The sequence below is a fragment of the Archocentrus centrarchus genome, chromosome 13 (genome assembly GCF_007364275.1).
Source record: "Archocentrus centrarchus isolate MPI-CPG fArcCen1 chromosome 13, fArcCen1, whole genome shotgun sequence".
Lineage (NCBI taxonomy): Eukaryota > Metazoa > Chordata > Actinopteri > Cichliformes > Cichlidae > Archocentrus > Archocentrus centrarchus.
In genome coordinates this window covers 20,003,816-20,147,994 of record NC_044358.1, presented here as the reverse complement: position 1 = coordinate 20,147,994, position 144,179 = coordinate 20,003,816, and the positions used below count along the sequence as shown (strand labels likewise).

Genomic DNA, 144,179 nt, shown 5'->3' with positions numbered 1-144,179 from the left:
TAAAGCATGGGGGAAAGAATTGCTTGTAAGTTACAATAATTTCTAGTGTGAACTCAAGAAGATTTGCGATCAGCTGAGCTGTGCTGCTCTTTGTCCACTTATCATGGCTGATATCATGGCTAGACAGCATAAAACTAGTGTAAGGGTGGTGAATCATCAGCTTAAATTTAAACTGATTTCTATTATTCTGTTACGCTGCCCGTGAACACCACAGCTGCTCTGCACCAGTCCAACATAGTGCATGACTGTAAACTTTACTACAGTACTGCAAACTAACCAGCATAGCCTGCACTAAACTGGCTAGTATTTTCATGCAACCTTGGAATAACAAAAAGTAAGTATATGTTTCACAAAAATATAATTCAGCAACACATTGTGTATAGATCCAATATATGTTTTGTTTTTTTAAATAAAATAAAACTCAAAAATAAATGAGGACAGTACATGTAAGCTTTAAGTTTCCTGCCTATCAAATGTCACTGAGCAGTCCTTACCTTTAAAAATATTCTCTCTTCTTCCATCTTCTTCCTGGAAAATACACCAGCTACACATCTAGTTAATAGACAGGTTGTGTGACAAACTGGACAGAAGCGGTTTGTTACACAATCTGTCTATTAACACAGAAGCAGTTTGTGTGTTCGCTGATATTTGTTGAGCTATTAGAGAAACATTGCGTTTGAAATGACCTGCCACTTAAATGTTACTACCTTTATGCTTGTTTCTCTTCTGTTGCATTAGCTAGATGCTGATGTATTGTGACCACAGCTTATTAGCATCTGTACCAAAAATGCCGTTCTGACAGCCCACTTTAACCCCTGACTGTAGTGCTATAAATGATGCATAGATTGTATGAATTTTGCCTTTTTCATACCATCGTGTGTGATAAGCACCACTGATGAATACACCAATAATAACTCACCTCACATGCATTAAAGCTAAGGTAACAAGTCTGTTTTGAAAATGTAAGCAGTAGAAAGTAAAGATATTTGTGTAAAAATGTAGGAAATAAAAAATTGTCAGAAACAAAAATACTCAAAGTACACACAACTGAAAACTCTACTTAAATATGGTAATGAAGCATTTGTAGTTCATTACTTCCTGCCAGTACTCAAAAGTTCATCACTGTACTAACACCACCACAATTTTTTGTCACAACAGTGCTACAGTAAAACCTGGGAGCCTAAGTCACCACTCTGTCACAGGGCTAACACAGAGAGACAAGCACCCATTCACACTCACACCTATAAACAATTTAGAATCACCAGTTAACCTAACCGCACTGATTACATGTCTTTGGACTGTGGGAGGAAGCTAGAGCACCCAGAGAGAACCCACGCAGACAGAGGGAGAACACGCAAACTCCACACAGAAAGGCCCTGGCCTGATGGTCGTGGTCAAACCCAGGACCTTCTTGCTGTGAGGCAACAGTTCTATCCACTGCACCACCTGACCTAAAAATATTAATGACAAATTGAGGTGGTATATTGACAAACCAGCTGGTTCAACTTACACATTGGGTCAGCTGAGTGATTTCTCATATGTGCAAATCTGAATGGCCTGATTGGTTCCCTCCAGATACTCCAGGTATCCAGCTTCCTCCCACAGTCATCTCACAAAATCATGCATGTTAGGTTAAAAGGTCATTCTAAATTTACCATAAGTGTGAATGTGAGTGTGAATGGTGACATTTGGATATGCAAAAGAGGATGGATGGATGGATGGATGGATGGATGGATGTTATTAATAGCATATGCTTTTAAGTAATATAATTATGGAAAATATAGAATTCTACATAACAATTATATGAAAAGCAGGAAAACTGTATTAGTGTACACGGAATTAAAAATAAAAATGGTACAATACAAAGCCCGGCAAATTAGATCACACAATATCACAGTTACCACAAGACGTGGGTTCATTACAACTAGATTTAGACTAATTTCTGTGGCCTTTTTTTCTCAGAATCATTTTACCTTTTAGTCCTTTTAATACATGATTATGAAATTGAAAGGTATTCAACACCTTAATTAGCTTTCCAATTGAGATGGGAGCCAGCTGTATTTATGCAACCGTAAATAACTAAGACTAATGAGATAAAATAACCACTGAATTTTAATGCTTGTTAGTAATTATTGACACTGGCAGTATTACTAATGCTTTGCATTAACAATAATTCAACTCATTAAATATGCATATAGAACACTTATAAACTCCTAGTGTTTAACTTTGTACCTTGTCGTTCTTCAAAATTAACACTCCTTTATTAAATACAGTTTCAGTCCCTGATGTTTGGGGGACCAGTCCAGACCACAAATATTGCAGGGATTTCATAAACATAATCGCACATAACCTGGTGTCAAATCTGTTATCAACAATCGGTATCCTGCGATCCCATGAGCAGTTACCACAAGACTCATACATAATTCTGCACTCTGCTTGTATACACACACACACACACACACACACACACACACACACACACACACACACACACACACACACACACACACACACACACACACACAATCACAAACATACTCAATCACAGACACAGACAGATACACACCTTTTCCATCCTGTCAAACCAGTATACCGCTTAATAAACCCAGCGCAAATAGGCACTGATAGCAGCAACAAGAGCAGTAAAACCCGACAGCTGTGTTGATATCTCCATCAGGGGGGATAGAGATGACTCCACTGCATATCACACTGTTCTCTTTACACAACTTATTAACCAAAGTAATCACTTTACAATGCTGCAGGTAATCAGTGCAGACAGGATCATATGGTCACCCATTTCGGATCCTGTCTGCTGGGACATGACCTGAATTTTGAAACTGTCACCATCAATGCAATGCCTGCACAAAGCGAAGCACTGCAAAGCATCCGTTTGCTTTCGGGATACCGATAATGTAATGCAAACAGGAACTGATTTAAATTTTTTTTGCTGGGAAAAAGCAACATGTTATGCATTTGATGAGTTGATGCCAGAGTAATTTTTGTAGCGTGAAATCAAATCTTTTTCTCATTACAGAGGCGTTATTTAAAAAGATGCTTTATAGCGTTTCCAGTGTTGGAACATTTTGAATTAAAATCATTGTTTGATATTCTTTGCGGTGTTTTGAAAAAAGAAAAGGAAAAAAAAAACTTAACCAAAGATTAACTTCTAGGATGCCAAAACACACTTAAAAAAAAAAAAAAGATAATTTTATTGGGTTAAATTATGTGATCCAGCCAATACAGTATGGATTAAAAAGCATATGTTCACTATGTTGATTTCACTGTCATTAGTCTTGAATATTCAGTCCAGTGGAGTTCAGTCATTATGGGATGAATGCAGGGCTGAAATTGGGTCAGAGAAATATTGGTACCTTGTCTTTTTTTGATCAAAGATGTTATATTCCATCTAGTCAGGAAAGAGTAGTCTCACACTGATCAGTGAGGAAGGAACCAGCGTAAGAAGAGTGCTACATTCCTCCCAAATAGAAGATTTGTGGCGGCTGCAGATAAGGCGTCAGCCAGCCAAAAACAACACACTCAATTTTGTTTTTCCTAGCGGCCCCATATCTTCTGATAGATGCGATTTAGCACCACTTCTGTTAACATCACATTTATTTATCCATTGACCTTTCTTAAGGCAAGGATAACTTCTTGAAAACAACTTTTGTTCTGCTGCTGTAAATGATTCCAGATGCTGTGCTGTATAATCCATTAACTGGATCTAGCAGTAAATGGCTAGTGGAGACATCCAATCAGCCCAAACCTAAAGTGAAACCTATGGCCCTGTCAGTGACTGTCACTGGGTCCAGTCAAACTGAAGATGTAAACATATCTTCTCTATATTTTTTAACAGTTCCAAACGTCAAATGGCTTCTAGGTCATTTCACTCTGAATGTAGAATGAGATGACAGAATTTATGAAGCAATGTGCTTTGATCTTGGTGTGTTGTCCCCATTTTATAGGAAACACCTGCCTCAAACACATTTAGGGAGATTAGGAGTGAGCTTGTTATCTTTCCACACCACGTTTGTGTCTGCAGGACTGGAATTTCAATGCAGGACCAGACACTGTGAAACTGTTTCCACAACCAGCAGAACACAGACGTCGTTCATGTGTTGCTGAAATGTTGTTCAGCCATATCAAGGCCCCGCTTGCATTGATAAACTGCGGTGATGAGATAAAGTGTTGCTGAACGTTTACAGACCAACAGGTCAGCAGTAGTTAAAGCTTAATTTAAAAGGTCTATTATGTTTAATCCGACAGGAACCCAAGACAACTCAACCTTGGCGTGATTAAAAAGCATGTTATATTTAAGACCACAGATTTTTATGCAATTACATGTGGAGGATTTTTTTTTTTTTAAATCAGCTTTTGGCAGCAATGTCTCAGCTAAACAAATTAAAGAACACACCTGCACAATTTTCATCTTTAAGAGATTCCTTGAACTCGCAAGATATCTGTGAAGTAGAGTATTATCCTGTCACAATCATAAGGTTTGCACTGAATAATTACTTAGAGCTTGCAACATATCTTATTGATGTGCAGAATATATAAATCCCAAACCAAATTTCAGAGACGGATAGTGATCTCATCATCAGGGAAAGGCGATGGCAGAGATTGATTGTGCTGCGTCTTTTCCAACAAAAAAGAAACACACACACACACATACACACATTCTCTAGGCAGCCCACATTGTGGGTTTCTCATGGAAAAATCATTGTTTGCTCTGAAAATAATACATCTGTCTGTGGCTGTGTTTGCTGGAGGCTAGTGTGTGTCAGCCAACAATCTTTTAAGTGTGTGGTGATATTTTGTGGCGAAAGTTTGAGAGTGTAGTTAAACTTGCTGCAAAAGTGCTGACCTCTAAAGCACATTACATGTTTGTTAGTGTTATTTATCACTGGTGCTTGTGCAAATATGCAGGATTAGGATTAGGGTTAGGATTGTAAGGATACCAGTATCAATCCATACAGTATCCATACTACTCATAGGTTTTAATACTTAATTCGCTGGAAATTTGGACTAACAGAAAATTGTAAAATGTACAACTTCATGTTAACTGTTGTTCACTAGGAAGCAGTTGTTGATTTAGCTGTAGTCTGAGAGATCTACCAATGCCTGGCAACACACGATTAGTACAGGAAAACTAACATCCCTACAATATATGCACAGGCCTAGTTTAGATGCTTCTAAATAAAGACTATCAGATGTAATAAAGTGTTTGAAATACAGTGCTTTTGTCATACATTTACTGATGAATGTTGACAGCAGAAAAACAATGGTAGCATTAGTGCTTAAACAGTGCTTATGGTAACAAATATATGGCATGTGTAGGATGGGTCAGGTGTGCCAGTTTTTCCACTATTACATACATCATGAGCTGTGTTTGAGTCTTTCAGCATTGTTACAGTTAGCAGTGGTGGCATTTTAACTCGTCCAGTGAATCTGCAGCCCAGAGAATATAAACACAATGATGACATAGTTATGAAACACTATAGAAAGAGAAAATGTATTTATCAGCAATTCTTTAAAAAAAAAAAAACATACATAATATAAAGTACTGGAAGGGATGACACTGATGGCAGTACTGAATGCTGCTGAGCTTACTGGCCCTCCATTTCTGATCACTTCAGTGTTAGTACCAATTTAAAACTGTCCTAACTCCCCATCCACACCATATAAACTTCACATTCTAACCATTCAGAATGTAAGTCAAAACAGACAAACTCAAAACAAAGGCGTAAACAATCAGCTATCAGATTTCTGCATCTGTCTGTCTTATCTGTGTCTTCTCACTACAGTGATGGTAATGATATCTTACTGGATGCTGCCAGTGGTTAGAACACGCAGCCAACTAGGCCCATGCTTTGTAGATCACATTTGATTTTCACTGCTGATAGTGGATGCAGCAATTTATGCCACTGCTCATTCAAGTAGATGGAGATCAAAGAACCGTGTTCCGCCCCTCATCTCATTCTCATCTCTGGTTTCATCAGGTCAGCAACGGGACCTCTTTGGAGGCTTCTAGGCTTACCCACTGAATCACAAGGGTCAGAAACCATTCCTGTAGAGCAAATGTGTACTGAAAGTCTTAAGCTTAAGAGCAGTGCTCCAGAAATTTGCATGCATTTGCATGTTTATCTAGCATGTCAATACGAGCACTTCCAACCTTTCCTGATCGGATTGAATTGAAAATGCAGAATGACATACTAAATTCCTGCCCAGACTTAGAAAAGACAGGTTCAGTGATAGTTATCATTTTCAGACATTACTGAGCCGTATGAATAATTGCATCACGCTACAGAGACAGAAAAAGCAGACATCCACAGCATGACTATGGACAATGTTATTTGGCCTTAAAGATCAGTTTGGCTGACAACTAATGCATTGCAAATCCTCAGGGCAAAAGACATTTTCAATTTAATCTTGCCTTCATGTATCATTTATGAATAACATCAGTCTGTTTGTGAATAAATTGGTATACCATAAAAAAATATCTGGCAGTTTGTTTTGCATTAGTGTAGTAGCCAATTTATTATAAGAGTTTTTCTCAATCCAGACGCACTGTAAAAAAAAAAAAATTACATCAAATAAGTTTAACTAAATAGTCAGAGGATGAATGTTGTTAGAGCACAAAAACAATGATTATTGTGATGTGATTCAAATAACTCTTTACAAGAATAATCTTTAAACACTACAGCTTTGCCCAGATAGCATTCTTTCATGTTTAATCAGGCATTATGAATACATGTGGAATTCACTGTTTCTCAATCACTATTATTCATCCTACAGCTACACACATCGTTTTCACACCAACGCAACAGGGTAAAGTGGTTGGTGTCACAACATGGGACAAGACTGTCAATGTTTGTATCAGAATCATCATCAACAACTTTATAATAATGAACCTTAATGAACTTAAAACTAGAATTGTTTTAATGAAATAGGAATAGTAGTCAGTGTACAAAGAAGAGAAAGGAAACTACATAGCTGTAGTACAGTGTGTGGTATTACTCACTGTACTAGTGCAATTCAAAAAATGTAAATATCGTGAATACATTTTTTTCATAATTTCACTGAAAAAAGTAAACTTGGATATAATATATTCTATATTCATTATATGCAAAGTTAAATACACTATATTGCCATTCTTTCACTCACCCATCCAAATCATTAAATTCAAGAGTTCCAGTCACTTCAGACTGCTTCTACAAACATTTGTGAAAGAATGGGTCGCTCTCAGGAGCTCAGTGAATTTCAGCATGGTACTGTGACAGGATGCCACCTGTGCAACAAGTCCAGCCACGAAATTTCCTCACTACTAATTATTCCATAGTCAACTGTTCGTGGTATTATAACAAAGTGGAAGTGATTGGGAATGACAGCAACTCAGCCATGGCATGGTAGGCCACATAAAAATCACAGAGTGAAGCCAGCAGAGGTCACCAACTTTCTGCAGACTCAACTGCTACAGACCTCCAAACTTCACGTGGCCTTCAGATTAGCTCAAGAACAGTGTAGAGAGAGCTTCATGGAATGGGTCTCCATGGCTGTGCAGCTGCATGCAAGCCTTACATCACCAAGCGCAATGCAAAGCATCAGATGCAGTGGTGTAAATCATGCCATCACTGGACTTCTCCATCTGGCAATCTGATGAACGAGTCTGGGTTTGGTGGTTGCCAGGAGAACAGTACCTGTCTGACTGCATTGTGCCAAGTGTGAAGTTTGGTGGCGGGGGATTATGGCATGGGGTTGTTTTTCAGGAGTTGGGCTCGGCCGCTTGGTTCCAGTGAAAGGAACTCTTAATGCTTCATGATACTGAGATATTTTGGACAATTTCATGCTCCCAACTTTGTGGGAACAGTTTGGGGATGGCCCCTTCCTGTTCCAACACGACTGTGCACCAGTGCACAAAGCAAAGTGCATTTCTGGAAGAATAATCCAAAATTCAAATTAACATTAGGGTTTTCTCTAGTTTTGTATTTTCTGATCATGCTTCTGTATTATTTACACTTTTGGTTTGTGTGTTATTCCTTGTATCCCTGTTTATTCTTGCCTATTTGTGTTTCCGTGTCTGGCATAGCCTTGTCTCTGTGATTATCTTTTGTGTTTTGTCAAGTTAATTTTGTCTCCCTACTAAGTTGTGCACTCTTCCTGTCTTATTTTAATAGTCTCTTGTCTCATGTGCTTTGGGTTTAGTTCTACTTCCCTGGTCTCTTTAGCTGTGATTCGTTTCACCTCTTCCAAATGTTACTTATTGCTTGTTCCTTTGTCATTCTGTATATGTATATATTATCTCAGTCTCCCCAAGTCCTTTGTCGTGTGCTCACTAATGGTTGTGTGTTTCCTTGTTCCAAGTTTTCTGGAGATTCATAGTTTCTGAATAATTAGCTCCTGTTCCGCTACTCCATATAGTTTTGTATTTTTGTGAAAGCGCTCAGCATTAAAGCTGCTTTAAGTTTACATCAGTCTTCCAAGTCCTGCATTTGTGTCCACACCCTGCCTGCACCACCGCTGTCCTTGACAGTTTGACATACCTAAATATAATTCCATATATAAGTCATTTTTTTAAAAAAGGCTTGAAATATTTCGATTTATATGTAATGAATATAGAAAATATGAAATGTTACTTTTTGATGGAGCTGCAAGGGATGAGGAAAAGTGGAAGTCAACAGAAAAGTGATAGTGATAGAGGAAGATGCTTAGGGATAGGGTGGATACAGATGATCTACTGTGGCAACCTATACAGGGAGCAGCCAAAAAATATTAACTTTTTTACAATATTCAAATTTTCTTGAGATGCATTATTAGGTTTGTCTATATTTCCTAAGCATTGTGGCATGTAAAGCCTTAAAATAAAAAATAAATCTACTTTAATAGCTTGTTGGGTAGTGCACTCTAATCAATTAATATCCCTTAGATTTACTTTATAATTGGCTCGGGCTTCCCAGCCACCAATATACTTGTAACTGTGTATGGTTCTTCCACATGGTTGTTAAATGAATAAATTGTTAAATTGACAATATGTTTTGTTTCTTCAGACTTCCATACAAGCCAATAAACAACACCAAACAAGAGCAATAGCAGAATAAGCTGTTTGGCATTGGCAGAGAAGATTTGGCAAGTTTTTCATGGACACAACCGAAATACTCAATTTCCTTACAAATGTGTTACCATTTAAGGGGAAATAAACAGGCTTTCCAATGCCATAAGATTTATTGGCAAGAAGCATTGTTAGAGCAAAGAAACAATCAACCAAACACAAATTTCCTTACTTTCTGTGCAAAATTTATATACAAGTGTAGTCATGTCAGCTTGATTTATGCAACACAAAAATACATTTTTGACCAATTTTCCTCAAGAAGTGAAATTCTGCTCAGTTCAGTGGCCTTGTTGTGTGGCTGAAACAGGAGTGTGTGTAGCTTCACCATCAATAAAATAATTTTATGAAGGAAGCAAGGTATAACAAAAAGCAGCATCAAAACCATCAAAAACCTTTCTCCAAGAGACCAGGGCTGCATGAAGCCCAGACAAAAACCAGCCAAACAGTTCTTTAAGAAAATGCTGGTTCATTGTTACTTCAAGAGCCAGCAACTCATTCATTGTGTGCATTGCCCTTTTAATGTGCAAGGCTTTATATATATATACATTGTTGCTCATAGGGTAGCACATCTGACACACTCCCTAAACAAGAACAAATATATTCTTTTTTCTTTTTTTATTGAAAGCTCATTGCCTGCTGTTGCACAACTTTTCACGGAAACATGTCTCTCAGTTTGGAAACCACAGCAAAATGGGCCATTTTCAGGTTTGAAGATACCACTCACAACACTAACCTGGTTCCGTGTTGCACCGAGGTCCACTCACTGCTTCAGATAAATATAATTTTAAATCTTTAAAAGAGATTTTCCTAAATGAGACCCAATTCTGCCTTTGTACTTGCATCAAAGGAACACTGAAAGATACACAGTAATATTCTTCCACTTACTATGATTATTTCATTACACAACCAATGAACAAAACAAATGGTCATCTATGCCAGAATTCATAGAAGTATCACTAAATCCACATTCACATTAACAACACAAGGCCAAAGAGGCAGAAAACGGATGTTCAGCATTAGCCTAATTGCTGAATGTAATGCTTCTGGTGAATGCTCATATAATTTATTAATAACTGTAAAAAATATGCAGATGAATATTCATTAATGCCTTTGTGATGAAACACTAATAACATCTGTTACATTTTTTACAGTCCACGTCTATTCTTTAGAGCAGATGCTCAAGTAGTTTTGTCAACAAAGCACAGCTCAAAAAAAAAAAACAGATGTGCAAAATGTGTTTTATCTGGTTTTTAATACCTTATAGAAAGCAGAGACACACCAGATAATATGCTGCCAGAGTCTCAAGACAGCAGAAAAGCACCAAACTACCATGCACTAAGGTAATTCACAAAACAGTAATGAAGGCATCATGATTTAGCTCCTCATTAACACATATATGCATTCACTCCAAAAACACAGCCATTCTTCAGCATTACTTTATTGGAGAAACTGCATCTTGAGCAGACAGGACCAAGTGTGCATTTTTGATATTTTTAAACATAGCTGTACATGGCAGGTTATAGGACTATTACTCTAATCTTTTGCCTAAACTAAATGGAGAAGCACATTTGAAATAAAAAAAAAAAAAAAGACTCTTGATTTCTGAAAAAATAATAATAAAATAAACATCCAAGAGAAATTCAGTTTACACCAGCAATAATAACAGTAAATATTACCTCAGTGGTTATAGCTCATATAGTTGCAATATGCAACAAAGCCATTTCTTTCCACTCTCCAGTGGCTCATTTTTTTTTCTTGTATCATTTTTTTTTTAAATCAAGATACAAAATCTTCTTTTTTGTACTTATTTCAAACAACATCCAAATCAAGATTGAAAACAATATACTTAAAGCTTTGCGGCATGACGGAAACAAAACAGAAATGACAGATAGATTTGTCTGTTTTTCAGTCTTAAATTGAGAAGAAACGCCTGAATTTGACTTTCGGGTCTTTCTCTTAACTTTTTCTGAGGTGTCATATACAGCTCAACCTTTTCAAATGTCAGGTGTATCCTGAAGGCCACAGCTAAAGAAGAAATCCATGGCAGTGCTTGCTTCTGATACACATGTCTGCCTCTGATTCTTGGAATGGAGAAAGAAATGCATGCAAGTTTAAGTATTATTTTTTATTATGATAATTTATACAAGCAAATACAATTCTAATGTCTGGTATCTAATGTGTAATTTTACTTTAGATTCCTCCACATCCTGTGGTGTTTAAAAGACACTCATTTGGTACTAAGGGGCCCAAAATGTGCCAAGAAAATAGCCCTCACACCTCCACCACCAGCAACCTGAAGCATCTATACAAAGCAGGATTGATCCATCTTTTCATGTTGTTTACGACATATTCTGACCCGCCATCAAAATGTCACAGCAGAACTCATCCGACCAGACAATGTTTTTCCAGTCTTCTGTTGTCCAATTTTGGCAAGCCTGTGCAAACTGTAGCCTCAGTTTGCTGTTCTTAGCTGTTCTTCTCTGTAAACATTCTCTAGACATTGTTGCGCATCTAGCACAAATACAAATGCTACGTTCAAAGACACTTAAATCACCTTTCTTCCTCATTCTAATGTTTTGGTTTAATTTCAGTGGATCGTCTTGACCACGTTTCCATACCTAAAGCCAGTGAGTTGCTGGCATGTGATTGGCTGATTAGAGATTTGTGTTAACGAGCAGTTGAACAGATGATAATGAAGTGGTCTGTGAGTGTAGGTTGTACTTATTAAGTATCCTGAGGGTCACGGTTACAGGAGAATTGTATAGCAGTTTGATTGACAGTGTCTCTGGGCTAGCTAGTGATTAAAAAATATACAAACTTTAAATTTTATTTATGAGGTAAAATTTACTCTCATAATGCAAATAAGGATGGTGGCTATAACACCTGAACACCTGGATTACTGACTTATCCACAAATCAAGGCTTCTTCTTTTTTTTTTTAATATTTGAGCCAAGGCATGTTGTGCTACACCCCTCATGTACACAACCTTGAATTATGCTGTCAACAAGCTAGTGTTTGAGGTCAGTGAAAATCCTGTATTACACTGTCCTGTCATCACACCTGCTAGAGGGCATGTTGCAGCTGCAGAACCCAGAGACTGCACGCCATGTTTTAAAGCTGGATACAAAGCAGCTGAATGAAGGGGGAGGTCCATGTGGTGAACCGTAGAACATGTATCATAACTGATTTTCTTTCTTCATCCTTTTGGTTCTCCTTGCCTGAAAGCTGTCAATGATGTGCGGGCCGGAGCTTATCTAGACCCATATCTAAGAACCAGCCACTGCAATAGGGCTTATGGAGATAGTCAAGGGTCTTGACTCACTAACACCAGCTAGACTTGGCTTATCAGGCACTGCAGATGCTGCCATGAAAAGCGATCATTCCTTTAGTATACTTACCAGGTTTTAAAGAGTGACGTAGTAATGAGAAACTGGACATGTTTGATTTAAAGTACAGGTTTTGCTGCCAGAAAGAGAAAAATAATCATGACATGGTCAACCTCAATGATTCGGTACAAGGCTGCAGTTTGAATTATGCATCGTGTGCAGTTTGGTAATGAAACAAGCAATTAATATATTTTAACGTCCACAATAAAACTAGATGGAGGACATGTACTTTATCATACTGCGTATAATGAAAGATAATTTTTCAATTAACCACATCTGACTTGGTTGAAATGCACAATTAAAAGCAGAATTCCTAATGCATGTATACATTTATTCAAATCACCCCGTCAGCTGGCTTTCCACATAGGATTTAGTTTGCGTAGATAGTTAATGGATATTCATAATTCCATTTGCCAATGTCTACGCTGCAACCCTGCTAATAATTCAACTGCAATTATGATAAAATGGCTTTGTGTGTTTAAAAAAAATGCCTTGTTGATATGCACATTAATGGGCCTCTGCTTTTATGGAGAAGAATGATAATAGCTGTTTTTGGTCAACTTCAGAGGCAAAAAATACACAGATTTTCAGAGACCGTGGAAACATAATTCAAGACATAAACCTGCAGCTTTTCATTTTTGTTGTTGCTGTTGTCGCTGATGCAAGAGCCAATTACCATACTTAACTATCAAATTACTAACATTAGCGTCCAGTCGAACACTGCTTTGTTATTCTGTTACCATTGTGCAGTCTCCACAGTGCAGCTTGTAATTATTTATTTTAAACTTTGTTGCACCTCGGCACAGAAGGTACAAAAGATTGAATCAGGACGCCGAAGTGAGATTGTGTGGTATTTGGCTACCTCCTGTTTCGAAGAGATTGTCATCAAAGCAAAGGGCTCAGCATGTGGACTCTGAGTGTTAAAAGATACTTGACATTGGTGATTTCTGGCTTTTTAACTATAAAAGGTCGAAAATGTTTGAAGGAAAGTGCTATTTTTTGCTCTTTGGTTCTTTTGATCCTACGCAGTTGTTGGTTTTGCTTGCTGTAATGCCAATCTGTTGAAAAACTTCAATCTATATTCATTCACTTAATAATTAAAAAACTTTAAAAGGAACCCAATTACTAAGTGTTAAAAGGTTTTGAATCATGGCCAGACTTTTTTTTTCCAAGGAGCGTACAGTTGTGATAAATTGAAGAGGGAAACAATTCAGACTGAGGCTAAAACTACTGTGATTATATTCCCTTTAAACTGAATAAAGCGGTGATTACAAAGATTCTATTATAGTGCTTCTAGTGTCTCTCAACTTCCTGACTAACTGCACTGGTCCCTAATGTGAATATAATATTTGATTATAAAGGTAAGGACAAGCGTGTGGGCTAAAGCTGTAGGTTATGAAGTGAAAAAGAAGAGTGATTAAAGACAGAGGTGGTGGATGTGCAGCACAGAGCACTCACTGCAGTATTGTTTTACTGTTCAAATGCCACTGGAGCATGATAAAAAGGTTTATTCTATTTTGGGATGGTGGTGTCGTCGTGAAAGGAAGTATCTCCCAAGTTGAGGATTTATCTTTATCACACCAAAGGTTAACATCACACATTTAATTTCCGGGGGGCAAAAAAGGTAGATTTGCTGCAACAATGACATGGGTTTTTATAAAGGCGTATGTGTGTAATCACTTTAATGAAAATATTAAATGGGAATGACATAAGCTCTAAGACTGCAGGCTCTGATGCTTTTGACTCACCCATGCAGACCAGGGCTCTGATCCCCTGCAGCTATTTTGGTTTCTCAAAGTAGAAAGTTTAGGAATCAAACACGCCTTTCCTCTTCGGGTTATCGTTTGCATCTTGCATGCATTAAAGCTCCAGCTCAGGCTTTATTAGCTCAGTATTTGCAGCCTTTCACTGCAACTTGGAGAATTAAAGCAGGGCTGCAAGTTTAAAATTGAGAAAGTTTCCATTTATTTTTTCCTCTTAAATTATGTATAATATACTTGCTATATTTGGTTCCCTCTCACGTAGCAATTTGCTCTAATTGCCACTCTCTGAACAACTGCAGAACCAAAAAGTAGTTAATAAGTCATAATGATGTCAAAAGAAATTACTTTTCAGTTGAGCAACAAACTGATATACAATAGAATGTGTGACCTCAATATCCATGATAAGCAATAATATTAGCGAATAACAAGGGTGGTGATGTGAGGAAAATTGTTTCACTGCCACAAAAATCAAAGGATCAGAAGTATCGCTGCTACATGGTGACATTGTTTTTTCCAGGTAATATTATAAGTTTCGGAATTAGCTCACCGCTGTGGGATATTTAGTCAGGTGATAATTACTGCTGCAGTCACCAAGCGACACATGTGGGAATTAAAAGCAAGCCGGGACAAAAAAAAAATGTTTTTTTTTAATATCATAAATTTGTAGTCTAGTTTGGTACTGATGTCAGGTGCTTTACTTGAGCACAGTGGAGTTATGAATTTACATTTTATGAATATTAACTTCAAGAGACTTCACTGACAGCAAGCTGATCAAAGTAAAGACATGAATATTAAGTCAAAGGAACACAAAATGGTTCTGGTGGTTCTGCGCTGTGATGGGTAAGCTTCTTGAGCCTTATGGAGAATTATTCATCACTTCTGGAAATCAGCCACATTTTTCTGAGCAATCCAATCTATAACCATTAGAGGTTTGATCTGTGATGAGGACGCCCATTTCTACACATTTCTCACCCAGTAGATAGCAAGACAATAATGTGATATGCAACATACTGTGCATATAACTGTAATACTGACAGTGGCCAAAATGAGAGTTTTTTACCATGCATGAATTCACAGAATCGATATTCTAACAGAGATTAAGATTGACTTTGTACTGCAGTTGATGACAAGGCCACCACTCTGCAAAACCAACATTCTGCTATTCTATATGTATTGTGCTGTATGTCGTAGACGGGCAGCACGGAACCTAATCTTACAGTTTAGGTTTGGTATGAGAGGCCTTGAGATTGCTGTGATTTCATCTTTTCACTGCACAAAACAGCACAATGGAAATGCTGAGACAAGGATGAATGACCTAATCTCATTTTATTTTAAAAGGTTAGCCTTTTCTCCATCTCTTGGGCCCCTGGCCAGCTCTGGACCACCAGGTGTCCCAACTCCCCTTTCAAAGACAGGCAATGTGGCCTATTTTGCAAGACATTTAGAAATGTCACAGTCATTAACAGTGGAAAATCCTAACCTAACCTATCTTCTTTGGGGGGGGAAAGAGAGGCTGGCGCACATGAAATGATATTATAGCTTTTATGGTACATTACTCAACAAATTCTTAAACTAAAATCTTCTAATTCATCTATAACAACCATTATAAGCCATCTTTACACAGCATAAACCATCAAATCTAGCTTGGATAACACTATAATTTGGCACAAGCAAGATTTACTTAGTGTTTTGGCGGAAGGCCAGCTTCAACCTATTTTTTGCTGAAGAATTCAATTTGGAATTATGCCACTTGTGAACACTGCCTGTGATTTACTGTGTCCTTCCCTTGGGTGTATGCATGAACAAGGTGATTTATACCTGCAAACGGCTTGCTCGTGATACATTTCTGACCGTGAATTTGCGCTATCATGCTGATGCCTCAATTTGTTTTTTTTAAGGCAAACAAATATATTGGCCAATATCTACACTGGCTCTGGGCGGTAAAACTGCAATTTACACAACAAAACCGTCAAATGTAAAATGTAACAGTGCCTTTCTTAAAGTAGTTAGCATATAATTTCATGCTTCAGGATGCAAGCATTATGTGTGGTGCAATACATGTATGTATTCAGGTCATTGCTATGACAAACCAGCAGAAGTGACATATCCATTATGTCTGTCTGAGGCAGGGAAGTGACCTTTGAAATCCATTCTGTTTCTGCACACAGATTAGAAGGAGGATCATAAATTTATCCTTTTATCACAAATGTCCCATTTTTGAGGTGTCACAAATATAAGTAATTAGTGGAAATAAAGCTACATTTGCAAATCAAAATGCCCATTATCACACCTCAAATAACTACTTTTTGCTAGTGAGTGTTTTCCATTTCGTAGATATGCCTGGGTCTAAATCACATCCTATCCAGAGGAATGTGAGGGACGATTCAAACGTAATGTGCATGCCGGGAAGAATAAAACCGATCAAAGTGAAACAGTCAAATCCCTGCATGAGGCTGCAGCGTGCATATGCTAAATCAAATAAACGTAAGTGAAATGTTGTGCTGCCCTGAAAATAGTTTACCTTTTTTTTTTTTTTTTTAATTTGCGACCTGAAATTTACCATTAAACAGCCAGAGTTTCATGATAAATTAGATCCCTGGTGAGGTTGAATATGGAGCATATTAAATGGGAATCTCAAGAATAATATTTTGTCTGTGAACTTGGCTTGAGGTTTCACCACCAATTAAGAGAAAAATCAGCCAATGCAGGGATTTGCTGCATTTAATTAGATGATTTGAAGAGCTGGCTGTTTTGAGTCACAGCAGCAAAGCAAAGAGGTAATTTGACTAGACACACATAGGGCATACTAATGACTGTCTGCGCTTCATTACTCCAGCCCGGGACTACAGTGTTGAAAAGGGTATTACTGAACAGATCTTTCCATCATTCTACCTTTTGTGTGACTTAAGCTTCCCCCTGCATCAACTTTCTCTTGAGTTTGGTGTGTAATATTGCTTTCAAACACCTGAAGCAATGCAAATTTGATTCCTCAATACAATTCTGAGAATGCCATTTCAATGTCATTACTACTGCCTTCCCATTTCATTTACCAAGCCCTGAGTCGACAATGATACGTTGGAACTAGAGTCCCTGCTGCTGAAGAGATTGAGATAACAGGATGATTCATAGTCTTCCAAAAGAGGTCACAGCTTCCTGTGCTTTTACGACAGGAATTTGGGATTCCCTCTGTGCACACAGTGAAGGGCAGCAAGCCAAACATCCTAGTTGGCATACACAATTAGTTGTGGTGTGGATGAGAAGGAAACACCTCACAACTCATTAACTTGAACTCTTTTCAAATTTTTTTTCTTACTTTTAAATGCTCACAAATTCATTACCTATAACATTTAAGATGCATTAATTGCAAGAATGCCAAATACTACCAATTGTCTTTGACACAAATGCTTCCCATATCTATATTAAGAAGGACCTGAGGCAGATAAGACGTAAGTGTGGAGGTGTGTTGCCCAAATAGGAGTGGAAATTCACTTCCTATAAAACAAGGAGATGTGAAGGTTAAATGCAAGCTTTTCCCTCCATCCTCCTTTCTAATTACTGAGCAAGAGCGTGAGAGAGCCGGGCTACTGATTGCAGCTGCCTGGCGACTGCAGCAGACACCAAATCTTCTCAGCTGTCTATTATAATGAAAGTGACCAGGCCCTCTGGCACTCTGTCAGTATTTCTGAAGGGAGAATAGGGTTTCATGGTGGCTCCAAGTTGAGACTACCTTTCCTGATGAATTAAATACTGTCTTGGTTTTTAGATCACAGCCAAAGACATCCATTCAGGTGCACTGTCATGTTGACAGTGTGCAAATGTGTAGGGGCTGGATGTGGCTGTGCTTATGCACTTCATGACACTTGTGATAAAAAGACAATCCTGTTAATTAAAGGTCTCCTTTAATGAGACCATCACAGCCTCCAGGCTAACAGCCTACACAGTCATGTACTGGATAAATACCATGATCTCTAAAGTCTTCACAAATGAAACATAAGTTTCATTAAATAAATTATTTTTTTTATCGAATATGTTTCTGGTTTGTAAATACAGAGCAGTGCTACTTGGCGCAACTTTTGAAAATTATATACACTTTTGAAATTTCTTTAATGTATTTCGCATGTGATTAAAATTGCATTTTCAATCACAGTATCAAAGCAAAGCAGCCCAACACAGCCACTTCATATATTTTCCTGTCTTCAGTGATACAAAATTATTATTAAAGGCTAGATTTCAAAGGCGGTTCCTGATAACAGCTTGAAGATACAGATATATATCAGATGTGTTAAAACTTAATCAGATAAACTGATACACAAAGTTTTTCAATAGATGTAATCAGTTTCTAACTCTTCAAATTTTCACTGCATTAAGTCTGGTTGGGCTACAATTAAACCACACACACTTTTCCTTTGCTTGGAAGCAGTGGGAATCTGTACACCATGGGAAATCTTTCTTTGAAGTGTTCCTTGAATTATGAAACACATGTTTCATAAGTCACTATTTTCATGTTCATCCTTTGTTTTAAGCCTTTCACTTTTGTGTTTAACACTTTAATGAAAATATATTAATATTTAATAAATGAAAATATAATAAATTAATATTTTGTGTTGCAAGTATTAATAATACTTTGCAACACAGGTCATTGGCTTTCAAACATTTTGAGCCCAAGGCACACCTGCATTCACATCTGTGCTAAACAGGCTCTTTGATATGTACAATTCTCTACAACTAATCCTGCCTCTGTCACCTTATTAGACACTATCACACAATCCAACACAAGCTCTTTGAGCCTGTAGCTTAGAGCAAGAGTTAGACCAAGTATCCTTCAGAAGGGATCTTTTGTTTCCAAGTCCCTCTTCAGATAGCGTAGCACCATGCTGGCATGTGCACGAGTGGTTAGTTGTGGTTCTTGTCATGCAATAAATGTATCCACCTTCCGTTAACTCACAAATGTTGTCATCTTTTTTGGAATCATTCACGGCATTTGAGGTGTCATGCTACAATAATTCTGGCCATCTTGCAACTACCTGTGACAGTTTTTTTTTAATCAATATTTTATTAATATTGCCAAAGGTATTCACTCACCCATCATTGAATTCAGGTGTTCCAATCACTTCCATGGTCACAGGTGTTTATACCAAGCACCTAGACATGCAGACTGCTTCTACAGACACTTGTGAAAGGATGGGTCGCTCTGAGAAGCTCAGTGAATTCCAGCATGGTACTGTGATAGGATGCCACCTGTGCAACAAATCCACTTGTGAAATGCCCTTGCTTCTAAATATTCCACAGTCAGCTGTTAGAGGTATTATAACAAAGTGGAAGTGATTGTGAATGATGGTAACTCAGCCACAAAGTGGTAGGCCACGTAACATCACAGAGCAGGGTAAGTGGACGCTGAAGCGCATCGTGCACAGAGGTCACCAGCATTCTCAAGGTCAATCACTACAGACCTCCAAACATCATGTGGCCTTCATGTACAGTACCAGAGTGGGTGGGTTTATCCAAACTTTTGACTGGTACTGTAGCTCAAAAGTATGTAGAGAGGTTGGAATGGGTTTCCATGGCCGAGCAGCTCCATCCAAGCCTTACATAACCGAGCACAATGCAAAGTGTGATAAGGAGTGTGAAGCACACCACCACTGGACTCTAGGGCAGCGGAGACTTGTTCTCTGGAGTGACGAATTACATTCCTCTATCTGGTGATCTGATGGACAAGTCTGGGTTTGCTGGTTACCAGGAGAACGATACTTGTCTGCCAAGTGTAAAGTTTGGTGGAGGAGGGATTATGGTGTGGGGGTTGTTTTTCAGGAGGTGGGCTCAGCTGTTTCATTCCAGTGAAAGGAATTCCTTATGCTACAGCATGCCAAGACATTTTGGACAATTTCATGCTCCCAACAATTTGGGAATGGCCCTTCCTGTTCCAACATGACTTCACACCAGTGCACAAAGCAAGGTCCATCTGGTGATGAAGAACTTGACTGGCCTTGCACAGAGTCCTGACCTCAACCCGATTGAACATCTTTGGGATGAATTAGAGCGGGGACTACGAGCCAGCCAACCTCAGTGTCTGACCTCACAAATAGTCAAAAATTCTCATAAACACACTCCTAAACCTTGTGGAAAGCCTTCCCAGAAGAGCTGAAGGTATTATAGCTGCAAAGGTTGGGCCAACATCATATTAAACCCTATGCATTAAGAATGAGATGTCACTCAAGTTCATATGTGTTTGAAGGCAGGCGAGTGAATACTTTGGGGAATATAGTGTATATACTTTGCCTTTGTATTGTTTGCAGTTGTATATTCTAATAATAACACACGGATGACACGAAATCCCAAGGTACTCCAGGACTTGCCTCACAGCACATCATTTGAGAACCACAATGTTGGCTTATTTCTTATTTCCTGTTGGTCAAAACTGTTATGATAATAAAAACTATATATAAAGCTGAATAAAAATTGGATTAAAAACATTGTTAAACTGAAAAAAATGCAAGAAATGATTACAAAGGCCAATCCTTTGCCCTTTAACATTCATTTTTCCTTTAGGTAATAATATATCTTCCCCCAAAAATCCTAGAATACTTGATTTTAGTAAAAGACTGAAAGTTGTAAGAAACAGCTATTCAATTATGTAACTGAAATACAGCTAATAACCATTCATGTATCTCTGTTGAGCACTTTTAATGCAAACCACTGAATGACAGTGTTGTTGGGACACAACAACATGCAAATTCCACATAAAAGGTCAGAGATAAGCACCAAACCTGCCTTGAGGCAGCTAAATATTGAGTCACACTGCCACTATCCCATTAAATGCTACCTTTTATCTGAAAACACCCTGCCCCCATAATTATCTGCAGTGTGGAGCCCAGAAACAACAGTATTAAGTGTTAGCAAACAAAACTCAATGGGACAGAGTCTGTCGGCATATTTGATGACTTAAATGATAAGCTACTGATGTTCTGAAAAATCTTTCTAGCACATTAGCATATAATCTGCAACTTTTGGCCTATTTAAGCATAAAATGTCATTGCTTTTCTTAGTGGAAAGACAAAAGCTGAAGGATTCTGCAGTGTATGAAAGCACAGCCAGTAATTATATTTAATAAAAAATAAAGAAAAATCAAGGCAATTGTTTGTGAAAGTGAACACAGTAACCTAAGCCAAAATGCTGCATTCAGGGAATTACCACATGCAGCCCAGCAAACACTTCAGAGTATTCAGCACACTTAGGCTGGCTTTGTATTGCACAAAAATCTACTACTAACATTGTTTATTAGAAAAGCATAAATGTCCACTATATTTCACCCCCTGGATTACTACTAAAGAGGATGTTGTGCTTTTCAAAACCATTCACTCTCCGTCCAAGTCGGGCTAATCATGAAGGAAAGCTGACTAAACACGGCCACATAATTTGTCATTCTTATCTTACAACGACACAAGATCAAAGAACACATTCAGTTTCCAATATCCCCCATAATTCCACATGGCTTGTTTAATTCACCCAGCAAGTGATTTCCACCTTTGATATACAAAGGTGAAAAAAAAAACAAAAAAACACTCATCTCTCTCCCACACAAAAGGTCAAAAAACTGAAAAGGGTGTCCATCAGCTGAACTGTTTTTCTTGGAGCTGATGGAGAAGGAATGGGTAATGTGCCTGATATCAGTTTCAGAATGTTTTTGTTGTTGCATCACAATATAGTGAATGTATGAAAATATCACAGAAAATAAACAATCTTCAAACAATCCTGTTTTCCACAGTAATGAGTTACAGTGGATAAAAACTCCTCTATTCCTCTCTCTCTCTCTCTCTCTATTTCCTTTTTTTCTTTCAGACATGTCTTCAAATCTCACTCATTTAAATTCAAAGGATTCTAGAGTTTCTGTCTATAACCAGACTCACAGTACACAACTTTGTTTTCTAACTTCACAAAACTCTTTAAGGACTTCAGGCTTAAACCTGAATTATTTCTAATGGCCAGCAAAGAGAGACTGCAAAAGTTTGATTGCTTAGAAGTCAATGCGTAAATGGCCTTATTCCATTTATTACATTAGAAAAAAAATGATGAGTCAGTTTATGGTCTCAGCTGCTAGTTTGAGGCCTTCTTCAATATGGAAGTCTTTACCACCTGGGCACACGTTGTCCATTGGTTCCCAGTCAGATCCACCCAGATGACAGCAATCAAAATTGCAGAAACTGTGGGCATGAGTCTACCAACCAATGTGTGGCAGTGGCTACATCATCTTATGTACTCTAGAGTAAGATTGTGTTGTGAGATTTACACTGCAGGAGAGTACAGCACTATCTTCCTCTGAGTTGTGTAACTTTCTTTTCCATCATCTACAGAGATGCAAATGACTTGCATGGGAAAAAAATCTAAACAGTTCTGTTCCGCACATCAACAACCCCTTCCGACACTTTGGCAGTGCAGTGGTTGGAATCATCCATCTCCTGATTCATTTTCACTGTCGAATGAAGCGTTTCGGTCTGGATGATTCAAAACAAAATCAAAATGGCTAGTTTTATGAAACAGATTTTCTGCATAGACCTGGAAGAACTGAGTATCTGAACAGCAGCTGCAGCTTCAAGGAACGCATCAACCGTAGGAGTAGTTGGGAGCCATAACGGCATTCCTCAGTTGTTGGATTGATGATGGTCAGTTGCAGATTTTTATGATAGCATCCGAGAACCAGTGTCATCTACACTGCTGGCCCTCAGCAGGGATGCAACAACCCAACTTTGGGCAGCTCCAATACAACAGCAATATCTTGGTATTGTTGCTTCAGATATCTGCTGATACCCTAATCTACCCTTACAAGGGCAAGAACAAGAGAAAGTAAACGGGGAAACCATTGTCGTCTGACTTTCTCAATCCTGTCAACTCAGTTTCTGGTTGTCAAAACCTACTGAAAACGGACCTTTTGCTGTCAACTTCCTCCATGCTAGGGTATTTCTGCCGCTCGCAGCCGGTGCCAACATGAGGGGTAACAAACACAGAAAAACTAAATCAAACAGATTTGCTCCAAAGACCCAACCGCTGTTACAGATACCCAACCCACCTTTTTGAGTTAAGATTGGACAGATATGCAATCCAAACATCAGATCAGTGCATCCATAAGCCTCAGTTCATCTAATATCTGTAAAGTAATTTTAGCTCACCCCTGGCTTTAAGCCAACTGCCTTCTAATTGGCTAACACTCACAAACAGAAGATTTGCTCACAGTCAGAGGTGTGTTCCTGAGATCACCATATTAAGGATATTTACATCCTGAGGAAAAACAGAATAAGTTCACTTTAATTTCTCAAATGAAGTCAAATGAATACAATTTTAACAAAAAACAATTTGCTAAATTGCTATATTTACATCTAACACATGTACTTGTTATAGCAAAAAAAAAATGGCCATTATTAGAACATAGAAAACATTTTGAAAAAATATCCATGCATATGTATATGATCATAATCAAGAGTGATGAGGCAAAATCTTGAAAGATACAATAATGGAGGGTATGACTACTCAAGGTCATCTGGGGGTCAGATACAAATTGCCTTGGGGGATGGTGACTATATACTGAAATATTCATGCTTTAGTCATTAAATGCACATTTGGGTCTGCCCACTAATTTGGTGAAATCAAAAGAAGCACAAAGAGTGTGACTAGTAATGTATAATGGAGTACAGGTCTTCTTTTTTTTTCTTCTCTTCATAAATATACACAAATGCAAGTTAAATCAGCTATTCAATTCAACTTAAACAACAAAGGTTATCTGAATAGATGTAACTACCCACATCTATCCACACAAAAATGCAGTCATTTCAGCTTCCTAACTACAGGCTATTCTATAGATTTCCTGGTCGTTATCGGTGACATACACAATGTGCTGACTTTGCTTTAATTCTACTCTTGAGGCCAGGATTCCCAACCTATGTGCAGCAGAGTATGATTCAGTCTTTTATGACTGGGTCTTGCCATGGTTGAGTAGAGCATGCAAATTAATTTCTAGTTTTCTCAGCAGGTAAAGCATTTCTCAGACCAATTTATATTTGAATATTTTTCAATATGGATTTTTCAGACAACAGGCAGATTTTCTCTCAGCATGCCACTGAGCAGGCAACACCTTCACTGTTCTCTCTTGTGGCTCCGTTTCATTTCAAACAGAACTGTGCTTAAACTAACTCATATTTTACTCATATTTATCACTTATTTGGCCTAAATACTGCTACCAATACTGTCCTACTTTTAGATACAACTGACTGCTGTGATGAAATATCCTTGTTAGAAAGGCAATTCAACATGCAAAAATAATGCTATACTGAACAAAGATGAAGTCTTGGACCACATACAGCTGCATACAGCTGTATGTTATAAGTCTTCATGATATTGATTCAACAAGGTGCAGGAAACATTCTTCAGAGATTTTGGTCCATATTGACATGATGCAAATCTCCTGTTCCACCACATCCCAAAGGTGCTCTTTTGGACTGAGATCTGGTGACTGCTGACTCATCAGACGAGGCAACATTTTTCCTATTTTCTGTTGTCCATTTTTGATGAGCTTGTACAAATTGTATCCTCAGTTTCCTGTTCTTAGCTGCCAGGAGTGGCATCCAGTGTGGTCTTCTGCAGCTGTAGCCCATCTGTTTCAAGATTGAACATGTTGTACATTCAGAAATGCTGTTCTGCATATTTTGGTTGTAACAAGTGGTTATTTGAGTTACTGTCACCTGCTCAAAGCAGTATGACCAGTCTCCCCTGACCTTCAGCATCAACAATGTATTTTCACCCAGAGTATTTTCACTGGATAGGTTCTCTTTTTCACACTATTCTCTGTAAACCCTAGAGATGGCTGGCAAGCTGTGCCAGGCATGTTATCCTGCAGTAGTAATATCCACAAAACCCTGAATAGTGGGAAAATCCCTGTAGATCAGCAGTTTATGAAACATTCAGACAAACCCATGTAGCACCGACAACCATGCCAAGTTCAAAGTCACTTAAATCACCTTTCTTCACCATTCTGATGCTTGATTTGAACTTCAGAAGTTCGCCATGTCTACAAGCGTAACTGGATTTAAGCATGTAGACAAGGTTAGTTGCTGACATGTGATTGGTTGATTAGATATATTTGTAACAATCAGTTGAACATGTGTACCTAATAAAATGTCTAGAGTGTAGATGAGTACCATAACTTTTCCTCCATTGACAAAAATAAAAAACAAAACTAACAAGCGGCAGCTGAGGATTTTTGTAAACTGATTATAGTCACATAAATGTGTTTACTGAATATAAGGCATGATTTCCTCAAACTTGGAATATTACTGTGAGATAACAGGATCAGCTTTAAACAATATATACTGCTTTTTTGAACAGCAAAACCTCTTAGACTGGAATACTAGGCAACAGGGTGCTAAGTTATTATTCTAAAACAGCCACCTTCTTAAATCAGCAGACATACTGACCTATGTCTGACCCTAAAAAATCTACAGTACAGTGCACTTTTGGACTGCTAGACTTTATACACAGTCTGTCAACTTCATGTCATCAGTTTTTTGGTAAGAAATCAACTAGACAGGTTTACATTTCTCATAGAGGCTAAAATGCAAATTACCTTAAAAAAATGTGAATATAATATTTTGTGTTATCTTTTTAGTGATTTTGCAGAGTCTGGATGTCATGTTTGTAAACGCTGCAGGGTAGATTGCAGTTTCCTGATGATGCTCTGATATTAAAGCCAGTGCCATGAGATAGAGTTGGTATTTTTTTTTACATCCCAGAGACAACCTCGGCACAATAACAATAACTTTCCTACAACATACAGTCTTAAGCACATCCCAAACCTTCAGGCACATTCCCATGCCTTGCCATGCTATGGGAAATAAGGTGTAGAAATATTGTGGAAATTTTTCTGTTTTATTTGGCCTTACAGAAAGTAGCCATAAGCTTGCTGATGCAGGATCTACTGCTAAATAGGTGAAGATAGCAAGGCAAGCTGTGCCAGGCATGTCATGCTGCAGTGGTAATATCTACAAAACCCTGCACAGTTTTCTTCTTGGTGCATATAACAGGTGAAACATAATAAACGCTTTGTGCAAGGAAAATTTGCTCCCACTGGTTGTGTCTGACCCCAGAAGCAAAAAGGAAAAAAAAAGACAGCTGGATTGGACTCACGCTGTGCAGAGCATGCTGTCGTGCCAAGCAATAATGTGATCAGATCTGCCTTCCTTAGATTACACACCTACTCCACATAAAACACTGTACAAACCATCTCCATCAATCTTGGCAGTTTGTAATAGCAGTTGCCTGTTTTTTCCAGTCCAAGTGATCACCAAAATATTGCACTGCAGTCTTGGCCCCTACAAATAAATGAGGTATTTTATAATTCTTGCAAAGCACAGTGCAATCTAAAATGGAAAAATACTTTTAAATAACAAAGGCACACAGCCTTAGATGCACTTAAGGTAAATGTGAGGGAAGCCAATATTTTCCACTGTACAGCCAGGAAAAAAAAGTGCCACTTAAGAACAACCACATTTGGAAGTGGGCAGATGTCTATTCAGCACTTTTTTTCTCTAAAATAATACTCTGGGAGAAACTCTAGTAGAGATCATAAACAAACTTCTATGAAAATTTACCTCAGACATGCACTCTATAGAAAGCTTTTTGTAAAATCGAATTGCTCCATCACATAATGCGGTGGACCTGAATGCTCTAGTGATCTTGAGATCATAAGGACAAAAATGTTTCCTACAGAAAAAACACTCTTTAAACCTTTTTCATATTTTCAAGTTTTATAAAACATTTGATCAGTTATTTAAAAAGTCCACTTTGATCCCTTAATTACGATTGAACCATAATTAAAAACCATTTATTAGGCAAATAACAAACTGAATTCACATTTTCATACCCAAATTTGATCTGGCACTGGACTTCTCTGAGAAGTCATAAACTGATCAAGTATAAAGTTCAACCTAAAAAAAAAAAAATTCTGTTCAGGAAAACAAGTAAATTGTAATTTGGCATCTTAATTAAAATAATAATGTGTGTTATTTTTTCTGCTTTTTGTAAATCCATAAAATTGAAAATATTTAATGGATAAAAACAATAATTACCCTGCCTCTCGCCCTATGTCAGCTGGGATAGGCTCCAGGCCCCCCCCGCGACCCAGAACAGGATAAGCAGAAGAGGATGGATGGATGGACTGGTGGATCAACCATTATAGAAACATAGGAAATGATTTTGGTATTTACCAATACTGTTAATTTAGGGAAAACGTGCCATAAACCTTATATTGGGTGATGGTCTAATAAATGTTTTTAAGCACAGTACATACAGCAGATTTTGCTCTGTGTGTTATAGAATGTACTTATATAGAAATTACAGTTTTATTGACCACTCAAAGCTCACAGAGAGGCCCCAGCCAGTGTTTGAATCTTCCTGCCATGAGGTCACAGTGTTAACCTCTCTACCACTGTGCCGCCCTTTATCCAGAGGAATCCATACCAGTCAAATCTGCTTTTGGTTCACTATCATTGCAATGATATGCAATGAATTTTGAAAAATCTATGAGTCTGCCAGTTGGATTTAATCTCCCTGACCTCTCCTTTGCTTTTCTACATCGATGTTCTCATACTTAAAAGACAAAATATTGAAAGCTATTTGAGAAAATGTTCTAATAATTAAAAGCACTTGACGGTGTCAAGAAGAAGAATCCTAATAACTGTTTCTACTTCCCATTTCAAGGATTGGTAGAAAAGACTTGATATCTGTTACTCCAACTGCTGTATTCAAAAATGTTGCCTATAAATCTAGAACAAGACGCCAAAGGAGACTGAAAACAATTTTTCTTTTTTTCTTTTTATTTGGCAAGAGGAAAAAACAGATTGAGTAGGAAACCTTCCAGCTGCTCATCTACTTGAGTCATGGGGGTCTGTTCCCATTTGCCTAATGGGAAGCTCACAGGCAGAAAGAAATCACACCTTAATATAGTCAACAATTCAATATTTCATAACTGTCAAGGTCTTCCCGCTTGGTGGTAAAACTGCTGTTTTGTACTTTTACACAAGTTCAAAACACATTTGGATTTCTTTAAAAAAGACTTTTTTGGCTTATCATCAAACCTGACACTCAAAATTACAAAAGTAATACAGGATTTGGCTCTGTGTACATTTTAAACTCATGCTTTTTAAAAAAAAAAAAAAGGACAGCACTGTACACATTAAGTCTTGAACTAAACTGAACCCAGCAGATCACCTTTGTGTATCAAGTGTAAAGTGACAGCCAGCGTTTGCCTTTAGAAGCTGTAGATGCCTGGGAAATTCTTACTTTATTAAAGCATCTCGTGTAAAAACCAAGTCAAGTACTGTGAGCTCTTGAGCAAAATGGATCTATGATAAACCTATAAGAGAGTATAGGAAAGCATCTTTTCCTTCACAATGGAAAGACCAAGTCTACGCTAAAAAGGAGGTCATAAAAGCTCCCAGTGCTGTCTACAAGAATTGCTCAATTCTTGCCTGAAATTCAATTAACCCAATTTTTTTCTCCAAGTTATGTCATTCAAATTGAACACTGATTTTCTCCAATATGCTCAGTAGTCACTGAAAATGTTTACTATAATGGTTTTACCTTTAAAATAAAATTGAATGAGTGAATTTTCTCTCTATACAGAATTCAAAGAAGCCATTACAGCCGTGGTCACGCCCGCACTCAAGCCTGGTGCTTTGAATTGAGTGTAGTAGATGATACTAAAACCAAGAAGAGGCAGTAAAAAGGCTCTAAAGATTTGCTCTGTTTATAAACAAAGAGCTTATTTGGTCTTCTAAATGGTGCTAAAACCCATGCTCTAAAACTTTCCATTAACTGCACATATTTAGTACTACAAAAACCTAAGAAAAGATACAAAAGAAATATACTCAGTTATTACAACTCCAATGTCCTAAATTATGTGCTTGACCCTTTACTACACATTTTGAATGCATTTAGCAAAAAATAATCTTGCACAGAACCCCCAGGGCTTCCTCTTGATTCCACAATTCTAAACCTAATTTAGATTTTATTACCACATTTGCTTGTGTCAGTGAATTATCAATTTTTTTTTTTTTTTGGTTAAAACATGCCTAACAGAGTCTAACAAGAAATGATCATACTGAATAAATTAGCTGGATTCTCTGGACTCAGAAGCAACAAAAGAATGAAAATGTTGTTGTGATGCTAAAAAAAAAACAAACAAAAAAAAAACAGAACAGAACATCTCACAGCTAATCTGGTTAATTAGCAACATGATTGGACATAAAAAGAGGAGAGGGAAGTAAAGATGGGGAGGGGTTCATCACGCTGTGAAAGACAGAGTATGCAAATGTAAAACTGCACAGAGTTTTGGAATTTCAGCATCTACTATACATATTATTATTACAAGATTGAGTCTGATACCAACATTTGTTGTGCGTGTGAAAGAGTCGTTCTAAAGAGCTCATCGAATTCAGCCGCGGTACTAGGATGCCACCATTGCAACAAGTCAGTTCGTGAAATTTCTTCCCTACTAGATATTCCACATGAACTCTGAGCGCTATTATTGCAAAGCGGAAGCGTTTAGGAGCCACTGCAACTCAGCCATGAAGTGTCAAACCATGAAACGTTACAGAGCGAGGTCACAGAGTGCTGAGGTGCATAGTGCATAAAAATCAGCAGTGCTCTGCTGACTCAATAACTGCAGAGTTCCAAACCTCCTCTGGCATTACTATCAGCACAAAAACTGTGCACCGGGAGCTCCATGGCATGGGTTTCCGGGGCCTAGCAGCTCCTGTAGGTGTAATGTGTAGGTGGCCCAACACTTGTATATTGTATTTGCTGTTTTCACTGCCTGAAGGCATTGTAAACCTACACAGGTTTTTATGCTTTTATCTTCTGTGTTAAGCACATTTGAGTTTCCATGTAATGAAATGTACTATATAAATAAAATTGCAATTGTCCTTATATTGTATTTCATATCATGCTATGCCCATTGAATAAAATAATAACTGAAAGTATACTTAGCTACATTCGTGTCAGGAAGTGGGAAGTAAAAAAGAGTTCAGATGTAAATCAAAACCCAATATCAGTGTAACGATTGGACCATCAGCCATCCATCTACAAAGTTTACTGAGCAAAGCAGTGGCTGTTCATCTGCAGTCTTCTTCACTTTAGTCAAACTGCAATTCATTGAGTTGGCAAATTCACCTCTTGAATCGGTTTACTCATCACGGTGGCATGTCAGAGTGCTTTTTTTTTTTTTTTTTTTTTTACAGGGTTGATTAAATGAGCTTGAGAATATATTAACTGGAACACAGAAGAACTCAGAGGTGTTAAAAAACCCTGAGTTGTATGTGATACAAAAATACATCAATCACCAAAACGAAAAACAACTCAAGATGTTATGCCAGCTGTTAAGATGCAGTTTGGTCAGAACTGCAACAAAAAACTTTTTTTTGCTAACTGCCTCACTCCCCTACAGTTGGTCAAGCTCATTTCCTTGCATGTGTCAATCATTTTGACAAGGCCTCCACCGGCACTAAAGAAGCAGATAGGTAATAGAAGCTTAATTTAAAAGTGCTGCTATTTTTGAGATAGTCATTGGTGCTGCATGGCACCACAGAAGCCATTAAGAGTGGTGTAATGACTTTAATATTCTGTGCTTTTTTTTGCCAAACTGCTTTATGTAGAAAAAGCATTTTTCCATATTGGAAAGAAAATTCAGATTTTTTTCTGTGATAATATCTGTGTGCTTGATTTTACACATTTTTGGCAGGCTCACACAGCTCAGCGCAGGTATGAGGCAGGTGTTTTATCAGCTAAAATGGATCCCAAACAATAATCAGACAAAGTGAGCACAAACCACTGTTCAGCGATCAATAACCACAACAACAATGCTGATCAACAAACCAGAACAAGTGGCAGCAGATGCTACACATGTATACACACCAGCACACTGCATGGTTATTAGAGGAAAACATCACACTCCCAAGCTAACTTTCACTGGAGCTCAGCAATGCAAGATAAACTTTGCACAAAAAGTAAGGAAATTTGTGTTCTGTTGTTCATTTCTTTGTTGTAACAATGCTTCTTGGCAATAAATCTTATACTGTTGGAAAGCCTGCTTATTCCCCCTTAAATTAGTGCCACATTTGTAAGGAAAATGCATTTGTGGGTTGGGGATGAAAAACTTGCCAAATCTTCTCTGCCAATGCCAAACAACTTATTCTGCTATTGACTCTTGTTTTGAGCTTCTGGTACCCCAGGTGCTGACAATCAGGCTTGTCATCATTGGAGGCAATCTCAATGCAGAGAGATATCAAGATGAGATTCTGCAGCCAGTGGCAATCCAATTTCTCCACAGTCTGGAATCAAACTCCACTCTCCAAGATGACAACGCTCGCCCCCGCAGAGCGGGGTTTATCAGAGACTACCTCCAGAATTTGGAAGTGGAGAGGATGGCATGGCAGTCCTGACCTCAACCCCATTGAACACTTGTGGGATCAGCTTGGGCGTGCTGTTCATTCCAGAGTGACCAACACAACCACATTGCCTGACTTGAATGGGATGCCATCCCACAGCAGTGACCAACATGAGAAGGAGGTGCCAGGCTGTTGTGACTGTGTGTGGTTCTTCCACATGCTACTGAAGCCCCCTGTTTGTTAAATGAATAAATTGTTAAATTGTCAGTAAGTCTTCTAAGTTCTTCTCACTTTAACCATACAATCCCATAAACAACACCAAACAGAAGAAGAAGCTGTTTTGCACTGGCATACATGCCAAACCCACAAATGCATTTTCCTTACAAATCTATCATTATTTAAGGGGAAATAAACAGGCTTTCCAACGGTATAAGATTTATTGCCAAGAAGCATTGTTACAACAAAGAAATGATCAACTAAACACAAATGTCCTTACTTTTTCTGCTAAGTTTATATAATCTAAAGAAAGAATTACTGTTGTCTGAGAATCCTGCACCGATATTGCCAAGAGGGGTCCAGGCTGATCCGAGTGGGCTTCTGCTCATCTAATTTTATATAACACACCTTCTTTAGGGTATCATTATTTTTAAATTGTCCATTATGTGCTTTGCAGCATTTTGAGCACCTGCTTGTGCTGGTAATTCTTTTCCCTGACAACTATAAATGTTTTCTTCTCATTGAGCTCATTGCGCAAGACTCTTAAAGCCTGACAGTTCAATCCATTGTACCTCAGGGATGAACAAACATGCAGGGACAAAGCTCTCATGCCACATCTAGCTGCTCCAAAGTTTGTTGCAGACCTGTTGTTGTTTTCATCCAGCTTATGGCTTACAACAGGTGGAAGTCCTGTTTCTCTTAGCTTTATTTGTAAATTAAAAAAATTAAAAAAAAAAAAAACATGTTGTTAATGCCTCTTTTTTTAGCTACTGCAGTTTGTGCCTTTCCTAGCTTCTGCTTGAGATATTTCTGGCACTTAATGGCACAGAGCATCCAGCATCTGTTTTGCACAACAATAATTAGCAAGCTTCAAATCAAAATTTCAAAACCCCAGTAGGATATTTGACAACAGTTAAGTTACCACTGTGCTAAACACATTTCCAGACATCTCAAAGGGCCCCCCGCTGACTTTGTACAAAATACTCCCTGTGATGCATCTTATTTCTAACCAAAGAAAGATGGCAGCCGGAAGTGCCGTATCAAGGCTCAGTGACCACATGTCTTGATGAGTCATTTATCAAAATCTATCTCATTTTCAGGCCCATTTGGCAGTTAATGTGTCAAGTTCTTGTTTGATTAGCTTATGTCTAATTATTGGTCACAAGTCATATGATTACAGCCACCAAATTCAAACTGTAAAGCCAGGCACAGTTCATCTTCTGCCGTTTCTTCTGCCTGCAGTGTTATTAATGCAACAGAGACAACTGATGCATGTGGGTGAAGTGGAAATATTTTTTGAAGCCTTTCTTCTTTATGTGGTCTATATTTGCATGTTATGTAGGCTAGATATCTTGTGATAAATAAAACCACAGGCAGAAGGTCAAACAGTAAGCAATTAGGTAAGTGAGCAGATAAACTTAAATAAATTAACAAAGAGTAATGATAGCTGAACTGTAAATGGCTGCTTTGACTCTAACACTCTCTGTTAAGAGTATTAGATATTAAGAGCTGAGCATGCCACAACTTAAGTAAATTATATTTAGTAATACTTTTTTCAGATAATAATAATGCATTAGTCTTATATAGCGCCTTTCTAGACACTCAAAGACGCTTTACAATTTCATACACTATTCATTCACACCTCAATCATACCTGGTGGTGGTAAGCTACTGATGTAGCCACAGCTGCCCTGGGGCAGTCTGACAGAGGCGTGGCTGCCAATTTGCGCCTACGGCCCCTCCGACCAACACCAAACACACAACCACATTCACACTTAGGCAATGTGGGTTAAGTGTCTTGCCCAGGGACACAATGACAGCATGCGCTCAGACAGGGACTCGAACCAGCAACCCTCCAGTTGCAAGGTGAGCACCTGCCCACTGCATCACTGCCACCCACTCTAAGGATGATAAGGATGACCCAAATGCAGGACACTGGATTTAACAAAAAATTGTTTGGCTTGTTGTACGTCTTCATTGACCTTAATAGCCAATGAAAAGATACAAAAGAGGGAAAGGAACAAATGCAGCAAGAAAAACCAGAACAAGGGGAATAATCACAAACCAAATCCATCCATCCATCCATCCATCCATCCGCTTCCAACAAATCTAACAGGGACCAAAACAAAACAAATATAATACAAAAGGACCATGATAAATGCCTATAAAGTGTTACTCATCCTTACAAAGCTATCAACATAAATTGTCATACTTTAATTAAGTAAAAAGGCATATTATTAAATAAAGATTCTTCATTAGGTCTAGCACAGTAGTGTGGTGTTTACTAGTTTGAATGATTAACATAGAGGCCATATAATTTAGGTTTCTGTCCTTCACAAATGTGTTTTCCTACAAATTAAACCCGTCCGCTCACTAACAGTATGTTCAAAGGATAGATATCACTGGGTCCAAACTGTGCCCAATGTGAGAAATTACATTACATTACATTACATTACACACACACACACACACACACACACACACACACACACACACACACACACACACACACACACACACACACACACACACCTTTATCATTTGAACTTTTTCTAAAATGTGCCCAGTGTGAGAAATTACATCACACACACACACACACACACACACACACACACACACACACACACACACACACACACACACACCTTTATCATTTTAACTTTTTCTAAAATGTGCCCAATGTGAGAAATTACATTACACACACACACACACACACACACCTTTATCATTTGAACTTTTTCTACTGGTCATTGCAGCCATTGTGCACAGCATAATTAGTCACAAAGCAGGTATTATGCAATGTAATGTATCATTTATGTAATTATATTTTTTTTTTCTCTACGTTCTATCAATGATGCATGGGCCTTTTCACAGTGATTGTAAAGGGTTATTATAATTAACAATCTTCTCAGAACAAACAATGCTTATCTATAATTATATTTGCCTTATCTCTGTGTCAATTACAGTTCGTACAAACATATTACGATACACATTACAACTATATTTTGATGTTAAATTACATAATATGCTAATTTGTAAGCTGTCAATTAAACTTCACAATGTCCTTAGAACATGTCAGGGTGTTGGATAACGGCTTTGCAGGTTAAAGCCTGGGATGTTGGCTGTCATGTGTCATTTACTCTGCAATCCCATCAATCTGTGAAGCCTCTCCGGGCTTAGTTGTAGAATGCCCTACACTCCTATTATTCCATCAACAACCTGACAGTGCAAAGGAGAGCGAAAACGGCAAGAGACTGAGGAGTAAGAACACACACAGCTCTAAATTAGAATATTGATGTTTTTCTGCAGCAAAGGCCTCATAAGAGTTCATACAATACATGCATGAGAGAATCAGGAGCGCATTTGGATTTTAAATAGGTAAGAAAGAAAATAATGTACTGTCAAAGGTTTGCTTCCAGGGAAACAAACATCAAATGTACGCATGTCACTGTGTGACAATGTACCTCCTCAGGGGGAATTGTGAGACTTTTAAGAACTTAAACTTTAATAACTCGGGAATTACTTACTTGGTTTTGACAAGAAGCGATTTCTTTGAAAAGGTGGTGCGACTGAAAATAAGACAGGAATGTACCGATTCACGTTCGAGGTTGAGATTCAGCTGGATTCATTTACTGACCAAAAATAACTCTCGCAACTGTGGTGCTTCTCAGTCACGGAAATATCTTCTTCCTCTCTGGGTGGATAAGGAGAATCATGTCTAGCTGTTAGCATCTTGTGAGAATTCCAAATCAGTTTGATATGCCCGCCCCTGAATTAATGGGGCAGATCACGCTGCATCTCATGGTGGTTGAGTGTTAAATCCATGGCTTTATATGCTGCACACTAAAACAAACACATAAAAAACAACCCCTGGAATCTTAAGTTGCTACAGGTTTTTAGTTGAATAAGCCAAGTCTGTGTCATGTCAAGCCCTTTTAGAGCTTTTGTTAAGATTATGACCGGCAGATTATTTGGGAAAGTAATTGTCCCCAGGTGTTATGAACATCCCAAGCTTATTCTCCACCCTCGTGATTCTCAACTGTAGAGATTAGGCTCAGAGGAAAATCTTTTCCTTCGATGGAGGCATGGGGAAAATGGGCCAAACAGACACAAACACGCTAAGTATGTGTAGCCAATGAGCTTTCTGATTGAGCATCCTGTCCCTCTGGGCCTGCTGATCCAGGGAAAGAAAAGTCCTCTTTTTACCGCAGGACCTGTAATACCTGCATGATGAGTGCCACCGTGCTGCCGGCTGCAAAAACCAAACTCAATCCCTCCATCTCAATGCACCACACACAGAACACACAGTACTGAGTGGAGCCAGTGGCGAGCACATTGAAGCTCTTTACAGCCACCTGCTGTGCTTGATGTAATACAGCATTTTGAACTTACTTTTTTTTTTTTTTTAAATAGCAATTGTAAACTGAATTGTTAAGAATTTATCAGTCTATAATTTCTTAATAACATTTTGGAAAAATCCCTGGACAAAAATATTAAATGTACTGGGTAACTAGAGAGCTTAAGTAGTTGTGTTTATAGACAACAAAATATTTATCCAATTAATAACTTACAAATAGAAACAATTCATGCTGAATTGTATGCTTGGCTGTAAACAAATTTAAAAATTTAGCATCTTTAGCTGATCTGCTAGTGCTGGAAATTCATTGCAAATGTTGACAGAAAGGGAGCCAGCTGGAATAATAACTAGCAGGCCAGTTACAAACTCCTTTCCAGGAACCTATATATGTATGAGAATCTATGGGAGTTGTAAATATAGACACAAAAAACATCTTATTAGTGGATCATTTCTGCCACGAACACCTGACTGCAAAGCCTTGGATATTGGCGGAAGATACACAAGCCTCAAGCTGTTAAGGGACTCAAAGTGCTGGTGTAGCCCACACTTGTGTATGCATGACAGGTCAAATGTCTTCCATCACTCATTTTATTGTAGAGTTTTTATAGTGACTTAATTAAGTACACAAAGGTCAAAGGCTCTGACTTCGCATTTTGAATGCAGACTTTAATGGTGCATTGGAACTGCTGCTTAAATAATAGCAGCCTCATTATTGGATGAGTGCTTGTCATGGATGATTTACATTCTGCATGTCAAATCAGCCATCTCAAGGAGAAAACATCAACAGTGGCTCAGAGGACGAACTAGGTCCCGTTCACCATGGTTTCCCATTAACACTGGGATGGTTGGCTTTTGTAACTATTACTTAGTGCACACAGTAATTACCAATGGGGGTGTCTCTTCTGTGTATTCATTAATACAAACTGCTGTTCACACATAGCAGTGAATGATTCCCTGTAGAGGTAAAATCTGAAATTAATCTCTGAATAAGTCATAGATATGTTGCTGATAATGTAAGTCTGACCTGTATGAAATGCTTCAATCTGTGTTGCTATGATAATTTGTGGTATATATAACAATTTTATTTGTAATTTTAAATATGCAGATGTTTAAACACACCATTTAAGATATTTGCAGTGCTCATATGCAGAGTCAAGAGAGAATTATACATAAATGTGTTTATTTTAGTCTGGTAATATTAATAAAATAGATATTATGGATTGTATATTCAACTCAGCACATATAAAGCAAGAATTTGCAGTCTACTGTAAGACAGTACATTTTTAGATGATGTATTTTTATGTTTAAATTTCAGTGTTACTGAGCATTCATCACAGGTGTATTACATATTTATTACACTATAGCTTTTATGACCACACTCTTCCCTAACAGGTAGATTCATATACTTGAAGCTGTTCCCTTTTTCAGTGCCTTAAGGATTTTGGTTTAGAACTGATTTCTCTATGCAGAGCTTTCAGAGGGTACTAATTTTTGTCTTTGTAACTAACTTCATGTCAAGCCCCAGAAAAAAGCTGAAATTCATGCCGTCTCCCATCATTCTTCCTGTTAATTAAGATTCACCAGTGCTACTTCATTATGGTAATTTTGTCATTGAACTGCTGGAATGGAAGATTAGTGTAGAGACACCCTACCTCTTTCAAATACACCCAGCAGGAAGTATAGCAACAAGATCGATTTTTTTCCCCTTCACATCACTTAAATGCATAGAGGGAAAAAAAAAAAAAAAAGGACATAAAACAGATTCAACTTCTGGACTTATTGAAATGCACAAAAGTCAAGAGTTTGAGCAAAACAAGTTAAATAAACCACAGGGCTTTATAATTTACATTCTTCATAATTTACAATGCGGCTGACAGGTTCGTGGAAGCCACATGTAATCCTAACTAATGAAGACTGCTGGCACTGGCTGCAGCAATCTAACTTCACGGGAATACCAACAGCTTAGGATTGAAGCTGAAAGGTTTAGAATCTGAATGGAAGACATGCGCGTTTAAAATTAATGCAGGAAATCACACTGTTAAAGAAAAGGTTTACAGTGTATCACCACGTGAAGCACCAGCAGCCACATCCACCAGTGATAATATACTTCTTCATGACTGCATTAAAAGAGAGGCGTTATACCACTGGATGTTACCAAAACCAAGGTGTTCAGGGTGTTCCGTTACTCTGCAATTAAAAACTAATGTGAGCGTGTTATTATAACTCCAGTGAGTGACAAGCCTTTGCACTTTTAATAAGACCACGTAGCATATGCACCTAACTCTCATCCCTTATGATCAGCCCTGGGCTACGTAGGAAATGATGATTAATACCACAGACGTGCTGTACTTCAACACTTCACTTACAAGAAAGAAACCTTGTCAGTGCGTGTTTCACCTTCTCAGCACGTGACTGATGAACAACTTGATTATAATCATCTCCTTTCACTCTAGGATTCTCCCCCCCATCATTAGATAATTAAGCTGATTTAGTCACACTTGAAAACACAGATGATATGTGAGGATAGCTGTGAACAACACACATCTAAATAAGTCTGTTTAATTTAAGGATAAAGAACTCTGAGTGTGCAAGATCTGTGAGATTACATATTGCCTTGTCAGTGTTGTTTAGTACAATTTGTTATGGCCTGTACAGCAGGAATATAATAAATAAGTACAGTGTGGTGTAGGTTAATACAGCCAAACGGAGTGAAGAACAAGAATCACTGCTTAATTCGGTTTAGAGAGACTTTCATTAAAAATGTATTTGGTAGTTTCTTTAAGTCAGTGTTTTGTTTTTTCATTCCCACCAGGTATCCATTCGCCGTACACGTACTCTCTGTTTATAGTGGTATTCTTTCAAGTGCTTTTTTAAAGCATTTGGAATGGGAAGCATATTAATGCCATCATAGGTGGTGCAGCTGCTAATGACTGCTCGACAGATGTGCTGCAAGCTGAAGGGCTGTGTGCGGTGTATGGGGTTGGACAGGAGGGGCTCGAAGAACATGCAGGAGTTGGGATCCTTGTAGTGCTCTAGCAGCCCTGTAACTGTGGGAGCATGGAAGACACTGGGGTCATGAACATCAAAGCTAAAGTTGTGATTCCACTGTTCTATACGTGCATGTAGTGAGCGGCCATAGCGGCGGAAGCTAACTGAGAAGAGGTAGTCTTCCTGGGCAGAGTCCCGCAGGAGGAAGGTGCCTTCAGGCTTTCCCTCCAGCAGCGTCTCTGCCTCGTAGCGGTCCATGACCCCCCAGTAACACGGGAGGTTAGTGATCTGCAGCAGGTCTGGGACTAAACAGTGAATGTAATCAATCTGAGTGTGAATGCGGTAGCTATCGTGAGATTTATGATGCTCAGTCTGAGGAAGAATTGCTCTAGAGGTCATGCTGGTTGCTGTTATGTCTGGGTCAACCAAATCGTCTGAGACAGCCTCACAGGTGTGGACGGAGGCTGATGCTGAGGCTGCCACCTCATCCAGAGTGTCCAAACAGCTCTGTAGGAGCAGTTGGTGTTGTTGCTGTCTTTGGAGAAGAAGCTGCTGCTGCTGATGGACCGAGGCTCTGTCAGTCTCAGCTAAGTCATTCATGCCATGAGCCAGCTTCGGGCCGTGCTTGTAGAGAGGGTTAATTTGGGCTGTCACTTCAAATGTGTGGATCTCTGCATTTGGAGGTGGCTCAACACCTTGTTCAATGCTGATGCGCCTGCGCTCGCGTAATCTGTCATCCACATCCTCCACCACAGCTGCCATGGCTGAAGTCGGGGCAGTGCACACTACTGCAGAATCTAACAGGGGAGGCTGGGTAATGGGGGCCGTGTGTTGTTTAATGAGATACCACTTCTGAGCCAGCTCTGATCCTACAGGGAAAGGACAGTCATCCAACATCAACTCACTGAGATGGATCTTGCGCCTCGAGGAGGCACAGGCAGTTGATGATGAAAGAGCCTGCGGCGGTGGAGCTGGTGCCGCTGCAGTGTGTGTCTTTATTGGGAAACACTGTCCCATTGCATCTTGGATTTTTTGCCTGAGAGTGCGACTGCTGCTTGACCCTCTCCCCTCACCTTCACTAGATGTAGGTAACTCTGCAGCAGAGCCAGTTGCTCCCAGACTTGGTCTTGCTGTTACTCGTTCCTGTCCTAGTAATGAGGCAGCTACTTCAAAGCCCTGCCACCTCCAACTATCTCTTAGGGGGGAAGAGGAAGATTGGTCCCTGGTCTCCAGTTCACTCAACAGCTCACCATACTCAAAGCCATCACTGACAGGCCGCTCAGCTGGAGCTTCTTGGGAAGAAATGCCTTTTTTCTTCCCCTTTCCACCTTTCCTTCCACTGCCTGCATCTCGTCTCTCCTCTGACCGGCTCTGTCTCACCTTGGGACGAGCGCCCCTCTCTCGATCTTTTCCTCGGTTTCCTGACTCCTTTGGTAATGACATGACGGAATATGTGGAGACAGTTTCACCAATCCAGGAAACTGCTGAGGAATGACTTGTAATTGCAGTTATCTTTTAGCAAATGATTCCCATCCACATCCAGACATGTCACTATCACTGTCCATTTATAGTGACCATATAGACTTTGCAATGCCTGAAAAACAAAAAGAAAGCTCTGGTCAAAGCACAGCTTTAACCTTATGGAATATTTATAAATAACATATTGTCAAAATTCTGGTGATGCACACTCAGTTGCCAGTTTATTTCAAATACTCATCTAAAACTGATGCAATCTAACACAATAGCGCAGCTTAGAATTTCAATGCCTTGAAATCTAAGGTTCACTTTTTTGTTTAAATTGTTTTAGAAAGGTGTGGACTCTAGAGCCAAGCCTGACATTTTCATTATTGATTGATTTTGGTTCAAGAGAGACATTTTTAAACATGACGAAATTTTGAGTATCTATGAGATCAGATGAGTACACAGATGTATATTCTCTGAATTTAAGACATCTTACAAAGGAACAGATGACTAAGACATAACATTAACACATAATTAAGGAACTAAAAGTAAAGCACAAACATTCAGTTTTTAAGAACCAAACTACTTTGTAGGTTTTGTGACCTCTAGTTGTAGGAGAAAGCTGACCTTGCTGTAAAAATGTTATGTCCTGCCTGCATGTCAGCATATAACCGCTTTCAGCAGAACTGATACTGAAGTCTATTCTTAATAGAGCCAATATATCAGTTGGCTGATAACAGCCTCTTGTTTGATATGTGCACTTAAAAGTTCTTTTCTCCTTACAGAACATAATGCGGAAAAAAATGCCCGAGGGTGAGTCAGAAATTGTGCCGTTATGTAGTTTATCCAGCAGAACAGCACAAAATCCACTGTTTCCAATACTCATGCCTTGAACACATGTAGCAGAATAAATTTAGCAGAATTGGTAAACTGTTTTGAAAAATATTAGGGCAGCAGTTATTAAAATTTGAGTGGACAACCAGGTGAAAGATATCACACACAACTAAAAATCCAAGGTTTCCCCAATTAAGCTTGTTTCGGCATCTGAAGTGGGGCATACCAGAAAAAGTCTGAAAACCCCTGCATTAGAGGAAGGTTAATAACCAATAACCCCATCATTTCAAATGTTTTAATATAACTAACATCAGTATCTGAATACTTTATTAATCCCAGATGAAATTTATTTTTTTAAACATACATTCACTTAAAATATAAATATGAAAGAGAAAAAATGTGAAATCTGTATAAAACATTAGTTAAAATAAGTAAACATAAGGCACGGAAAGTGCCCTGTTAAATTAAAATTAAATATTCAAAACACTATGAACACTATAGACCAAGATATTACAAGTGGAAATAGTCCAAGTGTAATAAGGAGGGCTTATAAAGTTTGATGGCCATATATATAGGAACGATTTCCTGAGGCGCTCCTGTGACTATCCAGCAGAAGATGGAGTGGGTGTGAAGGACTGAATACTCCAAAGTTAAAACAATACTGTGTACAGTATAAACAAGATACTGTACACAGTATACTGTGTAAACAAAGGATGACAGACAACTTATTATATTAATACTGGCCATTACGGGGTTTATTTTTAGGTCTTCTCTATCAGCCCCAAAACTTAAGTGTCAGACAGGTTCTAGTTTTTGTCCCCATATCTTATGTCGTGACTTGTTAGAAGAGCTGCCGATCAGAAACAGGCGAACAGAGATTATGAAAGTTGACTTGTAAAAACACTTCTTTTCTCTTTTCCTACGTTAAGTTTCTTTTTACTTACGTATCCTGTAAAGCATTTCGTTAAAAACAGCACTGACTCTTACAGTGTTCCATAAATAAGGAGTAATATTATTAAACAACATTTTTCTAATGTTAATCTCAGTATAACTCAATGCACACTTTGTAATTGAGTGAAAAGTTAATACCGTGGCACACTCGTGGAAACCTGGGCAGAAGTAGCAGTGTTATCTGGGATGGGGCTCTTTCCTCTCAAATCACATCATCGGCTATTATCGAGATACTGAGAATGGTCGACTAAAGTAGAGATTTCACGACTTAGACTCCCACAACTGAGCTGACTTTAACCGTTGTTAAATGTTTTACAGATGCAAATTCATCAGGTAAATCATTAATCATTTGCATACTGTGAAAATTATCAATAATGTTAACAAGCTAGCATCGCTAGCAGACAGCTGTTTAGTGTTGGGACATGCTAAGATAGCGCAGCTAGCTATCTGCTAACTCTACTTTCCTGTCGTAACAAAGACTTTGCTCTGTCTATAGATATTTACATCTCGCTTGTTCAGCCACAATACAAATTTTGAACATACCTATGAAGTTGCAATCAACTTTCCAGGCCAAACAGACTTTTCTTCTTAAACAAACGACGGTATTAACAGCAAGACACCTAGCTCGCATTAGCTCGATGAACTGCTAGTGCCGCACAACCCGGAAGTAAAAGGGATTTCTGCGGCATCAATGGGAGTTGTTAACACAAGAGCATCTGAGTTTCCCTCAGCTGCTAAAAAACTAAACAACATATTAAAATTAAATAGACACAAACACAGACTACAAGTTAATTTGCAAAAGAACTGAACCTCTTTATTTGGACTGTCAATGATCCAAGGGATGTTGCATTTCAGACCATTCACATATGAGTGACAGTAAAAAAGTAGAGTGTAAGCATGTGATGCAACAAGGTTCATAAAATATTAGAAAAGGTTTGGGGTTGGGAAGGGGAGGGGAGTTTTTAGAATTAAATATAAATGGTCTAAGACAGATATATGCAGCCGGTGGGCTACATTATTAATTCAATAATAAAGCCGTGCTGGGACATTAACTTGGTCTCAAGACCACTTGGTAGACGTCTCCTTGTGGCACAGGCTCGGTACCTCTTTTAGTGGGTGTGTGGCATGTTAAAATACAACAGGCTGAACCTATTACATGCACTTCCCAACTAATTTCACGCATCAATGGAATGTAAACATGGAGTAAACATATTCCTTGGCCAGTTATTAGTGTTCAGTTTACTCATAATCACATCATGTGTGGCTCAGATAAGCATTGTCACCCCCTGCTGCGTCATCATTACAAACACACACTTGTAGAAATCTGCTGCATTGTACCTCTGTGTCTATTTGCAGTAACAATTAGGCTGTCCAGAGCAACAGAGGGCATGAAAAGGATAATCTGAGCCATCTGAAACAACACAGTTGATATACAGGATAGTGAAGAGTTAAAAATAAAAGACAGCAGAGTCTTAAAGCCAGGATGGTAAACTCACTGAAGTCCTTTGCGGGCATGAGTGCGATGCTTTTGCTAAGTCAGATAATTCCAAGAGCCTGCTCTGAAGAAATCTATGACTAGAATGTTTCTCATGACCATTATTAAAACAAAAAGTTGAGGATGCTGGAGCGAGAATTTCAGGCACCGCATAAACAGTTTATCAGGACATGACAGCTAACAGTTTAGTCACGAGGTTTGAGAAATAATTCTCTCTCACCACCACATAACCAAAAAAAAAAAAATCTACTGCAACTCATACGGAGTCCACGGATTAGGGGGTAGAAGACTTGCTTTCAGGCTCTACCCAGCCTGCTCAGGTGTGAGAAGGCTTCAGTTCTTTAATGTGTTAGATTGTGAGACAATGGTTTATGCATGACATCACATAACATGAATCTGGCATCATCCCAGAGAGATGTAAACAGTGACATTTAGGCGATATAAACATACAACATTAGTTGCAAGATTTCTGTTCTCCGGTGACACAGGGCACCACCAACCACCATGCCCTCTATCTACAACAGTGCGGTATTAGTGTGGCAAAACATGCGATTATAGAAAATAAGCATAAGTTATCAATATCAAGGGAGAGTAAAAAATACAATTGGAAAAAGATATCTGTAAATAACCATCTTTACTAGACAGACCTCCTATTTCTGATGAAATAATAATTTGAATGGTTATCCCTGCCTTATGTTGCAATCAAAAGTGATCCAAAAGTTAAGACCATATTACACATACATGCACCTCCGGCTCTGCCACATTCAAAGACAGAGGCTGTATAAGACAGTTTTTGATTCAACACTGATACCACATGATAATGTTAGGGTTCTGAGACTGAAACACACTGAGACACAAACAAAAAAATATGGACATCGCCAAGCACCTTGAAAAGTATGATTCATCAAATCATCACATTGGCCATTTAAGGAAGAGGGCACTGCGAGGGTGAGGCGCTGTGCTCCCTAGCATTTATTGTGAGATCAAGCTTCATTTTCCAAAGCCAATCATAAGGGGGCCAGAGGGTTGAGATGGGTTTCATTTAGTTTTCTCACCCAGCACTAGATTGTAAATTGAAAACACTGCCCTCCTTGCGTTTATCAATTCAATATCAAATCAGCTCTCACAGTACAAACCTCACAGCCCTTACTCGCCCCTCTGGGGATTCCTCGGCACAAAATGAGATTCATCATCATTTATGTAGTAGGGCATAAAACAACAGAGACAAATTGCAGCTGGCATAAATTCATCAAACCGCTGTTCTTTTTTAAAAATAGTATACCATTTCACTATAAATGTCTTTCTCAAATTGACAATCACACAACCCTTCTCTTTGGCTTGGTAGAAGTTTAGAGGAGGAAAGTCACTTCTATTTTTACTATATGTTCAGGGGGGAAAACAACCAAGACAAAGGATAAACCTACAGTTGAATTACAAGCTGTTCTTCAAGCCTTTTGGTCATCTCTCTCTTGCCTTTGACACAAAAACATGCTGTCTAGAGAGGACAAAAAGAACCAAAGAAAGCTGACCATGTTTCAACCAACAAAAGCCCCAACTATCACTGGTTAAAGAACAATTACAGTGGCTAAAAAGTATACTGGTGTCTGTTTATCAGCACCTGACTACAAGGGGGGAGCCTCAGTAAGTGTGTCACTGAGCCAAATACCGTTTAGTGCCTAATATCAAAGGTAATTTATTAAAAGTGCCTTAGCTCTGGCTGGAAATTTTCAGAATCTACACATATGGTGCAGAGTCTTGCTGTCAGTGTGTTTTGGATAGAAAGCCTTGTTCCAAGGCAGAAGGAAAAGAAGAGTAACTCAGAGGGCAGAACCCCTTTAAGAAAGCACCAATCTACTGCTTTTCTCTCACCACGGCAAACTGAGCTTCTGCACATCATGCCACAGTCCTGCAGGTGACACGGAGCAGTTTACACAGTTAACTTTTTTTTTTTTCTCTGTCCTGCAATATAATAATCATCTGTATTCCATTTTTAATAAACTTAGTTGTATATAATAACGTACAAAAATATTAGAGAACATATACACAGTTTTTTTGTCATTTTGTAGTGACTGCTTTGCCTGGTTTTCTGAAGCATACGTATATCTTTGTGCTGGGTGATGAGGATCTGAATAGGCCTCAAATGAAGTGTATTTTTCCTTTCTTCTTTTCATATTGTTGAAGTCCGGTCTGTTCCATCTGAGGAGGATAATGGAGACATGTTAAGTTCTACATTTATAATCATAATGCACGTCATCGCTGAAGGGGCATGTCACTGTCCTACAGCTAAACATACTGTTACATATAGCATTACAGCAAGGGTGGGTAACAATTTTTGTGGAGGGCCATACTGATTAGCATAAAGTGAAGAGACATCAAGACCTGGCCAGAGATTACAATGAAAACATTAGTAACATATAAGGAAAAAAATGAATACTCAGACCGTATTTTGCCCATGAGTGTTTTAAGCTGTACAAGGACAAAAAAAAGAACACAACAAGAAGGACGCTCAGTAGAACACATACCTCACCCATGCCACATTTCCTATGTGCCAATACTACGCTGCAATAGATACCACCCAATGTTGTCATACTCCATCAGTTTCAGCTATATTTTGGTGTTAGTTGCATGTCACTCACTTTTCTTATTCTACAGGAGTGAGTTATTTTTTGACCCTATAATTTTCACCATTCCAGATCATTAGATCTGGAATCTTCCTACAATCATGAACAAACTTTGCTATATGATAGATTGTGGTCATGTTGCACCCTAATTGTTTTTAGAGGATTCTGACTTATCCTCGTAAGGTTAGGTGAAAATATGTGAATATTGTGTCTATCTCACAATGGTAAAGAATCCTTTTAAAAATTTCTGGCTCCAGATCGTGACCCGGATCACCACCAAAATGTAATCAATTGTTACTTGTACCACCCCCAACAACTCCAGAAATGAAATTGAAATCCATTCATAACTTTCCGAGTTATCCTGCTAACGGACAGACAGACAAACGCGACTGAAAATATAACCTCCCTCCACTTATTGGTTGGCGAGGTAAAAACATTACCTGTATCTGGTAAAGGAATGAAAATATTATAAAATTTCCCCAAATTCATCAATGTCGTAACATTTTTACAACCACAATACTAGACATAATAGACATAGTAAAATTATGCAGCGCTACTGATTTTTAAACAAAAGTGCAACCTCCAAAGCTTAGAAATTTAGCCAGCATGAAAGTGACCGTGCAGAACATGAGGCTGGCTTCAAAAAGGAGACAACCGCATAGACTCCCATGTTAAAATGTCCAACTTAACTGAATTAAAATGCATAAAACTATTTTGGTTTTCACCCTACTCTAAATTAGGTGCATTTTTTTAACTTATCTACCTGGATATTTAAGTTAGGGGCGTGGTCACACTGATTGACAGATGTCCTGCCACAGGTAGTTGGAGCTGATCAAGTCTGCTAGGCTTCATCCACTACTTCGACTGATAAAACTGGACTTCTTCACTGTGTATGCGCCGTTGGAGCCATTTGGAGCATTTTTAATGGATTACCTGACTAATAGTATGGCTTGCTATGTGTTTCAGTTTTGATGAGTGAAATTCTAGTACTATTATAGTCTATTACTTAGCACTAATTGGCTGAAATGTGTGTGTCTATGAGTTGCACCCATTCAGTTTATGGATGCAGCTTGCTAAACCAAGTTTGCTAGCATCAAGTAAAGCGGTGTTGGTCTAGCTGATAGCTGTGTACAAGTTTGCTAGCCAGTGTCCCATTTACAATAAAGCTGCTGACACTTACCCCCTAAGGCATGCTCTGTCATACTGAGGCACAGTGATTCCAGCGTGGGGTTGATCTCCAGGTCAGCACCTGGAACTTGGCATTCTGAGAAAATGAATAAAAATCATTTTAGTCCTCAAGAACATTAGGATGACATATTGTCATGGTTTGTGTTTGTTTTTGCCCTACACCAAGAAAAAAGTTAAAAGAAGATCGATCTGTCTGTTTCACTTTTAAACTAATGACTGCATTATCAGAACACAAGTATGCTCCATCTGGCTACTATCTGCAAAAGAATAACCATCATAATGTTGCTGACGCTCAACTAACCTGTTGGTCTTCTGTCTGTTTGCCAGCAGTGTTAATTTCGTTGACGAAATATTTTCGTCATAGTTTTCGTCAACGAACCTTTTTTTTCATGATGATAACGAGACGATAAATAAAAACTACCTAAAATGATGAAAACAATAACGAAATTGATTGACACTTTCGTCAACGAATGAAAACGAGACGAAAATGCTTGGCGGGAACGAAATCCAATCAGAACTTATTTAATTTTGTGACAGGGCGGGACAAGTTAGGAAAACATCCAATCAAACGCGGAGATGCACAAATTTGCTCTAAACCCGGGAAGACCAAACTAGCCTGTGATTTGTCTTTACTTCCAATAGAACTAAGTTATGTAAACAATGTCATCAGGGAGAAAGAGAAGAGCTGATGTATGGACACATTTGTCCTTTGATGCCGTGACAAACAAAACGATGTGTAAACCATGTGGGGCGACTATCTTGGGTAAAAACACGACAAATCTTAAACAGCATGTGCAAACCAGTCACCCAGATCTCCATGCAAAGGTCAGCATTTTAATGTCATGCAGGGTAAAGTGTTTTTCCCAGTTTAGCATTTGTGTTTAGAGAAAATCTCCACACCGCGGTGGATTAGCCTTTCCTAATCTTAGTCCCGAACACTGCCCTGTACCTTTCAGAGCGTGTCCTGCTGTAAAACGCTCGTATTGTCTCAGTAAGGTGGTGTTAATGATCAGGTGTGTGAGAAGCAGGTGAAACACTAATGTTAATATTATTAATAATATTGCATAACTTTTAAAAAATGTTTAATTTTGTGTAAGTGTGTATAATGACTAATTCAAGGGAACTGAAGAAAATGCATTTACATTTTCAACCCTTTATATTTTAGTCGACTAAATCTACAGTCAATTTAGTCAACTATATCTTACGATAATTTCGTCGACTAAAACTAGACTAAAACTAAAACTATTCAGATGACTAAATTATGACTAAAACTAAATTACATTTTCGTCAAAAGACTATGACTAAAACGAAATCAAAATTTGCTGTCAAAATTAACACTGTTTTCCAGACAAACAAAACAAGGCATATGTTCAGCTTGGCAGGTTCAGTCAAATTAAACAGTATGAACATTACCAAAGCTGGAGGTAACTGTTCCAAGTAGTTAGATGGTGTTAAACTGTATACTTTTACACTAACTGTATTTTTAAAAGTGTTAAATGAAATGTAATGTGCACCAGATTAAAAAAAAAAAAAAACACATACACAAGTGAGATATCAGTCTGCCTTTGCAATCCTCTTTTCTTTGTCACTAGGTCGGTTAGCATTTGACTTACTCAAAAATGCAAACTGTGAACACGTGGTCACTTAAGATGAGCTTTAGATGCATTCTGATGTAAGGTGTAAATTTCAATCAATCTCAAGAAAATAAAGACACGATAGAGTGTATAGTACTAGTCTGAGAAGAGGGAGTAATACTGAGTTTGAAAATTTAACTTGCATAAAGACAGTTGGGTGTTTGAATGTGACATAGTGATACATAGACAGTTTTAAAGGGATCCTTCGGAGTACCCAAAATAACATAATGTTATATTTTATTTTTGCCTCTTTACTGAGGAACAAAACTCCGAATAGAATAAAAAACAATGATACCTGAGATTATTTACTTGGAGTCCTTCCATGTCGTATAATTTTTTCTGCTTTCATGCTCTTTTTACATATATATGGGTTTTAACCCCTTTTTTTTGCTTTGATCAGTTATATTTGGGTGCTACAATAAATGAAGTGAAACAAAAACAACAGGCCATAAGGAACAAATGGCAGAAGCAGATGACTCTAGATGCCACTGCATTAAAAATACAGATTTAAGCAGTGAAGCACAAACTTAACAAGGTCAGCAGTTCAGGAACACTGCTGTTCATAGGCTGTAAGCTGCCTGAAGCACAGTCAATTAGGAAACACGGTCTATTGGGTAGGACTAGGTATTAGTTTGAAATTAAACATTTTCAACATTTATGCAATTTGTTATTTAAAAGTAACAGAAGCAACACATTTTTAAAAACCAGTCATCTGATTTGGACACGGTCGATTAAAAATGCTGCATTTTTCAGGCTTTTGATTCTCTTTTAAGAATATAACAATATGAAACAGCCAGAGGTGTACATGTAGACACAAATTATAACTATGTCGTTTTCATATCTGTGTAGTAGTACATTTCTGGCTTTCACACAGTCAACTCCTTTATGGAAATGTCCTAAGCTGCTTCTGTTGAAACACGATAGAGCCATTACAGGTGAATTTGGAATGCTCACGTCTGGCACACAAGACAAGGCAACCAAAAGGTTATGTATACTATACGAGGCGACAGATTGTTTTCGGCAACATGCTGCTAAGCTGTCTTGTTAGTTTGTCCTTGGCACAGAGGGAGAGTCACACTCTATTCTGGCATCTGACCAATTCTTTTTTTTTTTCTTTCTTTTTTTAAACATTGGTTGTGTAGCTTGTTCTACTTGCAAAACTCAGAGTCAGACCCACTACTTTCAAATAATCATAATTTCAACAGCCATTTCCAGTTTATCTCAATAGAGACCATTTAACTTTCAGGATATGTAGGTAAAACTAAATGCTATAAAGTGTAAACAGGAACCCAAAGAAGTCAATATGGTTGTGTTTACATGCTGGCACAGATTGTGGTATATTAAACAATGACTCTGACAGTTTGTGGGTGAGTGCATATATATATATATATATATATATACCTTGCTGCTGGAACATGAGCATGGTTTGAGGGGAAGTGTGGACAGGGAGTGAGTGGGTCCGCTGCACAGAGCTGCGACTCTGACTTGGCATGCTGTTACTGCCTCCGGGGTTGGCAAACCACAGGTTCTATATATTGGAAAACACAAGTTCTCTTTACACAAACATAACTTATCCAGGAAGTTTCTTAAACCTTCAGCTAAGTCATCAAATAAAAACACTCAAATTCTATAAAACTGAAGCAGAACCAGTTTAACTGCAAGGGTATACTGATTAAACCTGCATTGTTTTTTGCTTTCAGAACAAAGATGTATTACGACTGTTTTAGAATGTCTTCGTATTGGCCAGTACTGCCAGGTAAAATGACAAAGGATAACAAAAAAAAGAAAAATTATGCAGAAAATTCTCTCAATCTGAAACATACTTTTAGATATAATCATCTTAAAGGTCATCGTTTAGCATGTAAAAATTCCTTTGACCCACTTCAAAATCCAGAAAAGTTATTATCCCAAGAGAACTCCACAAGTTTCATCAATCAGTAACTACAAGAAAAATGATGAAGTCGGATTTTTAGCTGATGCACAACACCACCAGCAATTGCTTATTGTTTATTTATTTATATTTTATTTTCCCTACAATGACCATAAACATTGGACTTGGTTTCACGTCTTATTTTTTCTGGGGCATCTATACCCCACCTTCAGTGGATTTATTTACCACCAGTGGGGCTTACAGTTTGAAAAGTAGTGTTATAGCTAGTAATGCATGTTACAATCTGATGTTAATATATAATTAATAATTATTTTAGTTGTTTAAATACTGACTTGTCTACCCTGTCCTGCCAGCGCAGGACTGGTGAGTGTGTGGCGTGGAGAAACTCCCGTAATCCCAGCAGGAAGACACATCCGTCCAGCTGGGAGTCCACGAGGGGTCATTTGGAACTGCCTTTGGCCACGCCGCCCTACACCTCCACTTACAGAACCTGCTGTGGGGAGGGAGTTGGACCCATAGGTCCAGCTGGAGTAGCAAAACAAACACAAAAGAAACAAATTAAGAGGACTCTTCAACTGTTAAGGCCATTTCATAAGACATGACAGCAACAATTTCAATCAGGAAAAGAGTGTGAAAGAAAAAAGGGAAGGGAAAGACAATCAAGCTAACAGATAAAGATGAACACAGAGTTACAGTAAACTGGTGTGACAGCTCCCCCGCTAAAGGGGAAGATCAAAGGTAAAAGAAGGTCAGCGCACTCACCCTTTCTGACGGTACCCAGGCATGTCCAGCATAGCTTTCCGAGGGAACAAGCGGAGCAGTTTGAGGACCTGCTGCTTCCAGGAGACCAGCCTTTTCTTGTGAGTTTCTGTGAAAGCCTGACAAAACAAGACAGCAAAGGGGAAGAAGAGAGCAGCACATTAGCAGAGTTTCTGGAGAGTTGGAATCTGTTTTTTTGTGGTTGTTTTTTTTTTTTTAGAAAAAAGCAAGATTTTCTCTGTTTAAAAATATATATTAAAGGCATATTTGTGCTTTAAGTCTGCCATGAGTTGCATTTATAAAAGAATCCACACAAATGATCTGAGCAAATAGAAAAAACTCTTCATCTTCAGTTTCTCACCTCATGTGTCAGACACTTCTCAATAAGCTGAAGGTAACAGCTGATATTTTCTTCATCTGGCCTTGACACCAGCAATTGGGTGCAAACTGAAGGGAAAAAAAGCCACTGTTTATATGCGCACAGTGTAAGTGATACCTGCTAATCTCTGTTAACAGGGGTAGGTGAAAATTGATTATTTTAAAAGTATCTTTGTTTTTACAGAATCCCTGCCCTGAGCATCAAATTTTCCATAGCTTTTATACATTTTTTTTAGGCTGTTGACCGTCTCATTTATGTGAACAAAGTTGTAAGAGAGGTTCCAAGCGGGACTTAAACACCAATTTAGTATGCAGTCATCATCTATTCAGTTTCAGTTTAGGTGGAAAAACCCTACTGTATTCTTACCTTTACCCATGACACGGGTGAACTGTCCAGCAATATCACCATCTGAGATGGGTGTGACTGAGGAATCTCCATCACAGGGAGGTGGATTGTTGGATTGGAAACCCTCTGGGGCCGGCTCTTTATCCGTTCCTGTTTTTGTAGTATCTGAAGGTGATGTGGTGGTGTCTGAGGCAGGATGTGCTGCAGTAAGTGGACTGTAGGCCTTAATAGGTGTAATTATAATCTGCTGCAGCTCCTGGAGGGCGTTACGCAAGTTTCCCCCTTCCAAAATATCCTGACAAGAGATGACAACTTCACGGTCACATGCTGTATATGCTATTCAGAAAAGTACACCAAGTTTTATGAGTACTGTTGCGAGTGGAAAGATTTCCAAGTTGTAAATGCAGATTTAGCCTGTAGTAAAGCAAACATTTGCTCCACTGAAATGTCTTACAGGAAGACACTGAATCCCTACCAACCCTCCTCCATGTTTCTATGCCAACAAGCAGATTGGGAATTTCCCAACGGAGTGAAATCACGATTGTCACAAAGTACATACGCGAGTGCAATTTTTATCAGTGATCAGCGATTGAAAATTCTTCAAGACAAAGCACCACTGCCTTTTTTTTTCAGCTTGAGAAAAATATTATCCCATTTGAATTACCTTTTCTAAAGACTTGAGCACACTCTGCCTCTCTCGGAGTTTCTGGATACTCAAGGCAATCTTATGCCGTGCTCCTTTAGTGACATTCTAAAAGGGAGAGAGAAAATAACAAGATGGCATGAGAAACAGGAGAGTAATTTCTTGTGGGAACACTGGGCAATTTATACAGTTACTAAATAACAGACCTAATCACCATCTGTTTCATTAAAGCCAAGGGGCAGAGGCAAAATCGCACCATTTGTATGTGCGACTGGGTCGATATAACTGTAGGGTGCGTTGTTTAATTTCATGCCTCATTGAGAGCTGATGTATCATCAGGTTTGAGGACAGTAATGTTCACAATTGATAAGGAGTGTAGAATAATCAAAGCCTGGCCTCAGTATATGTAAAAGGGAGGCTTAAAAACCTGTGACTCCAGGTGCTGCTCTGTGAGAATCATCATCTCCTCATAGGTCATCTGGGAGAAAAGTGATGCATATTTATGAAGGCGGAGACTCTTCAACCATGCAGGAACATCTAGAATAAAGGCCCAAAAAAAAAAGTTATTAAAAAAAAAAAAAGTCACATATTTTGGCTTATAATCACCACAGCTGTTGGCTGTGCATGGCTTTTACCAAAGCCAAAATGTTGGACGTGCCCTTGGCTTGGTATGGTAAAGAACTCTGACCTTTCATACCACTGCCATCCTCCTGGAAGGTGTTGCGAACGGAGCCTTGCTCTTCTGTCTGCTCACTGCCTGAAGAAGCTACACTGCTCTGGGGCGAAAGGGGTGCGTGGTCTGTTGGAATAAAGTTCTGTCGGCCCACTGCATCATCCTGGCTAACCCACTCAGACCCACAAGCCTGGGGACTGGAAGGAATAATGGAGATGGACTTCTTCTGAGGGCTGGGCTGCATCTGCCCACCAAGACCTGGAAACAATCCAGACATAAACAACCAAAAAGAACAACACTAACAATTTTAACTAAATACTGCTTCTGAAACATTGCCGATGTCCTCATGATGGACATCTCATATGTCTTTACTAAATCATTCCTTCTACGTTTTCTCCAAAAATGAAAAATGAGAATTAAATGACATAGATTACCTGTATTATTGCTGTTAATAGGTGAGGACATCCTGCCTGGGAACGACATGTGTCCATTCTGTCCTGCTGAAGGTGTGCTGGATGAAGGAGACTTGTCGTGCCAGACAAGGCCGGGGTCCAGAGACTCAGCAGAACTGGGCCACTCATCAGAGCCCTGGCGTGGGTGGTATGGGCTGGATGGAGCACGTGGTGTATACCCACTGGAAAGGTGCTCCTCCAGGTGGTTCAGCCACATGGCGAGAGATGTGCGATCATCCAGTGTGGTGGCAGGGTGGATGAGGGCATAAGATAGCAGCTGCCTGCTTTCTTCCACAAACAGGCTACTCTCAATAGTGTGACTCAAAACCTTCTGCAGCAGCTTCATGTACTCACATTTGGCCTCACTATTACGTGGTTGCAGCAGAGGCAGATGGGACAACAGCAAGGACACCACTTTCTCTTTTGGTTCCTGGTGCCACTGGCTGACAATTGCTAAGGACAAAAATTTTTACCTGATTAATATTTTATCATTTAATATAAGCCATTTTTAATTTTAGAAAATTAACTAACATGGTTTTGTAATTATAAAGTAATTAATAATAAATTACACTTAAACTCTCAGCTACCTGCATTGTTGGCCTCAGCTTCAAGGATGTGGATGTCAGTGCAGTCTGCCAGCCAGTGTTCAAGGCAGATGTGTAGAAAGCGAGCTTGGGTGCGGGATGCCCTCTTCAGGAGGGACAGCAGTGCCACCGTCTGTTCACACTCATTCCAGCTTTTGAACCAATCTGTGAGGATACCTACCTGGTCTCGGAACATCATGGCGCGTCTCCTTGGTAAGGAGAAAAGGAATGTGTCAACAGGGAGCGGGCTACAGGAAATGCTGCTCTCTCAGACACAGGCGGGTTAAGTCCAGCCCCGCACAGCGGGGTTGTATTTTCAACAGTCCTGGGATTCCCCTCAGACTGGACCGAGGGACCCTCACATGGTTCAGATGCAGGCAAAACTGCAGAGGGGGTTGTGGCGTGGGTTTTTCTGAATATGTCTTTAGGCTGAAAGTGAGTGTCAGCTGTAGTAGCTAATGACACAAACAGGAAACACTTTTTTTTTCACTCCGGCATGCTCTGGATCATCTGTGCCCTATTACAAAATAAAAAACAGAAAGCAGAACACATTATATACTTAGATGACAGTCCACCCAATGTCTAAATTAAGGTTAAAATCTCATACAAGATAAAACTTAAGTAAGAGATCTCTGCAAGGGGGCAGATGAAATTAGCCTTATGTTAAAATAAGAGCATTAAGCAGTCCATTGCCTCAAACTTACAAACAAGAGTAATGACTGTTGGCTGATGGCAATGGATCATCAACTTCAGTGAGTGATAAAAATGAACTAACAATGGCAGTCTAACCTTGTATCAAGAGCATTAATCAGAGATAATGCCACAAAGCGCAAATACAACAGACTACGTTATAAAGACCTCTTCCACTTATAGGCTCCTTATGTTGTAGCATCATGAGAACAAGTCATTCACAAAAGGTGTGTCAACATCGTTATCCGTAAGTGTCTGGGTCAGTAAAACGTAGAGTAAGTTAAAGCATAAAAGCAAAAAAAAAAAAAGTCCAAAGAATACAAGTTATCGGAGCCTAGTTTTTACATATATTATATCCACTACTGAGAAAATGAATCACAGACGTGTAATCAGTAACCAGCAAGGGTAACTTTAGCGTTAGTTACATGTCAAAACTGCTAACTCCCAACACTGCAAAAGGTATCACCTGTAACATTATGAGCTATAATCCTGGTTTACGAACAAAGCAGAGTGTTTAGCTGAAAGCTCCGGTCATCACATTACTACGAGGGGGTTCTTAAATTAAAACGGGCGAGTATAACACCGGGCAGCTAAGCATTAGACAGCGGTTAGCTGGAGTTAGCTCGGTCGGCCTAGTGTGTGATGAGGGATCGAGATTTGTATTGTTTTTCGTTGACGCTGTTGCTGCCCCTTTTCTCAGTCTCGTACTTCAGTCTTAGCGGTAAAAACGAGAATGCTAAAACGCTATTCTGATTCACAACAGGTTTTAGCCAGATAGCAAAATAAAGTTGCGCAAGTGACGACTTAAACTACAGAGACTCAAAAGATTTGTTGTTTACCTTTTGTCAGTTGTCACTGGTTAGCAGGCTAGGCTAGTAGTAATCATAGCTAGCTCGACGGTAGCGTTAGCTTCTTAGCTAGCAAGTTTTGCTAAAAGATGCAGCAACGTTAGCTTAGCTGGGAAGCGTAGCTATTGATCCCATGCGTGGTACTCCGTAAGGAGGTTCCTGTACAGCGGTAAGCCTTTGTGGCTTCAAGCATACTATATTAAAGAATGTATGTACAAAAGTGTTAGTTACAATACAGAAACAAGGAGTGTACGCCTGGAGAAATCTACTTCGATTTTAAGTTGACGTAAGAGGTGGGCACAACGTCATACGTCTACACGACGCACGTTATATTTATGTCCGCCCACAATCATAAATATGAAAAAGACCCCGGCTGAGACGGACTATCCATCCGTTTATACATACATTTTCCTACGTTTTCTCCGCGAGAGGGCTGTTGCCCATCCCAGCTTTCACAGGTGGAAAGGCGGGGTCAGTCAATCACGCACTTTCAGGTAGTAGTGAAAGAAAAGGTCCTTGTAATGGCATCGCCTATCTTTCGTTCACGTTCCCATCATCAATCATATTAATTCAACTTAGTTTTGCTCTATATTTATCCCCTGGTTCTCTGCATCCCACATACTGTGCCTTTGTGTCCCACCAGTGGGGCCAGCCCCACAATTTAAGACCCATTAAATTAACTTAACGTGCTTGTTGCAGGAGCCTTCCTAAGGTCCTGATTTGTAGCAGTGCGTATTTCCCTAATGTGGGAGACTGCTCCCATCAGGTGGTCTGTCATAAACATGAATGTCAATACCAAATGCTTCCCACCAGAGCACTGTGCTATAACAAAATGATTAATGACATTCACTTCACCTGTCAGTGTTTTTAATGTTGTGGCTGAGTGGTGTGTGCTGTTCTGTCATCTTCTCCCACTGTAGTAATATAGATCAAATTAAAGTGAATTTTATTGTCATATTGACCATATGCAAGTATGTAGAGAGACAAAATCACAAAGCTCAGGTTCCACAGTGTGCACATATACATAGTGCAAACAAGAAAAAACAGTGTGCTTCGACATAGAAAACAGTGCAAGTACAAAAAACAAAATACATACCAGTAAAATTAAACTAAACTATATGGTTTATATTTACAGAGAATATAGGATGATGCTTGAATTGACCAAACATGTCCAGAGTGTATGGACAGTACTGTGCAAGAACTGTATAGAAGAAACAGCAGCTTAACCTGAATGCAAAGTACAGTAGATTTAGACTCAGTTATCACACCTGTTCACTGTCATTTTACCGATGCCTCACAATTTTTTAAAACAATATAAGGCAAAAAAATTGCACCCCGTGATTGTTTTTTACATTCCAGAAGGAAAACGTCTAATTATTTTGACCCAGTATCACTTTTATTTTACTGAAAGTTGTATCTCACATGAAATCAACCACGTGCATCTTTGATTTTATTCCTACTAATTTTTTTAAAAGTCACCGACACAGCTCTTTATCAGTTGCATTTTTTCATTCTGCTTTTAAATGTGCTGTGGTCTAGCCTCTTTTAAAGAAATCAAACTTTAATCCTTCTATTCGTAGCAATTTAAGACCAATTTCTAAACTCAGATTTTTAACAAAGGTTTTCAGAAAAGCTGTTTACACCCAGCTTTTAGCTTTATGTGTCAAATTTACATCAATACATCCTCCTCATTGTAACCAATACCCTTCTTTTAGCAGTTCAAGGGGTGAAATTTGAAGTCCTTTAGACATATCACAGGTTTTGATACAACAGATCATCTGAAAAAATGCCTTCATTTTAATTCAGCTTTATGTATATAACACCAAATCACAACAGTGGCCTCGGGGCACTTTATACTGTAAGGTAAAAACCCCACTGTATTCTGGGGAAAACCCAAAAATCAAGCGACCCACCCCCCACCCCCCAAGAGCAAGCACTTTGCATTGGTAGGAAGGAAAACTCCCTTTTAACAGGAAGAAACCTGCAGCAGAACCAGTATCAGGGAGGGGCAGCCATCTGCCCCAACTGGATTGGGGGGGGGGGGGGGGGGGGGGGGGGGGTTAAAGAAAGACTAAGGGAGAGAAGAAGACAAAATTTTCATGACATTCTGCAGTGGTATAAAAAACATGGGGAATGGGGAATAAAAAGAGGTGAGCAGAGGGGAATTGCGCAGCACATCAGTGTTTCGCATGAAGTCCCACAGCAGTCTGAGCCTACAGCAGCATAACTAAGGGATGGTTCTGGGTCACCTGATCCTATAAGCTTTATCAAAAAGTAAAGTTTTGAGTCTAATCTTAAAACTAGAGAGTATGTCTGTCTCCCAGATTTATATTGGAGCTGATTCAACAGAAGAGGGGCCTGAAAGCTGAAAGCGCTGCCACCCATTCTACTTTTAGAATCTCAAGGAACCACAAGTAACCCTGCAGTCTGAAAGCAAATTCCTGCAGTTTAACTAATTGTTGTGTGTCACATGGCTTCATGCATAATTATAACTTGCTATTATCAGCATGGCAATGAAAATTTATGAAGTGTTTTCTAATATTGCCTAAGGGAAGTATGTATAATGTAAAGATTAAGGGTTGTATCAAGGACACTGTAGTTGGTTGCTGCATTCTTGTCTTTTAGAAATAACCTTTTTTGGTAACCATTGGTAACTCCTCATTATCTACAGCTCACATTAAGCGTGGTGTACCACAAAGTTCCGTTTTAGGCCCTGTTTTGTTCTCCATTTATTCCACGCAGCCAAATTATAAAACTTCACATTATCTCCTACACCTTCCTGTGAGAGACAGTAAACCAGAAGCCTAGCTATTGCTGTCTCTGTGATGCTAAATATCGAAAGACACCAAATTTTCTTCCACTTATACATCAGAATCAGAAATCTTGTGAGCATTCTCTTGGCCCTTTTTCCACAAATGTGAAGCAGAGACCCCAGGGGTTCAATTTGATTCAGCTCTGCGCTTTAAACCACACATTAAACAAGTTGTCAAGTCTTGCTTCCTTCCTTCCAATAAGAACCATGAAAAGACACTCTTTCACCTTCAACTAGTTTAGAATGCAGCAGCAAGGCCTTTGGTATTGGTTTTAGCAGACAGCATCACATCACCACAATCCTTTCTTCTCCATCCAGCCAGGACTTCTGAGAGACAAGCTGGAACTGTCAGGAGTGGACCACCACATCTCCGAGTGGATACTGGACTACCTCACTGACCGCCCACAGTACGTGAGGACACAGGGCTGTGTCTCTGACAGGCTGGTCTGCAGTACGGGGGCCCCACAGGGAACTGTGCTGGCACCGTTCCTCTTCACCCTCTACACTGCAGACTTCTCCATCAACTCCCCACGCTGCCATCTGCAGAAGTTCTCTGACGACTCTGCCATAGTTGGCCTCATCACAGGTGAGGATGACTCAGAGTACAGACAGTGGACTCAGGACTTTGTGGACTGGTGCCAGCGGAACCACCTCCTGATCAACGCCGCTAAAACCAAGGAGCTGGTGGTGGATTTCCGCAGGCGCAGACCCACCACACGGACACCGGTGAACATCCAGGGAGTGGACATTGAGATAGTGGACTCTTATAAGTACCTGGGTGTTCACCTAAACAATAAACTGGACTGGACTCATAACACTGATGCGCTCTACAGGAAGGGTCAGAGCAGACTCTACCTGCTGAGAAGGCTGAGGTCTTTTGGAGTGCAGGGGACACTCCTGAAGACCTTCTATGACTCTGTGGTGGCATCAGCCATCTTCTATGCAGCAGTATGTTGGAGCAGCAGCTTGTCTACAGCTGAGAGGAAGAGGATAGACAAGCTCATCAGGAAAGCCAGCTCTGTCCTAGGATGTCCTCTCGACTCAGTGCAGGTGGTGGGAGACAGAAGGACTCTGACCAAAATAACATCACTGATGGACAAAGTCTCCCACCCCATGCATGAAACTGTTGCTGAGCTGGAGAGCTCCTTCAGTGACAGACTGCTGCATCCTAAATGCACAAAGGAGCGTTACCGCAGATCCTTCCTCCCAGCAGCTGTAAGACTTTATAACCATCACTGCTCCCAACAAAAACCACAATAACCTACACAATGTAGGATAATATATAATATACTGTAAATAGTCCGGCCTGTTAAGGTTCAACACACAGGCACATCATGTACATTGTATATAGTGTTATTATTAGTAGTATTAAGGTTAATATTGTTTGTTGATTTTATATATATTCTTTTCTTAATAGTGTGAATTATTATATCTTTATTTATATTTATAATAACTGCGGCTGCTGTTACACCCAAATTTCCCCTCTGTGGGACAATAAAGGCTGTTTCTTCTTCTTCTTCTTCTTCTTCTTCTCTCCACTGGCTTCCTGTACATTTTAGAATTGATTTTAAATTTTACTCATCAATTTTAAAGCCCTACTTACCTAGCAGAAATGTTGACCATTTGACTCAGTTCACAGCCTTAGATGCAACTTTCCTTGCATTCCAAAGTAGAGACTAACATCTATAGGTGCCTTTTGCCATCAGAACAACTTTTATTTCCTATTATTTTGTTGATTATTTTTGTTGTTTTTAGCATAGAACATAATTGTTACTGGGCAGTGTAGAATAAAAAAGAAAAAGTGATTCCTCATATTATGTTTTCATTTCTTTTCTTTTTTTTTTAATTAGTCTATGAAACAGCAAGGTGTGTCTGGCCAGAGCTGCAACATGCCTAAAATTTCCACCAGTAGAGAGCAGTGTGGCAGTACATTTCTTTCCTATGAAATACAAAATCAGTTTGCACTTCAAATTTGACAATATTCTGAGGCACCGGAGCAGGTTGCTATGTAAGTGTAATGTAATTTATTCATAAAAAAAAGAAAAGGATTTCTTTCAGGCTGCAGATTCTTCTATGCATGACAGTCATGCAGAGTGGGAGATGTGACTTAAGTAGAGACTTGTTTAGTTTCAGTCATGGTGGGATGAGGCCCTATAAGGCAACATGGAGCATGTGCAAGTCACATGACCTGCGCCTTTTAAAGCCAAATAATAACCAAAACATTATAATCCGATCAACTTTAATATTACAGTGTGCTTTAACTTGTGATTTATAGGTTGTCCTGCCATAATGTAACTAGAATGTAAAACAGTAAGACTTTTAATTAGTATTTTTTATCATTTTTAACTGCTTAAATATAACAGCCTTCTTAATTTTTAGATTTTGACTTACATATTCTAAATAAAAGACTTCAAATCCTAAATAACATTCTGTTGTGGTATTATTAAAGGATATGAAGACCTTTTCTACATCTGCAAGTTTCACTTTGATGTCCACACTTGCACAGTAATGGGAAGTGAAAGTCACTGACAGTAACAGACAACACAAAATTATGAAGTGGATCAACATCAGTTTCAAATAGCCTGGAAATATTTCGTTTAAAATTTCAGTTTCTTCTGTTATACTAAAATGTATGAGTTTAGTATGCACATTTTCTCCTTAATTTCTCCCATGTGTATTAAAAAAACTGTGAGACACTAAGCTCAGCTTTCACACTAGTGTCATCCTCTCCGGTTGAAAGGAGGAAGCACGTTGAGAGACAATCTAACAGTGCGTCTACCCTCCCCTGCCATCTTAAGGAGGATCTTCGACAGTTTGAGAGTAACTGTCAGTCTATCGCAAAGTGTTTCAGCAGGGCGGTGTTACCCTCAGGACTTAAAGGCAGAGAAGGATTCTTTGAGAATGGTAGGTGAAACTGATGCAATTTCTTGAAAGACTTAGCTTTTCAACTGAAGTTTACTGCCTTCGATGAACCGTAATTCTATGTATTTGTGTGTGTGGAGAGATATTTGCTCTACCTAACCATTGCAACCATGCCCCTTGCTCCCTCAAACAGGAAACTACATTCTTGCATATTGCTGCAAAACATTTCCTGCCCTCAAAATGTCAAGAGTGTTATGAATGTTTAATGCACCCATGCAAGGTGGATAGAGATCTTTACAGATCGAGTAGATGTCCTTTACCCCAATTTTTTTTTTCTATTTTTGGTCTGTAGACCAATCCACTTAATTATTTATCACAGGAATTTCTGGACATATTGAACATTTATTAGAGTGACCCAATTTCATTAATATTTTTGTGGCATATTTTTGCAGTCAAGCTCTCTGGTTGTGTGTGAAGTGGATGAAAGTCTGAAAGATAAACTGAAAAAGTTTAGATTTCGAAAAGAGACCAACAATGCTGCCATACTAAGTAAGTAAGAGTTATCTGTTTCTCACACACGCACTTCACATTTGTAAAACAGTTATCAAAAATTGAAATCCCATCTAAATACAGTACATAAATTAATATAAAATACAATTGAAGCACAAATTAATTTTTTTATTTCGTAGTGAAAATAGACATGGAGAAACAACTTGTTATTCTTGAGGAGGAATATGAGGCAAGTCTCACACACACACACACACACACACACCCCTCTCACTTTGATTTTGATTTAAAAGTCATTCACACTCAGCTTTGTCTTCTAGGACATCTCACTGGATGACTTGAGAAATGAACTTCCAGAGCGGCAACCCAGATATCCTGACACAAAATCTTGTGAACAGCAAAATTCTTCATATAAAAATAGTCTTTTTGCTAAATCTACTGATTGTCTTCTTTCGGCCACTCCCCTTAAGGGTTGCCACAGCGGATCATCTGCCTCCATCTCAGTCTATCTTTAGCAATCCTCTGCTGTCACACCAACCCTCTGCATGGCCTTCTTCACTACATCCATGGGTCTTCTGTGTGGTATTCCTGTTTTCCTTCATATTCAGCATCCTTTGTCCAATACATCCACTATCCCTCCTGTGCATGCCCAGACCATCTCAGCCTTTCCTCTCTGACTTTGTCTCCAAATTGCTCAACCTGAGCTGTCCCTCTGATTTACTCATATTGAATCCTGTCCCTCCTGGTCACTCCAAATGGAAATATTAACATCTTCAGCTCCCTGTCTTTTTGTTAATGCCACCGTCTCCAAACCATACATAAAAGCAGGTCTCACTACCATCTTATAAACCTTTTCTTTCACTCTAGTTGCTATACTTTTGTCATAAATCACCCCTGATAAATCACCCACTCCACCCTGCCTGCACTCTCTTCTTCACCTCTGCCTCTATTCCTTCCAACTTCACTTTTCCACCTGTGTTCATGTTCCTTGACAGAAATGTACATTCATTGTCTACAGCTACAAATATGTCCATGCTGATGGCAGGGTGTCTTACCCGCTGTGTTTCATATTTTCCAGTCCTGTGGGTAAGCAGTTACATTGATCTGTCTTCTTAAAACATTTTTCTGCTTAACAGAGCAATTACAGTGGTGAAGTCACAAATAGCTTCAAATCTAAAATCCACTTTTAAATTTTATTATGGTGATGAAAGCGGAATTATATTTATAAAGGTATGTTTGGCCAAATAACAATATGACTAGAAAAAAAAATGTCCATTTAATTTTAATAGGGTGCAAACCGGAGCAGCAGATGATGTATGCAGGAAGCAAGAATCGACTGGTCCAAATTGCAGAGCTCACAAAGGTAAAATGATGGCATTTAACATTTCTATCGTTGTCTTTTGAGAAATGAGTCAAATATGTACAGATTTTAATTGAAAGTCTCAAATTGTATTTTCTCTTAAATCTGGACTCCATTATTTTTTCACTCCTGTACCTGAGAGTATTTACATTAAACTGGACCAAAAACTAATCACTCTGAAGTTTAGTCAACTTATTTAGCAGGTTATTCATATTTTCCATGTTTTCTTACAATGGCGGTGGCTTAACTCACCTGCGTATGTTACTGCTTGTTTTATTTTTTTTAATATTTCTGTAGATTTTAAATGTAACTCCTTCTGTGTTTTACTCTGTGAGGTCTTTGAGACAAGAAACCCCGATGATGATTTGACAGAAGAATGGCTGAAGAACCACCTGTCATTCTTTCGCTGAATATGCATCTTCTATATCTCCAGAGCTTTCTTTGTTAAACAAGGCTGTCAAGTTTAATGTCCAGCTGTATGTAATTATTAAACAAATTAACACATGCAATTGAGTTTTGTTAGTTCTGCCATTAAATAAGTCATTTTATAAAGTTTTTTTTTTTTTCATGGAAAACTCTGAAGTGAACATCTAAACAAATGCTATAAGAAAATACTGAGGTTCCTAAATATTTTAAAGGGAGAAAAAGAATAAATTTTGACCACAGTTTGTTACAAAATGTCATTTGCAATTTATTATCTGCTCTGACAGCCCACATGCTTTATACCATGCCCGCTCCAAAGGCATTTCAGAGGGGAAAACAAAGATATTTTAACATGATTCTGTAATGACTATCTGACAAACAATATAGATGAATGCCAACTAAAGTCAAGTCTACAAATAAAAACTGGATTGAACAGAATTGTATCCAGGTGAAAAGCCATCAGCATCTCATACACAACTTGCAATCATCAAGAAACTTAAACCCCCAAATAAGGCCAATATTACGCTCAATGACAAGATAAGAGTGCCGTGTTTGGAGCTCAATATACAGATAAGACCCAGCTGACTGATCTTATTCACTGTCACTGCCATCGCTGGAATCTGAGCCTCTCTCACTTCCACTCCCGCTCTGAACCCGAGTCTCTGAATGGTCGCTGCTGTGGTCGCTGCGTGCTGGAGAGGCACTGCGACTCCGGCTGCCTCTTCTGTTCCCTCCTTCATCCTCACTGTCGCTGCCATCCTCCCCACTGCTCCTGGCTGAATTCTTGGGCTCATTGTCGTCACTGTCATCATCACTGCCAAAGATCTCTTCCTCATCTCGCATTTCTCTGGTCCTCTCCTCGCCGCTCTCGCTACCGCTGGCACTTGCCTTCCTCCTCCTCTTTCCTCTGTCCTCAACCTCATCGTCATCTTCTCCCCTTTGTTCCTGGTCTTCGTCTTCCCTCTCTGATTCACTACCAGAGTTTTCTGCCTCACTGCCGCTGCCCTTCTCCTTCTCATCACCTGGAGAAATAACAGCAGATTATAAACAATTTAGCGTACTTGCTGATAACTACAGTGTAGAGGGTAGAAAAGTAAGTAAAAATTAAATGACAACCACTGACCAGAATCTTGTGTATCTTTGTCCATGTCCTCCTCCTCATCTTCTGGCTCATGGTTCTCCAACTGAGCTTTACGTGCCTCCTGAGAATCACAACAAAGGCACTCATTAGTTATAAATACACAGTTAAGGAGCAATGATAAAAATATCAGTATACAGCTATTCCTAGAAACCATTTTTAATCTACTATAGTCTGTCTAGTCAAGGTGCAACACAGTACTAAATATATAACAATGCACAAAAGTAACACTGGCCCTGTTAGTTGGTTTTTGTTTTTTTTTTTTAATAGCAGTGAAGTTCACAGGTCACCTCCCATATGGCAATTGCTTTGTTTATCAAATGTGTGGCAGTAGATCAATACAATTTTAATCATAAATAGCACATGATTTCCTAAACTTGTATAAACACTTTTCTTTAAATAAGACTTTGTTTCAACCACAATCTTTTCCAGTTAAAAAAAAAATAAATAAATTCCGTAACAACAACTCAAATTTCTATTTTCATCAGCAAACTCCAGGATGGAAAGTTAAACTCATGATGTGAAAAATACAAACATTAAATACGCTCACCTGGGCTTCAAGCTCCTTCTCATTCATGTCTCTGTGTTTACACACCAGTACAGCGTTTGTGGTAGACTGCGCTCCAGCCTTGGCTCTTCTCTTACTCAAGCGCACCCTGCAGGTCAGAATAACAGTTGTAAAATGTCTTGCCCAACCAGTTATCATTTGTCATGATGGGCTGGTGCTAGTCTTCAGGTTTGGTTTGTGCAACCCCACTGATACCACTAATACTAAACCTTGTGCAACAACAACAACAACAACAACACGTACAATGTTCATTTAAAGCGTAGCAGTTACAGGTTTTCCCATCTAAGTGGCAACGTCTCTAAAAAATACGAAGGTGTACAACATATAGTTTCTCTGAGATGTTACCGTGTCTCCAGCTCATTGTAGTAAACACCATCTCCATCTCTGAAGATAAAGAAGTAGTTCTCTTCATAGCCTTTACTGGCTTTGTTCTTGACATTCCAGTTGTATTCTCTTGCTATCTTGTAATCGTACCTGAAATGGCCAAAAAAAAAAAGTAAATTAAAAAGGATCAATTACTGTTCCTTTAATGTAGCACAATCAACAAATCCATGTTTTTGAGGATATGTTATTTTACTTACACATCTTCTGGCATGTAATCAACTCCCTCTTCACAGTCTCTCTTGCGCTTTCGAAGTGTGTCCTCATTGGGCAGGAAGTAGGCCACAAACTGATTTCCTTCCTCATCCATCATACCTCTGTATTTCACAAACAACAAATGATGATTAAACAAAGAATTTTGCTGTTGCAGGAAAAAAAATGAATAAGGAACATCTGTTGTAAATACCTGATCATGGCCTGAGACATCATTTCCACTGCTGCTGGTCCTGACATATCTTTAGGCGCAGGATCAGAGTCAAATATGACTTGAGCACATGGGTTGATCCACATCTGGGGAAAGGAAAAATGTTTCATCATCATTTCTGAAGTACCAGTGCAACAAGTGTTTTGTTTCTCTCCCCCCATTTGCATGTAATTTGAATCATTAACTCAAGATTCCATAAGTTATTAAAAATGGCCGAAGTACTTTAAGGAGTCAGCCCACCTTAAAGTCAGGGAACACAGGTAGTATCTCCACAGGAGTAACTCTGGGTTTGCTGTAATGCTGTGTAATCTGGAAATACAGAACCACCACTTCATATTTATAATGCATTACACAAACATGCACGTTGCCCATGAATACATTTCCATTTTGGTTAGCATACTGGTTTCTTGCTCACCAATACAAACACTATTCTCAAAACAGAAGAACTCACACAACAAACAGAACAATATTTTGTTATATTTATCTAAAAAAAAAAAAAAAATTGCAATCCCCTGAGCAGGAGCTGCACACCCATTAGGGGTCCAGCACAAGGTTCAGACTACTCTCCATTTTAATAATGGGGTTGTTTTAAATAAAGGAGATTACACCATTTTAACAGCATATTAATATGCCCACTCACAGGTTTCTGTGCATCCTCAAATGTCTTCTCAATAGCAGAAATCTGACTGTCTCGGTCCTTGTAGATTTCTTCTTCTGTGAATTGCTGTTTGACAGAAACTCCAATCCTAAACACAATAAGAAAAAATTTTCTCGCTGACATGAACACTCAGAATACACGTGTGTGTGTCTGTGTGTGTGAGAGAGAAACGTAAAGAGGAGTCCACTGATCCAACTTACTTGACTTCCACTTTCTCATTAGAAACACCATATCTGTTAAACTCTGTGGAAATGTATTCAGTTTTCCTCATCCATGGGACTACTTTGGCATGCTGCTGTGACCTTAAAGGGTAAAGGACAAAAATGTCTCAAAATAAAATACTTAGAAATGTGTAACACAAAGCAGCCGAGTTAGTAACCATACCTCTTTGAACTGGATGGAGCCTGGATGTCCTCTTCCAAAAGTTTTTCGTCAGCGGGGTCCAACAGAACTGAAAATTTGAAAGACTGGCTCAGTCTGTGCAGATATTTAAATATAATCAAAATGAAAATAAAGAATAGGATGAGGCATATGACCACAACTGGAGACTTACTGCTGGGATCTATGCGGTAGGTGTCTGGGTTGATAAGATCAATGGTGACCCCGAGGTCTGGTTCGGTCAGGAGCTCATGCTTGTGCTGCTTCTCGAGAGAAGTGGCTTTATACTGTACAAACCTGCCACCACAGAAAGCCAAAGGTTTTATGTCCGTGTGTGTTTAAACACATTTACTTGATGGCAGGTGATGAGTGACAAGTGAATACCTGTGCTGATCAAATGGATATGTGATGAATTTGGGATCAAAGGGTATGTCAGGCAAGGTGTTGCAGTACTTCACTCTGCAGACGACTCCAGACCTGTCAGGGGCACCAAAGTAAGGAATAAACTGATGGTTGGTCAGTGATTTTCACACACTGAAAGTCTCTGTACATGACAGTAAACACAAATTAGTGTTGAATCTACTCACCTCTCTGGGACAGTTCTGTGGGAGGATGGCCTACTGGAAGAGGAAAAAGTGTTACCATCACTAATAAACTGCTGTTGAAGAGTGACATGCACACATGATCTCCTTACTACACCCACTGTTTGAATATTATATTAAGAATCCAAATTTCTTCATTGCTGAGAACACAGAACCTATTTATGTGTAATCACTCTGCAAAAATTCTCTCTCAATATAGTGATTACACTAAATCATAGTTTCAAAATCTACTTGCTGAATTTAATCCTAAAATTCTGGGAGATGTTAAGCCTAATCTATAACCAAGAAGTAATAAAGACAACAACCAAAAAAAAAAGAATACTTTATTGTGTCGGTCTAAAGCCTTGTCTAAGAGTTAACGAAATGTAGGTTAACTCCCATCCAATCATTTTTTATTTATTGCAAAACAAAATAAGACAAAGAACCAAACAACTCAAAACAAAGCACACAGACATTATCAATGGTGACAACGGAAGGCGTTTGTGTGTAAACATGTTTGAGAGGAACAAAGATAAGAAGGGAACAATAATCTTTACACGGATTTATAATGACTGAATGTTAGTCTACATACATTGGCAACTAAAAACCACAAAGTTTCAGTAAATAATTCATCTGCAGGGACACGCAGACCTTTTTTCCGCCACACTGTTGTTAGCATTCTTGTAGCTAACATAAATTTAGCCTTTGATTTGCTTCAGCTTTACATTACTGCTAATGAGAACTTAATACGTTGTTGACTTGCACAAAATAACAACGTTGGTGCGCTCAGCTCAGCTCCATAAACGTATCGTAAATTAGTTGGACGTTAAGCGTGTTTTTTTTTTTTTTTTAGTCAAACACTTTTCTCTAATGAGGTACACAACCGGAAAAGTGAGCACCCCCAGTACCCGCTGACGATCCCGGAGTACTTTAAACTTAATTCCTTTACATAAATAAACGTAAATCGTTCAGACTACCGCTCAGGTGAGCGAACTTGTAAGGACAGCTTTGAACGTACCTGTGGCCGTCTTCTCGTTGAGCTTGTGTCTGAATCGTCGGAGCCATGTTTATGAGAAAACGCTCAAAACTAAAAGCAAAACTGTTGGTTTGCACAAATAATCAGCACAAATAAAGTCCGATGTCAACAGAAAGCATTAACTCCGATCAGAACCATGGCCTGAGTGCGTTTTCATCTTTTAACGACAGGCTGGAGATGACCCGGTGATGATCCTGAGCTCCGGTTCTTAAGAGGGGTTTCTATATTGTGAGCGCCCCCTATTGTCCTGGAATGTATTCATTGTAGTTAATCGACAAAAACAAAACAAAACAAAACAATCAAACAAACAAATAAAACACGTGTACTGCCATTTTTGCTAGGAAAATGGGAAATCGGTGCAGCACTTTATTGAAACGAGCAATCATAAGTCATAAAAGGAAATGCAGTATATGCGACAAAAACAGAGTTTGTGCAATTTTAACAAATCTAAAACATCAATATTTGGTATGACCACCTTTATGCCGCAGTACTGCTTGAACACGCTTATGCACACTTTCTTGTCATTTCTTTCTTAAGTAATCTTCGGGAATAGCTCTAAAGGCTTCGTGAAGAACATTCAATGCCCTTCTTGGAATATTGGCTGTCTTTTGCTCTCATCTCTGTCAAGATGATCACACACTTCTTCAATAAATGGATGCCACATTTGATGGAAATGAAAATTATCAACCCGCAAAGGATTGAATTCAAAGACACTCTGAAATTCAAAACGAAAGAAATTGTACAACATGCTAGTCTATTTTGCTGAAATTTAATTGCAGCAACTGAAAACGGTACACAGTAGATTGTATGGCCACCATGTGCTTGTATGTATGCCTGATAACATCAGGGCATGACCTAATGAGATGACAGAGGGTGTCCTGGGGGATCTCCTGCCAGATATGGACCAGGGCATCACTGAGGTCCTGGACAGTCTGAGGTGCAACCTGGCTGCATCAGATGGACCAAAACATAATGTCCCTGAATTTAGGTCAGGTGAGGCCAGTCATTGGCATCAATTCCCTCATCCTCCAGGAACTGCCTGCATACTCTCACCACATGAGGCCGGGTATTGTCACGCACCAGGAGGAACCCAGGACCCACTGCACCAGTGTAGGATATGACAGTGGGTCCCAGGATTTCAGCTTGATACCTAATGGCAGTCAGGGTGCAGCTGCTTAGACTGCAGAAGTCTGTGTGTCCCTCCATGGATACATCTCCCTAGTCCATCACTGACCCACCACCAAACCAGGCATGCTGAATGATGCTACAAGCAGCATAACGTTCTGCATGGCTTCTCCAGACCCTTTTCATTTTATCATTTGTAACCTTCACTAATGCTGTTTATGTTCTGTGCTCAGGGTGAACATGCTCTCATCTGTGAAAAACACAGGGCACCAGTGGTGGACCTACCAACTCTGGTATTCTATGGCAAATGCTAATCTGGCTACACAGGGCCCACTAGAGAGCCCACATGAGGCACTCAGGCTACCCTCACGAAGCCTGTTTTTGATTGTTCAGTTAGAGACCGTCGCACCAGTGGCCTGCTGGAGGTCATTTTGTAGCTCTGGCAGTGCTCATCCTGTTCCTCTTTGCACAGACAAGCAGATACCAGTCCTGGTATCTGCTTGTTTGTGGACCTTCTATGGACCTATCCAGCTCTACTAGAGTAACTGTCTCCTGGAATCTCCTCCATGCTTTCGAGTCTGTGCCAGGAGACACAGCAAACCTTTTGGCAATGGGACATATTGATGTGCCATCCCGGAGGAGTTGGACTATCTGCGCAACTTCTGTAGGTTCCAGGTATCAGCTCATGTTACCAGTAGTGACACCAACCCTAGCCAAATGCAAAACTAATCAGGAGAAGGAAAGAAAAAAAAGATCTCAAACAATGAGGAGGGAAAAATGTCAGTGGCCTCCACCTGTAAAACCATTCCTGTTTTGGGGGTTGTCTCATTGTTGCCAATTTCGTGCAACTGTTGTTAATTTAACACCAAAGTAGCTGAAACACATTAACAACCCCCTCTGCTACTTAAAATGACCAGATCATTATCCCAGAAGTTTAATTGACCTGATACTATACTCTGATTAAAAAGTGTTCCTGTAAGTTTTTTTGAGCAGTTTATATAATTTAAAAAAAAAAAAAAAAAAAAAAAAAAGGGGCAGCTCAAGACTTTTGAGCTGCTTTTGAGCTACTGTAAAACAACACTGACATTTGTTGTGGTAGCTAAAAAAGGAAACCAGAATGTGCTGGTTCATTCAAGAGGAAACCATTTAATTAACAGACACCTAAAGGTAACACAAAAATGTCTGGCAGACAAATAATCTCACAGGCTGGCAAAGAGTAATAGGTTTTTAAAGTGTCATTTACACTCGCTACTATTTATTCCAAACACTCCTTAAGCTTTCTGCACTGTCTTTAAATGAAGATGTTTCAGTTGCTGTCTTCTGACCCAGTATGAAATTTATTTTATCAGAGTGACAATAAATGACAGTTGCTCAAAATCAGGTCAAAGAAAGGCCAACATATGAGATCTGTGGAAAATTGGTATTTCTAGATATTACCTTCAAGCTCAAATAATCCTTTATCTACTGTAAGTGAGGACTCTTAGTGTTAAGGGTATAAAAATATTTGATCAAATTATTAACTAATACCCATTCTAAAACCATCACATGTGCTCCGTCACATTCAGCATTCAAACGCAGCTCACTTTTAAAAGCTGTAGCATCAAACATACAGCCAACATCTGATAACTGGTTAGAACATTTAAGAAAAACTGAACCGGTAACAGATTTACTGAAGCCCGTTTCCTGAAAGAAAAAAACAAAACAAAAAAAAAACAAACAAACAAACAAAAACCCCATCAACAAATATTGTTGCATAGAATTGTATGATCAAAACACCATCTCAGTATAAAAAGAAGTTTAACACAAGAAATAGTAGAAATTATTAAAAAAAAAAAAAAAAAAAAGCACTGAACTCATCCTTTTTGAACCAAGGGTTCTTCTTTTACATTCATTCCATTTCACCAAAATCTGAGAGTAAAATCATAAATGTTACAGCAGAAGTTGCACACCTCCCTCTGCGTCTCAATTTGGGTCTTCACTCATGCTGCACCTCTAGCATCCATTATTAAAAGTGGACCGCACAAAACAGTGTGCCAGGCAGAGGAAAGAAAAAGAAAAAAAAAAAAAAAAAGCTCCTGCTCTTTATCATATTCTTCAGTCGCATAAACTCAACAGCTCTCCATTAAGAGTCTTTTTAGTGGACTTCTTGTTTTTTTTTTTGTTTTTTTGTTTTTTTTTCTCCATCTCAGGTTTGCATCTCTGTCTGGGTGTCAGCTCTGTGGAAAGAGACAAGAGATTAGACCAATACAAACAAACAGCTCATATTTCAAGAATTTCAATCACTCAGAACCAAGATACAATTCATACCGGCTCAACATGTAGATCATCTGCCCAGGATCATCGGTAAACACCCTGCAACATGAAGCAAATGGATTTACAACATTTTTCTATCTATCTACTGGTTTAGAACAAGGCTTGAGGACTCTTTCGAGCTTTGCTACAACCATTTCCAAGTTAGTTGTTAAAGACATTTCAGTGATGAAAACATGAGTCATATATATGCCATGTGAAGGTGAGGCTCTTAATTACAGGTGACGGTCCAAATGTGGCAGTATGACACAGTAAGACACCACTGCATATTTAATTTCCCCTTTTTTATAAACAAATTCAAAAGCTGGAAATTTGAAAGAGAATTGATTTTGCTTAGCACAACCGCACTACCTTGCACACATGCATACACACAGAACTATCTGTGAACAGCCCATCGACACCACGCATGCTAAATCTAAACATTATCACATGCAGGAGGAGGAACTGTGGCTGGGTTTTATCTACAGCGAAAACTGATGAATTCCTGAGCAGAATCAAAGGTTTTTTTGTTCAAAAGTGATGCATTCAAGGTAGTCCTGAGAGGTTAGTAGTTCTTGACACAAAGCTGTCAATGAGACAACTTTTAAAATAAAGCAGTCATCTAAGGAGCCTAATTACTCTGGATAACTACAAGCTTTTGTTCGAGCTGGGTAGAGAAGGTTAGCATGCTGTACATAGCTACTAATCAACTACCTGTCAAGTGGATAACAATAAAGATACTGTAACTTTGATGCAAAAATGTTAGGTCCCTCAGTCCAGCTGACCACTTAAAAATGTTCAACTTGGTGTGAAAGGGGACTATGTGGCCTTATCTAAAGTCTAAAGAAAGCACACAACCTTACACACACACACACACACACACACACACACACACACACTGTAAAACCACTGCAATAAAGCAATCTCTTACCCATCCCCCCAGTGGTAAAATGCCCGGTCCTGGAAGAACATGGACAGAAACAACCACAGGCTTATTAACTCCAGCCAGAAGATAACAAACAGCAGCCATAGCGATGTCAGCAGGATTTCACACAACATCCTGGAGCTCTGTGAGGACAACACAAACGCATCATAAAAAAGGTGATCCCTGCTGTTCTATTAAGGTAAAGAAATTAAACTGATTAACAACCCCAGAGTTTACCTACCATCTTAAACCAAAAGATGGCATTTAACACAACGGCGGACTATGTTTATCTATAGTGTCACAGCAATTTGTGGTGGCTCAATTTTCAAAGATAGTGTGATGAAGTGATGTAAGACATAAAGTGGAAGAAAATGGATGGATGGAAATTTATTTGTTCCAGTGGAACAAGATGGATGATAGACACTAGCAAAATATACAAACTGATTGGTATCAGTATCAGGCAAACATCGGTATGAACACAGAATTTCACAATAAACTGATTTATACTAGTCTAGACTGTTTGGAAAAAAATTACACTAAACCTACTACAGAGTATTATATAACTATTTGGAGTTGCTGCCATGTTGTTGCTAATGCTGCTAAGCAACATGGAAGTAATTCATGTCAACACATAAACAACACATACAGTGTCAGTGACTTTCCTGTAATTCTTTAAAGAGGTCTTGAGGAACAGTTCTCCAGGCTTTCAGAAGTTCTTTCAAAATTGGACATTGGCTCTTTGTTTTGTTTTTTTAAACTCATTTTCATTGCAGTACTTGTACATGACCATTTTCAGAGGAATTTGGTTGTTACCACCGACCTATGAATTATTCAAGCATAGATAACACATCTAATTCAAAGGATGACCTAGTGTTGGGTCAGAAAACAACTTTAAATTGTATCTTTAGGCACTTTGTTACTAGTAGCCTATCATTAAAAACATTATTTGTTCCTATTTCTTTAGATGAATCTATGAAAATGTCCCAACATAACAGTCTGACTGGCATAGAAATACTATTTTTGAAGGCATTTCACACATACACACAATCTGTGATGGATTGGCCTCTCCAGAGTCCGGCCCTCAACATTACTGAAGCAGTGTGGGATCATCAACCCCCGTTTTTGCCTCATTTACTGTATTCCCACATGTACTTGCACATATTTCAATAATTCACTGCACCGATTTCCCATTCTCCTAGCAAAATGTGAAGAAATGAGGGGTTTGAGACCTTTACACAGTACTGTAAATAAGAATATATCAAGGATATGGGATATTGGTTGTATAAAAAATAAATAAAAAACAGTTGGGGAAAAAAAAATAGTGCAGCTAACCTTTCATCTTTTGTATCACTTCAGCTAACGTTAAATGTCAGTAATTATGCACAATAAAATGCATAGCTACCTTAGCAAACACCATCGACACGGACCACACCAAACCTGCGCAGTTATTTATTTAACGTCCACGATGCGGGTAATTAGCGTTCATCGTTAACACAGATAAGAGCAGCTAGCTAGCGTCGGATCTACCGTTAAGCTACAAACAGCCACGCTAGCCATCCAACTAGACAATTTGAAGCATTTGAAGTGCGTGGGTCCTTAAGCTAATCCCTGCATTTGACTTTAACATTAACGATAGCGTTTAAGTAATGAGTTGTCCACGCAAGTTTCAGTGTAGAAATCAAGTTATGGTAGCTGCAAGAGAGGTGCAAACTAGGAGCCACTCGGTTTCATAGCTAACGTTTCAGTTGTCACAAAAACCCATGCTGTTAACAGGATAAAGATGGCTAAAAAAGCGGATTCATGTTTTAGGCCTCTTACCTTACTCAAGGAAAATACTCTTGAGACAGCATTCCTTCTTTCCTAGGCTAGCAAAACATTTACCATACTTTTGTTTACAGTTCTCGTCACATTACACGTCAAGAGCATTTCCGCCTTCAGAACCAATTACAACATCGGTTGACTTTTTAAGAAGCTGTGGTACGCGGACGATGACAGGCCCAATCAGTCCTCGAGGTTAAAACTACATCCCGTATTTTTCTTATGTACTGTAATATATTAATTCTGGATAATGTTCACAAATTTATATATAGATGTAAAAACTCACTAGCTTCTATTTATAGACACAAAATAACATTTGTTTTAATCACCAAAGACTTCATTAGTTACACCTGTTCAACTGCCCAAGGCAAATATCTATTCAGCCAATCCCATGGCAGCAACTCAGGGCATTGATTCATGCAGACAAGGTCAAGATGACCTGAAGTTCAGACCAAGGATCATAGTGGTGAAGAAAAGAGACTTTAAATATGGCGTGGCTGTTGGTACCAGATGGGCTGGTCTGTTTCAGAACCTGCTGATCTACTGGGATTTAGAGAATGGTTAAAATAAAATAAAATAAAATATCTAGTGAGCAGCAGTTCGCTGGATGAAAATGCCTTGTTGATGCCAGAGATCAGAGAAAATGGCCAGACTGCTTTGAGCTGATAGGAAAGCAACAGTAACTCACTCATTCCAACCAAGGTATGCACAAGTATTTCAGAAAGCACGACACCTTGAAGCAGAAGGGCTACAGCAGCAGACGACCACACCAGGTGCCACTCCTGCCAGCTAAGAACAGAAAACTGAGGCTATCATTTACACTGGAAAACAAAACTGAACAATATAAGATAGAAGAAAAAAGAAACATTGCCTGCTGTGATATTCAGATGGTAGGACCAGAATTTGGCATAGACAACATGAAATCATGGCTCCATCTTGTCTTGCATCAACAGTTCAGGCTGGTGCTGGTGGTGGTGTAATGGCATAGGGGAGCGGTGGGCAAACTATGGCCCGTGGGCCACACCCACAGCGGTCTTTTTAATCCGGTCCGCCAAAGATTGGTACAGAATTGCCCAAATCATATAATTATGACTGATGTCGAGGAATCTGAGAAATGCTACAACAAAGCTAACACCAGATTTCAATTCACTGGCAAAAACAACACTGTTTCCACTAAAAGTAAATGTAATAACCCTGTAATACCTTTATGTTTATGCTTGCTATGTATGCATCCGGTGCTGGCCCGGCCCATCTGTCAAATTTCAAAAAGTCAATGTGGCCCCAGGGCCAAAAAGTTTGCCCACTCCTGGTGTAGGGGGGATGTTTTCTTGTCACACTTTGGGCCCTTTAGTATCAATAAAACACCAGTTAAATATCATAGCCTAAGTATTATTGCTGACCACATCCATACTTTGATAATGAGCTCGCTGTACTCAAATGGCCTCCAGTGTCACAAGATCTCAATCTAAGCACCATCAGAGCACCTCTGGGATGTGATGGAATGGGAGAATTGCATTCTGGCTGTGCAGCCAACAAATCTCCAGCAACTATGTGACGCTCTCACATCAGTGTGGACTAAAAGGTTTTCAAAACTTGTTTAATCCATGCCACAAAGTATTAAGGCAGAGCTGAAGGCAAAATTGGGTCCAACCTGCTAGTAGCAAAGTGTTACTAATGCACTGTGTTATACTACAAGATGTTTCCATTTCATAATTTGTTACTTTAGCAAATTTTATGTACTTGGTCTGACAGAATAACAATGTTGCCATATTTGTTTCCACTCAAAGGTTTGAAATAAAGATGTTTAAATAATGAGGTAATTAAAGTAAAATACATAAAAACAACACAACCACAAGGTGAGCTATACTAAAATTACTTTATTACAGCTGATTTCTGTTCAATATCCCTCTGCCCACACAATAGTAAATACAATACAAACAATATAGTAAATTTGATCCTATTTTTTATTCTGCTTTATCAATATTTTTACACAATTTAAATCCACTTTTTGCACTTTACCATATCTTATGTAGTATCTTCATAATCTCTCTGACATTCAATAACAAGTTCCACCATCTATACATTTTAATATAGGTTACAAGTTGTAGTGGTAATGTGGCAAACAATACTGACATCTTCAAAGAAATGCAATATCTTTTTAGAATTTGCCTGTCACCCCATCATCTTTTCAAGCCTTTTTTTTTTTTTTTTTTTAAACTTTGGCCACTAGACCAGAACCTTGTTATGTTTCATACATTTCATGTGGTCAGCCCAATGATAGGTTAAAACATGGAGATGAAACAAATGCAGTGGTATCTGGGCTTGGCAACTAAGGTATGGCACAGTGTTGGACCATAAAAAGGATCGCTATTTTCTGTTGCTGATTCTCATTCAGTATCCTACATGCTTTCAGTCAGTAGGAGAAAAATCTGACAAAGTAAAGCCAAACAAGTAAAAAAAAAAAACAAAATAAAATCCAGGCTGGTGGAGAAGTCTTATGACAGACAACAAATCCAGATTCCCCTCACGCACAACTATGACACAAATGTGAACAAAATGTGTTCACATAAACAAAGTTGGCATTTATGTGAGGTCTGATTGACCTAATATTCAAACTCTTGGCCTTGGCCTCTGACTTATAGTAACAATCCAATAAAGATAAATACATTCTCATCTTTTTTACAATATGAATAACTCAGAAAAGAAATGATGAATACAACCTGCTGTGTTACAGTAGCTGGAACTAATCAGTTGGCATAACAACAACAACAACAACAACAACAAAAAGTTTCAGGACCAAACCATATGTAACTTGATACAATGCATACTTTCTAGGCAGAATATACACATATTGAAAGTTAAAATCCCACCTAGAAAGAAAAAGATCCCAGCATTTTTGTGTCCTCAAATATGATAGGAATACATAAACAACATTCAGAAAGAGCCAGCATCTGAAAAGGCGGCTCTGAATCAGAGTGGAATGGAGACAATGGTCAAATGTGTGCAGTGAGAGAGAACTAACTCCGCAGTGGTAATGCTAAGAGATAGTGACTAAATAAATGGTATTTAAAGATGACAGTAAAGCCATTTTGTGAGTGCACACAAACCAAGAACAACGTTGATGTATGTCCACACAACTCAATGCCTAAACTCCGAGTGTGAAAGGTTTGCCAACGTCACTGTAGTCTGTCAGTTTTAGAAATTATTTTCTTAAAACGTGGGTTTACTTTTAAAAATTCCTGCAATAAAACACGCAAAAACATGAATTCCAGCTTTATGTGGAGGAGCATTCACTTTCACCAAATCCAGAGAATTATCTTTAAAGTGTTTTCTATTCTCAGTGTCAAAATGCCAAGTCTCACTTGAATGGAGAGGCTGTTAAAAGGTAAAATGGGAACCATACTTCTCCAGGGATAGGTCATTTAACCACAAACTGGAGGAAAAAAAAAGGGAAAAAGCAGACACGTATATAATTCAGAGGAGGAAAGGAAGTGCTTTTTGCCACATTTATTTTGCATTTGGCTTATGTTTTGTTTGTTTTTTTTAGTGTGCACTGACTCAGTTTTAGAACTTTCTGCTACAACGTCAAAATGCAAGCATGTGCTTGATTCAGTCACCCTTGTTTTGGAGATTTAATGACTTGGTATAACATTAACTTAGCACCTTTTAAATTATTAGTGTTGTTTACTTGGGCCCAGTGTTTCTAGTTGTGTCAAGCCTGCTGTTATGGTCATGGAAATTACCCTAACTACCTGCCTGCCCTAATAGACTCTCCAGGTTACTCAGCTCAGCTCATAGAAACTCTGGCCAAAACATCTCTCTTTTTAAAAAAAAAAAAAAAAGCACCATTCTCACATATTCTATTTATTCTATGAGTTTAGCATAAATGCAACAGAGACAACCCATAACAACTATAGCTTCACTGTAAAAGCTGCAGAATGAGGGGAAATCTCTTCACTCATATATTTTAAGTTGCCATACCCTGGGTGAAGTTTGTACTTGGGAAATTGCTCTAACGAAGAAAAAAAAAAAAAAAAAAAAAAAAAATCACAACACATGTAAGTCTGACTCCTAAACTTAACAACATGCGTACCAATGATCACTCACTGGGTGCTTTGTGGAAAGGAGTCAAAAATTAATATCACACACACATTTAGCTGTATAAAGTGCTTTCAACAAGGCAGCAGTTTTAAAAGGCACTAATAAAAATAAGCAGATGTATACTAGGATTGTTTATAAAGGCCAGTAAGTCTCAGTTCCTTCTGTGAACATGTACAATGACATTCTCTGTAATGCAGGGGTTTCCAAGTTTCCCCTTCAAGTACCACCTAAAGGCATGAAAAATTATTTCTAGATATGTACCAGAAATGTTCCATTTCTCAGCTTATTTAGGACTTAAACCAAATGTACTGAATACACTGAATATGAGAATCTGAGAAAAACACTTGGGCCTGGAAACCTGCTAAAATAGGCTAAACAAAACAAACTAGCACTGATAAGAAATGGATGAAACTATTAAACGATAAAGATCTGAGACTGATTTCAGTTATCAAAGGTTAAAAGGCACTGTAGGATAGTTGTAGCATATATATGAATCAGTTAAGACTAGTTTATTTGGCTCTGAATCTGTAAAGTTCCATTTTGGTTGATGACTAGGAAATAAAACTAATGAATAGAAATCAAATTCAGCATGATGACCATTACAGCAGGCTTGTATCACAAGCATCTTCACTCACTCACACAATAGGCCAGTGTCTTACTGAATACGAATGGGGAGAGTGAAGAAAGGAGGTCCTGAACAGAATGTTTTCTGTGATTGTTTGATACATTTAAAAAGGACAAAGTTAACACATGTCAAAGGCTTTTAACAGTGTTTCATGTGCAAAATGAGAGCAATGGCTGTGAGTAGCACAAACTTATGTTGTTTTTTTTTTTTTAAATCCTCCTTAGGAGAGAACTGTAAATAAACACAAATGAAAGTAACATATTGACACTCAAACTGCTTATGTAACATAAATTTAAGGATCTGCATGTGTGCCGATAAACTGCCGTGAGGACGGGCTGTGCCTTTTCCAGCCCTTTTGACCTGAGCAACATTTATTTCATCACACATCTACATCTGTACAAGGGAGAAATGGTAAATGACGGGGATAGTGTCAGGGAGAGACAGAGCGGTAGAGCTCCGCCCTGATGTGTTTGTTAGATTCTCCACATTTAGACTCTTGACTCCATGGCTGACGAGGGATCTATGTGTAGGAGAGGTGTGACCCGTTAGATATTTGAGAGGTGACACTAGTGCTCCTACTCATTCCCTGCTCACTGTGCCCTCCTGAGGGTGTCCTCCCCATCCCTTGGGGGCTATTCTGCATACCTCCACTACTGCGTGTGACCAGAGGTCCAGATGATGGGTGGCCCCATGGTGTTGGAGGTATGCCCTGTCCCCAGCCGTGCTGCATAGATGCCCCTCCTGGACTGGAGTGATATCGATGATGACCTTGGTGACTCAACCCTGCACCCGAACTGCTGCTGCCCCAATGTGCTCCAGGAGAGCTTCCAGATGGGTACTGCTGCTGATGCTGACTCCAACTTACTTGAGCCCCGGGAAAGTTATTGCTCATAGCCTCTGGAGAGATGTTTGATAGCACCATGTTGCTGAAGCCCAGGCGCATACTCTCAGAGTCAAAAGCCTCAACTTCTCTGGCTTGGCGTTCCAGCACGATCTGGATTCGCTCTGAGCATTCATTCTGCAAGGACTGCATCTCTTCCTCAATCTATAAGAAAAGATAAAAGGGACAAGATTAGTTTAAAGAAATGCAACTTCACATTTAATAGATGTAGATACACAAGGGAATCATGTTGCAGCTGTTAAGACTGGACAAAAAGCTCTTTATCATTTTAACTAAGTGAAGTCCACTGACCTCATGTAAATCCCGGCACAGCTTCACCAACATTCAAATAAACCAGAACCAACCAAAGGTAGGAGCGTGTTGTGCTTTTACATTCAAACTCCTTCTAAGACTTAGGTGCCGTTTACACGAAGCCGTTTTCACTGGAAACGGTGTCGTTTTGATGCGTTTCAGCCTTTCATTTACACGATGGCGTTTCAGAAACGACCCGCGTTTACACGATGACATGTGAAATGATGGAAACGATGAAAACGATGTAGTTCCCATGCCAGGCCACAAGTTGGCGTTGGTTTTCTCTTTGCAAAGTTTGTTTATGCAAGACGCGCATGTGTGGAGTGACAGTAGGTAGTGCGGCAAATTGTTCATTACTTACAAAACGGCCAATGTGAGAGGTTTTGTGTGGACTGACGATGAGGTTGGATCGCTGCTGCACACAACGCTGAATTACAAAACGGTAAAAACACAAGAAAAGCATAAGAAGCACTCGTGAATCCGCGAGTACTGTTTACTGTTTCAAAATAAAAACGGTCACCTAAGTTGCCGTTTACATGAAGCCGTTTTCATTTTTGAAACGGCGTCGTTTTGATGCGTTTCGATCTTGCGTTTACACGACAACGGTGTCATTTTGATGCGTTTCGCCCTACTGTTTACACAACAACAGAGTGAAAACGATGTGTTCCGGAAACGGGGTCCAGAGTGGAGCGTTTCAGAAACGCACCGGCTTGCGTTCTCGTGTAAACACTTGAAACCGGGGTGATTTGAAAACGCTCGACTCGCACATGCGCACTATGGTTGCGACGGCCACAGTTTTTCACGCACGCGCAAATTGATAAACAGTACTTGCGGATTCACGAGTGCTTCTTATGCTTTTCTTGTGTTTTTACCGTTTTGTAATTCAGCGTTGTGTGCAGCAGCGATCCAACCTCATCGTCAGTCCACACAAAAACCTCTCACATTGGCCGTTTTGTAAATAATGAACAATTTGCCGCACTACCTACTGTCACTCCACACATGCGCGTCTTGAATAAACAAACTTTGCAAAGAGAAAACCAACGCCAACTTGTGGCCTGGCATGGGAACTACATCGTTTTCATCGTTTCCATCATTTCACATTTCATCGTGTAAACACGGATCGTTTCTGAAACGCCATCGTGTAAATGAAAGGCTGAAACGCATCAAAACGACACCGTTTCCAGTGAAAATGGCACCTCAGTAGCTTAAAAGAATGTAAATCCTGACATGAGCATAATATATTATGGAGAACCTTTGTTTCCAGCAGGGCCCTTCGGAGTGACACCCTTTGTTCCAGGTCTTTCTTCTCACGCTCATGCTGGGCATCTGTCTGCATCTTGATCTTGCTCTGGTAGGCGTTGAGAAGCTCCAGCTCCTGCAGCAGCTGTATTCGTAGGGCTTGGCACTGAGCCTCCTGAGTCTCATCCAGACGGAGCTAAGACCAGCGAGAAGATCACATTCAGGATCCAAGCAGTAAAATATTTACACAACCGTTACTGGTTTGGCCACATCCTCTACAGGTGGCATAGTGTAATAGTCTTACAATTTTACCAGACTCACCGCTTGAGTGGAAAGCATTTCATTGATAGAGTGGTCATACTGCTCTGCCAAAATGGCAAGCTTGCGGTGCTGCTCTTGCTTCAACCGTGTAAGGACAGCTTTGTGCTCTGACTTTGGCGTAGTCTCCAGCAGATGGTTCCTCAACGCTTTATACTGCTTGGTCTGGATCTTACATGTGTCCTGGAACTGCTTCTTGATCTGTAGCTCTTTGGACTATATTGTAGAGAAAAGAGATTAATGTATTGTGTACTGTACTTCCTACTTAAAAAACAAACAAACAAATAAACCTTTAATATCTACATTAGGTCTACAGTATAACAATTTATGTGCTCCAATCAAGGAAATAAAACCAGAAAACATTAAATAATAATAATAATAATAATAATAATGGTTATGGTCTATTCAGTTTAAAAAATAAAAATGAAAGGAACAATATCAAGAAGTACAAACTACACACTCCTAAGTCTGAAGCTGATATTTTATTCCAAAATCTGTGGATCTGTTTTTTTTTTAGCCAGTCCTCACCTATGCAAGATCAAGAATATGTTGAGCTGACAAATAGTGAACAATCACAGAAACATTAAATGCCTAGACCAGCAATTTTACTGAAACTAGTGTGTTTTGAATGTTTCATGTATACCCACGCTCAGAAACATTTTCTAACCTTGAGACTCTTGGGTTGCTGGCGAACTTCCATAGCATGTTTGCGTCGAAGTTCTCTCTCCCTTCGCTTGTTGTACTCCTGCTGATTGGTTAGCTCCGTCTGGTGCTGTAGCCGAATCAGTTCAGCCCTGGTCTTTTGGATGTTGTTGAGCTGGCGGAACTCCAACTCTTGCATGGACTCGTGGTGCCGGAGAAGCATAGCATGTTCCAAGTCCTTCTGGGTTTGACGCTTGCTTAGCTCCTAATGATGTGCACATGGAGACAAACAGAGACCAACTGAAGTTACTTATTAGGAACATGTAATTACTCAATATTTGTACCATGCTGCTTAACAGTACAGTGGTAGAGAAAAGTACGGACCTCTCGCAATAGATCCTTTTCAATTCTGTGGCGAGTAGTCAAAATCCTCCTTTTGAACCTGCGGCACTCCAGTTCCAGATACTGCCTCTGTCTGCGCTGTAAATTAGCCTCTTCTTCTGCTTGATAGTTTTGGAAGTTCTCCTTCTGTTTTGACAGCCATTCCTGCTTTTCTTTCTTGGGAGTTGACTGGTTTTCATTCAATTCCTAAAGGGACAAAACTTACTTTATACCAATAAATGTTTACTAATTGCAAGTTAAAAAAAAAAAATCTGTATGAATGATGCACAGGAACTGTGACATCAAGACAGCACCACAATATTTGGTATCAGTAGTACCCACTTTTGATGTGTGCCACTGAAACTGGGACGCATAAACAAACTTTACTGTATGGAGAAATAATAAAAATGAATCTCTCTACCTCTTTAAGTTGGTCTTTGCGAAGTTTGTATTCCCGTTTCTGGTTTTCAAGAAAACTGTTAAGTTCTTTCTTCTGCTGACTCTGGATGTGCTGTTGGAACTTCTTTTCATCATTGCTAAAGGTCTTTGCCTGATGAAGAAAGAAACAAAATCTGTTTTCTCTCTGCACAATAATGGTCTGAGTGAATGGTAACACTTAGTGAACACATAGAAGCTGAACGCATACATCTTTCTCCATGGACACCTGGTGTTTCTTGATCAGTTTCTCCATTTCTTGGGCGAAGCTATTCCTCTGGTTCTCCAGCTCCTTGTCCAGACGGAGTCTGTGCTCATCCATTTCAGCCTTCAGCTTGTTTTCCAGAGCCATCAGCTGTTTTTGATGCTGGCGCCTCATGCGTTTGTAGCCCAATATCTGCTCCCTTAATTCAGAATCTTGTTCATGCTCCTTGATCTGGCGAGTGAGCTAGCAAAACACCAGAAAAAGATTTATCTCAGGTACAGTTTATGAGGCACATAAATATAGTAGATAGACTTAATTGCAAGCTGGTTCAAAACACTTCTTTTGATTACAAGAAGAAATAAACTGTTAGCCTTAAGGTGAAACCTTTTAATAATCACGAGGACAATATGTTAAAATACTTTTGCTTTTTTTTTTTTTCCACAATCACAGATGTGGGAAATACCCAGCAGCTATATGCGTGGTTATCTGAGATATCAAACAGTTTTTTTAACCGTCAAGTACAATAACTGCATTGTTACCACTGAAGCTGTGCGTATTGTGGCAAAGTGTTCACGGTTTCTTCTTGGCCGTGGTGTGTGTGCAGGAGCAGGCTGTGGTTCAGTTGGTCGGTTGTGAGGCTGTGACTCTTTGTTACATGTTTCTTCCCCCTAAATGGTACACAACAATGCAGACATGTAAATAAAAGAACCCGCTACTGCATGACATTTAGAACCAATCTGAACAATGTCGCGTGACAATATTACTAATAACACTTTCCTCAATTATGAACACTGAAAGACACATACATTTTTTATATTTATTTATATATTTATATTTATATATATATATATATATATATATATATATATATATATATATATATATATATATATATATATATATATATATATATATATATATATATATATAAAAAAAAAAAAAAAAAAAATGACTTCTTACTTGTTTGACATGTATTACAGAGCTGTTGGACATTACTGTGTGGTCCCCTTCAAGGTCTGCCTCACTCTTGTCATCGCCTGCATCAGTTAGACTATTAACAGAGCTGCTCTGTGAACTGGCACTGATTGACATACTGGGGATGGACTGGTTGCTCCCCACACTGTTCACTGTACCCGTCCTACCAACACTGTGTTCTGGCTCCTAAAAATAAAACAAAATAGAAGGTTACACATCTTGTGTCATAGGACACAATGGTATAAAAGGCACAGAGACAAGTTAGGAGGGGGTTACCAGAGTTTCATGACAGACCTCCTCTTCATCTTGTGCTGTGGGGCCATTGTGGACTTCTTGAAACAAGATCTTTTTCATCTTACGATACTGCAGATTGTCTAGTTCCCGTACTGCGTCCTTTGTCCGGTTTATCAAGTCTATTAAAACTGATTCAGGTCGCTCACGCTGGACAAACGCATGCTGGAGGAACAATAGAAGCCCGTTTGCATTAAATTAATGAATTTTAATGCATCTTTAAAGATTCATCACGAAGCATAGCAAATCGGTTACTATTACTTTTGTTTCTTACCTTTAAGAGCTCCTCAGAGTTCGGCCTGTCCTGGGGTAATTTCTGAAGGCAAGAATCTACAAAGTTTCGGAAATAATCCGTCCTACAGTTGTGAAATTACGTGTGGAAAAAGTTTAGAATGTAGTTATTAAACAGACATTATTTAATTGGAACAACAGAACATAGGTTCAAATTTACAACCAGTTCTAAACTTACCATTCACTAGACTGCAGTGTGGGGCTGTCATTCTGTGCTATATGGTATAAGGCACTCATTGCATTCATGTTAAAGAGTGGGGGCTTCCTCTCAGCTATAAATCAAGAAATAGGTTACATTAAGAGACAGATACAAGGAAATATGGGGTGAAAGAAGAAACAGCCGCATTATTCAGTAACTGAATGAACTTAATGATGTGAGAAAAATTGCTGCTAACTGTGAGAGGTTAATTAAAGTATAAAAACAGACGTGTGAATTCTACCAATGCAACTACAAATGAGCCAGGACATACCTAATTCAATGCAGGTTATCCCCAAAGACCAAATATCCACCTTTCCATCATATTGACCTTCATCCATAGCTAAAATGACTTCTGGGGCCATCCTAAGAACAAAAAACATGTAAATGATGTCTTAATATTTAAAAAAAAAAAAAAAAAAAATCTGAAAAGGTGTTTTGAGAAACAAATTTATGCTGTGTTCACACTGTCAGCAAAAAACCAAACAAACAAACAAAAACAAAGCACTTAGCTACAATTTTCCAACAAAGGGCAGGGATGTGACACCTGACAGTTGTTGCTGTGTGATGGGTCTGATTCTCAACAAGTAAAAGTTGAGTTAGCCTCAACTCTTTTCAGGTGCTGCAATGACACAATTAATGCAACAACTAATCTTAAGTTTCCATGTTTGGATGAGGAATGACAATGACTCGGTAACAATATTGCTAGCCGTGACTGGCCGATTTGTAATTTGGCTGCTCGCAGTGTGAACGTAGCCTTAATAATAATGTTTTAAAGCATACCAATATGGAGTCCCAACAAAGGAGTTTGCAGGACAGGCGATGGAAGCAGAGCCAAAATCTGCTAGTTTTACCTGCCCTGGCTCTGTCAGCAAGATGTTTCCTGCCTTGATATCTCTGTCAAACACATGAGAGGAAATGATTATAGCACCATGAAGAAGACAGAGTGCCTAAGGGCAGAAGCAATCTGTGTACAGCATGCTCCTAAAATGCCTCAAACACTCACCGGTGAATCATGTTGTGGGAGTGAAGATAAGCCAACCCTTGAAGAGCACCATGTGTAATTGCAGCTATTTCAACTTCCTGCAGAGGTTTCTTGTGAACTGCAGATGCATCATCAGTGATGTAAATCAAGAAAAAAAGGTGATGAGGATAAACTTGCAAATGTAGAAATGTAATTTTTTCCAAAGTTTCAACTCACCTTCTAACAAATCTGATGCAGAGCCTAGACAATATTCCATTACCAGCTGCAAGGAAACCAAGAAAACTTTGAGTGTATTTATATTTATCAAAGCATATTAGTCTTAACAAGATATTGTAGAACCTCACCCAGGCAGTGTGTTCTCGTAGGTAACATCCTTTGTACTCTATGCTGTTTGGGTGTTGTATTCTCTGCAGGAATCTCACTTCCTTGATTATGTCTTGCCATTTCTGAGACAAGAGTAAAACAACAATAGGACTGTTACATCAACAAAACAAAAAAAAAAAAAGCATTCATGAGTAAACAGTCTGTTAACCTGATATAGGACAGTGAAGGTTATCATACCTCACTGGACTGCTTCCCACTATAAGACATCTTCTTGATGGCCACAACATCGTTTGTCCGCACATCCCGTGCCTGAATAATAAGCACATTACATAATGCTGGTTGTCAAGATTTAATTAACTTAAGTGACAATGAGAAAAATGAGGTAAAATGGGAAAAGTATTACTTGACTATGCCTTTGTTAATTAATTTTGCATTAATTAACTGTAAAGATTTAAAAAAGTGTTTGTGTGTGTGTGTGAGTGGCTGAATGATGTTGTATAAAGAGCTTTGAGTGCTCAAGTACAGTAGAAAAGCCCTGAATAAGAACCAGTCCATTAACCAAATACGTAATAGACATGTAACTGTTGGGGCAACAACATTAAGGTCATCAATTCTCTCCAAGTTGACTGACATAAGCAATGCTTAGATGTAGTAGCCACACTACATATACTGTATAACCCTTTGAATCCAAAGCAAAAGAGAAAACACAGCTTGACACCCAAAATATCAAATAAACCCCAAAATACACAGAACGTGTACACAAAAATATTAAAACATTATAAGAATCACAAAAAATGTTTAATTTTAAAATTTGTGTGCTCATTTTTAACTAGACCTCAAAATGTTAACATGCCAAACTTACACAGCACTGTTTAAACAGCATTGCATTTTTACAAGGATTTTAAATGTTTCTAAAATGTTAAAAGTATTTAAATACTTTGTGGTTTACAGAACAATGTGCTAGACGACTTATCATAATATAAACCTATAAGCCACAAAGCAGCAATCTTATGAAGCATTTTTAGCTAGCAGAATGTAGTAGTTCATAGTTATTGTCTTTATATACTGACCTGTGTTTCAACCCTTTACTTCTTTGCATAGTCTGTGTGTTTTAAAAAAAAAAACTCTTTGGCACCCACCAAAGAAGGTTTAGCCTGAGTCTGAAGGAAATCAGCGGCATTTAATATTTTTAACCACTTTTGTTAATTTGGGTTTTATTTACACAACATAATTTATTCAAAACTGATTTGTGCTCATGTCTGTTACTCCCCCCTTAATGCTCACTCTGAGCCAACAAAAATAACACTTAGAATGACTGCATGTTCTGAGCAGCCCCCCTCAGAAGTACTTCTAATGTCATCATGCACATGGCCTAAAGCATGGACTATATCCTTATGTTGTCAAATACTCACAAAATATACAGCACCAAAGCTGCCATGTCCAATTTCATGAAGATCCGTGAAGAGCTTTTCTGGGTCCTCCTTGAAGAAGAGCTCAGCAATTTCGGGGTCCTTGAGGCTCCCCGCCCGACTGCTATTGGGCATAATTGGGAGTTGGGGGCAATGCCGCTGCCGCCAGGAACTATCTGGGTCTGCGACAGCGACGTGAAAGCCCCCACTGATGACTCATCTGCAGGACAGTGGTTTCATATGTGTTCAGAGCTAGAAGTACAAGGAAAACCAAGAATAAGCACACTAGCAGAGTTGGGCACCAGTGTTTTCATACATGTATTCTTATCCTAAATTTATAAGCTACGTCAGCACTGTATAGACAGCAGTGCAGTACAATACACTCCAAGAGAAGTGAATGTGGATGATGCGAAGTAAGATACACATAAACTCTATTTTAGAATGTTATTAAAGTTATATAAGTGAGAGGGCTGTTCACATGAGCAACAGAAGAGCCTAATAACATGAGAACGAGAAGGCTAAAAGCATGAACTTAATCATGATGTCAGGTGCTAAAGTGGAGAATGGCCAGTCAGAAATCCTGAGGCAGCAAGAGATAAGTCTCCTGTTTCCATAGTAACTACAGCAATGAAATCAGTGGGCTGTGTCCCAACAAACTGGCCTCACACCTTCAGTGACTGGTATGTACACAGACAGATGTGAAGAGGATACAAAGCTCGAACAAAGACATGGAGGAGAAAATGAGCACCATCACAGTATTAATGACTGAAGTGAAACACAGCATTCCAGTAACAGGATGACTGGTTAAACCTGCAGGCGCTTGGAAAACACATTCTCAAACACAGCAAACACTTTTGCATCTTCCTAGAAGTGTTCAAAGGGTTAACTTGGCAAGAAAATAAACAAAACCAAAACCTATTTCCATTTATCTGAAGTGGTGGTGTATCATACTGATGGTTCTATTTTCCTTTGCCCTCACTTTGGAATATCAACGACAGAAACATTGACTATAATGAAAATAAATAATCGCTTTGTGATTCACACCATGTGGAAAAGTGACATTTGAAAAGCAGCGTGGCTTTCCATAAGTGATGTCCTGAGCAAAACTTACTGGAAGCAGTCATGTGAACTGCCTTCGCCTAAATGTAAAAAAAAAAAAAAAAAAAACCCCATAAAAATAAACAGAAAATATCCACCGCAGGGTGTGTGGATTTACTTAATATCAAAAGCTCATTAGAATTCACTGGGGATATGAGGGAAAATGTGTTTTGCTTTTCATGGTTGTATTTCTTTTTGTAAATTTTTGGCCCGTTAGCCTTTTAATCAGGATGCCACCAAAACCGATACAATTCAATACAAAATTATGAAAATGCAACAGTAGTTGTTTTGCCAGTTACTTTTTTGGTACGTCACCATAATTGCGTCATGGTGTAGTAACATATTCACTTTATGTGTGAAAGATCCCCGGTTTGAGGCCGAGTGTAAGTACTAAACCCAGCCTCAGGGGGTCACAAACTAGTGTACTCCTAGGGAAGGTCATGTCAGGATGAACATTCAGTATAAAATCTGTGTTAAATCAAAATTAAATTAAATTAAATTAAATCTTGGAAAATAACGGATAAGCCAAAAGTACCTCGGTAACGTAGGAAGCGTATGTACTCATTCTTCTGGAACTGACGGGGGAAATATATGCCTAAAGGTGTTCTAATCTATCCTTACATGCCCAAGAAGGAGGAGAATTCCCACAAGCACAAGAAAAACTACACATGAAAGGTGATGACTAGTGATGACTAGTGCCACTGTAGCCCAGCCCCTACTCATCAATATGAAAGGCAATAAGAGTCAGATATGGAAGTACTTTGCTTTATTATGCTGAAATACACTTTACCTTTTTCCTCTCCTTTTTTTGTGACAGCTGGCACTGCTGATGTGAAATCAACTATGTGGTTAACCATCAACAAAATAATAATAACATTTTAGTCTTCCACCACCATGACAGTGATTTAGAATTACTTTGTATTAAAAGGACATCAAATTCGGCATTGAGAATCGTGTGATTCTACTGGTACCAACTACTAAATTCCTGGTATTGTGATGTCCCTACCTTTTTAAAAACACAAAAGTGTGTAACAGATTACTTTAAGCCCACAATGCCACTGTCAGAACGGTCCTTTTCACTATCAGTTTCAAACAGCTTCACTGCTGTAACACCAGTGTAAAAGATCACTGAGAAAAGTTTCCTGAGTCCATGCGGCTCAGATGATCAGCTGCAAACAGATGCAGAGCTGACGCTAGAGTCACAAGACTTCTTTCCCAGCCTGGGAGAAACAGCCCCCAGTTCAAGCAGACATCTTTTGTCTCACAACAACACTGAACAACTCACTATACTACACAGTTGTAGCCACAGCTCTGAAATAAAGCCTCATTACCATGTGGGACTGTGCCTCTTTATTGCCATTGTTCTTTATGACATTGTTTCTCGTGAATGAGCTTTGTTGTCACATCTCATGGTAGCATTTTCAACTTGTGAACGCATGAGCACAAAAGTGAGTGATGATAACTGACACATTCATTAAATAAAACAACAATAACAAATAAAACAACAATAACAAAAAACACAACAACAACAAATTACCCTGGTGTTCCAACTAGCACAAATGCATGCACAAGAATGCAGCAGGACAGGACAACAGAGCTGGAGGGCTGGAATTCCCAATGTATGCCCTCACTGCACTGCATTTCTCAGCATTTCCTGTTCGTGCAGCTATAGGGAGGTAGGAATGGGCCCTGGTGAGCATTTTCACGAGTGATTATCTGTCTATCTTGGCATTGCAGCAATGGCACGCCTTCTTAAGTGCGCCCCAATTTAAGAAAGTAAAACAGTTTCCTTTCCGTGTCCTAGAACTTTAAAAATATTACAGCTACCATCACTTTAAAAAAAAAAAGAAAAAGAAAAAAAAATAATTCAGCACACAAATTTAAGAGTAATGGAGGTCATTTAAGACATTTCCGTTTGCCACTCCAACCCATGGCACAAAATAACGCAGGATCGCATCTGTTTCATCCATTTCTACCAGTCAAAGGACAAAAACTGCACTGTAACGTTGTAGCCAGTGTATCCTTATGCATTCAAGTACATTAATTAAGGTTAGATGGCAATTGGGGACCAGTTTGCTAAGGGGGTAATGGGGGGCGACAAACCCTTTAAATAGCCAAAGTTTCCTTAAACTACCAGCAGCGCAGCCTTACCTGCTGCGTTTTTACCTGTCTCCTCACTATCAAAACAAGCGGAATTTCAGAGCTCACTTGGTGGGATCTGCTAAAAGTTGCTACTTTCCAACAGCAGCTTTAAGTGTCACAAGTCACATTTAAAAGTTTGAAATGCAAAGAGGCAGTAGCAGCAGCAGCTTGGGAGCGTTGCTGCCTTGGGAGCGTTATTGTCAGCTACACAGCAAACTTAACGTTAGCCAAGTTACGTGTCATATGGTGAAACAGTCCAAGCAATATTCGCGTCGTGTTTACAACGTGAACAGCTGGACATATACACGGATAATGTGGAATTCAGCGACCTGTAATAGTCGCTTACCAGAAAATGCTAAATTAGCAAGCTGACGTATGTTATGTTTGCTAAATTAGCTTAGCCAGTTAGCTGAAACTCACCCTCTTTTGACAGGCCAGGTTTCAGCGCTGTGGAGAACGTCGCTAATTCAAAACAGTTTGGGATCAGAAAAGGATCCCCTCCGTTTCATCGCCAGCGAGACCGCTTCGTGCGCCGAATCCTTGCTCTTCTTCACACTGTCAGTCGATTATAACGGACACATTTGTGAATTGTTACAGGTTAAAATCCCCACCCTTTAAGTAACTGGGGTGCCAGAGTAGTCAGATCCCACTCCCAGGCAGGTCCAAAGATGGCTGCCGAGCGCTCCACCGCCGCCTCCCTTCGTGGAAATGCGTCGGGGGGAAATGTGAGGGAAGTTCAAACACCTCCAGAATAGCATTAAACAAGCCGCGATAATATCCGCCTTATCGTTAGAAAAACTGGGGATTTAACCTCTCACGCTGGCAGGTTACCTCTAGCGGTTTTGACGCGTGTGTGTGTGTGTGTGCGCGCGTATGTGCCAGGCTGTCCGTCCTCAGCGAAAGCAGCAGTTCCGCCCTGCCTGTTGCATTTGCTGTAAACTCTCTCTGACCCAAGCACATCCAGAGGCGGAGACGCTGGAACATCATTAAGAAACACCATCTTCATATTTCTATCCAAGTTACTTTTTAGTTCAGCTTTTATATTGCTGATTTAAGGTATGAGTAAATGGAAAAAATGTTTTATAAAAAGTATAGGCTGTAGGCTATAAAATATATGTATTAAAAATATATATTTTAAATGAAAGAACTCTGGCAACTCAAACAAGCAAAGCTACCCCCTGTGTGACGACCCCTTATGAATAAGGGAAAGTAGCTTTTTACTGCATGTTAAATTTATTTATTTATTTATCCATCCATTCAGAATAGTTTTAGAATAGAATAGTTTTTTCCTTGGTTTTGGTACCATTGGTAAATTTTTATCCATTGCTCAAAAACATTTTTCTTTTCTTTTCTTAAAATAGTTTTTATAAAGCAAACTATACAAAGCAAACAGTTTCTCTGTTTGTAAGACAAACAGAGAAACTGAGACCAGTGCATGTTTCTCCTTGAAGGAGAGGAGATACAAATGACAGTAGAAAATGTGGCATCAACCTGATTTCGTAACTTCTAATTTATTTTAATATATTGTTTAAGCACATTCAAACAATTTTTAATTAAAAAATAAAATAAAATGATAAACAACATTGATGATGATGTCATTAATTAGCAACATATTATTACATTCCCTCTTTTTCTTTTCTGTCTCTTTTTTCACTTTTCCTGAGTTCTATTTTTTTTTTTTTCATATCACAGCAGCAACAAGTAGGCTCGAGGAGCTTTGGGCAAAGACCCTACAATGTAACAGAGAGAAGGCCGGCAACATGATCCCCTACATGCAGCCACATGGCTACAGTGGGGAGGAAAAGCTCCCTTTTAACTGGAAGAGACCTCTGGCAGAACCAAGCTCAGAAAGGGGCAGCCATTTGCTACAACTGGTTGGGGGGGGGGGGGGGGATAGAAGTTAGAGACATGCCTTAGCAAATGCATTGGGAGTGAGGAGAAGGTATGCTCATTACATCATGTGAAATCCCCCAGCAGCTCGAGGCTACAGCAGCATGACTAAGGGATGCTTCACCTGATCCAGCCCTAACTATAACTTTTATCAAAAAGGAAAGTTTTAAGCCTAACCTTAAAATTAGGGAGTGTCTGCCTTCCAAAGAAGAGGGGCTTGATAACTGAAGGATCTGCCTACTACTTTTAGCAACTCTAAGAACCACAAGTCACTCTGATCAGATATACTTTGACAAGTTCTGTGTTCTCAAAACTACAAAATAAATGAAAAATATGCAAAGCAGCTGATTTTTGTTCTCTAAAAAAGATGATGGAAGACATGAATTGGTGGTGGGCAACATAATGTCCTCACAGGTGGTGAGCTGATATGTGTATTAAGCTTCCTTTTTTCCTAAAGTGACAGAGGGTTGTTGAGGGTGTTATTGTTGTGCAAAAGACAAAGAATGCACTCAGTTGTACTGCGTGAGGCTAAACAAAGGGATGCCTCTGAACAGGAAGCTGTTTTCTGAAAGGAAAGGTCTCAGAGCTGCAAGCTATTTTATTTTATTTTTCTGAGGCTGTTGTACAGCAGTTCCATAATTTTCTCATCACCTCCTGTCTTTCTCCTTTCTATTATTCTGAGTAAAAGGAAAAAAAATGTCCTGTGTAAAGAGAGGCTTTGCACTCCAAGGAAACACCAGAAGATTATGGAAAAGCATAAATCTTAGAGTCTGCTGAGAAAGATTATTAAATCTCATAGGATGATGAAAGAGAAAATGGATTAATAGATTCAAGGTATATAATGGGTGTAATGTATAAATATCAAACATCACACGGAGTATTATTTGTTGCCATTTGTTCTGTACTGAAGAGAAAAAACTTTTCTCTTGTTTTTTTGATTGCATCTGTGGGAATGTAGTTTTCTCCCAATATGTTTTTTAAGATTAACCCAGAATTTAATTTTTTAAAGCCAGAGTCTTATGATCCTTGACCCTTAAATTTATGCAATAAATACAGCAAGATTAAGACATTTCACGGTGTTCACATAATTTCCCTTCTTCTTCTTCTTTTGGTTGCTCTATTTGAAGGTTAGCACAGCGAAACATCTTTATCCATCTCACCCTATCCTTAGCATCCTCCTCTGTCACAGACAGAGACCACAGAGAAGGTTCACTGATGAGGTCTGTGTAGATTCTCAGTCATCCAGGTCATAGTAGTCTCTGGAGCTTGAAAAAGGCGACTGGACTTTTTGTTTCTTGAAGACGTTTCACCTCTCATCCGAAAGGCTTCTTCAGTTCTCAACCAAATGGTGGAGAGACCCAGGTATTTAAACCCCTGTGGGCGTAGTCCCCTGGAGGTGGTTATGACCCTCTATTGATCATGTGCGTGAACACACGTGCCCAGGTGTGAAGGGGGCGTGGGTCATATTTAATCAGTGGTTTCAGTTGAAACCAATTTAGGACTCCGCTCCATTGTTTCCTGTGGCCTATTGAGGTCACTGGAATAAAGGTGTGAATGGGGGTTGAGACTCTGGGAAGGGAGCTCAGGACAGCACTGTAAGCGGGGGAAAGTTGGTGACGTAATCCACCTCCTCTGTTCAATGATGGTTGTTCACAGTGGACATAGATGGCTTCTTTCACTCCTCTTTCAAACCATCTGTTTTCCCTGTCCAAAATGTGAACATTGGCATCCTCAAAAGAGTGCCCTTTTTCCTTCAGATGCAGATGTACTGCTGAATCTTGTCCTGTCGAGGTGGCTCTTCTATGTTGTGCCATTCGTTTGTGAAGAGGCTGTTTGGTTTCACCAATGTAGAGGTCCGAGCACTCTTCACTGCACTGAACAGCATACACTACATCGCTGATCTTGTGTTTGGCGGGTTTGTCCTTGGGATGAACCAGTTTTTGTCTTAGGGTGTGACTTGGTTTGAAGTATACTGAGATGTCATGCTTGGAGAAAATTCTTCTGAGTTTCTCTGACAAGCCTGACACATATGGGATGACAATATTGTTCCTCTTGTCCTTCCTATTCTCTGTTGTTTGTGTTTGGCCTTCATTCCTGTGCATCTTAGCTGATTTGATGAAGGCCCAGTTGGGGTAACCGCATGTTTTGAGGGCTTTCTTAATGTGTGTGTGTTCCTTATGCTTCCCTTCTGCCTTAGAGGGAACACTTTCCGCACGGTGTTGTAGGGTCCTGATCACCCCAAGTTTGTGTTCCAGAGGGTGGTGGGAGTCAAAGAGGAGATACTGGTCTGTGTGTGTGGGCTTCCGGTAAACTTCAATGTTGAGGCTTCCATCTTCCTCGATAAGCACCGCACAGTCCAGGAGTGGTAACTTGTTATCTCTGGTGTCCTCCCTGGTAAAACGTATGTATTTATCCACTGAGTTAATGTGACGAGTGAAGGCTTCTACTTCTTGGGTTTTGATTTTGACCCAGGTGTCATCTACATATCTGTACCAGTGGCTAGGTGCCATCCCTTTGAAAGAACCAAGAGCTTTACTTTCCACTTCCTCCATGTAAAGGTTGGCTACAATGGGAGACACTGGGGAGCCCATGGCACATCCATGCTTCTGTCTGTAGAATCCATCATTGTATTTAAAATATGTTGTGGTAAGGCAGAGATCTAAAAGTGCACAAATCTGATCTGGGGTGAAGCTGGTTCTGTTCAGTAAGGAATCGTCTTCCTGTAGTCGTCTTCTGACGGTCTCCACTGCCTCAGTTGTGGGTATGCAAGTGAAAAGTGAAACCACATCAAAGGACACCATGGTTTCATCTGGATCCAGTACAAGATTCCGGACCTTGTTAGTAAAATCTGTAGAGTTTTCAATGTGGTGGGGTGTGATGCCAACAAGCGGTGATAAGATGGTGGCGAGGTGTTTGGAAATGTTGTAGGTGACCGAGTTTATACTGCTGATAATGGGTCGAAGTGGGACTCCTTCTTTGTGGATCTTTGGGAGTCCATAAATGCATGGAGTGGCTTCTCCAGGGTACAGGCGGTAGTAAGTAGTAAGCCCACAGGGGTTTAAATACCTGGGTCTCTCCACCATTTGGTTGAGAACTGAAGAAGCCTTTCGGATGAGAGGTGAAACGTCTTCAAGAAACAAAAAGAAGTCCAGTCGCCTTTTTCAAGCTCCAGAGACTTCACTGATGAGGGTCATCAGTGAACCTTCTCTGTGGTCTTCCTCTTTTCCTCCTGCCTGGCAGCTCCATATTCAGCATCCTTTGTCAAATGTATCCACTATCTCATCTCTCCACATGTCCAGACCATCTCAGCCTTGACTCCAGTCTGAGCTGTTCCTCTGACTTCTGCTCTGACATCTCCAGCTTGGCCTCTTGTCTTTTTGTTTGTGGCACTGTCTCCAAGCTATACATCATAGCAGGTCTCACTACCATCTTGTAAACCTTCCATTTCACAAATCATCCCTGACACTCATGTCCACCCGCTCCACCCTGCCTGCACTCTCCTCTTCACCTCTCTTGGGCACTGCCCCTGGCTTTAGATGGTTGACCCCAGGTACTCTCCAGGCTCTCTTGCACCTGCTCCTTATGCTCGCTACAGATCATGTCTTCTACAAACATCAAATTGCACAGAGACTCCTGCCTGACCTCATCTGTCAGCCTGCCCATCACCAGTGCAAAAAGAAGGGGCTAAGAACCCATCTGTCCTATTGCACACTTCACCTGTCTCTTTGTCCTTATACATGCCCTGCACCACCCTCACATACTCCGCCACTCCTGACTCCCTCATATAATGAGGCACCGTGTCATATGCTTTCTCTAGATCCACAAAGACACAGTGCAACTCCTTCTGATCTTCTCCATCAACACTCTCAACGGAAAGGTCACGTCATCCTGATCTACGCTTTTATTTTGAAGAAAGGCTCTCCGGAAGTTCTAAAGACACGTCCATGTCGTGACGTCGCTGCGAGTGCGGAAGTAAATTAGCTGACCTACCCACATGGTGGAAATGGCTGCTGATGGGGAAAAACAACAGGGCCACAGACCCGGCATATACAAACAGAAAAATAAAGGACACAAACATGGCAAGCACCGGACGAAAGGAGAAATTGAAAGGGAAAACAAAGGCAAGTGGCGTCCAGCTGTGAAGTGTTACACCCGGGGGCGCATGTGTATTGTTAGCATGTGGCTTCTGCATGTACACGTGTTGGGCTTTAATGGTTGAATCCGTTTAGTAGAATTATCTGATATTTTAACACTTTTTGAATGACGTTCAGTGAAAATGTGTATTCATTTGCGAGGCTCGTTTGGCGTTAAAATTGGTGGAGTTTGCATCAGATGAGCTATCAGAGCTTCCCGTGATCCGTTATTGGAGAAACGGATCACTCATCACTCTGAATTACACCGCGAAGGTTTACCGTTAAAACCTGTTTTGTTATATTTAATTTCAAGCTCATTTTCTGAGTTAAAATGAGAATGATTATCACAAATGAACACTGCTTGTCGCAGTACAACAAAGTTGTAATTTAATGGTACTCTGCTTCATTCCGTATATATTCACATTACTTTGAGAAACCATTGGCAAGTTGTAGCTTAGAGGAATATTTCATAAATTTTAAGTTAGAGCCCGGATGATGCTGTTTTGGGGGCCGGTACTGCAGTCTTCAGGCCCTTAAAAAAATCTGATATCTATAACCAAACATAAATATTGTGGACTAGTCTTTACAGTTATTGAAACGTCTAAAAGATAAAGTAATGTTGACGCTTTAATTCAAATTATTTGAGGACCAACCGCAACCAGAGGACCAAATTCAGCCCTAAAATGAAAGCAAAAGACCCTTCAAGGATTAATAAAAGGCAACTATATATTCAGGAATGTCGATGCCTCAGAATATAAACCAGTTTATATTCTGTGTGTACTGCTGTTTAACTGGATTCCAACAGAGGGCGCTCCGCCGATGTATGGGAATAATTTATTTATTTATTTATTTATTTTTTAAATAAGACCTTACAGATTATGGCTGATGGATAATCTTCCACCCATCCTGTGCTGTATTTAGATGTCAGGCATACTGTCATACTTTGATGGTCTTTCAAAGAGAGAGGATTATTTGAATTGTGTCATTTATAAATATCTCAGTTTTAATTAATTCTCATAGGTTCGTCAAGTCACATGAGTAAAACAGAAAAAATACATATATTCACATATAAGGCACATATAGGGACAACAGAAATTTTCTGGGGGCATCTGGTCTAACCAGGATATCAGATTCAATACTTACTGTTCTGTCCACTGATCATAGTTTATGGATGCAGAGAAATTAAAAAAAAAAAAAAAAAAAAAAAAGCTAAATTGTTGTCAAACAATAGCCAGCGGTTGGAGCAGATCAGTTTTGCATTCGAGATGGACTGTTTGGAGCCTGCTTAAATGCGATTGGTCAGTACTACAATACTACAAAACAGGGTATGGCCTTAAAATCACTAATTCGGCACCTCTCTAAAAAATATCAACATCATTAAATTCACAAAGTAAAAGCAGCTGCGCTCTTGTGTTCACTTGAACTTCCCTCTTCAGGTGTTTTTGATAGGTTGCCTAGCCAGCATATGTTTTAAAGCAGCGCGGATACTGTAAAAATGAATCATGAACTACATCAGCCCATGTTCACACAGTCTTCATATATCTGCTGAGATTTATTGACAACTTAGACTTGAACTGCTTTAACATTGTGCAGCAGGGTGGTGCATGATGCCAGATGTGTATTTTTGTACTAGAATCTTTTTCTAAGCAGCAGGATTGCGGGTTGTGTTAAAGACTATGTTAAAAGACCACTGTAAATATTGTATAAATTTATAAATATCTTGTGTTGCACTGTCTCACAGGGAGAGTGTCAGTGACAGTCCTTTCCAAAAAACAGAGAAAGGAACAAAAGAAGATGGACAGAAGGCACAAAGCCAATCAGCTGCGGAAGAATAAGAAAGACATGGTAATTTAAAATGTCACATGATGGATTGCCTTTCTTAAATTTTTTAGTGTTGCTGCAGTTGCTTGAATCTCTTATGTTTTTAGGTCCTGACAGAAAAGCGACGTCTAGGCAGCAGAGATGGTCCTCCTCATTTGGTGGTTGTGGTGTCCCTGCATGCCCGAGCTGATGCTGGTGCTATTACTAAACTGCTGCGTGGAGAAGGTGTTGGGGGCATTGTACATAATGACCGGTGCATCAGTGGTGTTAGTGACAGTTATGGGCTGATTCTGCCTCGCTTTAAACAAAGGTTCACCTTTCTAAGCCAGAGTACAGGTAAGCACTGGAAAAGAGGCTTCCTTAAAAAAAGTGAGCTAGATAGTTAAATGTTATTAAGTGCATGAGTTTTGTTCATAGAATAAATATGCATCTCTGGTACTATGAATACATTTGTGACTTTTAGAATATCTATGGACTCAAAAATTCTGCCACAAGGTATTTAAATTTTTTACTGTTTTAGATAGGATTTTTTTAAATTTACATTTTGTGTTGTAAAATTGATGTTCTCCTCAGTAGATGACTTTCTAAAACAAGTATTTGCAGATTGTACTCTTACATACCTGTTTATATTTTCTCACTTGTGTAATATTTTCTTTTTATAGCGGATATGCACTCCCTGCTGGATGTGACAAAGATTGCAGACAGCCTTGTATTCGTGTTGGATTCTGCTGAAGGTTGGGACAGCTATGGAGACTATTGTCTGTCTTGCCTCTTTGCTCAGGGCCTCCCCAGCTATGGTAATTATAAATCTGAACATAAAACTGGAGGTTTCAGACTCCATGGATGCAGTTTTTATAAACATTTTTATTCACGTCTTTTCTGATGTACCTTTTCTAAGCCTTTGTCTCTCTCCCATGTTCAACTTACACAGCATTGGTATGTCAGGGTCTGTCCGATCTTCCTGTGAAGAAGAGGGTTGAGTCCAGAAGAGTTTTGTCAAAGATCACGGAGGGCCGTTTTCCCGATGCCCGTCTCTTCCCTCTGGACTCAGAACAAGATGGCACACTACTTCTCAGACACCTGGGCACTCAGAGACAGAGAAAGTTGGGTTTCCGCTCCAGACGTTCTCATCTCATTGCTCAGCATGTCACTTTTACACCTAACAGCCATGCTGAGAATACAGCTGGACCTAAGGGCCTGGGCACACTCTGTGTTTCTGGGTATGTGCGTGGCCATCCTCTGCGGGTTGACAGACTGGTGCACATCAGTGGTCATGGTGATTTTCAGCTCAGTCAGATTGATGCTCCAGCAGACCCTCTTCCCCTGAACTTAACAGTGGCCAGAGCAGCAAAGCCTAGCAAAGGAGATGTTGACATGATGGTAGGTGTTTCTTGACTGGAATTTGATGCTTTTTTTTAAATACTTTAACCTGACAAATATACATTTATAAATGGAAAACTGATAGAATATAGTTTATTAAACAATAAGTTATATAAATGAGATCTATTTATTGCTCTACTGCTTGACAAAAATATTTTAGGAATTTTACACCGCCTTTGACTTTTTTGTAGGGTTAGTTAGTTGTATTGTGGATATTTTTGGGCGCAGGCAGATATTTTCTGCACAGTTTGAAACGGAAGCTTGGGAACTGGTTTAGGTTAGGTAATCTATTACAGCTGTCAGCATCTGTTTTTGACACAGTAATATTACTGTTGCATAACAACTGGAACGTGCACTTTTCTACACTATTTATAACCATTATAACTAATGGAAATGTCACTATAATGAATGGTGGTCGTAAGCTTAAATGGACAAGTCATATTTTAACACCTTAATCGTTTTGTAGCTTTTGATAGCTAGTTTAGTCGAAATGTTTTGCATTTACCTGCTCATCTGTACCACAGGATGGAGGTGAAGACGAGGCCCATGTGAGGGTGCTCATGAAAGCAGACCCAGACAGCAGGGAGAGCCTGCAGGCAGAGGCTGAGGTGGATCCCATGGACGGAGAGCAGACTTGGCCAACAGAATCAGAACTGCTGGAAGCTGAAGGTGGAGAATATCTGGATATGAGGATATCTAGGAAATAACATATGAGATGGTTTAGTGCTGAGGATTGAGGCCTTGCTTGTGTTAGAAAAGCTGAACCTGTTTTGAAGTTACCACTTTCAAGTAGTGGGAAACTATATTACTAATGAAAATGTATAAAACTGAATTTGCTTTTCAACTTTGGCACATCGTTCTTGAATACAGATTTATAACACCGTGATGTGTCAGTATTGATTGACACAACAAGCCAGTTACACAAAATATAATGTTATCTGTACATGGCAATAATTTGGATGCTTATACATAACTGAAAGAATGTGCTTTTCTTGATGCAAGTGTGGTTTGTTTTCTTTGTTTTGTTTTTTTGTATATGTCCTTATATGCAAGTTATTGAGCCAGAAAACCACAGGACTCTAAATCTTTTGCGGTTTCTCTGTTTAGAGGCCAGGAAGAAAAAACGTGTAATGAAGGTCCCTAAAGGAACGTCAGACTACCAGGCCACCTGGATTGTTGATGAAGGAGAGGAGGAGAATGGCGACATGGATGAAGAAAGTAGTGATGATGATGACGATGATGATGACATGATGGATGAAGCCATGGACAAAGAGGATGGGGAGACTGACTCTCAGGTACACATTTTTTTGACATAAGCCTTTATAGACAGTGAAGTGAAGCAGAAGAAAGAAATAAGTTGAGTGTTCTGAGATTATAGGGTTGATTTACACTAAAACAACAAACATATTTAGTTTATAATGATAGGCAATACTTCCTAGCCTCGGAAAGCCCGATACATTGAAAAATGGGCAGAGTGTACATTTTTAAAAAGTAGCTCAGGTCACAGCTGTCTGAGCAGAGATGCTCAGATATCTCTGTGCGTCTTCTGGGCATCACATTCACCTCACCTAGAAAGCACAGCAAATGCAACCGAAACATACAATTTGTAATTGTTATATTTAACTTGATTTAGTAGCTTCACTAGAAGTTCAATCCGAACACACCTTTTATTGGTTAGTTTGTTGAGCAGGGTCATGTTGTCATAGCAACAGTGTGGCTGAGGTCAGGTGGAGATGATGATGATGATGAGGATGGTAATTTGTGAAGAAGCAATAAAGTGTTGGTAGTTCCGGGGCTGGAGCGGTGCATACGTGACCCACAGTCAGTGCACCTCGCTGCTGAGAGGCACTGTTTGTTTTCTCAGTGTCTGACTCTGGCCTGCAGTGCCAGGCTGCTCACCACAACAATAGTGTTTGGAGCAGGAGTCCCAAGAGAAGCCTCCTGTCTTCCTGTCTTGTGAACAGAACTTCCTGTCTGGACGAAGGGAGGGGCCGACCATTTATTTATTTCCCGCTCTGCTTGAAAAGGAGTCAGGAAAACTTTCCTTATGCAACAGGTTCATTACGATTTCTGATTGTTATTAGCATGCATTTGATGTCAAGGTTAGCGCACAGGAATACGTATTTAGAAGACGGTAACAATAGTGGAAAGGGTACTTCAAATGATAATGATTATTATTATTATTGCAGCAAGGATGTTGGAAAGGTTGTGAATCAGCCGCATGCTGAGAGCTTTCCGCTCTTGCATCTGGCTTCTCCTGTAATGTGTCAGTCAAGAAACCAGAGCAAAGCATGTCTTCTTTGATGATTCATTTCCTTATGCAAATATATTGCCCTTGGAAGGTCAATTTCTAGATATTGTTTTAAGAGTGGATGTCTCACACTGGAGACAGTCGTTACGTAACACACTTGGAAATGCACTAAATTTAAATGCATGCAAAACAGTGATTCCCATAGTTTGAATTTGGGCAATTACTCATGTTTACAGACACATGATGCACTACAAAGCTATTCTGTGATTGCAGCTGAGTTGTTAGTTATGTTACATAAACATTTTCTGTGAATGGGATCTTTTTAATTTCAATTGTTTTTCTACCATTTCATTTCATTGTTAAACACTGACTGCAACTAAGAAAGTAAACAATACCATCCTGAAGAGAATTCTGCCCAGCCTGTTCATCCCAGTATATTTGGCTTACAGGCTCACTGTTTGAAAAGAGAGAGCCACACGGATTGCTGGTAAAAGGTTCGTTCAAAAAAGTCTTGAATCTTGTGATTCAAGAACATAGTTAGCTCATTATCCAAGTTGAGATAGTTGTAGTATAGCCTCTGTGGGGCTAAATATCTTTTGCTACTTTCCCACCGCCGAGGTTCCGGAGCCGGAGCAAGTTCCCGTGCCGATCCCAAGGAACCGACGAAACAATTAAGAACGGGCCCGCGTTCCCACCGCGTTTCTGTGAACTGCTCCTTTACGTATGTGCGTGGGCGGGTCCTCGTCTGGACACGGAAGCCGAAGGTCACAAACGTGGGAGAACACGCTCCCCTTTCTGTGCTGCAAATATGTTTTATGGTCCAAACCAAACTACTGCAGCACCTGTGTGCAGCACAGAGGTAAACACAGACAGCGATTAGAGCAAGACGACAAGTATGCACTTCGTGTCCTTTTATCTGTAATATGAACTGATACAAAGCAGAAAGTTCAGCCTTAGAGCCCAACCTAATTCACAGCCGTGAAAATCGCTTCACTTTTCTCATGTAATACACATGTAATATGGTATAAAACTTGATGTTGAGACAGCAGAGTCACGCCCCTCTGCTGCTTTCGGCACGTGTTCCTGGTTCCAGACCAGCTAGTTTGCGGGGCCGGAATCGAACCCGTTTTTCGGCCTAGCACAGAGTGTTTCAGCGGTGGAAAACCCGCCTAACGGTTCAAATTACGGCACGGGCTCCGGAACCCTGTTGGTGGGAAAGAGGCCTTTCTGGTGGTTTTATTCCAATAATGTTATCTCTGTCACTGCACTTGTTGTTAGTACGTGGGTAAAGCAGAGCCAGAGCATCAAAGCTTCTTCAGTGATCTCTAAAAATGTAGAGGACAGTGATTCAGTTTTGTTTAGTCAGACAGCAGCTTGCATTTTTTTGTTCAAACCTCTTGTACTAAATTTGTTCTGTGTCCTCTCTGTCCAGCACCCTGGTTCATGCTGTGATTCAGAAGAGGAAGAGGAGGAAGAAGAGGTGTGCTCCACAGAGCGAGCAGGTGCAGATCAGCGCTACGATGAACACATGGATGAAGCTGCTGAGGAAGAAGGCCTAAAACGCTACCGCGAGGCTCGAGCTAATGAAATGTTTCCTGATGAGGTGGACACGCCTCTCGATACTGCGGCTAGAATCAGGTCAGTAGGGCTTCTCTTATGTTTTCTTTTATGTTTCTTTCATGATTAAATATTTATTGTTGTCACTTTGTTTGGGTTGCTGTCCTCTACTCGCAGGTTCCAGCGCTACAGGGGGCTAAAAAGCTTCCGCTCGTCACCTTGGGACCCCATGGAAAACTTGCCCCTTGACTATTCACGCATATTCCAGTTCCAGAGCTTTGAACGCACTCGCCGCCGCATACTGGCTGAAGCTGCAGCCGAGGAGGAGGGAGCCATGGTAAAAATAACAGTAGTTGTCTTCATCTGTAAATGCTCTCATGTTAATGCTTATTTTTGGCTTCACTCACTCTGCTGTCTTTCTTGTTTCAGAATGGCTGGTATGTTACGCTGCACATCATCGACGTACCTTTTTCTGTGATGGAGAGTGTCCAGTCGGGCAAACCTCTGGTGCTGGTGTCTCTCTTGCCACATGAACAGAAGGTATTGACATCTGAAACTGTCCATTTGAAGCAAAGCTGCGCCGACTGTTACTCACATCATAATTGTTTCTCCTGCGCGTAGATGTCAGTCATGCACGTTTTGGTGCGGCGACACCCCAGCAACACGGAGCCAATCAAATCTAAAGAGGAGCTCGTGTTCCACTGTGGATTTCGGAGATTCCGGGCCTCTCCCATCTTCTCTCAGCACACGTCAGGTAGAACACGTGCTAATTATGCAAATGTAACCCTTGTTTCAACCTCAGTCTCTTAATGAGACAGTTTTTAAATTCACCCAGTAAATTCAGCAGGAGTGAGAGCGGGGAATGACCCTGCACAAATACTTTAAATACTCCTTCATGCAGGTGTTCATAACCATTATATTTTATACCAAAATCAGTCCATTTATTGGACTGATGCAATAAGTAGATTGTTGAGAGAGACAACATAAATTAGCACAGTGTAAAGGCGCAATAACTGCCGTTGAGTTCCAGCGTTCTCAACACCGACCTGTAACCAGGTGGTCTGCCTCAGGTGTGTCCAGTTAGAAGCAAGTCTGTTTCATGCATGTGCAACACGTGCACAGTGGTGCAGGCAAATGATCGCACCCACACTCACAGCCACACACTAACCTGTCGTTAGCATGGAAGCTCTTCACTGTGAGTGAACGCACAAAGTTTGCCAAAGTAGGCTTGTAACAACAAACCTGATCAGCCTCTTAAATCACCCTCACCCGGCTGTTTTGTTATAAAAATCTGTTGCCTCTCCTTTTGTTTGATAAGGTACACCCACCTTTACCTTTGGTAAGGTAAAGGTGGGTTTACAGCAACTCATTTTCAGTGAATTATATTTCCCTCTTTTTTTTCAGTGAGAGATCCTGTAACTTACTGCCGTTGGGGAAATATGTAAAATTTACTGATTTCTTTTGTTGTGAAAATAATATTTTTCATTGAAGGAGTTTTTGTTTGTATATGCTGCCAGTTGTAGTTCTTAGAAAACTGGAATTGGCAAAAATCGGTATCAGCAAGTAAAAAAAAAAAAAAAAAAAAAAACACCTGGAAATTTGAATCTACAACATCAGGTTCAATTTTGACACATGATTTCATCCCACTGTTCAATTTCAAATGTATCAGTAAATCTTGCAATATTTAAACAACATAATTGTACAAAACTAGCACCTTTTTTTTTTTTTTTTTTTTTTTTTTTTTTTTTTTAGGGTTGACTTTCAGTTCTTTGCAAAACAAGAACTCTGAAATGAAACTTAAGTATAAAATCTGCAGTATTGTTGAAATATATTAGCAGAATGAGCTTAAAAGCAACTTCTGGAATAACGATATCTGCTGGACATACGATAGTAAATGCATTGTTGAACTCTGATGGTTTTTTTTTAGCTGACAAGCACAAGATGGAACGCTTCCTCAGACCAGATGCCCCCACTGTGGTGTCACTGTACGCCCCCATCACCTTCCCCCCTGCAGGAATCCTGCTTTTTAAGCAAAGGAATGATGGTGAGATGGAAAGTCCTGTTTACTTCAACAGAAGTCAATTTAATTAGTGGCCTGGCTGCCCTCATGTTAAACTTTAAACCATCCACCCTGTTGTTGGTTTTAATTAATTATCCACTTAAGTTAATTCTGTGCTGGCATTTGAGCATGTGTTGTTCTTGCTGTGTGTTTCTAGGCATCCAGGACCTGGTGGCTACAGGCAGTCTGCTCAGTTGTGACCCTCAGCGCATTGTGTTGAAGAGGATTGTACTGAGCGGACACCCGTTCAAAATTAACAGGCGCTCTGCTGTTGTTCGTTACATGTTCTTTAACAGGGGTGAGAGGACATTCTCATACTTAAAATCATCACATATAGTACTACTGCAAAATACATAATTTTCAAGTTCAATTTCCTTTTCTTTCTATTACAGATGATATCACGTGGTTCAAGCCAGTGGAGCTGCGGACAAAATGGGGTCGGAGAGGTCACATCAAGGAGGCCTTAGGTTAGGAAAATTTAAGAATAAAACTCATATCTGCGTATCTGCTGTGGATTCTCACGGCCATTTCTTCTTCTTCTTTTTTTTTTTTTTTTTTTTAGGAACACATGGTCACATGAAGTGCGTGTTTGACAATCAGCTACGCTCTCAAGACACTGTCCTGATGAATTTGTACAAGAGAGTGTATCCTCGCTGGACATATGATCCCTATGTGCCCAGACCTTTACCTTGGGTGAAGAGAGAAGGAACCGTGGAAATGGAAGACTTAGACATGGAATAGTGGAGGGACAGCGTATATTAACAGAAACATCAATGTGATTTCATGACACTTTCAAAAAAGTGCAATGTGTATTAAATAAATCTATTTTGATCCAAAGCATCTCTTAATCGGAAGCTGTCTTGTTCCATTTTGCTTCCAAGTCTCAAACATGCTGCAGAGTTTGTTTTGACCACTAGATGGCAGGGATGAATAAGGATTAATAAAGCCTCCTCAGTGTTTGTAGAGTATCTCACTTTTTTAAAAATGGGTTAAAAAGATTTGAGTCACTACCTCTAAACAAATAGTTGAGTGCACTGATTACTTTATGATTAAACAAATCTGAGAGCTGGTACCACACCGACTGAGATCAGTAATTTAACATTAACCGTGTATCGAGGTCATTACACTGGCAACTCTTTGAAGTCATGCATGTGTGGCTTAATGCCTACACACATTAAAATGTAAAAAAAAAACTAGCTCGAAATTATTATATCGATAATGACTGAGATATGTGAGGAACTTTAATCATGGAAAGAGAACTCCCAAGTCGCACTTTTAGGGAAAAATTCTTGTCTGTGATCTCTTAATGAAATACTGTTTAAGATTTGGAAAAATCGCAGCTTTCAGCTTTATTTATTTATGTTATCTTTTTTCATATGCATGCCTCAGTACACTTTACTAAAAAAAATGGTCTAAAGACCTAATAAATCACTTGTCTCAATGAATTTTAACACAATGAAACAAAAATGGCACAAAATAAAAGACAAACCATTTAAGCCATTTTGAAATGCATGCCACTGCCAGCATTACATCAGTGAGAAGCCGACTACTAATTGATCTCCCCCAAATCACTCTTGCTGCACGTTCCTGTACATAATTCCCTGATGTAATTTACAAATCGAGTGCCTCAAAAATAAAAGCACTGATAAGACTTTGCCTCCTACCAACAGAGTTTAGCCCTACACACACACACACACACACAGTCTAGCAGTTCTTTCTCCATGGTGGTCTTGCCCTGACCTGTAGCCTTCTTTTCAGCTCTAGTTGTGCACACACAGATCATAACCCCTCTATTATTTTGAAGCTAAAGCTGAAATGCTCTACGCTTTTGTGTCCTCCCCTACGCCATACTTTCTTTCTTAGGAAAACGCTGATTTATGAATTGCAATATTTATCGTTAAAACTGAGCCCGTGCGTGCCTGCAGCAACATGATTCATCCATGGACTCTGTTGGGATTGCACCATAGAGGCATGCCAGTATGTCTGGGAAACCTGAAGGTGAAGACTTTTGGATGAAGTGGAGAACATGATCCAAGAAAAGAAGACGGAGGGAGGCAAAAGTTCACTCTGCATTTTTATTTGAGGACTGTGGAAAAGTTTAGAAAAAAAAAAAAAAAAGATAATGCAATTGAGAAAGACAAATGTCCCTGCTGCTTATGGGGGCAGGCAAGCCGGGAGCACTGGACAGTTTTGTGGTCACACTTAATATATTTTTTTACTCCACTGTGAATTAAGGCAGGGGCACAGCAACAGTGATGTGTTGAACACATCTTGTTCAGGCAGAGAGGCAGAGTATGCTCTGCTGCTAAGGGGAGGGGGACTTCAGCACCCCCATGATGGAGAATGCTCTTATAGTAACACATACAGAAATGGAACTTTATTTAGATGCACACACTACATTTTTCCCTGACACTATCAATTTGAAACAGATAAACATTTAGCTGTTTGGGGACCAACTGCGACGTGGTAAGACTGAATCCAGCCCATAAGTAAAGTGTGTGTTTGGCACAGGCCACCCTCTGAAGATGTGAATGCTGGTGACTTAGTGCTGTTTGGATCAGGAATGTCTTGTGGTTCCCAGTTCACTGCCACCACACTCAGTTGGCTCTCACAGAAGATATAATGGGTGAGAGATTTTTCCGTTGGATGTGGATAAAGAAACGGAAGGAGAGAAAAGGGGCAGTGAGGGAGTGAGAGATAAGGGAAGAACTAGTTGATGTTCTGCCTGAATAAAGCCAGAAGTGGTGGGAGGAAGCAGTCAAAGGAATGTTAAAAAAAAAAAAAAAAAAAAAAAGGGGGGATGCATAGAATTTGAAAATTAAAATAAAACATTAGTGGGTGAGAAAGAGAGAGGGAGAGAGAGTGAAATGGAGGAGTGTGAGAGTCTGAGGCGGTGTGGGCGAGGGAGTAGGAGAGCGAGAGTGGCTGGCGTTTATGGATTGCAGATGTGGCGCTATGGGGTTTTGGCAGGGGCCATGTGCGCCTGAATACTGCACCGGCTGGGTGGCACCGGGGTGAGAGGGAGGTCATTGCACCGCAGCACACAGCCCATAAAACACTGACTAGTGGGGGAAAGGAGAGAGAGAATAGGCCTCAAACACACACTAAGCCAGGACTGCAGTGCAGAGGGGGTGAACAGATTACATTTGGGGTTCAGTCACACACAGGCTGACCCAAACATGAGTCAGGCTACCAGTAAAGTCATATGTTAATGAAGTTTGGAGTTGATGAGCTTATCTCAGATACAAACGATGAGCCTTCTGTAAACAAACTCCCTCTGCCCCACCCATCAACGATGAAAACTCACCACCAACAGCATCTTCACTGTTGACAGAAAACTTTCCACTTCTGTAGTTAATGCTAAGTGTAGTTTATACAGTACAAAAGAGAAACAAGCTAGCCAAGTATTCTTCTACTGTCAGTTCTCACAGGCTCATCTATCAGCATATAAAGTCTACCATTCCTCTTGCCATCCTCAGGCCAACCTTACTGGAGCTGGTCCATGCAAAAATGCTCATTAAAAGAATATGAGACTGTACTGGGTTTATTTTATTTCTTTGCCAAACTCATTACAGTTACAGTTCTGAGAATGAACAATATGACTGCCTCGAGTAGGCCTGTTTATTTTTAATGGAGCAGAGAGTGTTGCTGACACACTCTGTGCACAGACATCTTTGAATAGTAACCTTATGTTTATCATCACATTATATTTAAGGTGCCAGTACAGTGGCAAGCATCTTTAGATGACCTGTTGTGTATTCAAGGTCACAAAATGGCACTACGTGCACTCTGAACAGTATACAGTATTAAGTATGTTTTACTGCAAATTAAACTTTACTTACAGTAAAATTCTAAAAGTAGTATACAAAGCAGTCATTAGCTGCCTTTGTGTGTTTACTGAGGAAAATGTTTTGCAATCGAGTACATATTAACAAAAAATATTTTGGCGCAAATTTCTAAGGCACTCCTGGCTGAGGAGAAAAGAAGTAGTATAAAAGAATGCTGCCTACGTGCTATGGAGCTTGTTTGCTTGTGGAATAGTTACATTCAGTACAACGTTATCACTATTATCAATCGCATATCTGAATATTTAAAATTGACAAATTCCTTTTTTTTAACTTAAATATTATCCATCCATCCATTCATATTCTTAACCCCTTGTACAAGTCAGGGTTACAGGGACGCTGAAGTACATCCCTGATGTCATAAGTAGAGAGCACTAAAATATTATAAAAGTGTCTAAAAACACAAAAAAATTAATTGGAGCTCACTCCACCTGCCCACCTGTGGGTTGTGAGAATGTGAAATGTAAATGAGTTTTCATGCATTGTTTTGTATATCAAAAATAGAACAATACAATGCACTGTATTTGTGCATTTGGCTGTATTTAGGTGAGTAAAACTGATGAAAATACACCAGTAAAATGCTGTAATGTTAAAAAAGGAATTTGTTACTTAAGTAAAGGTAATATTGTGTCAACTCAAAGCGAAGTATGATTTTTGATGCAATGTAAAACCAAATGACAGCAGTAGTATCAGATAAAAAAATAAACTTTAGCATATTTTGGAAAAATGATGCTTTGTACCATTTTCATAAACATTTGATGACCATCTCATGCACTCCCCTGTTTTTGTAGGTGCTGTCTGACAATACTTGCATATTAGGTCAGCTCTGTTTTTCTCTTTCTTTTGTGTTATCCTTCCTTCCCTCTGTTGTTCCCCTTTTTCTCCCTCTTAGCCTGGTCCTGACTCCCTGGTTCCTGGGGCCTGGCCAAGGCTTGTGTCCCCGGAGGAGCCAGAGAGGAGATGGAGAGGGGGCAGCAAGGGGGTGCTGAGACAGACTCCAAAACCACAGCTGCAGCAGCCCCTCCTCTCCTCTCCTCTCCTCTCCTCTCCTCTCCTCTCCTCTCCTCTCCTCTCCTCTCCTCTCCTCTCCTCTCCTCTCCTCTCCTCTCCTCTCCTCTCCTCTCCTCTCCTCTCCTCTCCTCTCCTCTCCTCTCCTCTCCTCTCCTCTCCTCTCCTCTCCAGCTCTGCCATTAATCAGAGGGTAAAGGGTATTTTAGTGCATGTGTGTTTGTGTGCGAAAGACAAAGATGCTGACTGTGTGAGTGGCTAACTGAGTGTTTATGTGTATCTATGTGTGTGTGTTGATAGAGAGCTGGATGGGTCCAGAGTGATGGTATGGAGACCAGGATCTCACAACAAAGCTGGAGAGTTCACCCAGAGAACAAAAGGAGGAGGAAGGGGGTTGACAGACATAAAGCCTGGTGAGCAGATTGGGACTGCCAGCAACGAAAAGGAAGAGGTAGACAGATGATCTGCAGAAGTTTTAAGGATAACAGGATGAGTGCAAAGCATCTAAAGATGGTCTAAACCTTGTTTGTAACAATCTGAAATTCCTCTCATCATTCACAAAAGTGCTGCAGCAACATCTGCACACAAAACTGTAATAGGTTCACAAGGCTAACAATCCATGACCTCAAATGTTAACAAATGACATCAATATTCCCTTCAAGGTGCATCCAGCCTCTCTACTTTCCTTCCTTCATCCTCTGATTATCCAGGTGGGAGTAAAATCTTAAAAAAAAAAAAAAAAATTCCAACCTGCTCTGCTTTCACCCCCCAATGGGCCTCCAGGAGTGCTTTTCTGCTGATATCACTGCACAGAGACCTGGCAAGCCAATCTCTCCCCAGCTCTATCATTCCCTTCTCCCTGCTTCCTGCCCTGATGATGTCACACTCCATATGGTTTTCGGCAGTATCAAGCCGGAAAAGAGATTTAGTCAGTGGAGGGGAGAAGGAGAAAAAAGAAGGAGGGCTGGAGCTGTGCACAGGTTCGACACAAAAAAACAAAAGGTTTGCTCTTCCCCCCTGTGAATACTGTGAGTGGAAGGTAGAGAGAGAGAGAGGAGGGGTTGGAGGAGTAGGAGGCAAGGGGAATATTTGCATTGTGTGAGACTAATGAGGAGAGACCAGGGAGCAGAGACCATGCATCGGACAGCCATGTGCTGCACAGGCGCACGTTGGATTGGCCTACACACATGTGCACACACAGTGATACACAGATTTTAACACAGTTACTGATCGCCACACTGCAGTTCAGGGGGAGGCCAGATATAGACATTGCTCTACTTACTTAGTTTTAGTACCAGTAGAAAAAAATACACTCCTATTTCAATCTTCCTTTAACACTAGATCACATTTCTGCCTGGCAGTCATACACAGACAGATATTTATGACCTAAAACACAGTTCATCTGCTTTAAAGAGCATTTTAGCATCTTTCAGCTCATGATTTTGGATTTTTTTCTGGTTACAAAATGAAGGCAAAAAAAGAGCTCTAAAAACCCAACTGCATGCCTGCTCAGCCTCAAACTGTAGAAAAAGTTGGCAACGATCTGGTGATAATAGAGCATTTAACTGCTAAAGTGCTAGATACATATGCATCTCTGAGGAGGTGGTGGAAACCCAACCGCAGCTAAATGGAGAGTGAACACTGGATGTACGCCTCATCAGTGTCAGTATTATATTTACTTCTATGTATATTCAAGGGGTTCATGATTAAAAGTCCTTCAAAACAGTGTCAACGTAATTAAGTAGCTGTTCGTGAACTTTTGGTCATATCACATGATTTTTCTTAATTCTTTAAGTGTAAGAAAATAGAAATTTGAATTCTAATTACATGAGAACAGAATAAACTCTCTCAGCTGCAAAAGATTCACTGAGCTCAGGTTAAAGCTCTGAATTTGCCCTTAACTGAACCTTATGAAATAGTTCTTTTACCTGTTTGGTAGTCCAAAGAATGTTTCCTTGCTTCCTTATTTAAAATGTTTAATTTCACTGCAGTCTCAAATATGACACTAATGTACACTCAGTGTACAACTTGCAGTGTTTTCAGCCACCTCCATCATGTTGGTTTAACCCTTTAGAGCCTGAACCATGAAATATTTTTTTTAAATGGAGTGTTTATTGAACCTTCTGACAAATAAAGAATATATTAATTTCCATATATGAGTTTTCATTTGTATCATATTTACTTCATCCAGCATTTTGTTGCAGTTTTGTATTTAAAATGTTTCACGGAATTTAAATAGGCTGTTCAGGGAGAACGAAAAAAAATCATACTGATGATGTAGAAATCTCAAAGATGCACAAAAACACACGAAGAATGCATTGACAAATATATATAAATATATATATATATATATATATATATATATATATATATATATATATATATATATATATATATATAGTGTCTCCAGTATTAATCCAGTCACAGTCACTGGATACACTTAAACCTACAACAAACTTTCATATCTCACCCTTGTGAAGGTCAAGTAGCCAAACATGTTTAGGGAGTTAAACATGCTATGGCATGAGGCATCTTCAAACCAGTAAATATTTTGCATTCATGCATCCCCCACCACCACCCACCACCCCTCCCTTCTAAGTATATCTTATCTAGAACTAATCGTGGCATGATGGGCAACCTAGAACAGAGGCTAAATGCACACAACAACTCTGCTTATTCAGATGACATGGCTTGCACGCCTATGCGCTAAAGCTGTCGCACAACTGCTCATTACAATGAATTAAGAGAGGTCTGTGTGTAAATGTTGAGCCTACCATTCAATTTTTGGTGGTGAAGGGAATCTGAAGCTGGAGGGGTGTGTGTCTGGTATGGTGAGGCAGCCACAGCCAGCATCTGGAGATATGTGTGGCCATGTCCACTGGAAAGAAAGAAAGTACAGAGAGATGATTGATGAGAATGAAAGAAAGAAAAGAGAGTGAGCAAAAGGCCTGATGTTAGTAGTTGAGAAAAGTGTGGAACATTACACTCAGATAGTCTGTTTCAAAGTGTTAAAATTACTTTAAGACTGTCCTGTCTATTGTCCAGACCTGCTCTGTCTCTGCTGGCAGGCAGAAATGGAGCAATAATAAGGTGATTGCAATATTCGTCACTCAAAGTCTTAATTGAAACAAGGTGGTCTGGGCTTTAGAGACACGACGACCCTGCAATATATCTAATCACAGATGTCTGAAGAAGTTGGCTACGGTCATTCAGAGTATTCAGCTCCTCACTGTGTTTCCATATCTACCAAGCTCTGGCAAGATATGTCACATGCACAACCTGCAATGCTCACACTTGGAGAAATGGTGGGAAAAGGCATGTGATTTAGAGGGTGACAGCAAAATGTTAAGGGATTTAGCTGTTCAGCCTGCCTTATCTCCAACTCTGGTTCCTGACTGAGTGTTAGTCTTTGGGAAAGTAGTTCGGCACAGGCTTTGGGATGTGCTCCCTGGGCTGTGTCTGGGGCTCAGCTCTTGCAGCTTTAATTGAATCATTGCTTACAACCAGCAATTTGGAGGCCTTTTCAGTTCATTAAAAGTTCAGCCATTCAGGTTTGCTGTGCTCCAGATTACGGCATGTTAAATTGTGTTTTGACAGGCTGAGGTTTAATGTCCAGCACAGGCCTCAGGAGGCTGATTGATTAAAGAGATAAAGTCTGTCTGGTAAGACACACAAAGCAACTGAAATTAAGAAACTTTTCTATAGTTTTATGTTTGGAAAAAAAAAAAGTTTATTTGTGGCATATTTGCTTTTACTGGACAGTCAGCAATAAAGAGGCATAAAACATAGAGGGAAAGACAGGGGATGACATGCATCACAAGTCCCTGGCTACAAATGAAATTGGGACTGTGCAATCATGTGATGACTCTTTTCTCAGAGACAGAGTGTATGCCACTGCTGTTCATATAGAAACCATTGTATTTGCCTTTAATCTCATCTGTCCAAGCTGTGCTGGGGTGTTCACTATCACACAGCATATCACTGTGCTGACAAGCAACAAAAGCAGTCATGCTTGGCTGGCACCCCTCCTTATGTGTTTAACAGCAGCATGTGGTTTAAAAATGGACACTAATTGGTTGTGAGGCTTCAGTAAACTGGTCAAACTTGGGGCTTTGAGGACAGACTTCTGGGTTAATTTGGCTTGAATTAGGCCTGAATAAAACTTAGTTTGACTGAAGGCTTATTGTTGCACCTAATCAAGTTCTTCCTGTATTATTTATGAAAGTACTATATGTGCATATTTACTGCCAGGTACAGTTACTCTTCCCATCCTCCCTTGTCCTTAAATGATTCATTTTGCATATGAACACGCTGCATGATAGGCTGTCTAGTACTTCTAAGAATAAATGGTTGTATCTCTTTTGATTTAAATTTTGCAAAGTTGGAACTGAGACTGTTTTTTTTAAACAGGCTCAGCGGCATCATGGCCTGCTGACTGTTATTCACTCCTAAATTTGATGTTCTTCACCCTAGCCCTGTGATTAGAGACTATTAAAAAATACTATAATATTTAAGGCGTCAATTAGATTACTGTTCTGTACTATCCTTAACAAAAAATGCATATTGCAACTGAAATTTTCTAGGCAAATGTAATGTCCAAATATGTATAATCTGTCATATTATTATTGTTATTTTGACTAAAAGCCCTGAAATGAATATGAGTTAGATACAACCATCATGTAATATTGGGACTATTAGGATTAAAATGGATAAAAATGCTGCCAACCCCATATCCTGTTTTAAACCTGCGTTAATTAAACAGAGAGAAATCCACATATATCCTACCTGACAATATGACATCACTGCGTGTTTCCTTTGGTGGAAACTATTTTGGATCATGAATTGAAACACTGTCACATCCTTGATAGAAGATATTTATCTCCACCTCCAGAAGACTGCCTCTCTCTTTCTGCGAGGTTATCATCAGTTCATCAAGGGAGCATGGAAGTCAAAGACAATACCTTCCTCAGCTTCACCAGGCTCTTAGTTTTGAAGCAGACCATTTCAGTGAAAGACCAGCACCTTGAGGTTGGATAATTTAAAGAGGAAGAGGCCCTGTGTGCTTTATGACATTCTCAGCTGCTGCTGCTGTGATCAAAACAAACATGAATGGGCCTCAGTTTGGTAAGTGTTTCACTGGATCACGCTGGCTGTCTGTCTCAATATGAAATAATTTGTTTCATCAAATTCAATCTGCGGTCTTTAAAATGCCTCTGGATGGCTCTAGAAAGGCTCGAGCTGGAGGCCCGAATAACATAATCCATCCAAATGCAGTTAAAGGTGATGATTCCTGCTAACTAACAGTTTACAGGCAGAATCAAAATGTACTTTTTCAGAGGTACTGAAGCCAGTTAGGAGACATCTATGCACACACAGCATTTTATTTTTCTGGACATGCTTTGTTGATTTGCAATGACGGCTCAGAGTGCAACTGATACGGAGAGAGGCTAAGGCTTTTATTAGTCTGCAGCTAATGCACCCACACAGTTCATTAACTCAAGTAGGCTACTCTACTTGAAAAGATACTGAGGTACAACTTGCTTAAACATTTCACACTACTTTAAGCTTCTCCTAAGAGACATACTAGTGCACTCGACTACATTTGACAACTGTAGTCACTTCTTAAATTATGATATAGCACAACCCACATATAAATATCCTGCTATGCAGCATGTAAAGCACTTAAAATCAGTTCAAATTTGACTCATTACATCATTAAAGAACTGTTTATGTGTTAATGACTCAACGAGATAATCACATAATATAATAATGTTGTTAGAAGTAAAGGTTCCTAAACTCTATTTATTGTCATTTTTTAATGCAAGCAGCTGGGAGATGCTTTTTTGCACTTTTGAACGATTCACAACTGCGCATTTTATCGTAAAAGGAAACGATAAAGATGGCACTCCCTTTGTTCACCTTTAATTTGGAGGCGTCTATCTTTGACACTGACGAACAAGTAGGCTGATTATCTTAACATCTTATCAATATAACTGGTTTATAGGCTACTGCGCGTTTGTCATATGGCATTCACAAATTAGAGGCCAGCGGTTTCATCCCCTCACATCACTGCAACGCGCGCCTTTCTGGATGATAGGCCTTTGGGACTCGCTGCCATTGGGTGTCGCTGTGCGCGTAAAGTCTCAGCCGGCAGGTTTGGTCCGACCGGACCTCAACACAGTCTGAAGTGTTAGACAGTCTTGTTAACACGTGAGAAATTCAGTGTGTGGAAGAAGGTGAAAGAGGGGGAGACCGGGAGAGAGGGGGCTGTAAATTTACGCGGAAGAGAAGTTTTGAGAGAGAGCTGGACACAGAGGGAACTGCGGAGATCTTATTGAGGGAATGCCGAAAAGGGGGGAAGACATACGGCCAGAGCACCAGACATGAGTCCGAGGTAAGACTGAGAAACGGCAGAGGGGCAGGGATGGCGTAGAGGCAGAAGTGTCAGAATGAGCAGTTTTAATGAACCACAGAAATGAGTTTATCCGGTTATTATTTACTTCCCAAAGTCTTTTCGTTTTGAGCAGATTGGCGTAACCCGCGCTGACAGAGACGGAACATCTGGATTATAGCACGACCGGCCTAAAGTTGATTTGATATACAGTAATATATACTTGTATTTCTCCTTGATATTTGCTTATACAACATGCAAGTCATTCAAGACGCTGAAAGTCTTGTGAAAAACATGCTCGCGCCGAAAAGGAACCAAGACAATAACAGATAAAATTTCAGGTAATTAATTTTAATATTTTACAGGGCAACTGTAAAAGACTTCGTCCGAAAAGGGAAACAACATTTCTATTGCACTGTCCCCATGGCACTGCATGTGAGGGCGCACAGCTCTGACTTCATTTTTTAAAAATATTTCATCAGTCTCATGCAGAGGAAGCGCTGAATCATTTTTAAAGTAGCCAAGAAAAGGCCATAATGCCATCAAATTGTTAGTTTTCCGCTATCTCCCAAATTACACCGGTTGTTTGGGTTAATCTCCAATCCAGGTGATGACCGCAGGCTTTAACGGCGCAGCAGGTGTTTTACCTGTGTGTGTGTGTGTGTGTGTGTGTGTGTGTGTGTGTGTGTGTGTGTGTGTGTGTGTGTGTGCGTGAGAGAGAGAGAGAGAGAGAGAGAGAGAGAGAGGGAGAGAGAGAGAGAGAGGTGAGAGAGAGAGAGGCGAGAGAGAGAGAGAGGAGAGATAGAGAGGAATTTTTAAGTGCCTCGGGTTTATCTAACCTGCTTTAAGTTTCCCCTACATAGGCTAATTGCTTTCTTTGAGGCTCTTATTCTGGCAGGATTTCCCAGGGGAGGTCTGAAGAGAAGGAGACAGACGCTTTCATTTTAACCATTTTATTGATTTACTTCATAAAATGGCTACAATTACAGAATATCAATGTATTTATTTCCTTAATTACACAAGAAAGCAAGCACGATATGTGATTGCATTTGACTGAACTTTGAGCCTAGTTAAAGGACAAAATTAGATTAGTGTTGTTTTGGGGGAAGTCTAACTGCTTTGAGCTCATGACATGTTATTAATTCTCGGTCCGCGTTATTTCCATCATTACGCTTCTCTCTAAAATTAAGGTGGGCTACCTAAGGATCGTAGGTATAAAAGAAGAAGAAGAAGAAGAAGAAGAAGAAACAGCCTTTATTGTCCCACAGAGGGGAAATTTGGGTGTAACAGCAGCCGCAGTTATTATAAATATAAGTAAAAATATAATAATTCACACTAAGAAAAGAATATAAATATATATAAAATCAACAAACAATATTAACCTTAATACTACTAATAATAACACTATATACAATGTACATGATGTGCCTGTGTGTTGAACCTTAACAGGCCGGACTAAAAACACACGTATGTATACAACAACTGCCTGTCTCTTTAAGACGATGTGTTGAGAAGTTCAAGTCGGGGTCACATGAAGTTCCTGCCCTCGATTTTACCTTTTAGTTTTATTATAGACTGACATCACACGGGGCGCTAAAACACTTAGGGCGCATAGAGGCTCCATTATCATCCCTGTGCGCGTTATTGCTCCGACTCAAAAATAGCTAAGGAAATTACTTGAAAAAAAGGGAGGAAAATGATGCTGTTCTAATCACGTATTTTTTTTTTTTTTAAATAGGAGGGGAAGAGAAAGAGGGGAGAGGAGGGACAGAGAGACAGCGAGACAGAGGGAGAGGGAGGAAAGTGGGAGGGAGGACGGACCTAAGGAGCGAAAAGAAATTCATATCAATTAATAATCATAAAAAAAAAGAGCTGGCAGACGCGCTCGGAAAACTGGCATGGTTTTTTGGAGGCTGGCAGTTCAAAGCTGAAACGTCAGATATGACTCCTAGAGACTGCTGAGATGATCATTAAGGGAGACTTAGATCGGATGGCAGAAGACATCGGGCATGCAGGTAAGAGCTGATATGCTGTACAGAGGCAAGAAGAGGGGAAGGATGACATTTCTATTTATAATTACTGAACTTTGTGCATGCTTTCAGAAGAAAACTTCCCTTGAATACTGGAAGTAATTTACATCACACAGCGTTTTACTTTTATCCCATTTTAATTGGGACGAGGAACATTACGCCTCTTTACAGCGCACTGAATTCGTTTTGGTTGGAAACACATAAATTTGTTCCTTTCCTTAAAAAAACCTTGTAAAGAGGAAAAGAGGAAGCCCTTAATTTGTACATTTCTTCAGGGTTACGCTGATGTGATTGGCGGTTGGCAAAGAAAGTAATCTGACATGTTTCGAGTACAAAACAAAGTTAGAAAAACGTTGTGCAAAATCAGTTTTTAAAAACGCATATATATATATATATATATATATATATATATATATATATATATATATATATATATATAAACATTCAAGTTTTCTATGTTTCAAAACTCGGATTAAAAAAATAAAAAAGGACAAAGAGAAAGAAATTTAAGCTCTATTCCGTAGAAAACGTTTTATAAATTTGTCAAGGATGCAGCAGTCCTCACTGACTGTGCAGCAACGTCAATACGGAACTCAGGCGAAGACAGAGACACAGAGGAGACTGTTATATGAATATTTGGGGGGATTTGTAGTGTGCAAGTTTCTGGTTTCCTTTGTACAAGTCGAGATTTTACACAGCTGCGCGAAAGAGATGCTCTCAGTGCTGCTGACAGGTCTGAAAAGGGAAAAGAGTTGCTATAAGAAACAGCTGTGTGATACACCTCGTAGCGCAATAAGCTGAAAACGGCCTGTTTCTGGGGATGATTTAAAGTTTTTTTTTTTTTTCCCCTTTGGGGGAGATAAGGAGAGGCAGAGGATAGATGAGGCGCTGGAGCGCAGAAGAGGTGCATTTATTCGTAACTCGGTTTACTGCTCAGTGTGTGAAGGGCAGATTAAACAGTTGGAAGCTGAGAGGTCGGGTCCTCTCGGCGACTCACGAAGGCAGTAGGCAGCTTTTGCTTTGCGACCTTCGTGTTTACATTTTTTACAGTGACATCAAAGCCAGCCCCGAAGTTCAGCTCTTACTCATTAATAATCACAAAGAAAAATAATCTTAACTGTGTGCAAGTAATCTGCAAATACAGAATATTGTCTTTAATAACTGTTTAGGAAAAAATCGAAATAAAAAACCGAACGACTTGCTTTAAAACGTTCACAATACCAATAATAATAATAATAATAACAATAATAATAATCAGCTTACTTTCGTAATACATAGAAGTGTGGATTATTATAATGTTATGGTAATATGGTTATCTTGTTATCTCGATGTTAATTATGTTACTTATGATATGATTTTTTTTATGATATTTTTAAATGTGTGGTGATTTTTAGAGTGAGGATTAAAAACTGATTAACTCTCCATCCTGTTTACTCATGCCACTAAAAAAGTCCCTGTAAAATATAATCACTAATCATCACTGCAACCACCTATTCGTGGTTTTTTTTTATCATTATTATTTTTAACTTCAAACTGTAAAAGAGCTTGCCTCTTTCAAGTCACAAAAATGACAAAATAAATGAGTTGGATTAAAGTAATAAAAAACTACAGTAAAAGTCGTTGCAAAAATCTACACTGACTTTGTATTTATCCTAAAATAAACAAGGCTACATGAATATGGGCCGCAAATTGAAAAGGAAGAAAATAAAATGTCAGCACAACATTTTAGGCAGATGTGTGGCATGTTTATGTGACTGAGGCTGAATGCAGAGGTAGGAAGTTTAGTCTTGCTTCACCCCAAACCACAAAAGTGACAAAACAGATTAATCACAAGGATGACGACTATTAATCTAATGCAAAAAGGTGAATGCCATTGCCTTAAGCACACAACCATCATAAGAATTTTTCTAGCCTGTTGATGGGTCTTTGAAAAACAGGCTATCAGTCTTCGAGGGACTAGTAGTCAGCTTCTCTCAGGCAACTGTGTGTGCAGCCTAGAAGAATAACTTAACAGAGCATGTTTAAGATAACAAAACAAGCTGTTTTCTTGGCCTGTTGCAGGTTTTAAATGCATTTTCAAGTCAACTGCACGCAGCAGGTTCCTTTTAAGATGAGTTCTCTGACTAAAATCTCATTGCAATCATCGATAGCTTCCTAACAGGATGCAGTGAGCTTACACATGGCCTCGAGATCAAGCGTTTTATAATACACGTTTTACTGTAATGTTTCACTTTTTGTCAGGAGGCTATGTTAAGCAGGGAGTTTAGACAATTTAATAGGCAAGTTATATCCTCTCGAACAACTCAGAGAGCAAAAGGAAAGTGATCCTTGTTGTTTTGATGATAAAATTGCAAACACTTTGTCTGCTGTTATCACAAAACACTACTAAAAATAAATTGTTAGGCTGTGTGCACAGGACTTTGGAGGTGCACATAGATGTTGCCATGTGTCAATTTTTTTTTTAATGTTTTATATGCACTGTGAAAAGGTCTTTCATCAGACATCGGGATATATAGAAGGGTTAGTTTTCTGCCAGACTTTGTGATGCAATTGTGATGCTTAAATATGCGCTACAAACCACATACAATAGAGAATGCACACTGATTCTGTTGCCATACGGCTCAGAGTAACTAGTAATCAGCTCAATGTGATGAAGACTCCGCAACAGTTCAGCAAGTTATGGAAATTACTTGGTCAATTCTTCATATCACACTTGGTTCTTAAATACGTTTGGTCTTATTGAAATTTCTACTAAATTATGTCCGTTGAGTCATTAAAGTCAAAAAGAAAAGAAATCAGCAGTGGATACACTTCAGATGGCGGCTGGAAACAGAATGGAGTGTGAAGCCACATAACTTGCCATTACTGCCTTTTTTAAGCGATATATCCCCGATCATATAATACTTAAGTCGCATGTTTAGAAATGATGACGGAACCTTTAAAAAAAATTCAAAAGTTTTTTTTTTTTCAATTGTATTTGTATTTAAAAACATAGATATTTTCTTTAATATTTATTGCATGATACTTATCACATGATGACTAGCTGGACATCACTCTGACTTGTCATTTTCCATTTTGTGAGTGATGACATTTCTGTCAATCAGCATTTAAAAAATGCACAGTTTTAGCAGTGGAAATTTTTGGGAGGAAAAAATCAACACGAGATTTTGTTCAGGAATTGACATAACTTCTCAGTAACTCATTTGTCAGTTTTTTTTTTTTGTTTTTTTTTTTAAAAACTTCTCTATTCTTATGCTGAGTGTGTACACTTAATGAAATAAACAAGAAGTGAATGAGCTGGTGTCAGGAAGACCGTGATCAGATGGATGACACAATATTTATTTAGTTGCTTGTTTCCCATCAGTGAGACTGTGAGCCCTTAGGGACTGTTTGAGACGTTTAATCTTGTAAGTAAACTATCCTCAGATGCCACTGTTTGAACAATACATGGTGTTTCATTCATGCAGCTGATATAGGTTATTTTCGGCTTGCTGGGACAATTACTGTTGGTATTTGAGTGTGTGTCTGTGCGTGTCTGTGTGTGTGTGCGTGCGTGCATGCGTACCAGCGTCGGATCTCTGAAACCTACTTCAACGTAAAGTATCGTACCACCTAATGTTAATTTACATCCTGCGTGCTCAGTGTTCCTTATATGACTGGGCAGGAAGGCGAGCTGAAAGGCGTATCTTTTTTTGGATGTGTCCTTTCCCCACAGGTTTATACCTGCTCTTCATCATATTAGCAAAACATTCAGCTAGCTTTGTTTAAAACTGTGTGCAGCACTTCTGGAATACTTTATCAGGAAGCCAGCAATTACAAAATATGTATTTGCGGCTCTCTCTCTTAAGGCCTTTCTCTTTTCGCTTGCTGCAAAGGAAGTGAACGCAGAGACTTGAATTTCTTATAATGAGAAAACCACAGCAAAAGCTCACCTTTTGCAAAAGTTCACTTCTACCGAGTGGCCTTTCAGTGCACTTTCCACACACCAGCTCTGCACTTATCCTTCAAGAAGGGTCTATCTGCCTAAATAGATGTTATGCAAATAATAAATTAATGAATTATGGAATTAATATTAAACAAAGAAGACCAAATCATAAAACCATAACTGTGAGTTTGCATTAAAATATATAAGTATTGTTTGTGTTTTAAAAGAAAATCTGACACCAGTTAATTAATCTTAATAAATGCAGCCACATGCAAGTCTTTTTTATGGTTTTCATTATTAGCCTATTTGCAGTTAAAACCTCTGGCACTCAAACTTCTGAAAATATACTCTGATTTATTGTAATATGTTTATTGTAACATTTGATAGATTATGATTATGAAATGCATCAATAATATTTTTAGTGGTGCAGAAAATTGCACATTAATTGACTTGAAATGATGACTGCTGCATGAAGTTTACAGATATCTGTTGTTGCAGGTGGTGGACTGAAGACAATGCTGGATGCCATGGAAGTTCCAAGTCATGCTAGGGATCTCCTCTTGCAGCTCAACAGCCAGCGTACCAAGGGCTTCCTGTGCGATGTTATCATTGTGGTGCAGAACGCCCTCTTCAGAGCTCACAAGAACATTCTGGCTGCCAGCAGCCTCTACTTGAAGTCTTTGGTGGTCCATGACAATCTCATCAACCTTGACCACGAGATGGTGAGTCCAGGGGTCTTCAGGGTTATTCTGGACTACATCTACACAGGCTGCCTTAGTGAGGGAGACCCCACTTCTCCAAATGAACCAAATCTAGGGGCTGTCTTGGCAGCAGCCAGCTACCTTCAACTACTTGACTTAGTGGCTTTGTGCAAAAAGAAGCTGAGAAGAAATGGCAAGTACCCTCCCCGCCCAGGTCCAGCATTTCTGCCCTACTCAAAGATGGGTTTAGGGGGTGGCGGCAGATATAGGGTTTCTACTCCTGTCATTCAACCCTGTCCTCCAGGCGGAATTTTGAACAACCGTGCATCCCGGGCACCAGAGGAGCTAGTTCCCCATCGACTAGCCGTTCATACTGGGGAGTTGTATGCTCCCACCTCCACCCAGGGCTCTCAGGTGTTCCCCTCTCTGCAGTCACCTTTGCCTTCCCAGCTTGGGCGCTTAGCCCTTCCTGAGAGGAATTGTTCACCCAGCTTTGGCCTTGATCTCTCTAAGAAAAGCCCCACCTCTCAGTCTCAGCACACACCTTCTCAAACCCATCTGGCAAATCCTCATAATGACGAGGAGCGAGATGTGACTCTGAGTGACCACAGTAGTCCTATGCAGGGGACGAACGGGAGAGTTTTCCCTTCAGAAAAAATGGAATCAACCGACCAGGGAGGCTCCCTCACTCCACCACCTTTCCCACCCCTCAACCAACCTATAGCTCCACACTTCCCCCACCTGCACCGCTCAGGTTCCCAGGGGACAGACCGATACCCATGCCCCCCCAGCCCTGACACCCCTACAGAAGGCGGAGAGGCAGGCAGAGAAATGGGCAACATCTACCGCTGGGTAAAACCTGAACCACTGCCATACCCAGCTGAAGATGAAGATGAGGATGAGGATGAAGAGGAAGGGGGTGAAAATGGAGAGCAGCATCATAACCATCACAAGGCTGGGGAGGAGAGTGAGGGCGCAGATGACAAGAGTGGGTCAGGCACAGAGGAGACAGGCAGTAGCGAGGGTCGCCCATCCCCTCCTGGACCAATGGGGAGGTTCCACATGCCCTACGAGCCGGAGAGCTTCGGGGACAATCTCTATGTGTGCATTCCATGTGACAAAGGCTTCCCAAGCTCAGAGCAACTCAATGCACACGTGGAGACACACACAGAAGAGGAGCTGTACGGCAACTCAGGTGGGGAGATGGGAAACGGCAATAACAGCAGCACCAAAAACATGAGCAGTAATACAAATGGGTATGGAAGCCTCAGCAGCAGCAACACTCTGAATAGTTTGTCCCACCTGGAGACCAAGTCCAGCCAGCTGAATCCAGCGAGCATCGGGGAGATGATCCGACCCTACCGCTGTTCCACCTGTGATAAGTCTTACAAAGATCCAGCCACTTTGCGTCAACATGAGAAGACCCATTGGCTGACACGGCCTTACCCCTGCAGTATTTGTGGCAAGAAGTTTACACAGCGTGGTACCATGACGCGCCACATGCGTAGCCACCTGGGCCTTAAACCTTTTGCCTGTGACTCCTGTGGCATGCGCTTCACCCGGCAATACCGCCTCACTGAGCATATGCGCATCCACTCCGGCGAGAAGCCCTATGAATGTCAGGTGTGTGGGGGAAAGTTCGCTCAGCAGCGCAATCTTATCAGCCACATGAAGATGCACAGCAGTGGAGGGACCGCAGGGAGCCTGACCACAGATGGGAAACTGAAGCTGGACTTTGCAGAGGGCATTTATCCTCTGAGTAAATACACAGCAGAGCATCTTGGACTGAAACAAGAGAAGGCCAGTGAGCTTCTCATCCAAGCGCAGCAGCAACTGGTGGCTGATGCAAAGGCCATGGAGAGCCTCTACCCGCTCTCCAAACTGGCCTCGGAACACCTGGGCCTCACCCACGACAAGATGGATATCCTGGGCCAACCACTTCCCCCGCCCCCACAGGCTCTCTCTGATGTCCGCACCATCGACCGCTACTCACCAAGTTAAGATATGCGATATCACCAATAAGTCTGTGTGCACACACAATTTGCAGTATCCTTAATTCATTCACCTCAACTCAATATCTCCTCTGCACCTCAGACTCAGGCCATAAACAATTGGTCTGCTAATGCACACCAAAATGTTTAGACTGTAAGTGCCTTTCTATGCATCTAATATATCTTAAAACCCTCCTTCCTAAAGGAGCTTTGTGCTATTACGTGACCAAGGGACACTCACTTAAAAATGGACAGTATTTATGTACAGTGTATGCAAACAAACTCTTTTTTAAGATTACAGCCATTGAGCCAAAGCGACAAATTGAAAACCAAAATGAAATTGTTTTATTTATTTTTTATTATGGTGAAATCCAAAGAAAAAAAAATGTCCCTGACCCTAAACCTGTGTACTATTCAACTTTGTACAAAAAAAAAAAAAAGAAAAAAAAAATAAAAAGCACATAAGGACAAATTTCAGGGTTTGTCCAGACCTGAGCAGAACTTTTATAATATGAATAAGCCACTCACCTGGACTTTAAAGGAATGGGAGTACATTTCTTCTTTTTTTTGTCTCTATTCTTTTTTTTTAATATCCTGTTTTTGGGGTACTGGACAATTTATGTATCTCGCTCTCCAGCTTCTCACGATCTTGGGAAATGCCTGAATGATAAGAGCATTTTGATAGTCACCTCTGCTATATATCTATATATATTTTTTTCCCCATTTATTTTATAGGACCACACTCACCACTCTGCTTATTTGTGTGGATAAAAGGCTCATACTATGTGACAGCAGTGGTAGTTTAATCCACCTTACACTCAGCTTTCAACCACTTATGAGCTGAAATTTCCTATGCAGTTTGACAAACACCCCCTTTGCTCTCAGTTGTTATTGAGATGCAGCAAGCACAGCCCTGTGATCTCATAACTGGGACATGATTGCACATACCCAACTGATGACACACTAATCTCTGTTCACGGCGAGTGTAGCTTCATCTTATGGTGTACATGAAGCATGGGTGTTGCCTCTGACATTGTGTAATTATTACAATTACAGATACAATTGAGCAGAGAGGCAGGGGTCAGAACAGGCTTAATGACAAGACAATCTGTCATTTACTGTCATCAGTAGTTACACCATTCATTGTGGTCTGATGATTAATTGTGGAGTGACAGTAGTCAGAAGCTTTGTTGGATGCTTCTCTAGTCCACTGTCCGGCCTCTCATTTGACCTCCCTCCCCTGTAGTCTGTTGTCTGGGAGCCCTGCTACTGTTGACAGGCCAAAGTGAGTGCTGTACTCAGCCCTTTGCTTTAGAAGCACTCCAAGCACCGGATACATATACGCTCCCCCTTCACACACAGCGAGCTGCTAATCTGTCAGTGATATGAACATAAGAAGGGGTTTGTGGGTCTTCCCTGGAAGCCAGCGGGTGAGCAGCACTCCCAGCTGCTGTGCTTCAGTAATCCCTGTGAAATCTCACTTTCTCCTGGACAATTCACACTGCTTGCTGGCATGATGTCCCATTTCATGCCTGCCATCTTACCCCTCTGATCCACTTATTAACATTATATCCCAGCCTAGCAAATGTGTCCTGGCCTCGCCTCCCTTCCCCGCTGGTATTAAATGCGGAAACAAAGAATGACTGATTTCTGTGTTGGCTGAGCAGCGGTTCCTCCAGCCTGAAAACAAAAGAGCACTTAAATGTTGTGGGTTGAAGGCACATTCTTGTCTGTAAATCTTTATTCCAAAAATATGTTGGCCTTTTTTTTTTTTTTTTGTCTTGTTCCACTTTTACTAGTCCTCAATTCAGATTAGAAATGTTTGACCACTATAGTGCCAATGCCAACCTCAGAGGGTGAATGTGAAGACTAAAGCCATAAATACACTGTGATAGACGTAGTGAATCTTAAAGGCTACAAAAAATACAAAAATAAAAAAACATACAGTGTGCCTTACTTACTTCTTTTGAAATTGTTTGTTAATGTAACAGTAATTTAAGGGCTTATTTTCTGTAGCATATGATCATATCAAACATGTTGTTTCTTGTCACTTTTCTTTACTTCATTTTAATTTGAACTGAAAGCAGCGCACGTGAAATTGGTGCTTACCTCAGGACTGAACCCAGCGTGGGGATGCTAATCTTTTTTTTTTTTGTATAGATCAACAATATCAACACACATACATGCACACACTTTTTTTTTTTATTAACAGGACTGTTGTCCTGTGTTAAACCTGTGGCTATTTCTGTGTTTATCCATTTGTTACAGTTTTGTTGTGGAGAGATAAGGTGGTATTAACATCCTTTTTTTATACTATGTGGTATACATTTTTACTATTTTGTTTTCTTCTAAGACACTTTTGTCAGTCTGACCAATTCCATTGTTATAACATAAGTCATTTTGCTAGTACCTTAAGTAACTGTCAATATCTGAACCACAGTTTAATAAGTATGAAGGTATTGAGCTCAATATAGTACAGTAAAGTTGAGCTGACAAGCTCTGTGTTGTGAAATATCTCCTTCTCTCTCTCTTTCTCTCTCTCTCTGTGAAAGACATGATGCATCATCTGTACTTCCTTAAACAGACATGCAGTGGCTTTGCTGGTTGACTATGAAAACTAGCCTCATATTGTTTGGCCCCCTTTCTTCAGAGGTTGGTGAACTTTTGACAAGAGTCAGACGGAGGTCGTTCATGCACACAAGCACACAGGAAGCCAGCTTGTTTTGTTTGGTGCTTAGCTCTGTGACAAAAAAAAAAAAAAAAAAAAAAGAAAAAAAAAAAGCTGAAATAATAAAACTAATACCAGTAGAGGCTTCATCCACAAGCATGTGTATGTGTGTTAAAATGTAAAAACAGGCAGATTTCAGTCGTGGGAATTTCAGTTGTGGGACAATCTCTCGTTCACTAGTTAAAATAACATACTGCTTCCACTGTCACACCAAATCTTCCACAGATTTGGTGTGACAAGATAATGCCTGAGCATTTCTGTAGGAAGCACACTGTTTGAAATTTGCTTAACTGCATTTATGCGTGTATGTTAGCGGGGACAGTGTTTCACATCTATAGAAAGGGGAAGCAGTTACTTGTCTGTTTGTGTGTCCTTATGCTATTTGAGCGCATGAAGGGCTGGTAATGCATGTCCTGGGAATAGGGTTGGTGTGAAGGAGAAGAGCTGAGGAGCAGGAAGTGAACTTTTGCCTGGTGTGTTGTGCTGAGCAGGATGTGCCGTGTGTTTCTACTCAGAAGCAGATAGAAAGACGGAGGACGGGGAGGGAGAGGAGCAGGGAGAGCACAGCAGGGTGGACGCGAGCCATTGTCTCAATATGAAAGCCTGTCCACACTTCTAAAACTCTCCATTCAGAAAACAAGTAGACTGCATCTTCTCTTTTCCTTCCCCTTATTGCTCTTTGGGAATAAACCTCTGCTCAGTGTCACGGTGATATTACGTTGTGGGCTTTCAAGGGCTGCACGGTGAGCCATTCAGATGTTTTGTTACAATTTGAGGATGTCGTGGATTAAATGCTTTTGCCATCCGGCTGGTCTCATAAATTTCCACTTTATGTACTGTACTGTATGAACTTTGAGGCAGTATTAAATAATAATACTGAAGACCCTAGTGAGTGTATTGTAAAGCCTAATTGAAAAACTTGGCAGTGTCTGCTTTGCTCTGTGGTTGTTTCACTTAGTCTAATTAGAAGAGTCTTGTTTCAATTTACTGATGTAGCCACCCACTCCATGGGGTTTTATGCCCTTTGCCTTTGTTAATATTATTTATATGACAAGTCAATCCAGCAAAACCCTCATTGCCACCACAGTGGTTTCAATGAAGATGTTTTGATAGTAACATAATTAGGCATCAAAACAATTTATTAGTTAAATTAATTTTTTTTTTATAATAAAACGAGTGCACATATAAATGAGTGCACTAACAAAACCCACAAAAAATGAGGTGTGGGTTTTTATTTTACTTGCGATCTTTCTTTCTTTCTTACTATGGCAACCATCCCAGGACTGTAACTTTTGCAACACTATAGAACATTATAGAAGTAATAAAGCCTCTAGATGATTTCCAGCAGCATCTTGTGAACCAAAAAAAAAAAAAAAAGGATTTGGCCTTAATGTTAAAAAAATTCAAAGTATGCCTTTAAATTTTCTTCCAGGCGCATCAGGCCAAGGTCACCTCTGTGACTCTGACAGGCGGCACAGTCTGAAATCGTACCACTGTTTGACATTTATTATAGTTCACAAGGTGTGCCAAAAAGACTGAAGCATTCAACAGACATCGCAGATGCTCAAAACTAAACTCAACAGACTTCGAGCTTTCCATAATAGGTGAACCTAACCTGTAACCAGCTTTACCTTGTTAGGAAAGTCCTTATCAGTGCGGTTGTGAGAATGTAATGAAGACACAAGCTACCCTGAGTACAGTACATATTTCTATTTATGAGCACTTACATTTAAATGTAAGCTAGAGTCAGATATTAATATTCAAGTCTGAGTCTGGCTTTTAAATGAGAAAACTAACTCTTAAGTCAGTCAGCGCAAACGTGCCTTCAGTATAACAAGTATTAAGTTATCCTGCAATAATCTGTATGAGTGTGAGCATGCAAAGGTTTCTGATGTGGCTACATAATGCACCTGCCCATCTACATGTCTGAATGCCTTTCCCACAGTGTAGCAGGGTGAAGTACAAGGGAGATATCTGACACTTTCAAGAGTCTTTATTACAAGCAGCTGCTTTAGATTTATTTCTCTGAACTGCACTTTTCTGGAAAAATCATTGTATTGTGATTTTTTATTACTCTCATGATCCCCTAGAAGTCCCACAATTGCCTTTCCTCTGGCACTTTCTTCCTCCCTCCAGTGCAGAGCTCGGCCACACTCGTTCACCGCCCTTGTACCCTCAAAGCACAGCTTCCCTCTTCACCTCTCTCTGTGCCTTCTCTCTTCTTACACTTAACACAAACCGCTGACCCACAGCACCCGCTACCTCCCTCCTCTCCAATGATCCACTTACTTCCAGCTGTTTTTCATGCTGAAGAAGACAGTTGTCTAAATGTTTATGTGAAGAGCTACTTTCTTTTTCTTCAAGCCCTGATCAATTTCCAAAATGAACTTTGTGGCATGTGTTAAAATACAGCAGATGATGGGCCAAATAAAAAAAACATATCTGACATCGTTATTGTATTTTGATCCTCGAGCCAAGAAATGGCTTACAAAGGGGAGATTAAAGACATCTTATTGTTGTAGAGGAAATGCAGAATAATGTGAGAGGAAATGTTCAGGGAAAATATGCTCAGAAAGATGCCAGTAAAGTAAACATGTATGAAATTGCACAATTGAGTCGGGCCTCAGCTGCACCAGCCAAGTCATGCGCTGAGATGGAGAGAACAAATAGAGAGAGGGTTGAGAGGAAAAGAAACAGAAACAGAGAGAAAAATAGCTTGTACTTGATAGTCTTAACCTTCAGTAAATAACAAAGGAAAGCTGGCTGCATTGTGTGTGTGTCTGCTCACCACTCTTTTTCCACCCGCTTCCAATTTGATCTTATGAGAACATGTTTTTTTTTTTTTTTTGCCTTTTCATTGCTGATTGCTGCAGGTCATTTTCAGGTTTTTAATTTTAATGTTCATGTTGGTGTGCCATCTGAGATGACATCCTCTTTCCAGACCTAGCAATTATCACCAAATCTGCACATGACCTACAGTAGGCTCTTTGTAGTGGAATAGTGAAGAGGCTTCTGGCTGCCCGGGTCCTCCTGCATCTGTTTTGCTTGGATCTCTTTTTCTTTCTCTACCTTGAACACATGCAAAGCCAACTGAATGGACCTTGGCTTTGATTGTTTAGTTTACAGTGTACAACTTCTGCTCCAGAAGTCGAAATCTTAAGACAAACAGAAAGCTGGGACAAAACAAGCAGGAATTCGGTGCAGTGAAAGTTAGCCGGGGAGAATATGTGATTGTATATCTCTCTAACACACTCCTGCTCACACACACACATAAACACACAGCTGGATGGCAGACTGCTGCTCCAGATTAGGTCAGATTTAATTAGCTTGCTCTGCTCCGTTTGGAGTGTCGCTTCTTGTAGAAAAAGTCATTTTTAAAGAAAGGCGCTTCCACTGATGGCTTTCACCCGTCACACGCTGAAACCTGTGCCAAAATGTTACAGAGCCTCAGGGTCCTCACACACACTTACGTACACAAAGACACATGCACATGCATCTATTTTGGTTTTGGAAAAATGGTCAGAAAAAGTGTAGAAATGATGGATTATGATCTAATGAAGACCACTTTGACATTTTGAGGTGGTTGTACCCGACTGTGGTTCAGGGACAAAACTGTTATGCAGTAACACAGACCGCCACGTAGACAGTATTACTTGTGAATAGATGGAAAAATACACGACAGAATACATGCATCACAAATTTACAATGGAAATGAGATTTTTTTTTTTTTTTTCAGTTGAAGACAGGATCATATTTCAGCAGGCACGAATCAGGCGTGCCCGAAACATCAACAGCACCCAGTGTGCTTGTTATGTGGTTTTTTACCTTTTTATACAAAAAAAGAGACAATTAAAAGCAATACTTTAAACCAAACAGTATTTTCTTTTTGTGCATTCTGCATATTTCAGTGTCAATATTGATCTTACTTTGCTTTAGTGAAATGAATGTATTTATTGCATGTCAAAATGTTTTATAGTTTAATTTTTTTTTTTTTGTGTGTGTAAATTCTAATTGTGGATTTTTATCATTTTATTTGATTATGGTGTCTTGATAAAAATGTCGATAAGGCTTTTATTTTTTTTAAAAGCCAATGTGAAAAAAAAATGCCTTTTTGTTTGTTTGTTTGTTTGTTTGTTACTATACTCGAAATCAACTTGGCAATAAAATGAATTGCATAATGGATTTTACAAAGAAGTGTGTCAAATTTGTCTTAGCTATTTATTTTGAACATCCAAATCAAATATTCCACTAAATTCCATTAAACGATCGCATTTATATTTTCAGGAATTTAATTCCCCTGATTACCTCAGCACAAAATTTTAGTATTAGACCACTGCAATAATTTGTCTTTTTGGCAAATTTATTTTGCATGAAATGAGTTTTACATTAAAAGAAAGTATGGGATAAAAGACCACAGTGGAGACCGTTTCACAGCAATGATGACCGCAAAAATGAGCAACTTCTGTTCATTTTCCTACAATACGTTGGCCTTCAGGTTCATATTCTCCCACATGGAGACATGTGAGTGCCTCATTTAAGACAGAGAATTTCAAATGAATCTCATACATCACACACAGTCCACATGCAACAATGAACAGATCCATTACTCTGTCAGCAGGAGCAAAGCCAGCCAGGCAGGCACACACACACACATCCTTTTCCACTGTGTGAAAATCACCTTATTATCACCAGCACATAAGAAATCACAGTGCCTTCCAGATGTTTGATATAATTCAAGCAACTTGCCACAAATTACTTCTTGACATTAAACAAATTAGCATTTCTTCTCTCAGGTGCATTAAATCAACATTCATGAGCTGGACGTGCTTCCTGAGAGATCATATTCACCAGGTGTAATGACAGAAATCATCTGCTCTATGGTGCTTGAACAGTGGGTGAAAACAAAAGGAACAGCATGACATTTATCACATGTCTCACGTAATTCTGTTACCCAAGCCTGGAACAGGAACACTTTTCTCTAATTTTAATACCCTCACATTACAGTGCGTGTGCTATTAAATCAGTTTTGATCATCGTATCCATGTTTGACAAAAAATATTCACAGAATGTCCACTTACCAGCTTTTTCCATTTTTTTTCAGCGTTTTCCCATTTATTAGTTACAAATATGTATTGTAACTACTCTGTGAATTACTTACATGTGCTATCAAATGGCATTGCTGCACATAAGTCATGTGAAACACAAGCAATCAGAATATCAGACATGTCATAAAGACTGCCAACAGTTTAACCAGATTATCTAAGCCAGCTTATTTGAGTGTAAGTGTGGAACGAGAACAACTCTGCTTTGATAAACCTGCAACATGTGTTGGCTTGTTGGCTTGGGTACATATACTCTAGGAAGTCCAGCTTGGGTGATAGATTTCAAAAACTTATCAGCGACCAAAATCTATGCACAGCTGTTTATACCTTTTTGCAGAAAAACTCCAGAAAAATATGATTCCAAAAATCATTTCATCTTTTGTCTAGATTATGAAAGGTAAGTGCAGTGTTTGCATTACAAAGTGTATGATTAGGAGTGTTTGCATGCAGGTAATAAATTTGCTTAATGAAGCAGATGTATTGATGAGGAATGGCAGAGTTTGAGCTTGGTTCAGGCTGTGCGCTGGATGACCCTGTGTTGACACACTTGATAAATAACAGAGCTAGCCTCATTCAAAGGAATGAGATGGGTTGTGCTTTCAGCCTAAAACTGAAACATAGTAATTTTAGTAACAATTCCTCTCTGGGACAGAAAGCTATATGTGTCCACAAGAAAGAAAATAGGTGCACTAGGTGTTAAGTTGAGGAGCAGTTGCTAGATGCCTTGGTGCCCACCGCTCACACCAAGAAACCAAGTCATTCCTGGCAGTAGGCCTACAGCCACCCTGGTCTCCTGCCACTCCTCCATTCTGAGACATTGCATATTAAATGGCAAAGGTCTTTGGTGTCCGGTTTCCCTCAGTGAATGACAGAGAGTGCGTGCCAGGCCCTGGTAACACCATCACCCCTTTGAGCCTTCAGTGCCCTCTTCTCTGTTAGAGAAGGCTCAGGGGTTGTAAACGCTACATTAGTTTGTGTAGAGTTCACAGGTTCTGCTTAAGCTTGCTTAGGTTTACTCCAACAAGACATGGAGGTCAATGAATATGTTCACAGATGCTAATAAAAAGGTGACAGATTGTCAGTCTGTCTGTGTTGTATGAGTGATGGAAACATTACGGATGTTTGCCCTCCTTAGGGGGAAATGTATGTTGGAAGAAACGTGAGACCTTTTTCACCCTGAAAAGGAATTATTGTGAAAAACATAAATAGATAAGGTGTCTGATTAGTCAGTTTCCAGTGGAAGTTTGTATGACCTGGTTCTTCAGTAGGTGAGACATGAGAAGGGCAAAGGTATTGACTGTTGAGTCATTTAAACTCTGATGGACTCTCTGCTGTGGGCAGATTAAAGGACATATTCATAACTGTGCTTGTGCTCCACAGAGCATGATTTAAGTATGTCTACAATTAAAGACAAATAATGTAATTAAGGTTTGTACCTGCACTTCTGCATCGTCTTTTAAATTCCAGGAATTTTCTTTGAGACTCCTAATACAGTTTCCAACACTGTGACACAATCATTTTTGTTTCAAAAAGTTGTTCCAGAGCCGTCAAAAGGTCACAAACTAGGATTTAAAAAGAAGTATCGGGCCAGGTTTTATAGTAATAAGCAGCCACTCAGGAACCAAAGAACTGAAATGAGAAAGGATTATTTTTGCTTTGCTGACATCTGCTTTTGTCCTCTTTCAAGATAAATTTTCAGTCAATAGCTCGTGTCCTTTGAGCCCACAATCAAACAAACATTCTCTTTTGTCAGTCACACCTCAGTGGAGCCAGCAATCAAACTAAAGCAAGATAGTTCAGCTGATTGTTGTCCATATAATATGTAAGTAAGCAGTTTAAGACTGACATATTTCTCTGATTTTTTTTTTTGTGTTCAAATAAAGAAAATTCCAAAAGTATTAGGTGCCTATTAGCTGTGGCATTTTAAATATTTATTGTTCATGTATGTACTGTGTCCGTTTTGCAAATGTAGCACAGAGAGTTTAAAAGACCTGCAGCATTTATTTTAATCAGAACAGGATCGTCAGATACTGACTGTGCAAGTTCGGCCAGTAGTTCCCTGTGACTTCCATGTGCAGAGGGTCAACAAGAAAAACAGATAATCCATAGAGAGCAAATAGAGAGCAAAGTTAAAATCTAAATGGCAAAGGTAAGACATGTGTGTGCATGAGCAGGATGGTATGAAATGTTTTTCAGGAGCAGAGCTCGAACTGCTGTTTAGCACGATGTACTCGTTGCATGTTTAGTTGCAAAAGTTTGCACAGTAGTTACTGCTGATTCTTACTTGACCTCATAAATGTGTCCAAAGTTTTTGATTTCAGTCTCAGGTTTTAAAGGACATTTAACTGCTTTACATTTTATGATTTTTATTACAATTGGGATTTCAGAGGCTGATGGATGAAGAGAAGTGGCGCGCTGTAAAGTGCAGGGGTGTAAAAAGGCGAAACCTACACAAAGTCAGGGGTTCTCAAAGTTTTATGGAGGCAGCATATGATTCAGGGCTGAAGAGGACAAATGCACAAATCAGCACTTTTAGTTGTGCTTGTAACGTATCATTTCAGAGGGGTGGTTTATGCTGATAATTGTCATTTTGTGGTAACTTATAGATTTTATACCATTGTTGAGGTGGCATTTCTTGGCACCAGATGTACATGTCAGCCTTAGGAAGCTTTAGTCTGCTATAATAACTAAAACAGAAGAGTTGAAACAAAATAGAAAGGCTCCCCTGCTCTCATTCTGTGTTGCTGTCTTTCATATTATTACATGAAGTGAATGAAATAAACATACAGCAGCTCATTGTTTCCCATATTACATTAAAAAGAAAACTCTCATTCCTCAAAGGGGTGAATATTTCAAACTCAAGTTCAAAACTTTGAAATATGCTCTTATTCAGTTTGTGAGAAAAATACGAAAACATCGGGAAAAAGAAAAAGGAGACAGACAGACCACTTACATGGCCCCCATCAGGACCTTGACATGAAGTGTCTCACGCCATATTTTATTGTCTCTCTCCTCCTCATCCTCTTCTTCACTTCTCTCTTTGTCTGTCTATCCCACCCTTGCTACATTTCACCGCTTAAGACTCCCACTGAATGGAAAACAGCTGGGTCAGGGACTGCCCAGAGCACATTATGCCCAATTCTTCAATGAATTCCCATCTACCTCTCCCCACTCCCTCTCTGTCCAGCGCACTCCCCTGCTCCCTGTCCTCATTTAAGGTGGGGCTGTGCAGCTGAAACAAAAGAAAAACAGCCTGCATGAGAACATGTTTCTCACCCACATATGGTACACTTTCTCCCTCTCCTTCTTTCTGTGAATTTGTTTCCCAACCCTACTCCCTGGCGATCCTCTGCTGTTATGACTGGTTCTGCTTTTGACAAGCTGAAAAGCACTGAGATATAATGCAGCTGAGCCGTATGGCCAAGTATGCATACAGAAAAATGTGTCAGAATTATTAGTTTGCCCTGATACCCACAGTTCACCTGCTGTGGTAGACGATGAATCGTGTGAAGACAAACACTCATAAAACTGTGCTATGATTTCCCAAGAACAATAATATGTTTTAAGTTACATCAAACCGCACCGTAGACTAGTGGGATGCTCGGATGAAATGCATGTTGGAGCATGTTGTTTTAAAGTATCAAAGTCTGTTTTGAAAAAAAGTAAGCGTGACCACTGGTCTTTTGAACGACCATGCTTAAAAACTAATTTAGCATCTCAGATGCTATCAGCGTTACTTCTACTACGCGGAGTGCTCACACTAAAAAACAATAAACCTCGGGAACAGAAAAGGCATATTGTTAGTGATAGCCATGTGATAACTGTGTCTGTCTGCTTTTTGGCAAAACATTATTCAGGAAGGCAATTCAGGCTGATCCAAAAAGTAGATGGGAAGTTGTTAACGTGAGCGTGTTAGGATAGTACAGGTGGGTGACAAATTAAAGGAAAGACTTTGACCACTACAGTGGTGTCAAGAAAAACAGTGCCAAGAAAAACTCTTGACCATTACAGTGAGGGGAGCTGGTGCCTTTGTTTTGCTGCAGGGGCTATTTTGCCAGCATGGTTTGGATCGGCTTAGAGAAAAGGCCTTCATCTGAGATCAACCCATTTCAACATGGGAGACCGTGAGCCATTGTCTTACAGCGATCTCCACCACCGTCATCAAATCACCAAATGAGCAAATGTGTTTTGGAAGAATGGTGTTCCTTCCTGTACAATGCCAAAGTGCACTGAAACTGTCCTGGTGACAGAATATGTTCCAGAATCTTAGTAAGACACATCATGTTCATTTTTCCTTTAATTTGTCACCCATTTGATGTTTTCTGTTTGCACATTTAGTCAAGTATATTTATATAGCCCATTTAAAAACAACTGCTGTTGACCTGTGCATCTAAAAATAATCAAATATTATAAAAATATAGAACAAAACAACAGAGTTTAAGAAAGGAAACATAAAATGAGAAAAGACAAACAAAAGCACTTGATACGCATTCTGATTTAAAGAATAAAAATGGGTTTTCAAACGGGTTCTGAAAGTGTCCATTTAGCAAATTTAGCACATTTGGCAGCTGAAGACCCAGAAATATCTGGATCTTCAGCTGCCAAATGCTCCATTAAGTTGGGTCAGTAACTTTTTTCTCTCTTTGTTGCTGGTCACATAGTGAAGTTTTTTTTTTGAAACTATTCAAAACAAATAAATAAATAAATAAATAAACAAAACTATTTGCTGTGCTTAAAAATAAAACCAGGATGTTAAAGTTGCAGGCTGAAATGCCAAAATAGTGAACTGATAACTGTAAAAGCTTTTAATGTAAAAATATATTTACCTGGTTTAGCTAATGCCAGCTAATGTCAGCTAATGTCAGTAAATCAAACAACGGTGCTGCTTCTGTCTTACAGTCACAATAATGTCTATAGAGTCTGACGTGGGATGATCCAGGAAAATTCACAGTGTCATCATTCTGTCCCTACTGTCACTTCTCCAGTGGTAGTGGCTCAAAAGTGTATGTACACTCACTTTAAGGTGTTTGCATCACAAAGATGAAATCAATTTTCTAGAGAACTGATGACAGTGTTCGGCGCAGAGCAAGGTCAAGAGAAGTACAAGGAGGAAGTATTGCTTCAGCCACCGTGGGGGCCTGGGTGACAAATTGGGTGTATATTGTGGGCAATGTGTGTGTTTGTGTATCTATGCCAGTGCAATTTCCTGCCTGCAGATTGACTAACATGTGGGCACCTGCCTTGACAAATCCACCCATCCTGTTTCTTTCAGCTCACAATGCATTGCCTTTGCTGCTGTACATTTATGCACCGAGCGAAAAGCATGCAAAAAAGATCTTAAACCACACTCAAAAACTGCATCACTTTGTGCATCTGGATCTCAAGTAATCTCTTAGCTGATCTCAAGAATGAGCTCAACATTTCAGAAACTTTGTGTTTCATACCAGCCCAGTGAAAATATAAACTGGTACAACAGGCTCATGCATTAGTCATTCACAGATGCTGGAAGCTACAGGGAGAAGCACACACGTTAAACTAAACAGGAACTTTACATCATAAATTTTGCACATCTAGTTGAGAGTGGTCCAGCGGGTAGACAAGCCAGGACAAAGTTGTCTGGCCTTGGGGGAGAGGGGCTGACGGCCAGCCTGGCTGGTTGACACACATACACATGCATATAAATAAAGGCAGCCCAAACATAGGAGGCAATAATGAGATCATTATCTATTGGGGGAAAGGTAGAGAGAGCCTTTATAATGCAGCCCTGAAGGGAAACAAATTTAACAAACTAATGCATGCAAACAATCGCAGTTCAAGGTGAATTAAAAAGTGTGAGTGTTGCTGTAAGAGACACATATAGGCTCTACGTGTTGTGCCTCTACAAGCCATGACCTTTGATTTATTGAGAATGACTTCATGTGAAAGTGTTGGCAGTGAGATGTGCTCTGTGTATCACACAAAGTGTGAAGGTGAGACTACCGGATCTGTTGCTGGAACTATGACGCTATTGTGTATGGTGACACGCTCTGGGCCCCTGAGTGTTTTGTGCGTGTGTGTGTGTGTGTGTGTGCGTGCGTGCGTGTGTTTCCTTGTGTCACAGAACAGAGAAATTCACTGACCTGTTAAGAACAGAGTGTCCATTACCTTCTCAGCATGGAGTTACACACTTAAAAGCAGTCCATTAGTATTCCGTTCAGTTTGACAAGGGTAATAAATTATCAAGTGCCTCATCGCTTTCACTTTGTGTATGTGTGTGTGTGTGTGGTGCGATTGTGTGTGTTTGAGTAGATGGCAGAAAGGTGAGAAGATAGCAGAAGTGTTATTTCAGTTTGGTTCTGTGTTGCTTTTTCTTCATTTTAGTGCCCGCCTGAACGCATCTACTCATTTATGTGTGAACATCTTATCTCCAAATGTCACACTGATTAACAATTAAGAAGATTGGCTAAGGGGAATACTGTAGCTCTTCAAGGGCCACAATTGGGTTCACTATTTATCCTCAACTTGGTGGTTTAATCTTTTGCTCTTCCTGTACATATGTTGGTAATAATCTCAAGGAAGACACAAACCCCAAATTGTTTTCTGTGTGGGTGAAAAATGTAAGTTACTCTGGAAAAGGCATCTGCCAAATGAATGGAATGTAAATAACTTATTAGAAAAAGAAACACCAGACAAATATATAACTTCGCTGCACTCCAGGGTCATCACAGTGACATGCAGTAAAATGTATAAAAGAGTGCATTAAGGTAAGAGGGGGCGTATGTTGCAACTATGCATGTGGCATTGAGGGGTTACTTGTCTGTCTGAGAAATACAGAGGATGACATGTGTGTGTCGTCCAGCTGTAGATTAGAACCCCATTAGCCTCAGTGGCTGGTCTGCTGTTTAGACTGAGTATAAACACACAGGGAGGGATGGCTCGACGTCTTGTTTCTCCATCCTCAATCTCTTGATAACACTTGCAAACACACAACAACATGTCTGGGCAACCAGACTTTCCTCATTCACATGGCGAGTGTGTGCGGACTAAGAGGTCTCCAGTGAGACTGCTCTGTGGACTGCTCTCATGCCCTCCACTGGCATTATTCTCACTTCCTGTACCAGCTGCAGCTCGTCTCCCCGCCTCGTTCTCCCTATTGCTCTGTTTAGGGCAGGCTGACTCTTCTTTCATTCCCACGATCGCATAAAAAGTGTTTGTCAGCTGAGTCATGAGCACAATGCTCCTATCAGTTGTTGGTGGTATAAAGTGGAAAAAAAAGGTCACTGAGTAGAATTAAAAATAACCATATTTCTTGTAAGACAAAGTCGCTCAAATTGTAGTAAATGAAACATGATCAAGAAAAAAAAAGAAAAAACATAAAGTGACACAGCAAGGTTGACCTATGAGCCGATTGAACAGCTTCAGCTTGTGCCTATATTTATAGACTCTACAAACCTCTGGAGCTTTACAGATGGGAATAAACACATTACTTCCAAATGATATTTCTCAATTTGGTTTGTTGTTGATCTCTCTTGGGGCTTCAGTTGGTTTGAGATCTGGTCATTGCGATTCACATAATTTTCATTCTTATCAAACTACTGAGGGATGCCTTGTTTCTTCTGTGAAAACGTCTACATTATTTTTAACTTTTTTTTTCAATTTTTTTTCCTTCTTTCTGTTTATTTGAGAAAAATGCATATTTGCTTTCTTGCCGACAGTTAGATGAGGAAGTCATTTGTGGGTCTGTGCAGTATCTGAGGCTTTACAGCTGGCAGCTGGTTTGCTGAGCTTAGAATAAAGAGACTGGAAACTGGGGGAAACACCTACCTCGGCACAGTTAAAAGGTTAAAGCTGTGCCCTTGAGGCTCAATAATTAACAGGATGTATCTCGTTGACTTAATCCATTCTAAAAACAAAACTTTAAAACTACAGTTTGTGTTTTCAAGGTGGGTCAAGTGTGAGCTACTTATTGACCTGGAAATTAAATTTTTATACCTCAGCTTAGCACCCAAGACAAAACATGATAATTAGTGAACTTTCACATTCTGGCCTTTATTCTAAGCCCAGCTGCCAACTTTAGAGGGGCTGGTTCCATTTTTGCAAATCTGCTAAAGTTACCATCGCTAATCTTAAGTAACCATCTTGCTTTACATTTAATGGGCATACAAGTAAATGGATGTTAAGTCATTTCAAGGAATGCTTACCTTTTCATCACCCATCTGTACATGAGAAGGCAGAAGTGAAGATGCCAAATATAATTTGGTGTTAACCACAAGTCTATGTCTGTGCTGAGGTGTCTGCTTGCAGTCACTATGTCTCAGTACTCATGGACACCACACCAAGTGACTGCACATCTTCAGCCAGTTCTGCCCTAGTTTACTGGCAGCGGCCCCACTGTCTGTGCTAAAAGTCACGTCGCGAGGAGAGAGAGAAGCCCAGAGAAGCGGGGTAGGAAGGAGGAGGGGGTGTAAGGGGCACAAGGAGCAGGACACAGGAAGTGGGGAAAGATGAAGAGCCGGGAGACAATGTGATGCACAGGGGTGCTGAACTGGAGGGGAGGAGAAGGAGGAA

At 39.6% G+C, this 144,179-nt stretch overlaps 7 protein-coding genes and 1 long non-coding RNA gene across 13 annotated transcripts; 3 read left to right on the top strand and 5 right to left on the bottom strand.

The window, feature by feature from the left end:
• Positions 1-36,898: 36,898 nt before the first annotated feature.
• On the bottom strand, positions 36,899-43,143 carry socs9 (suppressor of cytokine signaling 9). The gene is made up of 2 exons (XM_030745378.1): positions 43,028-43,143; positions 36,899-40,832 (listed from the first exon to the last, which is right to left on the bottom strand). Exon 2 carries the CDS (start codon positions 40,679-40,681, stop codon positions 39,050-39,052), a length of 1,632 nt encoding a protein of 543 aa, XP_030601238.1. The 5' UTR covers positions 40,682-40,832; positions 43,028-43,143; the 3' UTR covers positions 36,899-39,049.
• A 2,809-nt stretch (positions 43,144-45,952) lies between these two features.
• On the bottom strand, positions 45,953-56,981 carry samd4b (sterile alpha motif domain containing 4B). 3 transcript variants are annotated; one of them, XM_030744417.1, is made up of 14 exons: positions 56,678-56,981; positions 55,152-55,665; positions 54,547-55,017; positions 54,128-54,370; positions 53,867-53,976; positions 53,461-53,547; positions 52,818-53,091; positions 52,434-52,519; positions 52,076-52,191; positions 51,646-51,838; positions 50,824-50,950; positions 47,781-47,864; positions 46,420-46,445; positions 45,953-46,175 (listed from the first exon to the last, which is right to left on the bottom strand). In XM_030744417.1, the coding sequence occupies exons 2-13, from the start codon at positions 55,345-55,347 to the stop codon at positions 46,441-46,443; spliced, it is 1,992 nt and encodes a 663-aa protein (XP_030600277.1). In that variant the 5' UTR covers positions 55,348-55,665; positions 56,678-56,981; the 3' UTR covers positions 45,953-46,175; positions 46,420-46,440. The 3 variants fall into 3 exon arrangements, with proteins under 3 accessions (XP_030600277.1, XP_030600275.1, XP_030600276.1); XM_030744415.1 differs by lacking the exon at positions 46,420-46,445; XM_030744416.1 differs by lacking the exons at positions 46,420-46,445; positions 56,678-56,981 and adding an exon at positions 56,305-56,513.
• A 5,267-nt stretch (positions 56,982-62,248) lies between these two features.
• Positions 62,249-64,919, top strand: gmfg (glia maturation factor, gamma). The gene is made up of 7 exons (XM_030744902.1): positions 62,249-62,402; positions 62,813-62,909; positions 63,050-63,099; positions 63,188-63,237; positions 63,871-63,953; positions 64,157-64,230; positions 64,563-64,919. Exons 1-7 carry the CDS (start codon positions 62,400-62,402, stop codon positions 64,635-64,637), a joined length of 432 nt encoding a protein of 143 aa, XP_030600762.1. The 5' UTR covers positions 62,249-62,399; the 3' UTR covers positions 64,638-64,919.
• A 16-nt stretch (positions 64,920-64,935) lies between these two features.
• On the bottom strand, positions 64,936-70,023 carry paf1 (PAF1 homolog, Paf1/RNA polymerase II complex component). The gene is made up of 14 exons (XM_030744900.1): positions 69,797-70,023; positions 68,785-68,817; positions 68,582-68,674; positions 68,373-68,494; positions 68,204-68,270; positions 68,020-68,121; positions 67,802-67,907; positions 67,402-67,470; positions 67,144-67,247; positions 66,938-67,054; positions 66,702-66,830; positions 66,339-66,444; positions 65,774-65,852; positions 64,936-65,672 (listed from the first exon to the last, which is right to left on the bottom strand). Exons 1-14 carry the CDS (start codon positions 69,841-69,843, stop codon positions 65,242-65,244), a joined length of 1,605 nt encoding a protein of 534 aa, XP_030600760.1. The 5' UTR covers positions 69,844-70,023; the 3' UTR covers positions 64,936-65,241.
• A 3,054-nt stretch (positions 70,024-73,077) lies between these two features.
• On the bottom strand, positions 73,078-76,128 carry LOC115790857 (uncharacterized). Its single transcript, XR_004020820.1, has 4 exons — positions 75,972-76,128; positions 74,160-74,296; positions 73,247-73,291; positions 73,078-73,155 (listed from the first exon to the last, which is right to left on the bottom strand). It is a non-coding gene; the product is annotated as an uncharacterized LOC115790857 (long non-coding RNA).
• Positions 76,129-78,165: 2,037 nt separating this feature from the next.
• Positions 78,166-93,666, bottom strand: taok1a (TAO kinase 1a). Of its 3 annotated transcripts, none has more exons than XM_030744054.1 (20): positions 93,241-93,666; positions 89,584-89,832; positions 88,409-88,480; positions 88,192-88,293; positions 88,064-88,109; positions 87,869-87,965; positions 87,646-87,759; positions 87,137-87,228; positions 86,845-86,938; positions 86,650-86,731; positions 86,379-86,540; positions 86,070-86,270; positions 85,649-85,777; positions 85,116-85,352; positions 84,891-85,019; positions 84,473-84,676; positions 84,114-84,353; positions 83,450-83,662; positions 83,142-83,324; positions 78,166-81,742 (listed from the first exon to the last, which is right to left on the bottom strand). In XM_030744054.1, exons 2-20 carry the CDS (start codon positions 89,713-89,715, stop codon positions 81,218-81,220), a joined length of 3,054 nt encoding a protein of 1,017 aa, XP_030599914.1. In that variant the 5' UTR covers positions 89,716-89,832; positions 93,241-93,666; the 3' UTR covers positions 78,166-81,217. The 3 variants fall into 3 exon arrangements, with proteins under 3 accessions (XP_030599914.1, XP_030599913.1, XP_030599915.1); XM_030744053.1 differs by having other exon boundaries at positions 86,361-86,540; positions 93,241-93,665; XM_030744055.1 differs by having other exon boundaries at positions 85,134-85,352; positions 86,361-86,540; positions 93,241-93,665.
• A 5,000-nt stretch (positions 93,667-98,666) lies between these two features.
• tsr1 (TSR1 ribosome maturation factor) lies at positions 98,667-108,917 on the top strand. The gene is made up of 15 exons (XM_030744445.1): positions 98,667-98,831; positions 100,585-100,688; positions 100,772-101,000; positions 101,327-101,461; positions 101,596-102,044; positions 102,569-102,713; positions 103,152-103,339; positions 105,728-105,933; positions 106,030-106,189; positions 106,282-106,392; positions 106,474-106,606; positions 107,780-107,896; positions 108,069-108,209; positions 108,304-108,378; positions 108,474-108,917. The coding sequence occupies exons 1-15, from the start codon at positions 98,705-98,707 to the stop codon at positions 108,650-108,652; spliced, it is 2,499 nt and encodes an 832-aa protein (XP_030600305.1). The 5' UTR covers positions 98,667-98,704; the 3' UTR covers positions 108,653-108,917.
• A 10,115-nt stretch (positions 108,918-119,032) lies between these two features.
• hic1 (hypermethylated in cancer 1) lies at positions 119,033-128,259 on the top strand. 2 transcript variants are annotated; one of them, XM_030744973.1, is made up of 2 exons: positions 119,033-119,158; positions 125,609-128,259. In XM_030744973.1, the coding sequence occupies exon 2, from the start codon at positions 125,626-125,628 to the stop codon at positions 127,810-127,812; it is 2,187 nt and encodes a 728-aa protein (XP_030600833.1). In that variant the 5' UTR covers positions 119,033-119,158; positions 125,609-125,625; the 3' UTR covers positions 127,813-128,259. The 2 variants fall into 2 exon arrangements, with proteins under 2 accessions (XP_030600833.1, XP_030600832.1); XM_030744972.1 differs by lacking the exon at positions 119,033-119,158 and adding an exon at positions 121,093-121,170.
• Positions 128,260-144,179: the final 15,920 nt, after the last annotated feature.

Excerpts from the sequence above, each read along its gene's own strand:
- taok1a (XM_030744053.1), bottom strand. The coding sequence starts at position 89,715 with ATGCCCAATAGCAGTCGGGCGGGGAGCCTCAAGGACCCCGAAATTGCT. Across the intron at positions 86,732-86,844 it reads ACACTGCAGTCTAGTGAATG|GACGGATTATTTCCGAAACT; the intron begins GTAAGTTTAGAA and ends TCACAACTGTAG. Across the intron at positions 83,663-84,113 it reads AGCAACCCAAGAGTCTCAAG|TCCAAAGAGCTACAGATCAA; the intron begins GTTAGAAAATGT and ends TCTACAATATAG.
- gmfg (XM_030744902.1), top strand. Across the intron at positions 63,238-63,870 it reads CTTCCAGAGCGGCAACCCAG|ATTCATTGTCTACAGCTACA; the intron begins ATATCCTGACAC and ends ACAGAAATGTAC. Across the intron at positions 63,954-64,156 it reads CATATTTTCCAGTCCTGTGG|GGTGCAAACCGGAGCAGCAG; the intron begins GTAAGCAGTTAC and ends TAATTTTAATAG.
- samd4b (XM_030744415.1), bottom strand. The coding sequence starts at position 55,347 with ATGATGTTCCGAGACCAGGTAGGTATCCTCACAGATTGGTTCAAAAGC. Across the intron at positions 55,018-55,151 it reads AGCTGAGGCCAACAATGCAG|CAATTGTCAGCCAGTGGCAC; the intron begins GTAGCTGAGAGT and ends TTTTGTCCTTAG. Across the intron at positions 51,839-52,075 it reads CCTGGGTACCGTCAGAAAGG|CTGGACCTATGGGTCCAACT; the intron begins GTGAGTGCGCTG and ends TTGCTACTCCAG.
- tsr1 (XM_030744445.1), top strand. The coding sequence starts at position 98,705 with ATGGTGGAAATGGCTGCTGATGGGGAAAAACAACAGGGCCACAGACCC. Across the intron at positions 100,689-100,771 it reads GGAAGAATAAGAAAGACATG|GTCCTGACAGAAAAGCGACG; the intron begins GTAATTTAAAAT and ends TTATGTTTTTAG. Across the intron at positions 108,210-108,303 it reads TTACATGTTCTTTAACAGGG|ATGATATCACGTGGTTCAAG; the intron begins GTGAGAGGACAT and ends TTTCTATTACAG.
- socs9 (XM_030745378.1), bottom strand. The coding sequence starts at position 40,681 with ATGTCATTACCAAAGGAGTCAGGAAACCGAGGAAAAGATCGAGAGAGG.
- hic1 (XM_030744972.1), top strand. The coding sequence starts at position 121,119 with ATGATCATTAAGGGAGACTTAGATCGGATGGCAGAAGACATCGGGCAT. Across the intron at positions 121,171-125,608 it reads AGAAGACATCGGGCATGCAG|GTGGTGGACTGAAGACAATG; the intron begins GTAAGAGCTGAT and ends CTGTTGTTGCAG.
- paf1 (XM_030744900.1), bottom strand. The coding sequence starts at position 69,843 with ATGGCTCCGACGATTCAGACACAAGCTCAACGAGAAGACGGCCACAG. Across the intron at positions 67,471-67,801 it reads TTGAGGATGCACAGAAACCT|ATTACACAGCATTACAGCAA; the intron begins GTGAGTGGGCAT and ends CTGTATTTCCAG. Across the intron at positions 67,055-67,143 it reads ATGTCTCAGGCCATGATCAG|AGGTATGATGGATGAGGAAG; the intron begins GTATTTACAACA and ends TGTGAAATACAG.